Raw genomic sequence first — 113,555 nt, 5'->3', positions numbered from 1 at the left:
CATTTCGTTCAGAAAGTAAGTGGTATGTAGAAAGTCTCGGCCATCCTGCCATGGTAACCACAGGTCATGCCTCCTGCCTGGAAACCATGCTTAAGAGGAAACAAGATATTTTCAAGATCGTTCCTTCAGAGCCATTGTCTGTCCCGCATGTTTTATCAAGGTTATTGAGATAATGAAAATACTTCGTCTCTAAGTCAATTCAAAATATTAAATCCATTATGTTCTGCTTTTAACACTTTGTAGGTACTGCTTTTAATATATTTTGTGTGCCATAAATTTTTTTTTTTAAGATTTTACTTATTTGACAGAGACACAGCGAGAGAGGGAACACAACAAGCAGGCGGAGTGGGAGAGGGAGAAGCAGGCTTCCTGCGGAGCAGGGAGCCCGATGCGGGGCTCGATCCCAGGACCCTGGGACCATGACCTGAGCTGAAGGCAGATGGCTCAACGACTGAGCCACCCAGGCGCCCCGTGTGCCATAATTTTTAAAGCTGACTTGATAAGAAACAAATTGAGGCTCAGAAGTTTGTGACTTAGGTGAAGTTTTCTCCCAGCGTCGGAGCCGAGCCAGGAGGGAAGCGGCCTAGCAGTCCCGTGCTGTCCAGGGCCACGCGGGGCCGAGTTGGCTAGTTTCCCTACTTGGGCTCAGTGACCTGGTCATTCACATTTCTCTGCAGGCACACACGGTATCCCTGGGCCTCAGCTACTCTGCTTCCCGAGTGTTTGGAGCTGAAAGTGGTCTCTACCCTCAATTGTAGAAAGCCTCATCTCCCTTTTCATTTGTGGGGAGTCGTGATTAAAGTTTTGTTGTTTCAGAAGATGAAGGTGAATACTAGCTTGGGGCAGTCAGCCTTAGGATGATTATAATACTTGAAGAGCCAAGGGCTTACGAACTGTAATAGCAGCTACTACTGGGTCATTTTAGACCAGTAGGGTATAGATGTGAAGACTAAAAGTGATCACTGTTATATTTTGTCATAGTCCCAGTGTAGCCTAATTGGAGACCTCTGCAGGGGCCCAGTGGCATGGTTTAGAAAAGGAGAGTGTCTTCAAGATTTGTCTACTTTGTCCCAGTTGGAACAGTAGCCTTTAAGCGTCACCGCTGAACAAGTAAGCAGTGCCATCTAGTGGACGGTGAGAAACTCTCCTGGTTCATGTTGGTCAAAGGGGTCCGTGGGCAGCAGAGGTAAAAAATCCTCAGATGGGCACGAGTAAATGCCTCATATTTAAATACTCCTCTAGTATTTAGTAAATATTCTCATATTCAAGAGTCATTTGTAGATATGTATAGACAGAAAAAAAATCCTCAAATCAGTGTAATCTGAACACAGGCACCAGATATTTAACACAGGCCATCTTTCCTTCTGCCCCTAAAACTATGAAGTAGCTAGTGTAGCCTTCACGGGAGAAGTAAGGGCGATCAGAGGATGGGGAAATGGCTTTCTTGGTAGAGAACAGCATGAACAAAAGTATGGAGTCAGAAATGGGAAAGAGGAACTGTAAGTTGGTCAGAATCCTATCATGGCAAGACACATGAAATTTGGTGGAGGCTCATGCGGATTGTCCTTTCATTTCCTAAAAGGGAGGGGGTCAGGATCAGGTCCTGGTCTTAAGAAGTGGAAAATATTTGGAATATGCTTCTCTGTTGTAGATGTTAAGTTGGAAAAAGAAGGTAGGGTATTCTTGTTATGACAGGGATAAAAATTGAAGGAATCAAGGATACAAATGAGAATATCTTTAAGGTTACCGAACAGTCCAAGATGTGCAAAGGATACAAGACAGGTTAGATGATGAGGGAGTGGGGTAGGACTGAAGTACTAAAGCCTCGTGAGGCGTTTCCAAAGGTAAAGGATACATTCGGGGCGCCTGGGTGGCTCAGTCGTTAAGCGTCTGCCTCCGGCTCAGGTCATGATCCCAGGGTCCTGGGATCGAGCCCCGCATCGGGCTCCCTGCTCAGCAGGAAGCCTGCTTCTCCCTCTCACCCTCCCCCTGCTTGTGTTCCTGCTCTCGCTGTGTCTCTCTGTCAAATAAAATCTTCAAAGGTAAAGGATACTTTCTAAAACAAGGAAAGGGAGGTTGTAGCCTGGAAAAGGGGTTCTTGGTTTGAGGAACCAGACAACTTTTAGGCCTATGCTCCTTTGAAGTCAATTCCCCAAAGAAAAATTTTGCTGCTGAGGGTATTATGAAGTCCCAGAGCCTCTGTTGCCACCAGTAATCTTTTACTGGCTTTGGATCAGATAATTCCCGGTTCTTACGAGTTCTTATGAGGAAATGGCTGTTCAGGGAGGGGCCTATTTGAAACAGATGTTAACCTCTGCCCCCAAACCCTTTAGTTTTAGGGTTAAAACTAAATAAACTATGGAGGCAGCAAGAAATTGAGCGAGATATGGGTCACAGACCCCTTTTCATCTTTAGGTAGTTTTCACTTATTTAAATACCCAACACTTTGGTTTTTGTTTTGTTTTTTTAAGATTTTATTTTGTCAGAGAGAGATGGAACACAAGCAGGGGGAGGGTGAGAGGGAGAAGCAGGCTTCCCTTGGAGCAGGGAGCCCGATGCGGGGCTCGATCCCAGGACCCTGGGATCATGACCTGAGCCGAAGGCAGACACTTAACGACTGAGCCGCCCAGGCGCCCCTAAATACCTAACACTTTGGGTAATGTTAAGTTCTAGAAAGACCTTTGTTTCATACTTTAAAGTTGATTGAGATTTCTGGGGAAGATGGTGAAGTAGGAGCACGCTAAGCACACCTTCTCCGGCAGGTACAGCTAGGTAACACAGCAGTGTAAACAACCCAGAAAATGACCCAAAGTCTAGCAGAACAGACTTCACAGCTAAAGGCAGAGAAGAGGGTAGGAAGGGTGGCAATGTGGTCGAGAGCTAAAGGGACCTGTGGGACTGTCCGTGGGAGGGAGGGAACTGTGGGTGCCGAAGAGGAGAGAGACCCTCACAACAGGCACCGCAGGCATTGGAACCCGCATGGGGAAGACAAATCCCCAAAATGTTTGGCTTTGAAAACCAGAGGGGCATAATTTCGTGAGTTCTTACAATCTGCAGGGCTTAAACCCGTAACTTTGACAATCAGTCAGTGGGCTCAGCTCTGGGAGAGCCAGAAGGGCGAGAGGAAACAGTCCCCACCCTTAGCACTAGGAACAACCCTGCAGAGACACAGCACAGAGGCAGCAATTTGAAAACCTCTGGGGCACATGGGAGGCAGATTTGTTTACTAATCTGAGAGTGCATGATGGAGGGGCAGGGATCATTGAGAGACTCCTCCAGAAACCAAGGAGCTGGTGGGCGCCATCCCCTCCCCCCGCCCCCCTCGCCTCTGGCCCAGACAGCCGTAGGAACCAGCGCTGTGCCAACACTCACTACCTAATTGCTAACAGTACGCCCCGCCCCCATAGGCCCCTTGGGACATGCCCCCTCCGCCCAGGCCTCCACTCCAGGTCCCCTCCCAAAGCACACCTGTGCAGAGCTTGCTAACACCGTTCACCCGGCCCCTGCACTCTCCTGCAGACCTCACCCCTCCAATATGCCCTTGGCCGGAGCCTATTCATAGAGGAGCCACAAGCCTGGCATGGGGCAAGCAGGCCCAGCAGGGGCTAGGACCCCTCCAAAGTGACTCCTGCCCCGGGCAGAGGGTAAGATAACCACACACACTACTCGGACTGGGGGCAAACCACTGATCTGACCGCAGGCCCCGCCCACCGATGAAAGTTTTTCCCGGGACAACACAGGAAAAGCAGCCTGCAGTTTGGTGCTACTGCATCTCTGGCAGATGCCTGGTCTGACTCAACTCAATACTATCAGATAAAATAGACTTTAGGGGCACCTGGGTGGCTCAGTTGGTTAAGCATCTGCCTTCGGCTCCGGTCATGATCCCGGGGTCCTGGGGTCGAACCCCGCATCGGGCTCCCTGCTCAGTGGGGAGCCTCCTTCTCCCTCTTCCTCTGCCCCTTCCCCCCTGCTTGTACTCTCTCTCTCTCTGAAATAAATACAATCTTAAAAAAATATATTTATAAAATAGACTTTAAAACAAAGACTATAGCAATCATAAATGTAACAACCCAACAAGATGATATAACAAGTATAAATATTTATGCACCCAACATGGGGGGCAGCCAAATACACAAAGCAGCTAATAATAAACATAAAGGAAGTAATCGACAGTAATACAATAATAGTAGGGGACTTTAACACCCCACTTACAACAATGAACAGATCATTCAAACAAAATCAAGAAGGAAAGAGTGGCTTTGAATGACACATTGGACCAGATGGATCCAAAAGATATATTCAGAACATCCTAAAACAGCAGAATACATGTTCTTTTCAAGTGCACATGGAACATTCTCCAGAATCAATCATATATTAGACCAAAAAACAAGTCTCAACAAATTCAAAAAGATTGAAGTCATACCATGCATCTTTTCCAACCACAACACTGTGAAACTAGAAATCAACCACCAGAAAAAATCCAGAAAGAACACAAATACATGGAGGTTAAATAACATGCTACTAAGAAATGAATGGGTCAACCAAGAAATCAAAGAGGAAATTAAAAAATACATGGAGACAAGTGAAAATGAAAACACAATGGTTCAAAATCTTTGGGATGCAGCAAAAGTAGTTCTAAGAGAGAAGTATATAGCAATACAAGCCTACCTCAAGAATCAAGAAAAATCTCAAATAAAACAATCTAACCTTACACCTAAAGGAGCTAGAAAAAGAACAAACAAAACCCAAAACCAGAAGAAGGAAGGAAATGAGATTAGAGGAGAAATAAAAGAAATTCAAACAAAACAAAACAAAACAAAACAAAACAAAAACAATAGTACAGATAATAAAATCAGGAACTGGTTGTTTCAAAAGATCAACAAAATTGATAAACCTTTAGCCAGACTCATTAAAAAAAAAAAAAAGACTCAAAATCAGAAATGAAAGAGGAGAAATAACTAACACTATAGAAATGCAAAGGATTATAAAGGACTACTACAAAAAATTATATGCCAACAAATTGGACAACCTAGAAGAAATGGATAAATTCCTGGAAATATATAACCCCCCAAAACTGAATCAGGAAGAAATAAAAAATTTGAACAGACCAATTACCAGCAATGAAATGGAATCAGATGGCTTTACAGGGGCCATCTACCAAACGTTTGATGAAAAGTGAATATCTATTCTTCTCAAAACTGTTCCCAAAAAAACAGAAGAGGAAAGGAAGCTTCTAAATTTATCCTATAAGGCTGGCATTACTCTGATACCAAAACCAGATAAAGACACTACAAAAAAGAACTACGGGCCGATATATTTCATGAACACAGATGCAAAATTCCTCAACAAAATATTAGCAAACCAAACCCAACAATGCATTTAAAAAAAAAGTCATTCACCAGGGCACCTGGGTGGCTGTTGGTTGAGCACTGGCCTCTTGGTTTCAGGTCATGATCTCATGGGTCATGCAATCCAGCCCTGCATAGGGCTCTTGCTCAACAGGAAGTCTATTTGAAGATTCTCCCCCTCTGCCCCTCCCCCCATGCACACACACACTCTCTCTCAAACAAATAAATAAATCTTTAAAAAAAGTCATTCACCATGACCAAGTGGAATTTATTTCTGGGATGTAGGTGGGTTAAATATTCACAAATCAATCAGTGTGACACAGCACATCAACAACAGAAAAGATAATGATCATTTCAATAGATGTAGAAAAAGCATTTGACAAAGTACAATATCCATTCATGATAAAAAAAAAAAAACCAACAAAGTAGGTTTAGAGGGAACATTCCTCAACATAAAAAAGGCCATTTATGAAAAACCCACAGCTAACATCATACTTAATGGTGAAAAATGGAGAGTTTGTCCTCTAAGGTCAGTAAGAAGACAAGCCTGTTCACTCTCACCACTTTTATTCAACCTAGTACTGGAAGTCCTAGCCATAGCAATCAGACAAGAAAAAGGAATAAAAGGCATCTAAAGAAGAAGTAACAGTTTCACTAGTTACAGATGACATAGGTAGAAAATCCTAGAGACTCCTCCAAAAAGCTACTAGAACTAATAAATCAATTCATAAGGTTGCAAGATACAAAGTTGATATACAGAAATTTCTATACACTAATAATGAAGTAGCAGAAAAAGAAGTTAAGAAAATAATCCCATTTATGGTATTACCAAAAGTAATAAAATACCTAGGAACATGCTTAACCGAGAAGATGAAAGACTTGTACTCTGAAAACTATAAAACCCTGATGAAAGAAACTGAAGATGACTCAAACAAAGGGAAAAAATATTCCATGCTCATGGAATGGAAGAACAAATACTGTTAAAATGTCCATACCACCCAAAGCAATCTATGGATTTAATGCAATCCCTATTAAAATACTAACAGCATTTTCCACAGAACTAGAACAATCCTAAAATGTGCAGGGAACCACAAAAGACCCTGAATAGCCAAAGCAACCTAAACAAAGGAACAAAGCTAGAGATATCACAATCCAGATTTCAAGAAATACTACAAAGCTGTAGTAATCAGTATGGTATTGGCACAAAAACAGATGCACAGATTAATGTAACAGAATAGAGGGGCGCCTGGGTGGCTCAGTCATTTAAGTGTCTGCCTTTGGCTCAGGTCATGATCCCAGGGTCCTGGGATCGAGCCCCGCATCGGGCTCCCTCCTCTGCCAGAAGCCTGCTTCTCCCTCTCCCACTCCCCCTGCTTGCGTTCCCTCTCTCGCTGTGTCTCTGTCAAATAAATAAATAAAATCTTAAAAAAAAAAAGTAACAGAATAGAGAACCCAGAAATAAACCCAGGATTATATGGTCAATTAATCTTCGACAAAGGAGGCAAGGATATGCAATGGAAAAAAGATAGTCTTCAAGAAACGGTGTTGGGAAAACTGGACAGCTACATACAAAAAAATGAAACTGGACCCCACTTTCTTACACCATATGCAAAAATAATCTCAAAATGGATTAAGGACCTAAATGTGACACCTGAAACCATAAAAATCTTAGAAGAGAGCACAGGCAGTAATTTCTCTGACATGCCGGACTTGAAAAATTCAAGAAACTGCTAATGGTTGGAAAGACGTGAATGGAATACTTAGAACCAAATGTGAACTCCTAACTCAGCATACTTGAAAGCCGACTATGATAAATCAGTATGTCCTATGTATTTCCACAAAAGTTCCATTAACAAGGGATGAACGCAGTTTCCCATGATTACAATTTCTAGAACTTATACATTTCTTTTAGAACACATAACCATTAGTCACTGGGCTCAATAGCTACTTTCATTTCTCCTCTGGGAGGGAATGTGAGATGATGCACCCAGGCATGGGATAAACAATTCAAGAGATGTGCCAAATTTTTAATTTACTAGAATTTGTTTCTGAAATCCTATGGCTTCATTGGCTCAAAGCTTTGAAGAATCTTTTGTTGTACAGTCAGTTCAGCGGTAAGTATTGTTTTGAAAGTGCAAATCTGTCCCAACATAAATTTATAGGGAACAATTTGAGCATGATGTGCATTTTGTGTTTGCTTAAGGGACAATTTTGTCTGCAAGAAAAACTTAAGTGAATGCAGAAAACTGCACCACCTGAACCTTCATGATGGTATTGAGCCCCATCCATCCATCCACATCTGGTGTTACCACTTTCCCTCTGATTTCATAGAACCCTATTTCGACCACTTCACAGTGTTTTGTCACAAGCAGCAAGCTTTCTGATGCCCATTTCCAAACCAACTTTCTGGTCTGTTTTCTTCAAGGTAAAGTGCCGTATTTATTTTATAGTGTTAATCTATTTCTTAAACATTTAACATATGTAAGACACTATTGTCTCATTTTTTAAAATGTGTCACTGATAAAGTTTTTCAATGTTATGCCCAAATCCCCCCTTTCTCCCCTTTTAACTCCTGTGGTTTTTTTAATTGGACTCAGCATAGTACAGTGATTTTTAGGGACTGACTGTAATGGGATTCAAGGGATTCAATCTCCTTTCCCAAAACAATAGTTATAGGCTGACCTTTAATACTTACATCTGGAAAAAAGTTTGCTAACAAAATATTCCCATTGATCTTGTGCTTTTTCCCCATCCCTGTATCAACAGCTTGACAGGACCTGTGAATCAGTTATCATCCTCACTATATATAAGCAGAGGACTATACTGGCTACCCTTGGAAGTCAGTCCCCATCTTGTTTTGTGCTTCTTCATTTTGATTTGTTCACTGACCCAGCTATCCAAATCTTTCAGCATCTGTCAAATTTGGTGTCAAAGACTAGGGGCCAGGAGAGCATTGTTGGGACTCATTTGTCCTCAGAATGTACCTCCTCTCAAAATGGAATCCGGCTGTGACCCACACATACAACACACCATTCTTAATTTGCCCATCCACTGACCCCAGGGCTGAGGTCTTTTTCAAAGACAAAACACAGAAAAGACAGGGAATCCTCCAGTCTGAACTACAGCTGGTTGGCTTATTTACAGAGAACTGAGTGAAGAGCTTAAGTCAGCTGTGAAAATCTTCCCAGTCAGGAAAGGGAACCCACTTTGTATGCAGCCAGTGTCCTGGAACTCGCTTACATTTCATTTTTGTTTTAAAGTCATTTTGCTTTCATTAAAAGAATCAGGTTGATTACTATGAGAGCCAAAGAACATATACTATGCAGTTCCTATAACTTTCATATAGTTTCAAGGTGTCACTACTGAGATTACTGTGGAACCAGGTACATCATAACTTGAGTCTGAATCTTGGTCACTTGCTATACCCCAATTCATAGTGCATAGTATAGAGGTAGAACGGTAATTGAATCATTTTTTCTTCTTCCGTGGCCAACGTTCCTGATTTGGCCTGGCAGAATCTTTGATAGGATGGCATCTAGAGATAGAACATGCTAAATTTACATCTCTGTATCTATAGCACGTGTACACACACAGAACAAGCAAAGGTATGAGCACATTTTTCTTCTCAAGCTCACTAATCTCACACAGATATCATTAAACTCATATTCCATCTACCAAAGGGAAGTAACAAGAAACTAGACATTTTATGGGTGTTAGAATCCCAGAATGTGTTGGCAGAAGAGAAATGGATTTGGACTCATGTAATTCATTGGTCAGGAAAAGGAATTCAGATTCAGGTCCAAATTACAGTAAAATGGGAGGGACCTAAATATTCAGCACAAGTTTCCCTGTATAAAGTCTCCTTGAAGGTTTTCAGATTATTCTACACATTTATTACTTACTCTATCACTATCAGGAAGAAACAGACATGCTCAGATGGCTTCAAATATAAGAAGCATCTGAGCCAACCAAAAGGGTGGAGGGAACAAGGTAAACAGTCAGAGGAATTGCTCCAACAGGGAGCAAATACAACTCCCAGCCTTCCAAAAAGTCAAACGTCTTTTAATGATGTAAGCATAGTCCATTCTCTCCACCCTGCCTTACCAAGAATTAAGTCACTAGCATGGAATTCAGACCATGGATAGAATACTCTTATCAGATGTGTTTGCTTTGAAAGAAGCCACAGCTATTCTGTAGGGGTCGTAGGATGGTTAAAAAGGTGGCTCAAACAACAGCCAAAGAAGCCAAACCTTTTGGAAGGAAATCAGCATAAGTCTCTGGGTTCTTAGCAGACTTAAGGGACCAGCAGGCAGTCCACTCCAGAATTAATATCTTGGGCTTGAAATTAATTTCACAACAAAATTAAATCACATAGGACTTTTGAAAGTGTTAAGCAAAAAGTACCATTTAAATGCAATTAAACATGTTTTGAAAAACAGTATTAAAAAGTCAAAAACTAGGGGTGCCTGGGTGGCTCAGTCGTTAAGCATCTGCCTTGGCCCAGGTCATGGTCCCAGGGTCCTGGGATCGAGCCCCACATCGGGCTCCCTGCCCGATCATCCATCCCATTAACTCTTGTGCCATGTGGGGCATTAATGTGAAATGTAACTGCTCACATTCCTGGCTGAATGCTGCCTGGAGTGGAAGGTGATATAATAAATAGCTCACATGAAGCTAAAAATGGTAGATATAAACAAAAGGATGAAAACTAAGCAACGTGCAAGGTCACAACTTGGGCTACTTTTTTCTTTTTAACTATGTGCTTTCAGATGAAAATAAAAATATCCTGAAGGTGTCAGTGGAAGACTACGCATTTCCAGGAGCATTCAGCTAGGGTTCTGTGAACCTCAAAGCAACCAACTGGTAACAGTCAGCTATTAAAACCAAGACTTCAAATTAAAGCAAATTACCAAGCAGAGCTCATATTCAACTGAGGCTGGCTGACTTTAGCCTCTTCCCCGCCACTGCTCCACTGCCTTCCTCCCACCCATAATCAGCTACCTCTGCTATGAAAAACACTTACTTGAAGTTGATCACATATGCCCATAATCATGGACAATTCATTTATGGGTTCTTCTTTCAATGAAAATGTGCTCATACACAACAAATGGGAGTTACCCGTATTCCTTTCTTTGGTTGGCCCACAGGACAAGTAAGCTGAAACACTTATTATGGCTCATAAAATCTATACCTGATCTTAGCCAAAAGGTCAAGAAGCGATGATGGCTCATAAAATCTACAGAAAAGCTGGAAACTTTTAAGAGTAAAACAAAGGAGAAATGTTCCAGAAGAGAATACTGTATCATAAGAAAATGCTAGTAGTCATCATGATGATGAATCCCCAGTAGTATGTGTGTCATAAGAGGAAGAACGCTGGAACAAGCCATTTTCTGATAAAGTCCTTTTAATGGAAAATGTAAAACCCCTTTCAACTTTAATGTACAAAGCCATATGTAACACTTGCACTTTTAACAAATAAAAGCAAGCCAATGTTTTAAAAAAATACATCATTAAATGTATATATGTATATATTTACATAGCATATTAAGTTTAATATTTAGCTTTAAAAGTTCACATAAATTTTACCAAAATGAGACAATTTTAAATAAATTACACCTTTTGAAAATGTTTAATTGTACAGTCAATAGCTTCAACAAAATATTGAAGTGTCCGTATTTAGTATCTACTTTATATACTTCATATTTTACAAATTTTACAATTATTTGGCAGTAATTTTCTGATTATGACATGAATGCTGTGCGATTCAGCAATTTCCCAAATGCAGGCAATAGCTGGTGTTTGTGTCCTATTCTCACAGTAACTGTCTCAATGTAGTGAAAAATATCAGTTATTTTATTAAACTGTACAAGGTCACATTTACACTTGATCAACAATATAGCATAGAATTTTGTGGGTTTTTTTTTTCAAAAATAAATACATCATTTTAAATCTGGCATTTTCACAAACATCATATACACTATAATACAAAAACAGCTATAAGAGCTGCTTCTTAAATTTAGCTTGTTTTCATAACTAACATTGAATCACAGGAGCTGTGACGTATGCTATACTGCTGCGGTATCAGTAACAAGTAATTACTGCAAAAGAGAATTTCTTGGCACTGATGGTTTTATGAAGCTTAAGTCAATGTGCATACATATCATCGTTCTAGAGTAAGTAATTCCAGTTCAATGGCCTAAAAACATCAAACTGGACCACACCTAATTTTCTTCCATATCCTCTACTTCATCTTCATGTATCTTCAAAGCTCTCACCATTTCCTTGACTGCATGATATAATATATTTTTAACCTGAAAGAGATGTTGGTATTTCTAATCACTTTAGCTGGAGATAAAGTAACAAATGAAAATTGCTATATTAAAAAATTTTTTTTCTTAATGAAACAAGGCCAAATTCAAGAAAAACAAATGTCATAGTTAAAAAATGTTAAAATGCAAGTTAGGATAAGGGCCACTAAAAATCATACAATTAAATGCATATTGTTAACCTGTGCTTATTAATCAAATGTGACAAACTAGGTAGTGATTAACTAAGCTGTTCTGCAGGTATCCTATTTCTGAATATAAAAACATGCAGAGCAGGAGTTCGTCAGAAAGTTCATCTCTTACCTGGAGTTTATCATCATAATTGATTTCCTCCTTCAAAAGTCTCAGTTCCTGTGTCAAATGAAACGACTGTACAAGATGTTCTGGAGACACAAAGTCTTCAGTTACCTGAATACAGCTGTGAAAATTCTGTACCTATCCCCAAAACAAAAACAGTAAAATATCAACTTTAGGAGGCAGGAATACCAGAGAACTTATTTTCTCCAAAACATCAAATGCATTTCAAAGCAGACACCATACTTTTATGAGAGTTACATCACTGAAAAGCTTTCATGTGGAGGGACTTCATAAATGGATTTTATTTATTTATTTATTTTTAAGACTTTATTTATTTATTTGACAGAGAGAGACAGCGAGAGAGGGAACACAAGCAGGGGAGTGGGAGAGGGAGAAACAGGCTTCCTGCTGAGCAGGGAGCCTGATGCGGGGCTCGATCCTAGGACCCCGGGATCATGACCTGAGCCAAAGGCAGACACTTAATGGCTGAGCCACCCAGGTGCCCCATATAAATGGAATATTTTTAAATGATAAAAAGAACAGAACTTTTCCAGGAATCCTTCAGAGAGGCTGATAATCAGATCCTAAATTATCAATTTAGTCAAGGTGACTTTTTGGTGTTACTTAAAAAAAAAAAAAGCTAACTGTGAAGTATCTGCTTTACTATTCAGTGCAAACAATCTGATGTTTGTTGCTGCTCCTTTGGCTTTCAGCATTTGGGCCATTTCACTGTTAACTTTTTTTTTTTTTTAAGATTTATTTATTTATTTGAGAGAGCGAGGAGAGGAGGGGCAGAGGGACAGAGGGAGGAAGAGAATCTCAAGGAGACTCCCGGCTGAGCATGGAGCCCAACTCGGGGCTTGATCCCTTGACCCTGAGATCATGACTTGAGCCGAAATCAAGAGTTGGATGCTTAAGCAACTAAGCCACCCAGGAGCCCCTCACTGTTAACTTTTACAACAGAAAGTAGATGAAAGCCAAAGAAATGCAATTTAGTTTGTGAGGACCGGGGATGAAAACTGTAGTTCCAGATAGATCTATTGCTCACAACAGTTTTAGAATTACCCTAGGATTTTATTTGTCCCTTTCTTTCAAATTAACCAACTAAAGTATACCTCCAGGCTCCAGTGGCACCAGTACAACTGTTTTCAATAGTTGTCCCTCCTCAACTAAATGGTTTTCACAAGAAGCCAGTCAATAGTCTTATCTATTATTTGTACACCATATACAAATTGACTCAGTACTTCCCTATTTCTTGGAATTGTTTTCTATTAACGCTTAGTATAATGACACAGAAGGACCAAGCTGATCCAATGTGGATTTTATGACAATCCAGGTTGTCTTCTAGTGATATGAAAGGATATCATAAAATTCCTGGGAAAGGAGAAATAACTGAAAACTAAGCATTTATGCTAATTCCAATTTTTAAAAAAAAGATTTTATGTATTTACTTGGGAGAAAGAGAGAGGGAGGGAGAAGCAGAGGGAGAGGGACAAGTAGCCTCCACACTGAGCACAGAGCCAGACACACGACCCTGTGAACAGGACCTGAGCTGAAATCAAGAGTTGGACACCCAAACAACTGAGCCACCCAGGCGCCCCAACATTAATCCTAATTTTAAAAAGATGAAAGTAAGTTTAATTTGGAGGCATGGGAAGATGATAATAAGTGGGGAATAGAACACGGTGAAAAAAATCTAACAACAGAGTGATGGATTCCAAAGGCACTGGAATTCCTCCTCTGGGCATAATGTCTACCTGAACAGCTTCTCAAGTCTGCAGAGTTCTTTAAGTCAAGCACTGTCCCTCTACTGGTAACTTGGTAGCATATATAAACATTCTCTTCCTTTAATCATTAGGTTGTTGGTTCCTCTGCAGGATGAACATAATGATGCCTCACATTTTCAGCACTGCTATACTATACAGTCTCCCTGGATCTTCACTATGTGTCTCTAGAACAGATGCTCTATTTCACAGAGCAGGAAACCATGGATAAGAAGTTCAGTGCCTGTTCCAAGATAAATCAGCCAACAAATGGCAAGCCAACAGGAGCCCAGCTCCTGTAACATCTTGTCTAACAGATGCTTTATGGTCCTATATTAACTCAGTCACACCAGCATAGTCTCCAAATGTCCTGTCTTGTTATGTCTTTCACTATGTGAACATGCCATGGGGATTAAGTCCTTCAAAAGTTCTGGCATGTACCTTTCTTTGAGCATGTCTAGTTCTACTGTTTTATAATTTGTCTCTTCATCGATATTCTAATTTTGTTCATATGTCATTTTCCTGATTACCAGTTTCCTTTAGCTCTTTGAGTACATTTAAGACAGTTGATACAAAGTCTACGTCTAGTAAGTCCAATGTTTGGGCTTCCTCAGGGACAGTTTCTGCTGATTGTTTTCCCCTATGAATAGGCATACTTTATGGTTTCTATGTATGTCTTATAATTTTTTGCTGAAAACTGGACACCTGAACATTATAATGTGGTTACTGGAAATCAGATTCTCTCTCTGCCTCAGGGTTGCTGCTGATTGCTGGACAAGGCTGCAGTCATCCATTTCTTTTATGACTCTTCCACACTATTCTTGCAAAGCCTGTGTTCCTTGTTGGGTGTGCTCACTGAAGTCTCTGTTCTCTCAGTGGTCAGCCAGTGACCTGGAGATTTCCTTAAAAGCCCCAAATCAGCGGCCCTTTTCTTCCCTAAACAGTCCCACAACTGGTGTAAATTCGGATTAGATTCCAGAGTTCTAAAAAAGTTGATACTGTCAGTTTTTGCCAGTTCACGGTTGCTTTAAAATCACTTTTATAGAACTGTGACTTTTATTAGTGCTTAAAAATGTTATTATGTTAATAACCTCAACCTGATAATATTTTGCTCAAAGGCTTATGGCTTATAGGTTAGTCTGAAGAGACAAGGTTCAGTCTTAAAAGCAGAACCCATTTGAACTTCCCATTCCACTAATCCCTTTTTTCAGCTATCTTTGATTCATTTACATTTCACTTCCTTGACAGACTGTTTTATTCATACTTGCCTATGGGATCAATTGTAATCACAAATAGATAATATTAAGAAAATGTAACTCTTTGTGTTCACAGTAGGAAGGTTATCATCTTGACACTGAATGTAATATACATAGTGACTTAATGAGAACTTAAGAGTGAAAGATTTTGTCAAAGTCCTTTTAGCATTATGAATGCAGAAAATTCACAACTCAGCAATATTATAAACTATGAATGACCAAACATAATCAATTAAGATAATCAGTTAAGGACAAATTTATCCTAAAGATTTTGTGGCTTTAAAAAAAAAAAATTGTTGCTGTTCAAAATGAAGGCCACTGGAGCGCCTGGGTGGCTCAGTCAGTTAAGCATCTGCCTTCGGCTCAGGTCATGATCCCAGGGTCCTGGGATCTAGCCCTGTGTTGGGCTCCCTGCTCAGTGGGGAGCCTGCTTCTCCCTCTGCCCCTCTCCGTGCTCTCTCGAATAAATAAAATCTTTAAAATGAATGAATGAGTGAATAAATAAATAAAATGAAGGCCACTGGGAACATCAGGGTACTAGAGCTAAGACAAAGTAAATCCTGGAGGTCAGGGTCCACCTGCTCCATCCAGTGATAAACTGGGGTTTCACAGATTCACTCATGTTTGCCAACAGAACAGTAAGCCTGCAATTGTTCTTAATACATGGAGGGTTGTGGCTATACTTTCCCTCAGTGTGGCTTCTTTAAGTGCTCACTGCTGACAAACCAAAGAATACAATGTATCATATCTGGCCAAAACCATTTTTTGACAGGTGCCTTGGGTTTGCAAGGACTTTCTATTGGCAATGATTTTCGAAGTGTGGTCCTCAGAGAGTAACATAAGCATCACCTGGGGACTTCTTAGAAATGTAAAATTTCAGGTCCCTCCCTCAGACCCACTGAATCAGAGGTAGGGTAGGGTCCAGCAATCTGTTTTATCAAATCTTCTAAGAAATCCTGATGTATGCTAACATACGAGAAGCACTAACTTAAGACTTTGCGTTTATTTTAAGGGCTACCTGTAGTCTATTGGAAGTGAAGTCATCAATGAAAAGTTTTCAGGACCTCTAAGGACTAAGTAAGTTGTAAATAGTAATACATCTCAAATCCAAGTTAATATTGTGAACACAGTTCTTACTTCCTTTTACTTCTCTCTCAAAACCACATTATCATCACTTCTGAGTCACGGACAACACCCTTTCAACAGAATACAAATAACCATGCTGTCATTATCACACCACATAAGGAAAAGAAGACAGAAATTTTTGTGCTTATAGCTGGCAAGTCTATGCCAAAATATGCAGCAGAGTGGTCTTGGAACACTCAGCAAGTTAGTAGCAGAGCTCAGAATAGAATTTGCCAATCTAGGTTATACATGCTATAGTTAAGTATGACATCTTTTATACTCTAGAAATCTATGATGAAATTTGCTCTCTAGAATTTAAGTGATATTTCTATGTATCTCAAAAGAAAGCATGTTTTCCTATGTACTTATGTATATAGTCTTAATTGGAAGTTAGATTCCAACCTAAGTAAACTTTCTGAAGTAGCCAGAGGACACACAGAAGAGGCCAAAATTTACATGTTTGTACAAAGAGTACAATATATATAAATCATGTAAAGTCATAACTTTGTTTTCATTTGTACTTGTACAAAAATATGTGGTGTATGAGAACATATTTTCAGGCTGTCAGGACTTACAAATATTTAAATGCATTATTCTAAACATAGGAGAGAGCAATGAAAAACACAGAAAACTCTGTCCTTGTGAACCCTATATTCCAGTGGGGATTAAAAGACAATAAACAAAGTAAACAAATTATGAATAATGTTAGAAGATGATGATCAAGATGGAGAATAAAGCAGGAGGATGACAGGGAACTGGGGGACATAATTTGCACTTTAAAACTAAGGTGTTAAGGAAGACCTCACTGAGGAAGGTGACATTTGAGCAAACGAATCTTTAAAGAATGTGAAGAAGCAAGTCTTACAGATACCTGAAAAAAGAATTCCAGGCCAAAGGATTAGTAAGCACAATGGCCCTGGGGTGGAAACTTGCATGGTGTATGTGAAGACCATAGAGAGGGCAGGGTGGCCAGAAAGAAGTAAGGAGGAGGGAAGTAGGGAAGAAAGGTAGTGAAGGGAGCTGTGTGTATGTGTACACAGGAGACATGGACAGGGTACCAACACCAATCGTTTAGGGCCTTGTGAAGCTTTAGGCAGTGTTATGTGAACTAAACTTTTTAACAAGATCACTCCGCCTACTATTTTGAAAAAACATGGGTCTCTACCCACAAAAAGCAACAGCAGAGAAACATTTCCATGGCATGGAATCTCTGGTAAACAGTGACTGCCTCTGAAGGAGGGCAACTGGGGACAAAGGTGAGAAAAGACTGAATTTTTACTGTGAACCCTTTTGTACTACTCAGACTCTTAAAAATTGTATCACTGTATTACATTTCAAAATAAAAATTATTTGAAAATAGCCTAGAACAACTAAACTATCCATACCTGCCCCTCAAAAAGAAAAAATAGAATTTTGGTCCATACTTTGCACAATGTATAAAAATTAACTAAAACTGGATTACAGATCTAAATTTAAGACTAACCACAATAAAGCTTCTAAAAGAAAATGTAAGAGAAAATGTTTGCTATATTGGGCTAGGCAGCAATTCTGGATATATAATAAAAGTATGATACATAAAAGAAAAAACTGATCACCTGAACTTCATTAGAATTAAAACACTTCTCTTTGGAAGACACCATTAAAAAAATGTAAGGACAAGTCACAGATCAGGAGAATATATTTGCAAAGCATATATCAGATAAAGGGCTTATTTTTTTTTTAAAGATTTTATTTCTTTGACAGAGAGAGACACAGTGAGAGGGGGAACACAAGCAGGGGGGAGTGGGAGAGGGAGAAACAGGCTTCCAGCAGAGCAGGGAGCCTGATGCGAGGCTCGATCCCAGGACCTTGGGATCATGACCTGAGCCAAAGGCAGACACTTAACAACTGAGCCACCCAGGCACCCCTCAGATAAAGGGCTTATAAAGTAAAGTAGTTAAGAACACTCAAAACTCAGTAAGAAAAAAGAAAATCCCACTGCAAAAATGTATAAAATATTTGAACACACAGATTTACCAAAATAGATATATAGATGATGGCAAATAAGCATATGAAAAGATGCTAGACATACTTAGCTATTAAGAAAAAGTAAATTAAATTAAAACTACAATGTGATACCAGTGCACACTTACTCAAATGTTTAAAAACAAAACTGACAGTAAGGAGAGGAAATGGAACTCACATATACTACTTTGGGGAATAGAAAATGGTACAATCACTTTGGAGAACTACCTGGCAGTTTCTTGTAAAGTTAATCATACATTTATTATATGATCAGGAAATCCCATCACTTGGTATTTATCAAACTGAAAAGAAAACCGATGTTCACAGAAAAACCTGTATGCAAATGTTTTTGGTGGCTTTACTTATTATTTTTCCCGAGCTAGAAAACACCCAAATGTTCTTTGATTGGTGAATGGATTAAAAAAACTGTTATATTTATATAATGAACAACTATCCAGCAATAAAAAGGATCCAACCAGTGGTATACATAACAACGTGGATGAATCTTGAATGTACTGTATGTTGAATAAGAAAAGTCAGATTCAAAGGCTACATATTATATGACATTCTAATAAAGGCAGAACTATAGGAGGAAAACATAAGTAGCTGTAGGAATGTCAGATGGGAAAAGTTGACTAAAAAAGGGCAGGAGGGAATTTTTAGGAGTGATGCAAGTGTATGGTATTTTGTTGTGTTGTTACCTAACTATATATTTGTCGAAATTTATAGAACTGCACACTAAAATTATACCTCAATTTAAAAAACTGCACTGTCCAGTTTAACTTTAAGAAAATAGATACTGGATAAATAAATATATAAGGATTTGAGGGAAGCTGTTTTGTATTATCAAAGAATTCTATTTACAAAATAGTACAAAATGTACTATTCTCTTAAATAGGCTGCTCCATTGAAGGTATTTTACATTTTGATATGGATTAGCTCTTTTCTGATAAGAGACTAGAAGGCAAAAAAATGGCATGTGGGAACTGGAATCATAAATGATACAACATCTCTGAAATGATCAGGTAAGACCATGGGACAATAAAACAATTTAACATAAATAATGCATTAAACTTAATACATTTATTTTTTTCTCCAGTAAGTTACTATAGTGAAACAGGTATATTTATTATGATGTTTGTATTTTACTGTCATAAATACTATTTGATATCTAAGAATAGTAAATCTAACCCTGAGCTTGACATGTTAAAAACTAAGCAACTATTATCACTTAAGGAATATTTGTGCTATTATATGATGGTGTCACAAAGCTGAACAGGCAGCAATTGCATATACAGTTATATAAAATGTGGAAAACATTCCTTGGTTTAAAAAAAAAAAAAGTAGGGCGCCTGGGTGGCTCAGTTGGTTAAGCGACTGCCTTCGGCTCAGGTCATGATCCTGGAGTCCCAGGATCGAGTCCCACATCGGGTTCCCTGCTCAGCAGGAAGTCTGCTTCTCCCTCTGACCCTTTCTCCTCTCATGCTCTCTCTCTATCTCATTCTCTCTCTCAAATAAATAAATAAAATCTTTTAAAAAAAAAAAAGTACACATATCAAATACATCTCAACTACCAGGTGGTAGAAAAGGTGGGGAACCACCTCTGCGGCAAACTAGCTATTGGGGTTTTTGGGTTTCCTCTGCATACTATTACTATGAGGGCTAAGCTGGTCTGTGGTAGCTCCAGTCTATTTACAGGAATCCACTGTATGCTTTTAATCTAATCCTCCGTGCCCACTATTTATTCTATGCCTTTTTTCCAGGTGCCACATAGTCAAGCCACAGAAACAAAGATAATGTGTTTATTTTAGTTTTTAAATTTTGTGGATCAATAGCTATAAAAATTACGTATCATCTTTCTTTGGACGCGCTATTTCTATGTTAGCAAACTATGAAGGCAGGAGTTACACTAAAACCCTGAATTATGGAATGGTCTAGCCAACACTTCATTCTGCTCAATTTAGTGCCTTAGAAAATGTGTGATCTCTTAAGTCTTAATACTTAAGTGTTAAGTCGCACTACTGAGAACTGAATATATATTATCTCTCTTTTTCCTCCTTCAAAAGTCTTAAAAATGAGAGTTTGATCAACTAAACTGGAAACAATACAAAAATGGAAATCTGGCTCCCGTTGAAAAAAATTCTCAAAGCATTTAATTATGTTAGGTCTCTTCAAGCATTGAAGTGAAGTGGTTTCTTAATGAAAGCAAACTGGGTGCAGGTCATTCTCTTATTTATCAGAACAACTTCTTTTTCAAAAATCGGTTCCTTCAGTAGCAGAGGTGTGAAAAATAAGTTTTTCTGTACCTGATGAAGTGCTCCTGCTGGTAAGACAATGGCATCACCAAGGAACTGAATAAGAGTACAGGTTCTGACTCCGTACTCTTCAAGTAGTCTTTGGCGGAGCTTTTTGTTCACATACCAACTTTGGTCACGTATCGGATCATGTTCTGGTAGAACTTCAAGGCCTTGTTCTTTTGAAATCTGCAATATGGATTAAAATTAAAATATACACTTCAATTTTAAGTAAGGGAAATGGTAAATTCTCTTCAGTTAAATTCCAATTTTCTTTACAATAACCAACTTTTTTTCTTAGAATCTTATGGAACAATGCATGTACTTAAGTTAAAGAAAATGATATTCTACAACGATTTGAAAAGCCAAAGGATATTAAAACAATGCTGCACATTGAGATGATGTTAATAAAGTGACTCATACTACCACCTTCTCACCTCTTCCATCCACCATGAAGTTTCCATCCATTTGGTTTCTTCTTTACAATCATTTCAAAAGTATAGCACAGAGATTAGGAAAAGCTTAGTTTAGTAGCTTTTTTGTCAAAAGTCAAACTATCCATATGTATGGACTTAAACATTTCCTAATCTTGCTTTTTTTTTTAAATATAAGGACAAAGATAAATACCTTTATATTGCTAACCCTCTAATCTTTGACAAATCAATTTCAAGGGACTCTTTTACTAACCAGTGAAATAATCATTGCTTTAAAAAGCACAATTTATAATATTTTAAGTTAAAATACTGGTAGGTATTCTGAGATAAGATAGTAGGTACAGAGCTACAGCTCCTTCACTTCATACTGAACAGAGACAAACCTTAAGTCTACTCTGAAAGAAAATGGAGCATAATAAGAAAAGCAGCAATGATGGTCCCTTGCGAGAAATCCCTGTAATTGCAAATTTGACAAATATTTGCGTAAAGGACTGAACTAATCATTCTAAATATGTCAGTTTCATTCAGTGTCAAACAACTAAATTAAAGGTACGATTACTCAAAATTTCAGTCTATTCAAATAAGTAAAACAGAGCAATTGATGTGGTTAAGAGCAGAATTACTGCCTACATCAACAAACACCCAAAACTATTAATCAAATTAAAAAAAGATCCTATCTTCTTTAGATGTTTCTATGACATGTTAGTTTTTATATCCTGTAATTTTCACCACTTTTCACCAAGGATAACATCTGACTCATTAACAGATTAGTTCGTTACTATAAGGAGACATGGGAGCACTAGCAACTGAGAAGAAGCTGCCATTCAAAAACCGGCTTTAAAAGGAGCAAGAGAAAGGAGCTTTTGACTTAACAGTAAGAAGTCCCCTCCTTTTTTGAAGTAAAAATTACCTAATGATCTTATATTCCTGAATGCTAAATGAAGTTACATTAAAAATTACTAAGTCCTTGCTCAAGGTAAAGAGATAAACTATTTGCAACCTAAATTTATACCTTTTGAAGAAATTCCCTTATTTTGTCAATGTCTTTCCCTGCATAAATATGCCACAGAGCACCAGGTATTTCACTTGAGTCCTTCAATCGTTTTCTTAAAATGTCATCCAAATCTTCTTCCTCAAATTTCTTGAGTATTCCTGAAACACAGCAGAATATTTTCAAATTGGTCATTAAAGACCACCAGAAAGCCAAGTAACCTAGAATTGATCTATCAGAGAAGTACAGTGCCTGACTAGATAAGGACTCTTAAAGAGTAAGTAAAACCAATTAAACTGTTACAACAAAACAGAAAACAATGACAATGCGTAACAAGGGACAGAGTAACAGTAACTTTCCCATATCATTTGTTTTCTGCAAACCAGGGAACAAGAGATTAAAAACTCAAGGGTTTCGGGGGCCTGGGTGGCTCAGTCGTTAAGCGTCTGCCTTTGGCTCAGGTCATGATCCCAGGGTCCTGGGATCTAGCCCCGCATCGGGCTCCCTGCTCATCGGGAAGCCTGCTTCTCCCTCTCCCTCTGCCTACAGCTCCCCCTGCTTGTACTCTGTTTCTCCCTCTCTCGCTCTCTCTGTCAATAAATAAATAAAATCTTTAAAAAAAACCCCAAAAAACTCAAGGGTTTCTAAATCAAACTTCACCAACTTTCTTCCTGTCCCAAGGGGGTGGTCATAACAATGATTTGTACTCATACAGCATTTCCTAACTTACAAAAAAATTTCATGATCACTAATAACTACTTAGTAAGGTAGGCAAGAATCATAACCTCTATTTTACCGGGGCTGGGGTGGGGGGGGCGGTGGTGGCAGACAGAGGGAGAAGGAGAGAATCCAAAGCAGGCAAGCGCCAGCTTAGCATGAAGCCCGACTCGGGGCTTGATCACATGACCCTGAGATCATGACCTGAGTGGAAACCAAGAGTTGGATGCTTAAACTGACTGCCACTCAGGCGCCCCAACTACAGTGAACATTTTAAAGAAATGTTCTTTTGAGAGTAAAAGAAATTTATTGCTTGCTACAAAAAACACATCAGACATTTCCTAATTTGTAACAGTAAATTCTTTTTTATGTTTAAAGTTGGTTGCAAGGATTTCTTTATTCAGACATTGTTTACAATGTATGCAAGGCACTGTCCTAGAATGTTGGGGATTAGAGTGAACAAAGACCCAGTCAAGACCTAGCAGAGTAAAAGAGAGTATTAATAAAAGTAGGCAAATAAAAATACCACACAGTGTGGTAAATGCAATCATAGGAACACAAAAGGTATCCAACGACTGGTTCAGGTCTCAAATCTTATGTGTCAACAAAATTATAAATTGGCAACCTCAGAATGATTCCCCAATTTTTTTTCCTTTAAATTTTACTGCTCTTCGGGGTGCCTGGGTGGCTCAGTCAGTTAAGCATCTGTCTTTGGCTCAGGTCATGATCCCAGTGTCCTGGGATCGAGTCCTGTATTGGGCTTCCTTCTTAGAGGGGAGCCTGCTTCTCCCTGCCGCTACCCCCTGCTCGGGCTCTCTCTCTCTCTCAAAATAAATATGAAAAATCTTAAGAAAAAAAAAAAAAAAGGAGGAGGGGGATTACTGGGGTAGGGAAAACTTTTTTAAATGAAGGTCTCTAGGGGGAGATGACAATATGAGCCACACTCTGAAGGGATTTGCCAGGGAGACCAGTGGGTAGGAGAGCCATTATAGGTGGAGGAAAAAGCGTATGCTTTAAGTAAGTCAGTATTTCTGAGGCATTTTAGGGATTTACCCTAAAAAACTCCTTTTTTTAAACATTCCTTTTTTTGGTGATCATCTATAAAGAGTGGCAAAAGCTTCAGATAAAGACAGCCACAGGATTAAAATGATGAATGTTTTTTTTTTCTTTTTTTTTTAAACATTTTTATTTATTTGACAGAGAGAGAGACAGCGAGAGAGGGAACACAAGCAGGGGGAGTGGGAGAGGGAGAAGCAGGCTTCCTACAGAGCAGGGAGCCTGATGCAGGGCTTGATCCCAGGACCCCAGGTTCATAACCTGAGCCGAAGGGAGACACTTAAGCAACTGGGCCACCCAGAGGCCCCTGATGAATGTTTTCTTAAAAGACAAAATACTATACTATAAATGAGGGATGGGAGGTGAGCAGGAACAAAGATGAATAACAAAGTCTCAGCATTTAAGGACATAGAAAGACTGGTAGTAGAGGAGAAAAGCAGGTATAATGCAGGGCACGTGGGTGGCTCAGTCGTTAAGCATCTGCCTTTGGCTCAGGTCATGATCCCAGGGGTCCTGGGATCTAGCCCCACATTGGGCTCCCTGCTCAGCGAGAGGCCTGCTTCTCCCTTTCCCACTCCCCCTGTTTGTGTTCCCTCTCTTGCTGTCTCCCTGTCAAATAAATAAATAAAATCTTAAAAAAAAAAAGAACAAATGCTATAGGGGTTGATGTGAACAAAGTGCAATGAGGCACAAAAGAGATAATTAACTCTGTGGCGTCACAGGCTTTGAAAAGATAAGTAATCCGAACCACAAGTCACACATTTCTGTATTAGAGCTGGGACTACAACCCAAGTGTGCCTGAGTCTCAAATCCTTGGGAGTGGGGGAGGCAAAGAGTTTATCAGTTATAATCAAGTGTCAATTTAGGAAGCTGAGAAACAGTATAAAAATGAGTTTCTAGTTTTGGGGGAATTTAGGTTGTGTTTTATGGAAGCTGTCAAATACACAGGAAAGTAGAGTGAATACTGTAGGTACCCCATGTCCTCAGCACCTAGTCACTAAGCTCAAGATACATTCTTGGCTCCAGATACAGAGCTGGTGAGGTATGTGGTGGTTGGGTCATGCATAGAATTTCACATAAAGTACATGTAAACTAGAAAAGGTAGAGAAAAATTCCCTGAGTCTAGGAAAGCCTGGGATTCTATGAAGTTAGTTACGAACTAGGGGAGCAGTAGTATCACAGAAGCCAAGGGCACTATTTGAAGAAGAGGCAGTCATTTCCAGTGCCGTTTATTTCAGAGGGCAAGCAGTAAGACAACCAGAAAGAAACCACTGAAACCACTTATCCAATTGTGAATGTTTGCAAGGGCTGCAGTAATAGTAATTTCAGTGAGGCAGCAGTTATAAGGCCAACCTGAAATGAGCTGAAATGTGAGTAAGAGTTGACAAAGAGCAAAGAATTTGTTATGAAGGCAGGAGATATAGGATGGTGGCAAGGAAGTCTAGTTTTGAAGGTTTTCTTCTGAGAAAGAAGGAATAGTTTAGAGTGTACTTCCACTCTGAAGAAAATAACCAGCACAGAGGAAAAGTTAAAGACCTATTTACATAGAAGGGGATAAGATGGAACAAGGTTTCGGAAAGAAATCCAGAGGATGGAATCTAAAACCTATACGATGGATAGAAAGGTTACATCTACTTAGGAGAAAAGATCCCTTCTCTCTCTGATAGTAGAGGGGGAAAAAATGAAAAATGTTTGAGGCACAAACCAAATCTTAATCAATCTCAGCACCCCAGGACCCAGTTTCTATTCTCCAATAAAAGTGTTGATAAAGTAAGCTTAGCAGTTTATTTTCACAAACAGAACAATTATACATAGGAAAGGAGCAAATAAAAATACCCATTTTTAAAATTAAAATTTCTAGGGGCGCCTGGGTGGCTCAGTTGTTAAGCGTCTGCCTTCGGCTCAGGTCATGATCCCAGGGTCCTGGGTTCGAGCCCCGCATAGGGCTCCCTGCTCCGCGGAAAGCCTGCTTCTCCCTCTCCCACTCCCCCTGCTTGTGTTCCTTCTCACTCAGTCTCTCTCTCTCTCTGTCAAATAAATAAATAAAGTCTTAAAAATTTAAAATTTCTATTATATTGAAAAAAGACAGGTAAACCAAGCACTCTTAAAGTAATAAAGATTAGAATATTCCTATATCCACTGCAATTGTTTCTGCAATCTTTGCTGTTTACTCAGAGGCTGACATTCTAGATAATAAATCCTAGTGTGTGTGGTTATTCAATTTCATCCCCAAAACCACTATTCAAGTTTCTTTCTTTCTTTACCTGCTTTTGAGAGAATGCCATTTCCTTTTGCTATGCCAACATAGACTAGAATATTTACAACATCAGAAACTTCAACATGGAGATTTGTTGTTCCTATGTCATGATCTTTAGCAGCAGCTACACCTGTGTATAAAATAGAATTTTATGTGACTGAATACATATCCTAGATAGTCCCCCTAAAATTAGCTCTATGAGGAAAATTTGTTAATTGTAATTTGAGCTTTAGTTTCCTTGTTCCAAAGTCTGCTCCCCAAGAAATTTCCATTAAAAAAAATTACTAGAAAATGTAAATATTTTGCAAGGAATTAGCAAGTACTTAACTATATTGGCTATTAATATCTAATATACTGTTTGATAGAAAAAAGATTTCAATGGATTACTAAAAAATGGATTTACTAGAGCCTAAAAATCACTAGACAATTTATCTTTGGACAGCAGTTAACATTTCATATAATTCCAAGTTCACGGAAATGCAAATATATACCTACCATAGGCACTGCACAACCTGGGTCCTAGATCAGGGCGTACAAAAAATCCTGGCAAATGAGAGGCCAAGTTGAATTTTCCTTCTGGATTACAATATTCTGGCAATGGTAGGCTTTTTAAGAGATCTTCGTATCTGACGAATAACAACATTGACTTCTTTTGAATACAGATTAACATTCTTAGGTGCTTTCATATACAAAATTTTCAGGTTGTTCAAAACATAATACAACCTTTCCTTAAGGATTCTGACAAGTAACACTTTCCTTGACTTCATTCAGTTGAAATGAATGCCTAACACCAGGACAAGCACAGAACAGAAGTGACACTGACTAAAACTGCAGTTCTGTTTCTCTAATCATAGCAAATTAAAAACATCAAGAAAGGGAGGTCCTAAACAGGACCCCACGTCCTTTGATACTAGCATTCTTTCCTTTACTTCTCTAACATAAAGACTTAGCCTACTGAGAATACAGAGACTGGGTTTTGTTCTTAATTTCTTTTTAATTGGCAAGGAAAATGCCTGAAGGTTAAATATATAGTTCCTTACCTACTTCTTGGGATAATCTCAGCTCAAACTCAAAAACCCAAGCGTTAAAATAACACGTTTTAAAAATATATACCTTGCTGGCATCATAGTCTTGAAGTCTTCTCCTGAAGGGCAATCTTTCAATTTTAAAACAACTGTTTCTCCACTTTTCGTTTTTTGTCGTTCTATAAAGAATGCAGTTTATTATTAAAAGGTAATTTCTGCCTTTTAATTTTTATTAATGTTTGGAGAAGAAGGAAGAAATGTAAAACGAATGATGATTGTTGTACATGAAGTATTTAATGAACGCTTGCTTATTGAGTTTAATTTCTTATGTACTTATATAGTATTAGGACTTTTATTCCTTATGTATTTAGGTATTTGTAATACTGCAAAAATATTCTTTAAATATCTGTTTACAATTGTTATTGAAACTAGTCTTACATTTTTACTTTTAATTTTCTAAGTGTTTTACATAACATATAATTCTCAAAGGTTTATGGGGTTGCCAAAAATATTCCCTATATGATACAAGGAAACATAGTTTAAATAACTTATGGTCAAAGGAAATTAGGGGTAGAACAAAGGAATAAGACCCAGTCTCTTGTTTCCAAGTATTTGTCTCTTCTTTATTAGCCAAAGTAATATAGAAGTTTCAAAGATTAAAAATCTGTTAAGTCATATTTGCAATTAATAGTTTTGGGGGGATATATTTCAGAAAACAGTAAAACAAAAAACAACATACTTGAAACTTCTTCAAAACCATCCCAGAATTCCTTAACATTGGCATTTGAAATAATGCTGTCTTTGCAGTTCAGGAGATCAGCTTGGTGGTCTCCAAATTCAAGACTAATTGATTCCGCCTTCCACAAGCTAATGTTCATTTTCTTATGCACACCAGAAACCACTGCAGGCTTATAAATAAATAAATAGACAGATCGGTAAGTTAAAAGGTATATGGACACTCCCAAAATTTGATTTTATACACATATACAACAAACAGATAACATGTTAAGTTTTAGGACTAATGACAAATTGTGAAAATAAAAGGGACTACTGAAAATAGTCCCTGACCTGAAAAGATGTACATAATATACTGTCAAAGAGAATAAGAGAGAATGCCATGTAGAATACATTGCCATTTTTTAAAATTAAAATTAACATGTAGTAAATTTTGAAAGAAGTCTTAAAGGGCTAGATTAAAAATTTCCGTTCTAGGTAGTATAAATATGGATTTTTGGCTGCTTTATTTATAGACTAATTTTTGAAGCTAGAACATAACCTAGTTATATATCTATATGTGTGATAGATATAAGATTTTAACAGAATACATATAGTCCTTCAGATTAAAACATAATTTGTATCACTTAAAACACATACACATGTTCTTCCACAAGGATCATGATAAATAAAAATATTAAACAACCAGGCAAAACATTAAATTTCAAGGTTAATGGCCGACTCCCTGAAAGTAAATCTCTCCTTGGAAATCATATGAATTTGAATTCCCTCAAGGCTATCTAACCCAAAAACTAACAACTGAAGATTTAAAGCTTCTAGAACTCCAATGCCGATGTAAAAAAACCTCTACAACAATCTGATATACTATCCCCAAGGTTTTGGGTTTTTAAAATTCCTTTATTATAAAAGAAGCAAATGTCTGGAATATAGAGAACAAAGAAAGTTGTGACTCTCCTGTAAAATACACTATTTATTAAGTCATCTTAAACTTCATTAAGATAATTATATTTCGGGAACCAGAGAACAGAATAACCTCTAGCTAGAGTTCTTATCACAAAAGATATCTCAAAAGAAAACAACAAAAATCACCTTAAATCTGGTTAACTACTTACTTGGGGGACCACTCCATTAAACTTCCCTTAAACAGGCTAATAATATATCCCACTATTAAAAACAGGTTCAGCTATTAATTATTGTTGGCAATTCAGATATTAATTCCCAGCCCCTATTGTGGCTAACCAATAATACTCCTATCCAGCCCTATGCCACGCTTTCTAATGGTAGTCATATTGTTAAAAAATGAGGGGCAAGTTAGCTAGTATATTAGAATGTTCTCAAGCAGAATTCTTAGGCTACCATCATCATCATCTTCTCAAAATACTGGAAACCTTCCTATTTTGATTCCTTGCCTATATTCTTATTTTCCTCTAATTCAACTTCCAATCTGCTTTGCAGTCAGTTATTTTAATATGTCAATCTGATTACTTTGACTCATCAATTAAAACTATCATCTACAGGATAAAATTCAAACTCCTTAGTGTAATATCAAAGGCCCTTCATAATCATAACCCTAACTACCATTTCTCACCATTCTCCCACAGAACTCTTTTACCTATGTTCCAAACAAAACTACTTAACAGTACCCCAAGCACCTGATGCTCTTGTTTATTTCCAACCTCTTGTTCACATCCAGAAAAATTTCACTTAACCTGAGGCATCAATTCAGATTAGCATTTCTGAATTAGTACTCTAGCCTAGTCATTCCCTTTTTTGGTTTTTTATAACACTTTAACAAAGTTCTTGGAATATTTAAAGTACTTATTAAAATATTTACTTGATGGCTCAAGCACATACCAAATCAAGTGGTCTAAATTATGACCCCCCAATGGCATCAGGGCTTCAAGGGGAGCCAGCCAGAAAACAAAGGAAAAAACAACAAAAAGGAAATAAAAAGATAAATATTGTGTATGTGCAATACATGGGTATGAATTTTTTCTGGGGAGAAAGGAACCAAGTTTTCTTCACATTGTAAAAAGGATTAGTGACCTAAAAAGATTAATAAGAACCACTAGCACTAAAGTTTACTCATCTTACTTATTTTTATATCCTTAATGGCCAGCACAAAGACTAGATTTTATTAGGAGCTCAATAACTATCTGTTCAATGAAGAAAGTAAAATAAAATTGCAAACGATGTATTCCAGAAAGAAAAAAACAACATAATACTAAATCATGCAAATTCTTAATTCTGTTCACAATTTCTGCATTAATGTAATAAACTGCCCTCTGAAATGTGTCTCAAACATTCTATGAAAACTCTGGTCAAAGAGAATATCATTTTCATTTGAACAGAATGAAATAATGTCATTTAAGATCTGATGAACTAATGTATAAATAAATGTTCTATCGATGAACATTAAAGGCAAAAACATCTACATAACTTTTAGTCTGAGGCAAATGCTTCTGTAGATATGAATCTATCAACTGGACTAAGATGCAAATGTAAAAAAGGGAAGTACCAAATTTTATAAATAAATTTATTAAAAATAAATAAAAATAACTTTATTAAAAGTCTGTTGACTGATAGCTAAAAAATATAACATCAGTGCTTCCCTTTTAATTCATATAAATCTGACCAAAAAATAAGAATTCAGAAACAGTAATTCTGTTAACCTTTTCGTTTTTGATCTCTTACTTCCAAATGTGTTAAGTACTATCTTTCCGCTTTCTTCCTATCCAACTAGTTTCAGTTTCACTAATTAGCTTAAAATACTCACTTGTCCATGTTTCCAACACTCTTTGAAAAGCTTCCAATTATTAATATTTTTATAATCCTTAAGCCACAGAATATGCTGCTCACAGATCCAAGAATGTGGTATATCACTGTACAATTTATTGTTTTCCTCCATGGGTGATTTTCTGCTCTCTTTAGGCTCTTCTTTCAGCTCTGGTTTTACATTTATCTTAGAGGCTTTAGTTGGTGGAATTTTGTTTTCAACAACTGAAGCAATTATGTCATCAAGAATGTTTGGCATAGTCCTTCCACTTTTACCACTCTATTAAGGAAAAAGTTATATATTAAGAGGAAATGTATAAATCTTTAAACTTTCACTCTGGTTTACTCCTAACATAGCAAACAACCAACACAAACATTTTATGTTCCTTCAAGAATATGTAATCATGTCAGTGGATAGGTATCTATAGTCCCTACGCTGTTCCTAACAGATATGAACCAGAGTTTGGTAGTCTTCTATGTGGGAAACTACCAGGTCCCCAGAAACTGTAAGTGTGGCCCTTTGTATTATTTTAGGACTAGCGCAGAGGAGATAGATGGGTGGAATCTCCCATATACTTTTAAAGATCACTAAAAATTTGTGCCTACCTATATAAATATTGTTTTTTAATTTTCTTCTGGTGCATAATTAAAACAAAAACTGATTACTAAATATTTTTAGTAACAAAACATTAACGATGTGATTTATTTCCCCTACAAGATATGCTGTTTTCAAATTCTGAAAGAGTCTCTTAGGGCTCTTCTGGCATTAAATGCCCCTCCCCCAACCTTTTTCACCTGGGGGAAAAAACCCAAATCTCCAGCTTTTAAGCTATGAGATTTATAATGCAGTTGGGAGCATGCCTAGTAATAAGTGTATTTTATTTCATTTGCATCTATTTCTTGTGTGGTTCACAGCCAAATCTAAATTTAAGGTCCATAAGAGAACCAAAACTCTGGCATCTTACTCACTGGGGTTCCCATTGAATACACTGGGGCAAAGGCAATGCCAGCATCTGTAGAACCCACACGGAGCTTGCCAGCAGTTGTAGTCAGCAAATCTCGTAAAGTTGAGCCCTGTTCATTATTCTGGGACACAGGAGGTGATGTTCTGCTATTTGGAGAATCAGGGTTGTCTTGTTCTCTCTCTTCTTTAATTTGCTTTTCAAGGGCAAATTCTTTGTTTTCTGAAATACAACATTTACAAAATTCAAATAAAATTAAGCATGCTGCTAAAGTACAGAAAAAACTGGGACCCTACATTTGATAGTGAGAGGTAGAATGTGTAGCGCTAGTGATTTATTCACCTGAACACACACCAGAGGATGGGTTAGATCCTTCAAAATGGAGTCAAACAGTTTGAATATGAAAAGGCCTTCCTCAATATCTTACACATGTAGCTGAGTTTGCACCTGTCACAAATGAAAAATGCTACAGCTAAGACAGGGAGAAAGTATAGTTTAAATTACAAATCTACTGCCCTGGTGGCTTTAATGATATGCTCATCCACAAATGATTCTCTAACTAATTTTGATACAATCATAGGGAGGTGAGTTCCTAACAACAGAAAACAAACATTTTTCTGAATCTAAACCATTCATAATGCAAGCAAAAGACAAATGTAAATTGTAATAAGTGAATATTACACATTAATGTACGTCGTTGGTTATATTATGGTCCTCTATTATATACTTAATTATATTCACCTTTTTTTTCCTCTCTGGACTTCTGTTCTGCAAGATCTGCTAACCAGTGCAGTGGTGACTGGGATTCTGGAGGAGTTAACTTGCTGTCTGTGCTTACGTCACTCCCTGGGCTGCTGTTGCCATTACTCTCAGACTTCTGAGGGTTATTTTGCTGCTGAGACTCAGGTATGCACAGAGAAATTTTATTACTGTGATTAAGAACATTCTGTAAAACCTGTAAGGGTAGAACAATTAAACTTTTAAAATACTACTTTTTCAATTATTCAGAGTTAAAAGTAGTAGTTATATTTATACAGTAACATAGAAAACATAAGTTTACAAAACACAAGTCCAAAATTGGATTTCAAATATCAAAGCTGATTAATTTAACCATGCATTTCATTTGAATAATTAGAAAGTTGTACTCACTTGAGACACACCATTCATTGCAGGAAAATTTCCAACTTGTATATTCTGTTTGTTAGTACAATGACAATGGGATTTAATACCATATTTTTCTCTAAGAGTGTGCATCGCATCTAGAAGATCTGTCAAAACTACAAAAAATAATAGTGGTTAATAAAAGGATTGCCCCTAGTTGTTAAGATCATAAAATTTTTCCCGTTTTTCTTGTGCAGGTTTTCTTGTGTCCTTTCACAAATTCTTCCCCTTTTTTTTTCATCTCTTTTATCAGGTTTGATCATTCAGCCAAGTTCATGTTCTCTATTCTTTTCTCTCTTACCTCTACTATTAAAAGTTCAGTATGCTCAAAAAGTAGAGAATATCATAAATCTAATAAGCATTTTCATTACACTCTAGTTTTCCCCCTCTAAAATGTTTCCTCTGGCTTTCTTCATCACTGGGGCTGGGTTTACCTTGCTAGCTTTATTACATAGAAGATTCTAAGAACTGAACAAAAACAGTTCAAGATTAGAAAAACCTTACCTCTCCATTCCATTATACCCCTACATACTCCTAAATAATCTAGAGCAAGCAAGAGTTATTACACTACTAAGTGAATAATTTGCATTTATACTTACCAGAACCGGGTATAATTTGAGTTGGCATTAAATGTTTGTGATCATGAGGCTGTCCCTTCACACACTTCATCCAAGCATACAGTTCTTTATCTGTATGATTACAACATAATTATTTTTATTATGTCATGGTTTTATAATTATAAAATTGGTGGTTTGTATAAAAAGAGCTTAACAGGGGCGCCTGGGTGGCTCAGTCATTGGACAACTGCCTTCGGCTCAGGTCATGATCCCAGGGACCTGGGATCGAGCCCCGCATCGGGCTCTGGAGCCTGCTCCTCCCTCTCCCACTCCCCCTCCTTGTGTTCCCTCTCTCTCTGTGTCTCTGTCAAATAAATACAAAAAATCTTAAAAAAAAAAAAAGCTTAACGATTTTTTTTTTAAGATTTGATGTATTTATTTGACAGAGAGAGAAAGCACAAGCAGGGGGAGCAGCAGGCAGAGGGAGAAGCAGCATTCCCCCCCACCCGCCCCCACTGAGCAGAGAGCCTGAAGCGCGGTTCAATCCTAACACCCTGAGACCATAACCTGAGCCAAAGGCAGACGCTTTATCAACTGAGCCACCCAGGTGTCCCGAGCTTCACAATTATATAAAATGTATAAAAAGGCTTCAAATGTTTGGTTTTTTAAAAATAAGACAGTTCCATCATTCTGAGAACTTTATAAAAACAAGGTACAAAATTGTTATGTTATTTAGCCTTTTCTAAAATTACCATTATTTATTGTCATTAATGTATCTGTTACCTCTATCTTCCTTATTTGATTTTAGCTTCTCTGTCGCTCATCTCCTTTTATCTCTTCACTATTTTCTGTGCCCAACAGGGCTGTCGCCTGATCTTAGTACATCAGAAACTGACACAAATTTGAGGCTACTGCTCTTTTCCTTTTATGCTTTAAAGACATGTAGAGGAACTGCCACGGGATGTCAAAAAGCTGCTATTTTATACAAAATATTTGTTATTAGTGCCTTCAAACAAAGCTCCATACCTGGAGTTGTAAACATATTAAGGCATAGCATGAGGCAAATAATACAGAGGAAAAATATTCAATTATCTTGATCTCAAGGAAATCTTTTTCTATAAATTTGATGACACAGATAGATAGCTACTTATGTTGTAGCTGTTAATAGATGCAATAAATATCAGAAAGCTCATTTTATTTAGCATAAAAAATCTACAACTATTATTTCATGAAAAGCTGCAGACTAAATAAAATTCAAATCCAGTCTAAAGTGTCTAAAACTGGTTTTTTTAAAAAGCTTTCCAACTAGGGGTGCCTGGGTGGCTCAGTCGGTTAAGAGTTGGCCTTCGGCTCAGGTCATGATCCCAGAGTCCTGGGATCCAGTCCTGCATCTGGCTCCCTGCTCAACATGGGAGTCTGCTTCTCCCTCTCCCAATGCCCCTCCCCCTGCTTGTGCTCTCTCATTCTCTCAAATAAATAAAATCTTAAAAAAAAAAAACAAAAACCAACTTTCCCCTCCAGAGCCTACCCAGTAACCTGTAAATGTTTTCTAACTGCTTATATTTTAGACACTTATGCTAATTACCACTATATAAAACAACCTATAAATATGATTTTTACAATATTTAACAGTGAAATAGATATATAGATAACAGAATACAACTTAAGGCATATAGGTTATACTAAAAAAAAGATACAGTGACTGACAGACTATGCTTTTGAAGTTAATAATACTATGAATATCATTAGCAACATAACTATTTAGGTTTATTATACATACCTTATCTTATTCAAAAAGTGCTACATACTTATATATATGTATACAATATAGCAAAATGTAATAAATTAACTTTTTAATTAGGCAAAGGGAAAACAAAAGTAATATGGCGCCAGGAAAAAGGAATATAAAATGCATGTGATGAAGAGTGCAGCTAATCCTATTAACAAAAAAATCCAAATATATTTTTATAATTTTGAAGATAGTAAATGCCTAAAATGCATTCCTTTCCTTAAAAAAATATTTATGTATTTATTTTACGGGGGGGGAGGGGAAGCGTGCATGCACGCATGTACACTGGAGCGACAGAGGGAGAGAAAGTTCCAAGCTCATTCTGCAGACTGCAGAGGCCAAGTGGGGCTAGATCTCACAACCCATGAGATCACAACCTGAGCCGAAACCAAGAGTCGGACACTTAACTGACTGCACCACCCAGGAGCCCCTAGAATGCATTCCTTACTACAGTTTCACATTTTACTCATATTTCCTATCTTTTGCATATCTCAGAAACACACGGCCATGATGTTTGGAAATATGTCCCACTATAGGGGTCTTTTTGGTGAAGTGCTCAGTGTCTAATAAAAACAGTTAGAAAGGCTTTTGTAACCTTACCAGTGGAAAAGATACTGATGGCTAACTCATGGTTTATCTATCTGATATACAATTCTGAAAAAGAGTTACCTGAATATGAAAATGACATGCATCATTTTTAGACATTAAACAGTTTCTATCACTAAACATGATTTTACTTCTAATACTTCCACAATTTGAATCCTCTCATTTCATGATGACTTTATCCCAAACAAATTGCTGAAAGATTCCAGGTTACCAGTATTAGGAAGCTACTTCCAAATTTGCCTTGGATAAACTTTTTCTAAAAACACTTTTAGCATGAGAAAAGGTGAATTTAGTTACTTCCTTTTTACATTTTATATTATCTCCAACTGTACTAACATGCAGAACACCTGTTTTTGTGCCTTTTTTATCTAGAAATTAGAAATAACAGCTTCAGAGACTATTTTCATATGTAATAAAGACTTCATTCTCAAAGAACTAGGGGATAAATGATACTGATGGAAGCATACTCCTGAACATTTTGATTTGAACTTTATGGTCTTAAGGACAGAGAACAAACTGATGGCTGATGGAGGGAGGAGGGTAGGGGATGGGCTAGATGGGTAATGGGTATTAAGGAGGGCCCTTGTTGTGATGATCACTGGGTGTTTTATGTAAGTGATGAACCACTGAATTCTACTCAGGAAACCAATACTGGTTATACAGTTAACTATGTTAACTAGCATTCAAATAAAAATTTGAAGGAAAAAAAAAAGAATTTTATGGACCAATTATTTAGAAAAATCAGTTCACATGAGAAAGTACTCAGTTGTGACTCATGTGCATGACCAAGTAATTAACAGGTTCCAGAATGGACTTCGGGCTCCTAAAACTGGAATCTGAAAGTAGCAAAGCCTATCCTAAATTGGGCTACATTAAAGAACTACCTGCTTGAGGGGTGCCTGGGTGGCTCAGTCAGTTAGGTGTCTGACGCTTGATTTCGTTTCAGGATCATGGGATGGAGCCCCATGTCAGGCTCCACACTCAGCAGGGAGTCCACTTGAGGCTTCTCCCTCTGCCCCGACCCCCATCCCGCTCATTCTTTCTCTCTAAAATAAATAAATCTTAAAAACAACAACAACACAACTACCTGCTTGAAATGAGAGGGTGAATCTTTCTAATGAGGATAAAAGGATGTAGAGGCAGTTTTTATTCTAGAAAATCTGGCCATTAATAAACTTCACAAAACTTCTTTAATGTAATATATTCAAAATAAAGGAAAGTCGGGGAAAAATAAAAAACCCTCACACACATACCATTTTCCGGATGAGTGATCCTAAAGAAAATGAACATTATAAAAATTTCAATTTATATAGAGTTATAAACCAACCTCTAGAACTCTTCCTTTCCTTTGCCTTGTAACAATCTAAGCAGACCACAAATCCACATTTTTGGCAGACCCAATGAATGTTAAACAATGTTGCTTCACATGCATCACACATTTCCCGCACTCCTCTCACTGCTCTTTTCCAGGCAATTTTGGCTGAAATACAGAGAAATAAAAATTTAAAGGCAAACATGCTCTTTTCCACACAATTTTTGCTGAAATACACAAAAACAAAAATTTAAAGGCAAACCAAGAACTTCAAAGGATGTATTAACTAAAGATCAACAGATTTCTTGAATTAGTAATTCTCTTCAGAAGATTTACATCTAATGGAGTTTTTCAACCTTAGCACTTTTAAGATTTTTGACTGAATAATTATCTGTTGTGAGGGACTATTCTGTGCAATGTAGAATTATTTAGGGGCATCCGTGACCTCCACCCATTAGATGCTAATACTCTATCACCTCCCCGCAACCTTGCAGTTATACAACCAAAATTGTCTCCAGTCACTGTTAAACATCCCTTGAGGGACAAAACCACTGATTTAAGAGAAAGGGAGGAAAAGAAGCTAACATAAGCTAACATTTAGAGTACTTAATGTTAGGTGCTTTACATATGTAAACATAATTAACTACTTTCTAAACAAAGCTATGAAATAGTTATTCCATTTTACAGTCATACAGTTAAAAGCAAGGAGTAAAGCTGAGATTCAAATATGAATCCATCTAACTCTAAAGACTGTGATGAACCACAGCAGATTAAAAACTTAAATAATTGGTATGGACTATGTCTTTCTCAGGCAAAGGCTGAAATTTCCCCATTTCACTTCTGAAATATCCCTATGACACTAACTATATGTCATAATGGTAGAAACTGCATAATGTTATTGTGATTTCATGAATTGATAATCCATTCATTACAACCTCAGTTGGAAAATATGTTACCTTAAGTACATATAGGTGCATCTGTATGTAAAAAAGTGTCATCAAAATTAAATATCAAGGAGACCAGATAAAATTTAGGGACTTAATCCCATTAAGTATACTTGAAAGAGAAATTCTTAAAATGAAATGTGTACATTTGTATATTTAACTTCCTTACCATCCTTTTTCACCCAGGACAAAGCTGTTTTTTCCGATGTTACTAACTGACAGAACTTATCACCTATGATATCCAAGATGTATTTTGAAGTTTCTACATCTAGTTCATCATCATCATAATTTTCATGTGTCCATAAGCTCATAGCTTCATCATCATATTGGTCAGGAGAAGAAAAACCATCTATTCTAACCACTCCATTTTTACTAAATGACAATCTGAAATATTAAAACATAAAAGGATTAGATACCTAGACAGAAGTCCAGTTTTATAAAGTTGTAAATTTATAATTAATTTATATTTTCATATTATGAACATATATGTTAAAAAATAAGAAAATAGGTTAGTCCTTCATATACACACATACTTAAATTATTAATTAAATTTAACAAATTTAAATGACTCCCATAGTGTTACACAAATGGCAATGATAAGCAGCACCAATTTTAGGTTATTTCAAGAAATAAGATTTTTTCAATCAAATGAAAACTATAATCCAAGTGTTTGATGAGGACAAGAGTTAAAATGCTGGCCAAATGCTGCCTAGAGTAATGCTGTTATTTTACACATAACCTAAATCAAGAACCTCTTAAGTGGAAAATGCCCTAAATTGAGGTGCCTGGGTGGCTCAGTTGGTTTAGCATCTGACTCTTGATTTCAGCTCACGTCATGATCTCAGGGTCCTGAGATCAAACCCCACGTTGGGTTCTTGCTGGGCGAGGAGCCTGCTTAAGATTCGTTCTCCCTATGCTTCTTCCTCTGTACCCCCTCTCCGTCTAAATAAATAAATACATACATATATAAATGGAAAGAAACTGCCCTAAATCACCTCAAGACTTTCACTGGGAGGATTAAAAAAAAATGCCAAGTACAGATACATTGTTTTCATTAATTAAAATGACTATTTATGACTTAGAGGAACAAGGATGAAATTCTCAAAAGTTTATTAGGAACCCAATTACATGTGCTTAGTTCCTCTCAGCTTCTGACATCCAATTCATGTAACTACTCAATTCAGAAAATTTTAGGGTAAATGGAAGGCAAAATTGCCATTCTTTTCTTTGTTGGCGGTTATTTTTCAGTTATCCTAGTACTTACCCTTTTTACTCTCAATCAGGGGATATCATTACAATTCATTCTCTATTTTTCCAACAGATACCAAGAACATTTCCTTTTACCACCCCCTTTTCTTATACTTTTATTACCTAAACCATTCCTTCTTTTTTTTAAACCAGATTTCTCCCTTTGTTATAGTCAATCATCTTACTTCAGCTTTGTGCTATTATCTCTATCTGAACGTTTCTTTCCTTCAAACCTGCTTCCCCCCCCCCCTTTTTTCTTGAAAAGGGGATGGGGGAGGGGCAGAGAAGGAGAGAGAGAATCTTAAGCAGACTCCACACCCAGCAGAGAGCTGACATGGAGCTCCATCTCACAACTCGAGATCATGATCTGAGCTGAAATCAAGAGTCAGACACTTATGACTGAGCCACCCAGGCACTCCAACCAACAACTTTCCTTTTGATTTCTTTTTCATCTTTTCTGCAATTCCATGTGTACAAGCTTTTACAACTATTCTTTAAGGTTGTCTGTCCTTTGGGGATTATTGGTTAAAAAGCCCCTGAAGTAAAAATAAGAAACAGAACCTGTTCTGTTCCTACCAATACATTTCTTGGGGTCTCTACTGGGCCACCAGCATAGGTGTATTTACCAGAGCAAAGTGTCTCCTAAATCTCTTAGGAAGATGATGGTGATGATTAGGAAAATAAGAAGCTAACATTAATAAAATCATTCATATGTGCTTGGTACTAAACTAAGGACTTTGTGTACTTTATCTCATTTAATCATGAAATCTCTCTACGGTAGGTACTACTATCATTAGTATGCATATGAGACAGGCTTAGCTGTAATAAAGTCATACAGGAACCAAGAGAAAGAGCTAAAACTCAGGAATGAATGATTCTACAACCTGAGACATTAACTATTAGTCTCTACTGGCTGGGTCAGCCAGCTATTCTTTTTGTTGAACTCTTACAAGTCTATATATGATTTTAGTATTGAAGAATTATTTAGTAATGTTAATATTACAGTAGTATGTAGGATAATAACAACTACAAGTTGCTTTTATACTTACTACAAAACTTGTGAAATGTGACATGACATGGTACTGACATCCTTTTTCTCATAAGTCATATTTTTATAGCTACATGTATAACAAAAGTATGGGTAGTCCATTGTAATGCAATGACTTTAGTTTAATGCCTAGATTGTTTACCTAGATTTATAGACTATTGGTGATTTCTAGCTAATATACAGATATAAATGCCACACTGTTTTGGTCAAAGTATATAAACTTTTAAAAAATTCTTAAACAAATTGCTGTTTACTATTATTTTCTAGAAAAAATATTAACATTTCTCATTAAGGATGAGTAAATCTCTCAGAAGAGAAAGGCCATATTAACACAAGTAACTATGAATTATGAATTTAGTCCCATAGTTAGCTATTATTAAATTTACCACAAAAAAAGCTTAATACTGTTTTATAATGTTTCAGAAATAGGGAAGCTCAAAGGACTTATTTCCACCTCTGTAAGGAACCGTCAGAATGGTAGTATAATTTCCAATATCCAATAAACATAGTTTTCCCCAATTATGTATTTTCACTTACCGTCTAAAGTAGTAAAACCTACAAAACACTGGTGAATGAGTTGGTTCTTCTCCTTTTTTACTCCGAATAAGTCTACATTCCCGGCACTTTTGCAAATTAGGCCCTATCTCACAGCAGGAGTCATCCTGTAAAAAGGATTCCCCCGTTTGCTTCAGCTTCTTGACTTTACGCCAATCTTTTAATACTGAACGAGGGATGCCAGCTGTAAAACCAGTAGGAAATTATAAGCAAGATTACAACTTTTAAAAAAGTACATACACTCCTTGAGATAAAATTCAAGACAAGTACACAACTGTCACAATATATTAAGACTGTAAAAAAAAACCAAAGACATTATAGGTCCTCATTAATAACAGAAAGCCCACAGCAGCATTTCTATTTACTCACTTTCTATTAATCAAATGAACTCCTATGTCAGTACACTGGAAACACAGAGCTGAGTAAATCTTCCAGCTGATTGATATATTCATATTTGTAATAATAGCAAACACAGGAATCATTCATTTTCTATGTGAATCTATAGCTAAAAATTTGGAATTTGGTATATGTAGGAGAAAGTTCTTTCAAGATCCACCCGAAGAACTGAATACCAAAAGTTAATACTTTTAGAAACTACAGGTTAATTCAAACATACTGGTATTGTTTTGAAATATTTAATCTGATTCTCCAAGGTAAGTGTGTCTCACTAAGACAAGTTAAGTGGTCATTTTATAATACCAGCATTTGAGAGAAGAGGGGTAAGCTATTTCTCTTAGTATCTTTCCTTCAGGATGATGCCCTCCATTTGGTTCAATTTACTGTATGGAACAGTACTTTTTTAGAAAATAAAAGGGTTTGAAGAAAACAAAAAAGCCAGTATTAACTTGACTTTTTGATGGTAGAAAGAAAAGCATCAGAGAAGTCTGAAGAAAAAAAACCCTCAAATGACTAACATTTGAAGAAAAGAAATTATTTACTTATACTCTACATCATTGCTCCATCATGTTTATTAACTTGAACTTAGTTACTGTAATAACACTGGCTCAAGTAATCACTCATCTACAGAGCAGATTAAAAAATTAAAGCATGTTTATTTAAAAACAACCTATGTTGGGACAAGCAAATATCAAACTCTTAGAAGTATACTTACAATGTATCTGTATGTCAGGTATGAGATTTACATAATTTGCTATTTCTATCATGTTAAAAGATATTTCCTACCCTGTGTTTTCTAATCACTCAGATGTGGTGGAGAAGAGGCAGTACAACTATTCTCCTGAGACTATATACTTTTTGAAGAAACATGTAGCAAACCTCTAAGAGCTCCCACTATCACTTACCTGCTGATAGCGTAAGATGTACAATGACAGCAAGATAACGTATCTTAACATAGGAAGTACTGTGTTTAAGCTCCAGGATGGCCCATTTAAAATCTGCTTCCAGTTATTAAGATCTTTTAGGATTGCTGCCTGGTTCTTTACAATGACATGTTTCCCCCTCTTCTGTTTCTAACTTAGGGCAAGCCATTTGGCTTAATCCACTAAAGAAAGACATATTAAGTGCACACAAACCACTTATGGAATAAAATGTTTCCAGAAGCCTTGTATAAAGGGTTTATTATCTCCTCCATTGCATATAAGACAGATTTCCCCTATAGAAGTATAAAAAATTCAGAACTTTTAGAAGTCAGAATGAACAACAAAAATGGTACACCACCATAAATTTTTACTTGGCATACTTCCTTCTAATCATTTACTTTTTTATTTATTACACTTAGAATAAACTCAATCTAAACTCAATAAATTCTATCTATTTTGACTAAAAAACAACTATTAACCAGTACGCTTTTACATTCCAGGTAGTGGAACAGTTCAAAGAGTATGGATAGCCATACCACTGTGAACCATTTAAACAGTATTATAATAAAGAACCAGACATTTCAAAGCAAATCTCAATTCTGTAACACAAAACAGACACTTAGAGCTGTTTTTAAATTTAAATGAATGTATAAATTACAAAGACTTGGCCCAGGTCATATAGACAGTTTTTGATATTATAATTTTTGCTCCTAAATTAGGCCACACATGACGGTAACTAACTCCTTTTATTAATATTACTATAATAGTATTTGTATAATAAAATATTAATTTATCTTTCAATTCTATATATCTATTGGCAACATCTAAAATCTAAACTTTGAGAATAAGATATTTAGTCAACAAAAAATACCTAGTATTTCTCTTACCATCAGAATATTTTCAACCTTAGTTCTCAATTTATTAGCAAATCCCCAAACAGCTGCTCTAGCCAACAGAAAACTAGGGAGGAAGAAAACAGGAAACAAATACATGCTAACCTTTAATCTCCGATATGCTATCACCTATAAAAATATTTTTTGAGATATAGAAATTAACCGATTATAGTAAAAGCACTGTTTTTGTTTATCACAGGACTTAGAATAGGCAATTACAGTTTATAAAATAAAATTATGTAAGAATTTAGTCACAGAAAAACAGCCAACTTTTAATTATCGTTATGAAAAGACAGCAGATATGAAGACATTCCAAAACAGCAGATAAAATCTATTGTACCTGGCTTTAGAATGTACTAAGAAACACAAGTTTCTTTATAGCATTATTTGTATATAATTAATACATGTATTACAGTGTATGTAATCACATTATATTCTCTAAGTATAGACTTAACTTACTCTTTTTGACTGACTTATGAGCAAGGACAACCCCAACGACCATTAAAAAAATAAAGGTCATATTTAATCCACGAGATAGATAATCCACTCAAAGTTTGGAAGCTAGATTCATAAACTCTCAACTTAGAGAACTTTTCTAGATAGCAGAACAAAGCCTAGACAACTCTGGCCATAATTAACAGATGACAATTAACAGTCACTTATTATTTTGGACTTGGGACTAGATGGGGCTTAGAATACCCTCTCTGAGGTTAACTGTTAGCTACCGGGGGGGGGGGGGGGAAGAGATTTAACTAGGTGTCACAACTTGAAGGGAAAGTACTGATTTCAGTCTTTGTCTTCAAACTCTTACTTGGGAACATGTACATTTGGTCTCAAAATGAAATAGAATATGTACTTCATTAAGAGTTAATTTTATAAATTTAACTTCACATGAGCTTTCTAAGTGTTAAAAGCTGGAAAATTCCTATCTCCATTTTCTGTAAATTTAACTCAAGTATTTGTATACCCAACACCAAAGGAAATGTTATGTGAAACAGAAAAGAAAACAATTAGTGACCACACTAAGCCTCTTAAGAATTCACTGGGGAAGTAGAACCCACAAGAAAGAAAAAAACAACACTGTACACAATCCAATACTCAAATAAATGGCATGTATCCAGTATTCTCTGATGTCAATCTCCCTCTCTTTCTTCTGACTATATTTGCATTTCAGTCTGTCAGCCTCTCTGTCTCTAGTTGAGCTTGTTTTCCTTCCGTCTTTCACTTTCTGACTGTCCTTTTCTATGATTCCATCCTCCTGTTTTTCTCTCCTTCACTTTGCCTCTGGTTTCCACACAGGCATGTGGAAAAACCTCATTCAGTGAAAAGGCCCAAATAAGAGCCTTCAAGCATCCAAATGCTTGTGAAAGTACTTCTTGAACGTCCACATTGTAATATTTCATATATTGTATGTGGATGAATACACAGGTATAAACTATTAAGTGCTTTCTGCATTGTGCAACATACCTAAAAAGAAATAAGCAAACTTAGAAAAACTACTTCTAGAGTAAAAACATAGAAACACTTTATATAGTGAATACTACTGGCAAGTATCACTTATTTTGCCCTGCTGAGGCCACAAATGAAATGTAAATATAATCAGTTTTGAAACTTTTACTTATGAAAATTCTTCTTGAACATAGAAATGAGCATACAAAACCATAATCCCTTGCTTTTATTTAACTTTTACCCATTGTTAAGAACTTCCCAAGTAGCAATATCAGTTAAATAGAAGGTAATCTCAATAAGCCTTCCATTTTGTTACCAGATGAGAGAAGGGTGAGAAATAGGCCACAAACACACTAATTGAAGCAATTTTCTTCTAAAAAAGTGACTTAAAGGAAGTACACGTGAATAGGATTTCTTTTACAACTACATCATGGTAAAGGCAAATACCTAATCATTAGAAATCCTCTTTTGGTGTGATAGCTTTAACTGCATTTTAACAGTTCTTAGAAATGGTCAAAATTTTGAGTAACTACTAAATAACACATTGGCTTTTTGTCAATGTGAATGCTAAGTAAACCATGTATCTACAAGTCTATTAAAAATGGAGAGAGAGGTTTTCTCTCATTTCCTTTTACGGGTACATGGGAAATGCAGAAATGAGGTCAACGAGCACATACAATAGACTAGGGCATGCAAACAAAGTCAAAAGATGCCTGTTAGCTCATTAATCTTTTGAGAAAGACACCATTATTTCAAGTACAGCCCATTTTACGTGAGATAAAAAAAGTAATTAACTTACCACTATTACTGTTGCTCTGCAATTTCAATTTACTTTTTTCTTTGGCACTCCTGCTGAGAACCCCATTGGGTTTTAAATCATCTTCTATTTCACCTTTTCTCTTCTGCAAATCATTCTGCTTCTTTTTGTAAGTTGGCTTAGGTTGCCTCTTAGTCCTTTGCTCTGACTTGCTTTCACTTTCATCTGAGTCTCCACTTTCAGAGCCAGATTCGTAAGTTCTTTTGGCTTTTCTCCTACTGACTTTATCATCTTTTACGTATTTATCAACTATGATCTTACTATCGACACTATTTTGTATATCATTAGATGTAGAGGCTATTAAATTGACAGAACATGGCTTAATAATTTCTGATACAGAATTCCCTGAATTTTCCATTTTATTAGTATTTTTATCTTCCTCTGAGTGTCTAGTAAGCCAGGCCTTTTTCAGCTTAGTATGGTAGTTAGGTTGAGTTGTCTGGGATGCTTGCCCATTTCCTACAGAGTTTGCTTTGTTTATTGTACTACAGACTACAGTGCTATCCAAGAGAGGGGAGGTTGAAGATGTCTGGTTTTTCACAGCATTAGGCTCAGTCTCACTGACATTACTACTTTTATATTGAGCTGCAGCCAATGCTGCCTTGTGCTTTTTTAAATGGATAAAATCAGTTGTGCCTGAGAACCCAGAGCTGGGCTGAGCAGCACTTCCTGTCTGACTACTGGCTGGTGTAACTGGAGCTGTGGTGCTGACCCTGCATTCTTGTATATGAGCCACTGAATGACTGACGCTTTTTGAAGAGGTACATTCTAAGGATTTAGAGGCCAAAATGGTATTTGATAAAGAGTAAATTATTTCTGAACCACCCCAGCTGGAAACACTAGTGGTAGTGGCAGCAGATGTGAATACATCCGTTTTGGTATTACATATTGTATTTGCAGCAGACATGACTGAACTGGGAACACTGCCCTGGGAGACAGCCTGGACATTTTTTTCAGATTTTATGTGAGCACTGTCTGAATTCACACTTGGCAGAATGATTCTTCCAGTCTCTCCAGCTTCTGCTGGTTTGAAGCAATCTGTTTGATTTGCCCCAGTTGAAGATCTTTCACTAACTCGATCTTTGGAAGCTAACTGCATTGCTGGCATGCTCTCAAGTTTTGTACTAGATGGTGGACGTACAATGACAGATGCCATAGCAGCCTGTGACTTTCCACTGCTTTTCTCCACATGCCATTCAGCTTTCTCTTTGCTGAGGTTATTATTAGATTTCCACATTTCCGACAAACTTTGTTCAGAAGAATTCTTAAAATTTGCCTGAGAGTCTTTTGGCTCTGGAATTAGAGTTGGAGGCTTTTGTGATTCTTGAATTTTCCCACCAGCATTTACAGGCATGACCGGGGTTAAAGTTGGAGGGGAAAGACTACTATAGTTGCTTTCCTTTCTTTCCAGGCTGTGGTGGATTGGTGGATGAAATACTGGTGCCCTATGTAAAGCAGGCATGCTCCGGAGTGCATTTGTAGAAGAAACTGTCAAATGGGTAGGACTCCTACAATCATTTCTGAAAGTTGTTACTGAGTGAGAAGCAATTTGATGGGGAAGATGTTCTGGTATCTTACCTGCTAAACCTTCACTTTCTGGTTGGTGTTTAATTAAAGGTGGAGGCTTTGAAAGAGATGATATAAATGAAGTCAGAGTTTGAGGATTAGCTGCTGCTCCAACAGAATTACTCTGTTTTTCAGTGTAAATATTTGAAACCTCTTTGGATGGATATGACCTGGGTGGTTCGTTGACCACACTATTAGACAGTGTAGTGAAATAGTTACTTTGGGGCAAACTCTGAGGCACTGAGTGCTTCATTTTATAAAGATCTGATACTGAGCATTCTACATCTTTGTCTTGTTTGATGATGACATGGCTTTTAGGGCTAGAAGATGACAACGGTACTCTGGAATAATTATCCCTCTCACCCTCAAGTCCCTTGATTTTAGTTGTGAAGGGAGCAACATCAATACTTTCTTGAAGGATTCGACGGTGTTCCTCCTTATATTTGTGTAATCTCTCTCCAGTCTCCTGGGGTTGTCTCTGTAATTGATTCAGTACAGGATCCACAAAATGTCTATGCAATAGACCATCTTTTCCAGTCTGTGACCTATTTAGATCCAGGTCATTCTTTGCTGATGTGGATGCAACAGAACGCAATGGTTCAATAAAAGCTTTCCTCTCCAATTCTCTGTAAAGAAAATACACATAAAGGTTTCTGTAACAACTTTTTCTTGCACGATATGAAGATAGCATCTATGCAATATTATGAAAGTAAAACACAACTTTGCATTTACTTTATTTTTTTATAAATCTTTTAATTTTATTTATTTCAGAGTGAGAGAGCACAAGTGGGGGGGCGGGAATGGCAGAGGCAGAGGGAGAAGCAGACTCCCCACCAAGCAGGGAGCCCGATGTGGGACTTGATCCCAGGACCCTGGGATCATGACCCGAGCCGAAGGCAGCTGCTTAACCGACTGAGCCACCCAGGCGCCCACTTTGCATTTACTTTAATACTCCTGAGTAAATCAGAAGATATATCAAAATGGAAAGAACAGAACTTATTCAAAGCCTACTTTTAAGATGTTTATTAACTTAAAATTACCTGTTTAGAAAGTGAATTAAGAAAAACTATAAAAGACACGGTATTTTTAAGCATTAGTGAACTTACTCTTTATGGTGATCTATTAAACTTTTTGTCAATGGTGGACTGGAATGTGCTGTAATTTTAAGAGACCGATGAGGCTCTGCACTGGAAGGTCTGACAGGAATGTGACTAAGTAATCCAATACCATCTGCTGAGGTCACAGGGGTGGGTTGATGTAACCAAGGACTGGGAGAATTCTATTTAACAAAATATATATATATATATATATATCAGACTTCAGTTACTAGAAAAAGCTAAACACAATATCATAGCAGGACTATAATGCATATTTACAAAGCATGTGACTTTTTCTAAATGCATCTTATGAAAAGTACTCAGACAAATAAATAACTAACATAATTATATGGATTTTTCCATATTATGGAGAAAATCAATCAGCATCAAAATAGTAATTTCCAAAAATTTGTTATTTATTTTACTGACTGTAGATCTTGAAATCACTGCCTTTAACTTATAAATGTACAGAAAACCTAGTTGTTTTTTTTTCTTAAAGATTTTATTTATTCATTTGAAACACAGAGATAGAGAAAGAGAGAGCATGAGCAGGGGGAGAGGGAGAGGGAGAAAAAGGCTCCCCGCTGAGCCAGGAGCCCAATGTGTGACTCAATCCCAGGACCCTGGGATCATGACCCGAGCCGAAGGCAGACACTTAACCATCTGAGCCACCCAGACGCCCCAGAAAGCCTAGTTCATCAGATTTCCAGTCATTCTAATACCAAAAGTATATTGCTAATACAAAAACCAGAATTTGTTATTCTTAAAGTATATGCAACCAAAAACAGAGATATCAAGTTCATTTGCCAATTTTTGTTGTCAAAAATGAACAACTTCTTCCAATGTAACAATTTACTTAGAATAGACAGAAGATTATATTTTCAAAGCCCACTTGTACGCCACATTTAACTATAAGCTATAAAACACTGTTGGACCTTTAAACTTAGGAGGTGTGGAAGTGCAACAAAATTAATTTTTTCTATATCCATATGCTGCCTTTCTCATTCAGAATATTTGGTGACATTGATCTCTATGTTGATATTTAAAACTCTCTAATTACATGCTTAAGGATGGTTTCCATACTATGACACAGTGACATTTTTTCAGAACATACTTTGTGGAGTTATACATTGAGGCAATATTGAGAAAATATAATCCCCTTTGGTTTTAACAAAGAGTAAATTTTACATCTCAAAGTGATAATGCAAAAGCAATATATCACACCAAAAACATGCTGCTGTAAAGCTGCTTAGATTAAAAATATATATTATAAAGCACAAATCTCACATTAGAGAAAAAATATATATATATTTTTTGCACATTTTTATGCACATGCATAAGGATCATTCAAATATTTTTTTTTTAAAGATTTTTATTTATTTGACAGAGACACAGCGAGAGAGGGAACACAAGCAGGGGGAGTGGGAGAGGGAGAAGCAGGCTTCCCGCGGAGCAGAGAGCCCGATGCGGGGCTCAATCCCAGGACCCTGGGATCATGACCTGAGCCGAAGGCAGACGCTTAACAACTGAGCCACCCAGGTGCCCCTCAGATATGTTTAAAAGGCCTCAGTTCTACATGATCCAGAAGTATTAAGTTGCAATCAATTACGGTAATGATAAATTTTTGACCGTAAGATATCATTAAAAAGTATTTCCTATTTTTTTCTTTACTTCTCACAATATTAGGGTTAAGAGATCTTCATTTTTGCTCAAAATGTTAAATATACTCCTTTATAATTTTACATAACAAATGAAAATTTCAAATGCTTGTTTTTAGTTTAATAAGTTTATGACCAGTTAATAAAACATTTTATGCCCTTATATACATGGAGGCTAGAATGACATTTACTGAGAGAAATTCCTACCCAAGCCAGTTCTAAGTTACTTAGATTGGTTTTTCAGGGTTGGGAAATTATGGAAGAAGGCTCAAAACTATTTGCCAGCTCATGTATTCTTCTAGCCTGTCTTTGTCCAGTATCAGTTGCACCTAACATTCATGACACGAGAGTGAAGGGTCAGAGTAAAAATGTGGGCGTATTAGGCACTAGGGTCACCAGACCTGCTTTCAATAATGGCAAGGAGGATATTGTACTAATTAGTGACTCTTCATTGACATCAACTACATAATGTTCCAGTAAGATTCCACCTACCACAAGTTCAACAGCACCATCAAGAATGGACATGGGAAGCTTATGGATCAGGATCAATGTAAGCACAATTCTTCTAGAATTGAAATCCTGCCAGCATTGAATATGGGGACACTAGTGCAGAATAAATTGTGCAGTTTATTGGTGACTGTGTTAAAGAAGGCCAAAGCTCATATAGTAGTGGAGCCTAAAAGAGCTGATACTTATTATGGGGTTAAACCATACAAAATATCATTCAAAACTGTCTATCTTGCACCACTAACCACTTGATGCCCCTTACCACCAAGGGCAACAATCACAACTTGGGAATCAGGGAAGGACTCATTACTATAATCTATTGTCATCGCTGCTACCCAGAATATAACAATTCCTCTGACAAACTTTTGGCATGAGGAACACCACCCTTGCATCTATTACCAAGGCTCTACATAAGCAGTATTATCTCTGAAGTGAGAAGCTCACTAGCATTACCTTCCAAATCGTCACCCCCAACATATTTACCGTACATCTTGCCCAAATGAGAAGGTCAAAAATACACAAGTTCATTGGAGCACTATCCATAATAGTCCAGGGGTGAAAGCAACCCAAAGTCCATTGACAAATGTATAAAGAAAATGTGATACATGCATATAATGAACATCAAAGATATTATGCTACATGAAAGAAGCCACAAAAGGACAAATACTGTATGATTCCTTCAAATGAATTATCTATCACAAAGTAGAAAGGTGGTTGGCCAAGAAATGGGGGAAAAAAGGAAAGGGAATTAGTGTTTAATGGGTATAAAGTTTCAGTTTTGCAAGATGAAAATGTTCTAGAGATCTGTTGCACAACAATGTGAATGAATATACTTAACACTACTAAACTGCACACTTAAAAATGATTAGGATGGTAAATTTAATGTTAATTGCTTTTTACCACAATAAAAATAAATAAATAGTGTTTAAAAAAAGATTCTGGGGGGATACTTGAAGAGCAATCTGGGCTGCACCAACAAGTTAAGTTGTGTCCTAGAGTTTATGACACTGATTCTCACTATCTTTGATTATGGGGGTGGTAATGCCCTCAACAATCATTTCTTTTCTCTTTTTTTTTTAAAAGATTTTATTTATTCATCAGAGAGAGAGAACGACTATGAGCAGGGAGAGGGGAAAAGGGAGAAGAAGGCTCTGCACTGAGCAAAGAGCCTGATGTGGGACTCGATCCCAGGATCCTAGGATCATGACCTGAGCAGAAGGCAGACGCTTAACCAACTGAGCCACCCAGACAGCTTTTTTTTTTTTTTAAGATTTTATTTATTTACTTGAGAAAGAGAGAGGAAGAGTGAGCATGAGTTGGGGACAGAGGCAGAGGGAGAGGGAGAAACAGACTCCCCACTGGGCAGGGAGCCCAAGGTGGGGCCCCATCCCAGGACCATGGGATCATGACCTGAGCCAAAGGCAGATGCTTACCTGACTGAGCCACCCAGGCGCTCCTCAACAATCATTTCTTAGTATGAAAATAAATTTGGCTAGAGAAACCACATTAGCTCATAAAGGAGTAAGAGCTCTCTATACCACCACCTTCTGCAACATTCCTCATATTTGATGTTGGCAGGATCTCAGCCCTAACTTTACTCCCAAATACCAGAAGTCTCCAACCTAGGTACCCTTACAAGAACAAGGGCCTCAGAGAGTCATAGCTTGTAACATACCATCAATATATCTAACTGGTGAATATAACAATCTATCTTAAAAATAATTTGATGATGGGGAGCCTGGGTGGCTCAAAGTGTCCAACTCTATTTCGGCTCAGGTCATGATCTTGGGGTTGTGAGATCAAGCCCTGCATTGGGCTCTGTGCTGCGCATGGAGCCTACTTAAGATTTTCTCTCCCCCTCTTCCCACCCACTTTAAAAAAACAATAAGATCATGATATATATCAGAAGCCTTACAATTTTATATAAATTTTAATCTACAAATTTCACTTCTAGGAATTTAGCTGAGCAAAATAATTACAGATAGGTACCATAATTAGTTATGAAGACATTCTTCATAACAGATATGTCATAAGCAATCTAAGAAGCTTTACTTTAAATTGGCTTTTTAAAACAAATAGGCTTTTCTGAGATTTCAGCTTCTATGGTTCCAAAGTTACAAAGTATCAAAAGTTTCACTGTAATTGGAAAAATAAGTGTTTGAAAAATTCTAATTTTATTATAATAAAATGTGATTAATAAGAATATACTGATATGTGGCAAACCACAGTGTAACTTACCCTCCTTAATGAAGATTCAGCATTAACTGCATTTTCTGGGTGAACCCACTTTGAAGAAGGTAGACCAAGTCCTGAGTATGCATGTGTTCCATTAGGATATTGCCAAATAATTGGATAAAGTCCAAGCTGATTATATGAAGCAGAAGGATGGGCTTGTCCGAGAAGATGAGGTGACTGGTGCTGTAACAACTGTTGCTGTTGCTGGTGTGCTAACGCTAAGTGGCTCAAGCTGCTGGCATGAGCAGTCTCTAGTCGTGGGTGGCCACCAAGTAGGGAGGCAGTAGGCACTCCAGGTAACACGGCAGGAAGTAAATGAGGGTGATGAACAGAATGGTGTGGACCACTAGTCAGAGGGTGTGTGTTAATGGTAGGTAATGGAGTCTGACTGGATGATCCAGCAAGTAAGTGGGGTGCGGGAGTTAAGGCTGGGTGATGGGTACCTGGATTTAAACAGGTTCTATGGGATGAAGAATGAAGAGGAAAGGGATGCTGGTTTAAGAAAGGTGAAATGTGATTAGCTCCTGTTTCTGACCCAACAAGCGCAGGATCTCTGTAAACTGTGAAATGCTCATTTTTATCAATAATAAGCGGGCTCTTTGTAGCTTCCAATGTACTGCCTCGAGTAGGAACTGAATGAAAACTGCATCTTGATAACTCATGCTCGATCTTATTTGCTAGTCTTCTCTCACCAGCAGCTTGGTTGTTCACATAAGTGGCCTTAGACTTTACAGAATCAGGAGAATGGGTAATTTTGGGTTTAATAACTTCAGGTGAGGGATTCGATTTTGTCTTGTGAGCATCTACTGAAGTATTAAGTTTAGATTTTACTGTCTCTGGGGGTGGGCTTCGCTTATGCAGCTTATCTTCCGTGACAGAAACTGCACTTAGAGAAGACATGTAAGAGACATACTGATTTTTCTCTTTTTCCATATTCAGGTGATCTTTTCCTGAGGAAGCACTTCTAACATTTGATTGGGTTAAATCTACTTTAACTACATCACTGACCCAGCTCTGATCAGAATCTTGTTTTGCTGTTTCCAAGTATTTTGCATTTGCAACAGAATGTTTTGAATCACTAACATTAGGATCCATTTTCTGAAGTGTCTGAAGGCCAAAGGTACTTGAGTTTTCCTGAGCCACCTTTTCTGAATTAGTGTCATTCGTAATATCAATAACACATTTTGGTGTGGGTGGTCTGGATACAAACTTCTCCTTTGGTAATAATTCCACTGTATGTGTTTTTTCCATACTGCATTCCTTAAGAAGTAAATCATTATTAGGATTATGATCAGAAAGTGTGGCCTGCTCTGATGAATGAATAATCATTTTTTCTTGAAGCTGAGAGTCAACAGACTTCTGCTCTGCTTCTTCATGTTTTTTATCTTCCTGTATTTGATCCCAGGGAGGCTGGCTCTCTATTATTAGTGTCTCTTCTCCTACCTTCTCGTTATTCTGGGATTTTCCTTCTTCTCCATTAACCTTTGAAGTGTTTTTATTTTTCCACTCATTCTCTGGCTTCTGCTCTGAGGAATTATTTATCATTCTCTTATTTGAATTTTCTGAGTCACTGCTCTCAGAAAAGTCTGAAACATTGTCGGTTCGTAGTCTTTTCATATTTAGTTTCTTTTCATCCTCCTCAGGTTTCCTTCTTTTATTCATCAACTGTTTGTTTTTCCCTTTAGGATTTTCTGTAAAATTTTAAAAAAGGAACAGTTTTACTTTTCATAATTAAAATATCAAATAAGTACATCTTATATGTATTTTTGTTTTATTTATTCTCATTCCCTTAAAAAGAAAAATGAGTCCTACCTCCTCGTGCTATATAATCATACTTTTCCTCCTTCATCTTCTCTTCATCTGGTATACTGCTATCTGAGCCCTTCCTCTTACTTGGACGAATATTTCTTTGTTGCTGTTGCTGGTGTGTATTCTGTTTTGGTACAGCAGCTTGGGAGTTCATTGCTGGTCTGGGACTGTTTGCTTGGGCACGTGTATAATGACCCTAAAAAAATAACCAGTTTAACAATGATTATTTACTACCTGATCCTAAGTAATCCGAGGAAAAATATTTTATAATAATATATCACTAACAACATACATACGTGAACAGCGTTGCTATTTTGACTGGCACGAGACCTTCGCCGTGATGTAATGCCAATATTTTCACCTTTTAACAAAGAGTGAACAACATCATCTAGAAAGGTCATTTGAACCATAGAAGGATCGACATTCTGTGGTTCTAGTACCTAATCCATGACACAAAACAAGAACAAAAATTAAATCCAAACAGTTAGTCAATATAACATTAGGTATAAAAGTAAGGATAAGAATTAATTAGGAGTATAATACCAACTCATAAAATGTATTTTAAAAATAAGTAATTTCCAAAAACCAGCTGTAAAATAAAACTAAGAAAGTAGAGTTTAAGATGAAGAAAATGACAAAAACTAGGTAAATGGACACTACTAATAAGAATTTTAAAAAGACAGGTTAAAGAAGCAACTCCTTCAAAAATGAAAGGCAATTCTAAGTTTCATTGAGAAGTGAAAGTTTGTCACTGTTTTAGGAAAGAAACTAAATACAACTAAACAATATATTCAGTATTTTGGCTAAAATTCTAACCCAAAGCATTTGGATTGTTTCTAACGGGGCATTCCTTCATACACCCTCCACAATCCACTCAATTTGGAAGGTATAATTTTTTTTTTTTTTTTTTTGGTAAATAAACCGCAGCTTTGAAAGACTTAAATAAGACATTCAGACTGTTCTTTAAAACTTCATATGAAATTTGTGTCCTTAATACTCACCATAAAGTTTAAAGGAGCATACCAACTATGAAACTTGATTTGATAAGACCTATGGTGGTGTGCTTTAGTTTTCATTAGTGAAAAGCAATCATTTGGGAAATATTTTTATTACTGGAGACAGAAAAACGAGATTTTAAGAAAGAAAATTTTAGGTGACCTAAGGATTAAAAAAGAGGCTAATCAACTAGAGTTTGATGCTTCTATTTCAGGGACTTATTTAATCATTGTTGAAATTTGTTATCATTAATCTCCCTATGACCTAAAGTGACCTCTAATTAGCATCAGATACATTTAAACTTATTAGGAGTGTATGACTACAAAAAATACCTAGAGATGAAAATTATTTAGTGTCAACCTGTTGAACCATTTTTTGGAAGGCATGGAATATCTGAATTATTAATATCTCTCCAAAAATATTAGTTGGACTATTTACCTGATCATTCATAACGATCATGGTGCGAGTGAAGAGATCATGATGAGTAATTATGCCAGTAAACCACTGGGTGGCAGAGTCTTGTCTATATACTCTCACTCTGTATCCATTTAATGAATAAGGACCTTAAAAAAACACACACACACAAGACATAGGGGTATCTTAAATGGAGACATTTTCATTGAAGGACTACCTTTTAGGAGAAACATGAGCTTTGTGATATATGAGTAATATCCTATTCAAGTATCAGTTTTCAAAAAAATGTATTAGAAGTGATATACACATACTTTAGAGCCAGATCATTGTGAAGTTATCATTGAACACACTCTACTACACATATATTTCCTAACCTAATAGAAATAAAGTACTTTAAGTCAGAAAGAATGTTTCTGGGATCATCAGTTAAGTATAAAATGTAAAGTTAGAGTAGTCTAGAAAGTCATAAGGTTACAAAGCTACTTAAAGGGTTTGGGGTACATAGAGGACTACTACTTGGCTGAAATGGAAAGGTAATTGGGAACTCAATACCTGAGTTTTCTAAGTTGCCGAAACTCTACCATAATAACCATAAATTGTAATTCTTCTGTGAGAGCTAGAAAAAGCTGCCACAGTCTTACAACATATAGAAACTGTTAAGTGAATTATAAAACACGGCACTAAAATGCTTTTTAAATAAAATAGCGTCTTGTACTTTTGGATTAAACTCACTTTTTAAAGGGAAGGATTAAATAATAAAAGATATGTACCTGCATATATTTAAATATGCCTATCAAAAGTCACTCCACAGAAGAGAATAATGGGAGAAAAAGATTTCTTCAATTCAGGTACTAAAAATGATATCAAATATTTAAAAGTTTAACAAGAACTGTGAGGAGTGGGGCGGAAACTGGTACACCTTGATGATAGTATTATATATGAACAATTTACAAAGTGCTTTCAACAGGTGCTAGTGCTTATTTAATCTTCAATTCATATTATTTTCCCTTTTATAAAAATAAGTGAGGTTGATAGGTTAAATAAAATTTTAAGTGAAAGAGCTAGGAATGAATTTATTTTTCTGATTCCTAGGCTGATGCTTTCTTTGACAGTTATAAGGCATTTAACATACCAATTAATGGTTTAATATTTATTTGCCAGTTTCAAAAAAAAAAATCTCTGCCAGTATCAGCCTAAAATAAGTCAATTAACAAATGTATAGGAAATATTCCATTTGACCTATAAATTAAATATATTCAGAGCCATGATAACTAATTATACAAACTCTAGTCTTTTCTAACTATGGAAGAATAAGACTCTAAAAATGTAATACAGCAAAACTCCAAACATGACCAATTTTCAATTTCCACTAGCATAGTTTTCAATTCTTAACTGTCTTATTCCTACCACAAAACACAATTTGGAGTCAGCCTCACATAATAATTCTGTTTAGGATGGCCAGGGACTATACTACCTCAATTTTTCACCTCTAAGAATATGATAAGGAAACAAAATTTGCTAGAAAAAAACATATATATATGTATATATATATTGGCCTGGTATCTTCAAAAAATTGCAAGGGAAGGAGGAAAAAAAGAGATGGGACATATCAACCAATTAAATTGTGGACATTTTTTAGATCCCCTGATTTAAAATAAATGAATAACAATGATAAAAATCAGTCAATCCTGTTAGAAATCATATAAGGCATTTATGAAACAAATGGAAATTTGAATCTGAGTATCCAGTATTTCATATTAAAGAACTATTAATTTTGAGGTCATAATAATGGTAATGGTGACTTTGTTTAAAAATAGAATTTGGTGATGTCTGAAATTTGATGGAAGTAAGCAGTAGTGTGGATGGGGCAGGATCATAGTTATTGGGGCTAGAAGATAGGCACATGGAAGTTCACTGAAATATTCTATTTCTGTGTATTTTTCATATTCTCTATATTAAATTTTAAAGAATGTTTAGCCTAAGAAGAATTTAATTAGATGATCTGCTGCTATAAATACCCATAACAAAAGAGCAAAAGAGCCACAGCTTAGAGATTATTAATGCTGAAATTAAATGACACGAAAGTTGAGGACTGGGATGAACATAGTATTTTACAACAAAATTCCTTTTTAAAAAACATTCAACAAAACATCAATACTTCACATCATACTGGTTCCCAGTTTCAATTCAATTTCACAAAAAGCTTACAGTATATGATTCTACTGGCAGAAAACGAAATCACTAGAAATTATATAAAACCTTACTGGTTTGAAAGTCACATGTTATAGACAAATTTATAACTTACTAAAACAAGGGAAACAAAACTAAAACTAGTATTATGGTCACTGCTGAACTGAAATAGGTCACTTTTATCAGATACTAACAGCATTCTTCAAAGGAAATCAATTGTGCCCTTGGGCAATCCTCTACTGCAAACAATGTTTCCTTCTCCAGGAAGGACACACCTAACTGTATTCTGTAATATGGAAATTTTCCTATTAACAAAACACCTGTGTGTGGTTATAATTTCATGCCAGTCATTTAGCTCAAATTAGTTAATAAACTGGTGAAATTACCAACTTTCTACTGAAATTATGATTTTGCTATTATTTTCCCTGGACTGGGAACTCAAAATACTGAACTGGGTCTTCTATTAACATTGCATGTAACTGAACAACCAAAACCAAACATCAAATACTGCCCAGTTCCAAAAAAAACCTTAATGCATAATTTCAGAATAGTTACCTTGCATAAAAATCTCCTGAACCTTTTGTTCCTTTACCCAGACTTTCACTTCTTCCTGAAGTTGCGGGTTGTCCCTGAGAACTGGGTTTAGGCTGTCTATGTCGTCCTAGAATTACAGATTAAAAGAAAGGTCCATGTTATGCTGTCCTAACATTAATATTACAAACTTTCCCTCCTATATTTTCTAAGGATTGAAGAAAATTCCTTCATCTAAATGTATGCAAAAACACAAATTCATAAGTTATAGTTCATTAGCAATTATATAATAACAGAGCATAAGAAATTAACCCAGGGTAAGAGTTGATCCTTGACAACAATGTCCTAAAGACAAAATCTGAAATTTACTAATGTGTTTTCTAACTTTAAGTCTGGCCTTAGATAAGTCACATTTTTAAGGGTTTCACGATGAGAAGCAATATACAAACCAAATAGCATCAGGTCATCTAAGGTTGGTAGCAAAAGAATTGAGTTGAATATTTTAGTGACAATACATATACACATAGATGAATTCTCTCTCTCCCCTTAATGCCTAAAATGTTTGAGTTTTAAAGTACAGAAGTCATTATCCACTATCTTGATTTAAATGTCATAGAATTCAATTCTATTCAAACTCATCTGACCAGTAACTTCACTGCTAAGTTTTATTTTTTCAAGCCAGTGTCAAAGCATCCAGGCAATTAAAATTACATTATTGATGGTATTATCCTCATAACAGGGTGGATCTAGACACAGAAACAACCGGTTCTCTCTCCTTGGAGATGTGAATCACACAGTCACATGGTTTCCCACAATCTGTTGGTCCCCCGCTGGACTCTTTGACATTCTGTTCTCTCTCAAAGCACCTCTGCTGCTCCTGCATTTGAGATCAGCGGCAGGAGCCCTAGAGTAGAGCTGGGAAGAACAACAAAGCAGCACTGTCAATTGGCGGCCCTTATAAAAGTGGACTGGCAGATCATGGAAACCAGTGAACAGAAGGGAGCTAAGTGAAGGGAATTCTATCTGGTGAATTAAAATAATGTGGCAATTTGGAAATGTCAAAAAGTGGCTGAAGAGTACAAAGAAGGACCCCTAATCATGTAGGTCATACTTCACTCTTCTACTCTAAAGTTTATCTAAATAAAGCTTTTTCTTCTCATCTCATCACTACTGTAAGGGACTACTATGTATTTTTACAATAATAGTGTCGTAAATACTCTGATGCTTCATTTATACCTAGTGAACATCAAAAGGAAGAAACAAAGGACTTCAAAGTTATCAACTATATTCTTTGGAAAATATACAGAAATGTTGTATATTTTGCAGAAGGAAATACTGCAGTGGGAAAGTAACATACAAAAGTAGGTAAAATCTGCCATCTGGGGGAAAATGTCCATGACGTTCTTTTTGGTAAAGAAACTTTCTAGAATCCCTTTTCTCCACACTCCTTTAACAATGAATGCACTGCACACTTAGTTAACCTCTTCATCTTAGGAATAGAAAATACAATGGAAAGTTTGGACTCTAAATGATGCAAACCAGGTGTGTCTACGACAGACAAAACACAGGAAACATTCTATTTCCCAAGGAAAACCATTACCATTTCCAGATAGCTCTGACAGCTATCAAGTTCTTTTAAAATCTTTCTTTAACTTCCACACACAGACCTGAAGTCAAACAATCACTTTCCTAACCTATAGTCCTTCAAACATTTGCATTCCGGTTTTCTGTAGTTGTGAGTCTTCTCTAAACACCCACCTTTATTACAACCACTCTTCTCTTATCCTAGACATTTAACTGGCAAAAAGATGGGCACTTGTATAGAAAACCACACAATCATGTGGATGTCAGTGCTAACTTATATACTAAGTTTACTATGGTCTATTGCTCTCAAGCTTTTATACTCTGGGGTGGAAGGCATTAATAAACTGCTATTAAATCAGCACTGACAATACTTTGGAGACAGGTACCGGTATGCTCTATAAAACCAATCTCTTGTATTGAAATATTACAGTTTAAAAGTATTAGAATTAGGAGTGCCTGGCTGCTCAGTTGGTAGAGCATGTGACGCTTGATCTTGGGGTCATGAGTTCAAGCCCCATGCTGGTGTAGTTTATGTAAAAAAAATAAACCCTATTGGGATAAAAAATTTGTTCAACGTTTATTTATATATTATTTATTTAAAAAGTTAAGATAATGGTCTATATTTCCAAGATCGTTAAACATACAAATACCTCCTCAACAATGACCCGTTTTCTTTCTTTTTTAAAATTTTATTTGTAAGCACTCCCTACACCCAACATGGGGCTTGAACTCACAACCCTGAGATCAGGAGGTGCAGGCTCCTCCAACTGCCTTCAGCTCAGGTCATGATCCCAGGGTCCTGGGATCCAGCCGTGAGTCGGGCTCCCTGCTCAGCATGAAGTCTGTTCCTCTTTCTCTCTCTGCCCCTCCTGCTCTCTCTCAAATAAAATCTTAAAAAACAAAAAACAAAAAATCTGGTAACTTGAATGTATTTACTGAAATGACCCTATAGAAGTTCAAACTTCCACATATCAATTTCCTCATCATAAAGCAGTTACTAATATCTGCCTCTTTCCATCTTAATGAATATGTTTTCCTAGTAAGACTTTTAAAAAATAACTGAAACCAGTTTTCTTAAGACATCAAATTCTGAATTATCTATGGTATTACTAAATCAATTAAAACCGAAAAAATTACCCAAACATACTGTCTGGTTATGATAGTCATATTGTTGCTGAAGTACTTCTTTATGAATAGTGCTCTGTAAGTTTAGGTATTTCCTTAAAATTTTTTTTCATTTATTTATTTATTTGAGAGAGAGAGAGAGAGCATGCTCTCAAACAAGGGGGAAGGTGCATAGGGAGATGGACAGAGAGAATCTCAAGCAGGGTCCACACTGAGCGTGGAGCCCAATGCAGGTCTGAATCCCACAACTGTGAGATCATGACCTGAACAGAAATCAAGAGTTGGATGCTTAACTGACTAAGCCACCCAGATGCTTCTGTATTTCTGTTGTAGTCATCATTCCTGCTTTAAAGGATAAATGATCAAATCTTCTAAGAGTTGCTACCAGGTAGACAAATAAGGTGGGGTTTGTTTTTCTATTTACTGATTTGAACAATTTTGTGAAAGTGCTAAAAATCAGATACAAGGCTATATAAGGCAAACTCAGAGAGAAGAGAAACTAAGGATCTATAATTAATATTAATACAAATATTTACTATGTTTTGGAATACAATTGATTAATAAAGAACTTCAGCTGTGCCTTGAGTTCGTATGAGATTTAAAAAAAAATCAACTACACAATACTTCACTTTTCAGTAGCTAAAAGTTACCTACACACATAATTTTTATATTAACTGAAATAATATGTATTTCTTCAATTTCCCCAAAACAAATCACCCAGATGGTGAAGCAATAGCACCCTCTGTGAATCTCCTCTTCCCCATAAATTCTATCCAATGTATTATTCTGCGAATTATAACTTCCAGCAAATGATTAATGGGAAAAAAATCAGGTAAGCAAGATCTGCTTTACTAGAAGCTTATACAGAAAACATGCAAAAGTTTTAAACAATGCCTTAAGTGAGGTTTTGGACTACCTTTATTGTTCACTTGTATGTTGTTCACCTTTTACAAAGATAGAAGTTAACTCTAATTGAACGCTAGTGGGGCACCTTAAATGTATATAACAACAGCTAACACGTTTACTACAGCAGATACCATGCTAGATGCTTTCATACAAATCAATTTCTTTAACACTTTTCTGAGGCCTAAATTACTATGCCCTTTTTACATGTTATACATAGAGAGGTCCATGGCTATATAGTCAGAATGTGATGGAAAGACCTAGCATTTGAACCTAGTTCTATAATTCTAAAGAGCTCAGGCTCCTTTCACCTACTCTTTCTCCCCTGAATTGGTACAATGAAACGGAATGAATTAGACTGTTTACTATAACTGCCATTCAAAATTTGAAACATTTCTTCACATTATAGGTAAGTAAAGGGCAGTGAAAGAAATAAAAGACTTTATCTTAGTAAGTCAGAATGGGTCAAAAGTGAAGAACTGAACATCAGGAGGAAGTTATATTGCTGTAACCCCCCCACATTAGTTATGTGAGATTCCATAGGTAGCAACCATCTAACACTCATCTGACAGGGGTCACTTAGGATGTTAAACTCATGCAATCTTACAATCAGAAAGCATCAAAGAGGATATAATCTCTTTGGCAATGTGACTTCGTCATGAGCTACAAATTCTCAAACGCTGTATTTCTAGATAAACACTGCCCTAAATTACTATTTGAGATAATAAAAAAAAACATGGATTTTTTTTCATGTGTAAAGAAGAATATGATGGAATCTTATTAAAAAAAGCATTTCTCAAAATATAAAAATTAAGCAGGTTAGAATTTGTATTCTGATAGTAAGACTATTTATTATACTAACCTTATTTTTTAAGTGGTTCTCTACTTCACTCCAGTTCAAAGGAAAAAAATAACAATTACAATAGTATAAAAAAATAAGATTACGGCACTAAGATATTCAGATATGTCTGACTAGGTTTAATGATAGGAATATTATGACAGTGTTCATAATATCTGTAACAAATTTTCTAAGAGTAAGGGAACAATTTGTCTTACCATGACAAAGCACTTCTTACTGGTTCAACAAATATTTTCTTTATGTCACATAAACTCTGGATGTAACTACTGACAGAACAGCCCACAGAGGCTTGAATTAGAGAATAATAAACCAGCTGTTAGTTTCTATCTAGGCGACTGAACTGATTGGCTTAATAGCTGTCAGAGATTTGCTTTAAAATCCTAACTGATATTTAGGATAGTACTTTTTTTTAAAGATTTTATTTATTTATGAGACAGAGAGCATGGGGGGGGAGGAGCAGAGGGAGAAGTAGACTCCTCGCTGAGCAGGGAGCCAGACATGGGGCTCTATCCCAGGACCCTGGGATCATGACCTGAGCAGAAGGCAGATGCTTAACGATTGAGCCACCCAGGTGCCCCCAGGGATAGCACTTTTCATTTTAGAATACAAGAAGTATCTCAAAACCAGCTTTCTCTCCATTTGGACAATTTCTGATACACAATGACCTAATACCTGCTTTTAAACTGATATTGATATGTGGCTTAGTAATGGACTGATTTTTCTCCCTGCAATAAAATCCTTGACCTTTGGGATGACCTCTTAAATCCCGTATTACATAAATTTCCCCATAAAAAAATCACATTTGACTGTATTTTATTAAGAGTTACTCATAAAAGTAACTACCTGTATCTTGAATGTCAAGTTAGGTGATTAAACATGCATTGCCACGCCATTTTCCCACAGTCATAATTTAAATTCATACTTCAGCAAAACTACAAATGATTGCTTGTCCTTAGATCCCTGGGGTTACTAGCTAACAGTTAAAAATGTGAATGTTAAGTCCGTACAGGTCAAGAGTGACATCCACTGCTATCATAGCAGTTCTTGTATAACTTATAAAAGAATCCACTTTGTTAGTAAGGATTTACAGGAACAGGAAACCTACTTAGTCTGAGAGCTACTACAAAGATCTTCACATAACAGTTGTCTAAACCATCTGCCGTTTAATTAAATCTACCAATGAGAGCTTCCATATATTTTCATTATTTAAACCAAGGATTGGCAAAAAAAATTGCTAACTTTTCCTATAAAGGGCCAGAGAGTAAGTAAGTTAGGTTTTGAAGGTCATACTGTCTCTACTCCAAGTACTCAACACTGAATTGTAGTACCAAAAGCTGCCAAGAATACCATAAACAATACATAAATGAACCAGCATGGCTGTGTTCTAATAACTTTATTTACTGGCATTCTATGAAGCCTGAATTTCACAGAATATTCAGGTGTCATGACATATTCTTCTTCTTTCAACTTTTTTCCTGTTTAAAACTGCAAAAGACCTAAATGTTTTACCAGCAAAATAAAAAAAAAAAAAAAGTAAAAGGCCTTATAGAAACAGGAGGCAGGCTTGTGGTGGTAGTCTGCCTAACCATGATTTAAAATAAAAAAATAAATTACTGGTACAAAGCATGATTAGACACTTCTAATCAAGGCAATGCAATTTGATGGCAAACTGACTACAAACTCTATTTCTATAAATGGCTGTATTTTATACACACACACATACACACATATGTTATGAATATATATATTCATGAGCACAGGAAAATAACTCAATGACCAAATCCTTTCATTAATAATTAAAGAAAAAATATACTGAGATAAACTATTTTTTAAGACTTTCACAAATGAGTTTCCCTGATACATTCCTGTACTATGTTTAGCCTTCCAAATATTATAATGTATCTGGTTTTGAAGCAGAAAAATCACCCACTTTGAAAGATAAGGTATATTCTCTTAGGTCAATGAGGATTATACTCATCAAATATAAAGACTGATACCATCCACAAGGAAAAATGAGAATTTCCCTAAAGATAGTGTTCCAACATTAATCCTATTCATTGGGTATTATATAAGACTGATGAATCACAGACCTGTACCCCTGAAACAAATAATACATTATATGTCAACTAAAAAAAACAAGTGTATGTCTTATAGGTAGCATTAAAAAAATAAAAAAAAGATTTGGAAGAAAAAAAATCTGATGCTGTAAATGTGAATTCTGTTTGTGTCCACACCAAGTAAAAGATCTGTGTGGTTTGTATATTCCTGTGAAATAATAAATTGTGGCAAATGTTAAAATACAATTTCTACTAAAATATGAAAGTAGAGAAGAAAAATACTCAGGAGATTTCTGATTTTACTTCCAGGCAAAGAACAGAGATGGATTTTCTTTACATTTTGTTTATGTGCATATTTCCCAAAAAAAGTACTGGAATGAGAATAAAATTTTGTTTTAATTAAAAAAAAAAATCCTATGCTTCATATATCTGATTTATTAAGAATTTTTAAATTTCTCTACATATATATTAAGATATTTAAAAATTTTACATAATTAAAATCAATAGGTAATTAAGTCCTGGGTGTACATGTTTTCATAATTCCTGGTTGGTTTTGGTTAATTCAGAAGCCTAGAATCGATACTATGATTTAAACCAAATAAATAAATAAATAAATAAATAAATAAATAAAAGAATTTCTATCTTTCAAAAACAAAATTATAAAGATTTGAATGGCAGAAAGAGAAAATGCGCTAACATTTCTTATTATCCATACTATTCTTGCCTCATTCATATAATCAAGGAAATAATGTGATACACGCTCATTCTGGCTAAATTATTTATGTTCTGAAACCATGTAAGAAAAATCTAATTTCTAATAATTTCTTAATAGAAATGATATAGTCAATACAATGAAATTGTTTTCAATTCATACTATTAATTGGTAAATAGTTCTGGAAATGGGACTGATGTTCAGAAATTTTAAATGACATTTAGGTGCATTTTTTATTGGCTAAAAAATGATTCTGTTGTGTAAGGGAAAATAGCGAACTCCAACATTTCAATATTTTATAATTTTTAAATATATTTTTTAAGCAATATTCTCAGCATTAGTTTTATATTTACTTAGAAACAAAAATAGAAAAAATAAAGTGATGAATGTTCTTTATCCTACATTGATCCAAACAAACCAATTTCAGTCAACAGCTTAAAGAAAATTAGAACTGCTTTGGTGTGTTAAGTTTTTTTCTCTAAAAATAACTTTTCTGGGGCACCTGGGTGGCTCAGTCCTGGGATACAGCCCCATGTGGGGCTCCCTGCTCAGCGGGGAGCCTGCTTCTCCCTTTCCCTCCACCTGCTCATGCTCTCTTTCTCAAATAAATAAACAAAATCTTTTCAAAAAATTTAAAAATAACTTTTCTGATTAAGTATTTTTATCAGACATTGTGGCCTAAAGATAACTGATGACTTTAAGTCATTTAAGACAATACCCAGCAGGTCAATGGGCAAGTTATTTTGTCTATCCAGAGGCACATGGGTGGCTCTGTCGGCTAAGCATCTGCCTTTGGCTCAGGTCATGATCCCAGGGTCCCGGGATCGAGCCCTACTTCAGGCTCTCTGCTTGATGGGCAGCCTCCTTCTCCCTCTCCACCGCTTGTGCTCCCCTCTGGTGCGCTCTCTCTCTCTCAAATAAATAAAATCTTAAAAAGAAAAGTTTACGCATAAAATGAAAACACCACCATAGTTTTCTTCCACACTTTCATGTTTTCAGTACCATCCATTCTCATAGCATCATCATTTAATCCTAAGAACTTAACAAAATAACAAATTATCTAATATCCAGAAGGTTCGGTTCTACAAACAGTATAGGATCCTAGAACTAAATGTTTTATCCTTTCCATGAAATGAAAAATGTAAATACAACTGAAACACTGAGTTATGTTCACAATGGTAGTTTATAGGATCATAAACATACGAGGGAAGCATTTTTAAAATCTCTGGTTAGAAGTTAAGATTGAAAACGGAGTGTTTTTTGGGGCGCCTGGGTAGCTCAGCTGTTAAGTATCTGCCTTCAGCTCAGGTCATGATCCTGGGGTCCTGGGATTGAGGCCCGCATCGGACTCCCTGCTCCGTGGGGAGCCTGCTTCTCCCTCTCCCACTCCCCCTGCTTGTGTTCCCTCTCTCGCTGTGTCTCTCTGTCAAATAAATAAATAAAATCTTAAAAAAAAAAAAAAAGAAAATGGGAGTGTTTTCTTCATGCGAAAGTAATTTAACTATATCTGTATGGGGAGATTAAGTTAATCTTATTTATATGGTCTCCTAAGGAACACAGATACTCATCAAACAACAACAACAACAAAACAGGGGAGGGGAGGACCCAAACAGGGATGGATGGATACACACACACACACAAGAATTCTTTGTCTCTTTATGTCCTCCAAGGGCTAACTATATGAAACTGAAAAAGAAAACAATTAGGGTTAAAGAGGAAGAAAATGTTACCACATCTTTCCACAAAATTGCCTCCATATACTACTGGGAGAAATTATTAATGGTTTTCAAATAATTTACCTGGGGTTTTTTTTTGTTACATAAAGATAATCCTATGTTATATCTAAAACATAATTGTGAATCAATTTTGGTGACCTGACTCATCACAACACATTATATGATAAAACCTAAAGTTTACAAGATTTATTATCATTACTAAAATTTTAAGCTTTAGATAGCATTTTAAATTATTATAATTTATTAACTACTTGATTCCCTGTATGTAAATAAAACATCAAAATTTTAGAGTCAAGAGTGTTGGAGACTTTATATATCCATAGTAAAATACAAAAACATTATGCAAAACACATTGACGTACCTTAATCAGAAATAAGCTGATTTATACAATTCACTCAATCTTCCTTCTTAATTTGTATGACTTTTTTTAGAGAACAAAACTGACTTCAATGGAAATCAAGCCACACTTCTAAAAAAGCAAGCTTTTGGAGGCACCTGAGTGGCTCAGTCATTAAGCAGCTGCCTTAGGCTCAGGTCATGATCCTAGGGTCCTGGGATCGAGCTCTGCGCAGGGCTCCCTGCTCACTGGGGAGCCTGCTTCTGTCCCTACCCTCGCTGCTCATGCTCTCTCTCTCTTAATAAATAAATGAATGGATAAAATCTTTAAAAAATAAATAAATGAATAAATGAATGGATAAAATCTTTAAAAAAATAAAAATAAAAATGCAAGCTTTAGAAGCAATGACCTGTTGCAAATAGCTTGGGTGGCCTTAAGAAATTCTTGCCAAACACAATAAAGGTATTGACTGGTTGTAGAAATCTGTGAGCAAGCCTGAGGTCAGCAGTGAATCCAGAAGTGGTGACTGTTTTATGAATTACAAGCACATAAAACAAAAAATAGAATCTTTCTTCTACTTTAAGGCTTACTTTCATACTGTTTCTTCTAAAGTTTTTTTTGCTATAGTCTTAACAATCTTCTTGCCGATACATTATAATATATATTAAAATAAATTACCCTTCTAGAATGCCCCCTTTCTAACGCTGTCTTGATTAAAATAGCCTACCAATCTTTCTAAATCGTTTTACATGCATGCCTCATTTTACTGTGCTTTAGAAATTGAAGATTTATGGCAGCTCTGCCTCGACAATCTATACTGATGCCATTTCTCTAACAGCATTTGCTTACTTCATGTCTTTGTATTACATTTTGGTAATTCTTGCAATATTTCTGAATTTTTATTATTATATTTGTTACGGTGATCTGTGATCAGTGATCTCTGATGTTGCTATTTTAACTGTTTTATGGCTCCACAAACCACACCCATATAAGACAGCAAATGCAACTGATAAAGGTGTGTGTTCTGACTTTTTCTAACAAGCAGCCGTTCCCAGTCTCTTTTCCTTCTCCTCTGGCTTCCCTATTCCCTAAAACACAACAGTACTGAAATCAGGCCAATTAACAACCCTACCATGGTTTCTAAGGGTTCAAGCGAAAAGATGTCACTTGTCTCTCACTTCAAATCCAAAGCTAGAAATGATTAAGCTTAGTGAGGAAGGTATGCCAAAAACTGAGACAGGCTGAAGGGTAAGGCCTCTTCTGTCAAACAGCCAAGTTCTGGATGGAAAGGAAAAGTTCTTGAAGGAAATTCAAAGTGCTACTCCAGTGCACACATGAATGATAAGAAAACAAAATGGTCTTATTACTGATATGGAAGAAGTTTAAGTGGTCTGGATAAAAGATCAAACCAGCCACAGCATTCCCTTAAGGCAAAGCCTAATACAAGGGTAGGGCCTTAACTCCCTTCAATTCCATGAAGGCTGAGAGAGGTGAGAAAGCTGAAGAAAAGTCTGAAGCTAGCAGAGGTTGGTAAATAAGCTTTAAGGGAAAAAGCCATCTCCATAACATAAAAATGCAAGGTGAAACAAGTCTGATACAGAAGCTGCAGCAAGTTATCTAGAAGATCTAGCTTAGATAATTAATGACGGTGGCTACAATCAACAACAGATCTTCAATGTAGGTGAAACAGCCTTCTATTGGAGATGCCATCTAGAACTTTCATAGCTAGAGAAGTTGATGCCTGACTTCAAAGGTTCCAAGAACAGGCTGATGCTCTTGTTAAGGGCTAATGCAGCTGGTAACTTTAAATTAAAGCCAATGCTCATTTACCATTCTGATAATCATTGGTTCCTTAGGAATTATGCTAAATCTACTCTGTCTGTGCTCTATAAATGGAACAAAGCCTGGATGAGAGCACATCTGTTTACAACACGGTTTGTTATTTTAAGGCCACTGCTGAAATCTACAGCTCAGAAAAAAGATTCCTTTCAAAATATTACTGCTCACTGATAAAGCACCTGGATACCCAAGAGCTCTGGAGATGTACGTTAATGTTAATTTTCATGCCTGCTAACACAACATCTATTTTGCAACCCATAGATCAAGGAGTCATTTTGAATTTCAAGTCTCATTACTTAAGAAATACATCTTGTGAGGTGCCTGGGTGGCTCAGTCATTAAGCGTCTGCCTTTGGCTCAGGTCATGATCCCAGGGTCCTGGGATCGAGCCCCTCATCAGGCTCCCTGCTCAGCGGGAAGCCTGCTTCTCCCTCTCCCACTCCCCCTGCTTGTGTTCCCTCTCTCGCTGTGTCTCTGTCAAATAGAATCTTTAAAAAAAAAAAAAAGAAGAAATGCATCTTGTAAGGCTATAACTGCCATAGATAGTAATTCCTCTGATGAATCTGGACAAAGTAAATAGAAAACCTTCCGGAAAGGATTCACCATGCTAGATATCATTAAGAATGTTTGTGATTTATGACAAGAGGCCAAAATATCAATATTCACAGGAATTCAAAAGAAGTTGATTCTAACCCTCATGGATGACTTTCAGGGGTTCAAGATTTCAGTGGAGGAATAATTGCAGATGTGGTGGAAATAGCAAGAGAATTAGAAGTGGAGCTTGAAGATGTGACTGAATTGCTGCAATTCATGATAAAACTTGAAAGGATGAGGATATTGCTTCTTATGGATGAACAAGGAAAGTGGTTTCCTGAGATGGAATCTACTCCTAGTGAAGATGCTCTTAAGACTGTTGACAACAAAGATTTATTATATTACACAAACTCAGCTGATAAAGCAGCAGCAGGGTGTACTCCAACAGATAGGACTGACTCCAATTTTGAAAGTTTCATTGTGGGTAAAATAGTATCCAACAGCACTGCATGCTACAGAGAAATTAGTCATGAAACAGAGTCAGTCAATATGGCAAAAGTCACTGTTGTCTTATTTTAAGAAACTGCCACAGCCACCCAACTTTCAACAACTACCACTGGGCTCAGTTGGCAGCCATTAAATTCGAGGAAGGCCTTCCACCAACAAAAAGATTACAACTGGGTGAAAGCGAACATGATGGCTAGCATATTCCTTTTTTTAAGATTTTTTATATTTATATGAGAGAGAGAATGAGAGAGAGGAGGGAGGGTCAGAGGGAGAAACAGACTCCGGGCTGAGCAGGGAGCCTGATGTGGGGCTGGATCCTGGGACTCCAGGATCATGACCTGAGCCGAAGGCAGTCGCCTAACCAACTGAGCCACCCAGGCGTCCCAATGGCTAGCATTTTTTAGCAATAAAGTATTTTTTTTAAAGATTTTATTTATTTATTTGAGAGAGAGAGAATGACAGATAGAAAGCACGAGAGGGAAGAGGGTCAGAGGGAGAAGCAGACTCCCCGCTGAGCAGGAAGCCCGATGTGGGACTCGATCCCAGGACTCCAGGATCATGACCTGAGCCGAAGGCAGTCGCTTAACCAACTGAGCCACCCAGGCGCCCAGCAATAAAGTATTTTTTAATTAAGTTATGTATACTGACATTTTTTTTTTTAAGATTTTATTTATTTGAGAGAGAGAGAGAGAGATAGCAAGAGCAGGAACACAAGCAGGGGGAGTGGGAGAGGGAGAAGCAGGCTTCCCGCGGAGGAGGGAGCCCGATGTGGGACTCGATCCCAGGACCCTGGGATCATGACCTGAGCCGAAGGCAGACGCTTAAAGACTGAGCCACCCAGGTGCCCCATTTTTTAAGACATAATGCTATTATACACTTAGTAGACTACAGTATAGTGTAAACATAACTTTTATATGCACTGGGAAACCATAAAAATCATTTGACTCACTTTATTGCAATATTCAGTTTACTGCAGTGGTCTGGAACTGAACCTGCAGGATCTCCTATGTACGCCTATATTTACCGTATCTCTTGGCTCCTAGTTTTAAATAAGCAATTTTACTGAGTGAATGTTAAAAAAAATAATAATACAACAACTGTATGTGGCTCTCTGCAATGATAACATAATTTACCTTCATCTATAAAACCCTGAATGTAGCTTGATTCCAGAGTTTTAACCAAGAAAAGGGTGGGTGCAAGGGGAGAAGAATCATCCTCAAAAATCTACCTTGAAGCTTTTTGCCACTGTAAGCAACCAATAATTAAAGATCAATCCAAATACTTTAGGAATCTCCCCTTGAAACTTCCATTTGGTACTATCTGCCATTATATGCTTCTTTAATAACTAAAAAGGAAGTTGGTAAAATTAAAGAGCAATATATACTGTGAGAAATTAGAAAACAGTGAAAAGATTCTAAATTTTTAAAGTCAACGTTTTTTAATTTCATGTATAGTTATAAGTTCTATGTTTCTCTAGTCTTAATGATTGCCCAAATTTGTAACAACTGAAATATGATAATGTGAAACAACATTCCAATATTTTCATTATATATACCTTCATCATTAAATGAATTTCAAAGTTCATTTTGTTTACTTAAAAAATATTTCCTCTGTTCAAATATCTGGCAATTCACAATTCTGAGGAATTCAAATATTACTGTAAATGTCATTTAAAGTGAGAAAGGTTCTAACTACAGTGATGTCTACTTCCACTGAACATTTTAAGTAATTTCCTTCATTAGCTAATTTTGACATATTCTGATTTGCAAAAGTGACTTTGGCCTGAAGGCTTTCTCCAAAAATTACCAATACAAAAGAAAAAACAAACCCCAAACTGTACATTTAATAGAATCCCAATTCAGAAAAGGTTGCCATAGTTTTAGTTACCTCATTATAGTTAAAAATGTGTCCAGTTTCAGCCACATGCAGAAGAATGAAACTGGACCATTTCCTTACACCACACACAAAAATAGACTCCAAATGGTTGAAAGACCTAAACGTGAGACAGGAGTCCATCAAAATCCTAAAGGAGAACATAGGTAGCAACCTCTTCGACCTCAGCCGCAGCAACTTCTTCCTAGAAACATCGCCAAAGGCACGGGAAGCCAGGGCAAAAATGAACTATTGGGATTTCATCAAGATAAAAAGCTTTTGCACAGCAAAAGAAACAGTCCACAAAACCAAAAGACAACCGACAGAATGGGAGAAGATATTTGCAAATGATATATCAGATAAAGGGCTAGTATCCAAAATCTATAAAGAACTTATCAAACTCAACACCCAAAGAACAAATAATCCAATCAAGAAATGGGCAGAAGACATGAACAGACATTTTTCCAAAGAAGACATCCAAATGGCCAACAGGCACATGAAAAAGTGCTCAACATCGCTCGGCATCAGGGAAATCCAAATCAAAAGCTCAATGAGATACCACCTCACACCCGTCAGAATGGCTAAAACTAACAAGTCAGGGAACGACAGATGTTGGCGGGGATGTGGAGAAAGGGGAACCCTCCTACACTGTTGGTGGGAATGCAAGCTGGTGCAACCACTCTGGAAAACAGTATGGAGGTTCCTCAAACAGTTGAAATTAGAGCTACCATTCGATCCAGCAATTGCACTACTGGGTATTTACCACAAAGATACAAATGTAGGGACCCGAAGGGGTACGTGCACCCCAATGTTTATAGCAGCAATGTCCACAATAGCCAAACTGTGGAAAGAGCCAAGATATCCATCGACAGATGAATGGATAAAGAAGAGGTGGTATATATACACAATGGAATATTATGCAGCCACCAAAAGGAATGAGATCTTGCCATTTGCAACGACGTGGATGGAACTGGAGGGTGTTATGCTTAGTGAAATAAGTCAATCAGAGAAAGACATGTATCATATGACCTCACTGATATGAGGAATTCTTAATCTCAGGAAACAAACTGAGTGTTACTGGAGTGGTTGGGGGTGGGAGGGATGGGGTGGCTGGGTGATAGACATTGGGGAGGGTATGTGCTACGGGGAGCGCTGTGAATTGTGCAAGACTGTTGATCACAGATCTGTACTTCTGAAACAAATAACGCAACATATTTTAAGAAAAAAGAAAAAGAAGAAGATAACAGGAGAGGAAGAATGAAGGGGAGTACGTCAGAGGGGGAGACGAACCATGAGAGATGATGGACTCTGAAAAACAAACTGAGGGTTCTAGAGGGGAGGAGGGTAGGGGGATGGGTTAGCCTGGTGATGGGTATTGAGGAGGGCACGTTCTGCATGGAGCACTGGGTGTTATGAACAAACAATGAATCATGGAACACTGCATCAAAAACTAATGATGTAATACATGGTGATTAACATAACAGTAAAAAAAATTAAAAAAAAAATGTGTCCAGTTTATCTGTATAAACTAAAATATACTGAACAGCATTACTGTTTTTCCTTTTTAAAAAAATATTTATTAATTTTTTTTCTTTAGTAAACTCTACACCCAGTGTGGGGCTCAAACTCATGACAAGAACTGAATGCTTTACTGACTGAGCCAGCCAGGCACCCCGAGCATTACTGTTTTTCAAACTCTTCACAGCATAATGATAACTTATGTTATTTATCAAATATATCTCTCTGGGTGTAAGAATATAATCATTTTCACTGAAAAAAACACTGCTTATAACATCAGTACTATCAAAATAGACTAAATAAGGGGTGCCTGGGTGGCTTAGTTGGTTGGGCGTCTGCTTTCAGCTCAGGTCGTGATCTCGGGGTCTAGGGATTGAGCCCCACATCAAGCTCCCTGCTCAGTGGCGAGTCTGCTTCTCCCTCTTCCTCTGTGATCTCTCTCACTCTCACTCTCTCTCAAATAAAAATCTTAAAAAAGACTACATAAAATAGAATCAAGCTTTAGACTTCATGAATAATCAAAGGACAAATCTCAAATCACAATAACCATAACAGGGAAACAGAATTCACTTTCATTTCACAAAACTAAAGTACTGTAATATAATTTTCTATCATTATTTGTCTGAATTTATATATATAGATATCTATGTATATCTATAAATATCTATAGATATCTATATCTATATATAATATCTATATATAAATATCTATACTGGAATTAAAATATTTCCCCAAAGAAAACCTAGGTAAATGGATACAGCTTTAAAAATACTGTATATCTTGGGGCGCCTGGGTGGCTCAGTCAGTTGAGCATCTGACTCTTGGTTTCAGGTTGTGATCCCAGGGTCTTGAGACTGAGCCTAGCATCCAGCTCCACGCTCAGCACAGAGTCTGCTTGAGAGTCTCTCTTTTCCTCTCCCTCTGCCCCTCCCTCCGCCTGTGTGCACGTACATTCTCTCTCTCCCTCTCTCTAAAATAATCTTTAAAAAAATAAAAATACCTTATCTTGCTTCAAAAGATCACAAATACAATCACAATAACACTATGTTTCTAAAAAGAAAGAGATTAATACATTTTCTTTTTCTTTTTTTAATTTATTTGAGAGAGAGAGCGAGCGAGCACGGGAGGGGGTAGAATCAGAGGGAGACGCAGACTCCCTGGGTCTGCAAAGAGCCCGACGCGGGACTTGATACCAGGACTCAAGGATCATGAACTGAAGGTAGATGCTTAACAGACTGAGCCACTCAGGCGCCCAATATATTTTCAAGAAGAATTACTTTACTAAATTATTCTAAAGATTATTTGCAGAATTCATCAGTATTTACTATAAATGAACACTGTGATAAACTTAATTCTCAAAATAACCTTATGATGCTCAAGTCATGGTCCTGGGGTCTTGGGATTGAGCCCTGAGTTGGGCTCTGAGCTCAGCAGGAAGTCTGCTTGTCCCTCTGCCCCTCCCCCTGCTTCTGTTCTCTCTCTCTCTCTCTCAAATAAATAAATAAAATCTTTGGGGAGAAAAAAAGAAATCGAGGCAGAGGTGGATTGGATTTGTCCAGGGTTACACAGGTCATAAATGGTGGGGTGGTATATGGATTTGAACAATGGCAGAAGTTTGACTTGGAAGTTCACACTTTCAATGACTACATTATACCACCCTCCTTTTGTATCTTCTTGCCTTTGCATATCCCTATTCTGTCTGGTCTGTAACAACTTTATCATCCATCACTGGATGTCTAACTTGTTAAAATTTTACGTATTTAAGCATTTTGATACAGTAATTCTACTACTAAAAAATTCTGAGGTGCCTGGCTGGCTAAGTTGGTGGAGCATCCAACTCTTGATATTGGGGTTGTGAGTTCTTGCCCCACACTGGGTACAGAGATTACTTAAAAATATTTTTCTTTTATGAAAATGCAAAAAGCAGACAAAGATTTACCACAGCACTTATATAGGGAAAAAGAAAAAAATCAAACATCTAAATGTCAGACATTAAGGAATTTAAAAAAATGGTATTTTCAACGTGGGAATTATATTGCCATTAACATAATTTTTAGTAACAAACAAAAAAGCCAAGTTAAAGTTAAGTTTAAAAACCAAAAAAGAATCTACGTGAGAGATCAACAGCCTTTTTACGTAAAGGGATGGAGAGTAAATATTTTAGGGCTTTGCAGCAACATTCTAAGTACTCAACATTGCCATTTTAGCACAAAATGGAGCCATAGATAACACATGAACATGTGACTATGGAAAAAATTATCATAAAACTTCATTTACGGACATTAGACTCTGCATTTCCTATTAATTTTAACACAGCATGAAATATTATTCCTTTGATTTTTCCCCCCAACAGCTGAAAAAGGAACCATTCTTAAGTTTTTAAGTAGTAAAAAAGGCAATGGGTCAGATTTAGCTTACAGACTATAGTTTGCTGACCCCCCAATCTAAATGGTCCTAAACAGAGCACCTAGGTAGCTAAGTGAGTTAGGCATCCACCTCTTGATTTTGGGTCAAGTCGTGATCTCAGGGTCATGAGATCAAGCCCAGCCTCGGGCTCTCCATAGGCTGGGCATCTGAGCCTCCTTAAGATTCTCTCTCTTCCTCTACCTCTCCCCCACCTCCCTCTCTAAAACAAACCAAAAAAGGCCCTAAATAAAATAATCCCCCAGACACATAAAGGCCTGGGCCTGGAAGGAAATGTGTCAAAAATGGTAGCTGTGTCTTGGTGGTAGAGTTATGATTAAATACTGTCCTTTTCTTTTAATTTTTATTAATAGAGAGCATATGTGAATGACATTAGAAAAAATTCAAAGGACAAGGAAAAAAAGACAAATCTTTCCTGAAAGATTAACTTTGGACAACTATTTGCTATATCCTCAGTGCTCTTTCATAGTCTTGAAAATGCCCCTATCTTAAAATCACCTTGTTTTAAAATATTGTCTTTTTCCTTGAATTTACTAAGCATCTTCAGATGCTTCTCATTTATCATTTTATTTCAATTGCCTAGAATTAACCAGGTAATCAGTAAGTCAATAAAATTTTATTGGCCAAATCAGTTGATTTCATAAAGGTATCATTTGAAAGTATGTTTTTTTTTTTTTAAAGATTTTGTTTATTTATTTGACAGAGAGAGAGACAGCGAGAGAGGGAACACAAGCAGGGGGAGTGGGAGAGGGAGAAGCAGGCTTCCCACTGAGCAGGGAGCCTGATGCAGGGCTCGATTCCAGGACCCTGGGATCATGACCTGCACCGAAGGCAGACGCTTAACGACTGAGCCAACCAGGCGCCCTGAAAGTATTTTCTTAAAAAATAAAAATAAAATTTGATAGTTCCAAGCTGCAAATAATACTATAATTATCATAATATTAAAATAAATGTTCTTTTATATGTAAAAAGTTCTTACACATCACAAGGAGTACCACCCAACTAGACATAAGGGCTAATGACAAAAAAGTATGGCACAAAAAATGTGAGAAAAACTCTGAAAAACAAGTCCATTTCACTATTATTCAGGAACCACAAAATTTAAAGGTATTCTAATATTTTCGTTGATCAATTGTGAGAAGTTAAAAAATTTATGACACCGGGTTGGCAAGGCAAAAATTAAAGGCATACATATATAAACACTAATTGTGGGAGACAAACTTTCCTGAAAGGTGGCTTAACTACACATCCTATTCTGAAACAACAGGTGTTTCTGTAACTCAAATTAGCTTTCAGGGACTTGGAAAAAATAGATGAACGATGTTAGTATAACACAGAAGTAATGCTCATTCACATGCCTTTTTTTTGCACTGCCTAGTATGAGTGGTTGAATGCTAAGTACACAAATAAAGCTGAACATAATACTAGACAATGCTCATCCAATTTGACTTTCTTAGTTTTTAATGTGACCACATGATGACTTAGAAGTTCATATTGATTAGATTGCCCCATACTTGTTTTGCTTTTGATTCCTTAACTCAGCAATCTTAATTCTTCCTTACACATTCTTAATATCAAGCAACCTTCCTCTTTTCCTTAAAGGTAAAGTACTACATTTACCTAACATTATTAGAAATAAACTGTTAGATTATTGCTTATGTTCCTTATTCAAAATCTGCATAAGCTTTGAACAATCTACACCAACACCATTTCCCCCCAAATCTTTGTTACTGTAGTGTGAGATTTTGTAAAACATAAGGTCATTTATACATATGTACACATTTAAAATACATACTCTTCCACACAATTAACTTTAAAGGAATCTAAGAAAATAAATGAATAACAAAATAATACATGCACAAGAAGAGTCTATGTGTTTTAAAACAGAAAAACAGTTTTTTAGTTGGTCAGATACATATACAAATGGAACACAATACAGCTAGTAAAAATGATTCTGTAGACATACACTTACTGACATGGAAAGAAGCTATGACATAGGAAGAGAAAAACATTACAGAATGAGTGATGTGTTTCATTACTATCAAAATCTATTATAAAAATATGTGTGTGGGCGCCTGGGTGGCTCAGTCGTTAGACATCTGCCTTCAGCTCAGGTCATGATCCTGGGATCCTGGGATCAAGCCCCGCATCGGGCTCCCTGCTCCGCAGATAGCCTGCTTCTCCCTCTCCCACTCCCCCTGCTTGTGTGTTCCCTCTCTTGCTGTGTCTCTATCAAATAAATAAATAAAATCTTTATTAAAAAAAAAAAGTAGGACTCTCAACCGACTGAGCCACCCAGGCACTCCTATGCAAACTTTTTTTCAAAAAACTTTATAGTATGTAGCTTATATGTTCCCTCTCTCACTGTGTCTCTCTCTGTCAAATAAATGAGAGACAGTCAAATAAATAAATAAGAGAGACACAGTGAGAGAGGAAACACAAGCAGGGGGAGTGGGAGAGGGAGAAGCAGGCTCTCCGTGGAGCAGGGAGGCCGATGTGGGGCTCGATCCCAGGACCCCGGTATCATGACCTGAGCCGAAGGCAGATGCCTAATGACTGAGCCACCTGGCACTCCTAAAAATAAAAATCTTTAATTCAATATATTTTTGATAAATATTGTCATAAAATTCAAATTTCATGGCACTAGAGGAAATACTTTTTTTTCCCACTAATTCAGAGGTTGTAGTACAAAGAAACATTTTACAATGCATTTGATGGTGAACGTTCAGGGGAAAAAAACTAACAAGAACACAAACACAAATAAATGACTTTTTAAAAAAGGTAATTTAGGGGCGCCTGCGTGGCTCAGTTGTTAAGCATCTGCCTTCAGCTCAGGTCATGATCCCAGGGTCCTGGGATCGAGTCCTGCATCGGGCTCCCTGCTCAGAAGGAAGCCTGCTTCTCCCTCTCCAACTCCCCCTGCTTGTGTTCTCTCTCTCGCTGCGTCTCTCTCTGTCAAATAAATAAATAAAATCTTTTTAAAAATAAATAAATAAATAAATAAATAAAGGTAATTTAGAAAGCACCCATGTAAAATAAAATAGATATTTTATATATTCACTGCAGAAACTTGAGGTGGTATTTCAGATATTGTGATAGAGAATTAAATGGCTATTTTTTTAAAGATTTTTATTTATTTATTTGACAGAGACAGACACAACGAGAGAGGGAACACAAGCAGAGGGAGCAGGAGAGGGAGAAGCAGGCTTCCCGCGGAGCAGGGAGCCTGATGCGGGGCTCAATCCCAGGACCCCAGGATCATGACCTGATCTGAAGGCAGATGCTTAATGCCTCAGCCATCCAGGTGCCCCTAAATGCCTATTTTTTAAGTATTGAGCCAACACAGCAATTTAAGAATATAATGAACACAAAACCAAACTTCCTCAGTTCCCAATTATTCATAAAGATTACTTATTTTACATATCTTGGGCCAGCTGTCCCTTCACTCTTACAAACTCATCTCTATATGGCCACTCCTGAAAAAAGCTCAGTAATAGGCTTTGCAACTTAACTCGAATTTAACCAAAATGAAGACAGTATGATGACAGTCACATCTGTTATCTCTCAAAACACTACACAACTAAAACTTAAAGACTCTGAACTGTTGGCATTATCACTCTTCAATCATCCTAGATGAGTAGTATCCTTACATTCAATATAACTGTATCTTAAATTAATTATGTATGATTTATGGGACACTTATTTTCAGACTTTAAAAAATATCAATTTAAGAGTAAGCATATTTACTTGTAGTATAAACAATAAAAACATTTTTTAACTGAAAGAACTGCCAGAAACATTAATTTCATTTAATTGTAACAACCCTTTTGCTAGTCTGACATTCTCCCCATTTTACAGATGAGAAAAAATATTCAAAGATTAGGTAATTTATCCCTAATCACATGGCCGGAAGGCAAATTCATCAATTTGCCTATTGTCAAAACCCTTCCCACTTAACCTTTTTCCAATCCATGCACTTGTAGAATCAAAATTTTATACTCTCTACTGGGTTTCCAAAAATTTACTTATTATAGTAGTACATGATTGCAAAAAGTAAAAGAAACCCCAATGAACCAAATTATTATTTTAAATACAGAAAATTGTTTGCTAAATTGAGATTAGTTCACAGGAATATGGTATTCTAAGATTTGGAATGGATATCGCAAACAGAATATGATTTATCAGATATAATTAATTTATCAAATCATCCAAAAGCATTTTAGAATGGGATATACTATATTAATATACATGTCCTATTACATCAAAACCTAAGAAAATGATTACATATCTTGCTTTATTTGTTCAATTATATCAATGTTAAATAAAAAACTAACTAAATTATTTTTATTGTATTAATTAAAAGGGGTGCCTGCTTGGTTCAGTTGGTGGAGCATGCGATTCTAAACCTCAAGGTAATGAGTTCAAGCCTCACACTGGATGTAGAGATTACTTAAAAATAAAATTAAACAACAACAGCAACTACCATTTGAATTTCTCTGCTAATCTCCCAGCTGAAACCAATCTTTCAAAGAAGTATTCTCTTGCATAAACTTTATGCAGACCTGCAAGATTTCTGCATTTTCAACTACAGCTTTCTAAGTGTCACTGGTGTAAGGTCCTTTCAGAATTACTACAGAGCAAAAATCAGAACAATAAAACTCTTAAAACTACTTGAAGGAAAATGTGTTTCCTTCTAAAGCCACATGTTAATATTCTTTGTGATACCTTTAATAATAGTTTTGAACTTTTTATGGCAGTTCAAAAGTTTGGAAGGCAATTTTTCTTTCAAGCTATTTATCAGCATGGTTTTTACACAGTTGAGTCATCATGAGTTCAACCTACTGAGTCACCTGCTTACAGCATCTGCCAACCACAATTTACTAACTGCAGCTTCCTCAAACTTACAACTGAACAAACTCAGGAAGGCCTAGGAACTGTTTAATGTTTTCCAAAGTAGCAACTGAAAATATTCTTTCAGAAGAGCCCATGTTTAAAAAAATAAAACAAAACAAAAAAAACCCCAACTTCCTTGTCACTCAACCTTTGGTAGTCTCACTCTACCTTTTGATTCTTCCTTCCTGGGAAGACAGGGAGTTCAACCTAAGGAGGAAATAAAATTGTATGCTTGCATAATATTTTTAAATAAGTATTCTACTAAAAATAATTCCTAGGTACAAACTAATACTAAGCTCGAGTATACATACAATTGTGCCAGTGACTATACTAATTATACAGAGCAAACATTAACTTTAATAAAATATTTAAGAAGTGTAAAATACAAAGGATGTAATTTCAAAATTAATACCACACACACACTATTCGGAGCTGAGTTTCACTATTTTCAATTTCTACTATTTCCAGCTATGGATATGATAAAACTATAAACCTGAAGAACTACTCTACTATACTTCTCTTCTCAGAAATCCAGTGCAAACTGATATAATCAACAAAACTTATTACTTGACAGACTTGGATCTGCCAAGTAGGATTTAGTCTTTTATCATCTGACCCATATTTAAATCTATCTGTTTGCTTCATTAGCATCTAGTAGAGTAAATACAAATATATGAGAAATGCGTTAAATTATTCAGAAAAAAGGAAGAAGTTAAAACTACAACTTCAAAGTATCCTAACACAAGAACATCTTAATTACCTAGTACTGTTAAGGAAGACAATATGGCACAATAGTCTTCAGAATGATTTCCAATTATTGTTTAGCTCATCTAGAAAAACTAATTAGAAAAGGGAAGGGAACATACACTGAACAATGTGTGTTAAACATTCAACAGTTAAACTTCCTACAAAAAAGGAAGTTTTAAAAAGTAACTTACAGAAATAAGAAAATTATCAAAATACTAATTCTGAATGAAAGTATTTCTAGAGTTCATTCACTAAATAACATACTAAATACAATTTAAGCTTTTCATCAATACTCATGGTTATCACCATTATTGATTATTCTGACTCAATCATAATTATTAACTGATATAAAGTGTTGTTGCCTCTATACCAACCCAGCCCATAAAGACAAAATTTGAGTTGTAACTACTTTTTAGTTTCTTTTGTATCCTCCTCTTGTGCTATCAAGTTCCCAATCTACCATCATCCCACATTTGGCTTCTCATATGCTGTGGAAAGGGGAACCAGCTTAGACAGCTTGATGCAATTATGTTTGAAATAGTTTCTTAGTGTGGGACTAAGAGGCTCCCTTATGAGTAAAATATGTTAGGGAATATATTTCATTCAATAAGATTTTGAACACCAGGTGTCTATTTCTGTGCCAAGAGATTGGCAATACATATAAGAGTTTACACCCTCGAGGATCTTAATGGCCTGTTGGAACAGAGATTAACACACAATTCACTGCAATACAAGTTAAAACAGAGTTTTACATAGGGCAGAAAGGTGAGAGAAAGACTGTGGGAAAGACAATCTAGTAAGGTTTATTGGGAAAGGTATCACACAAGAGCTGGGACTTGAGAAAAGCATGGATACCTAGAACTTCAAAAATTTTTGAGTTGGAACTTCAAAGATTCAAGGACACCTGCCATGTTACGGGAGATCAGAAAAGAAGGACTTCTAAAAATAAATTTATTTTTTTTCCTGAGAGAGAGAGCGAGAGCAGGGGAGGGGAGGCAATAGGGGGAAGGAGCAAAGGGAGAGGGAGAGAGAATCTTAAACAGGCTCCACGTTCAACAAGGACCCTGATGGGGGGGGGGTGGGCTCCAATCTCAAAACCCTGAGATCACCACCTGAGCTGAAATCAAGTGTCAGAAGCTTAACAGACTGAATCACCCAGGCACCCAGAAAAGGACTTTCAAAACAGAGGGAAATGAAGGTGCAGAAACAGACAGATGAAACAACATGACATATGTGGAAAAGTGTAAGTACACTGGTATGGACTGAGGACAGGAGATTAGGCAAGTAGGAAGACTTAACCACTGTGGAAAGATGTGTAATAGTCTAGCTGGTGAGAATGAAAGCTTTACAATTAAGATGAGGAGGACAAGATGGACATAGTGACTAAGAAGGTAGAATCAGCAATTTTTGGAGGCCAATATAAAATCACCAATGAGGAACCTAAAACATTCCCAGGTGTCTATTTGACTGACAAAGCAGGGTAGATATGGTCATGCCATTAGCCAGCATACAGAAGGACTGGGAAGAATGACAAGAGCTGAGTGCTGAAACTTAGTACAGCAGGCAGTAGAACACATGGGTTTTATCTCCTCAATGACATCTACTGGGACCACCATTTATTTATATTTATTTATATATATAACATGATATTTTATCATTCCTGATGTTGCTGAGAACTTGTAAGTTTTTAGAACATTACTATGAATAATTAGAATTCACTATATGTGACTACTTTTTAATTTACATATGTACAAACACATTTAATGATGAATAATATGCTTTAAAATAATACATGAGGAGGGATGCCTGGGTGGCTCCATTAGTTAAGCGTCTGCCTTTGGCTCAGGTCATGATCCTAGGGTCCTGGGATCAAGCCCCGCATCGGGCTCCCTGCTCAGTTGGGACCCTGCTTATCCCTCTGCCTGCCGCTCCCCCTGCTTGTGTTCCCTCTCTCTCTGACAAATAAATAAAATCTTTAAAAAAATTTAAAAAAAATTAAATAATACACGAGGAGCAGTGAGAAGAAATGATTTTGGCCATGAACTGGTAATTGTTAAAGCTGGATGACAGGTACATGGGAATTCATTTTACTATTCTATGTATGTTTTAAATTATCTGGGGTAAAAAGTTTTATCACATCATACTTCTGCTCAAAAACCTCCAAAGGCTTCCACTTCAGTTTTAACTGGAACAAAAAACAAAGTCATTATCTACCTTTCTTATTTCATTTCCTACTAATCTCTATATAGTTGTCTTCTTGCTATTCTTTGAATGCTTTCATTTTAGGGTCTTTCTATTTTTCTGTTCCAGCTAACACTTCCTATCAGGTTTTATTTTTCTCCATAGCACTTACAATCTTTTAACACACCAGAATAGTTACTTTGCTTGATATCTCTTCTCACTACAAGGTAAGCTGTATGAAGGCAAGGAATTTTTTGTTTTGTTTTGTTCATGGTTGTACCTTAACTACCAGAAATAGTACCTGGGACATAGCAGGTGCCCAATAAATATTTGTAAAACTGAATCAGGAAACTGAAAAAAGGAACACATCTCTGAGACAAGAGAAAAGGAGGTAAGGAAAGGTGCAAAAACAGGTTTAAGGACAGGAAGTTAAGGGGGTTCCTGCTTCTAACTTCCACTTCCATTGTGCTGCAGGAGAAAGGTCTTCTACTAAAAGAAACGGAGGAAGCTGAGTAGAATAGTGATAATTTAAAATAACTGTTTCAGGAAATGAAAACTCAAGGAGCAGAGAAAAGGATGCCAACTGGTACTAAAGGATCAGCTGAGATCAGAGACAATACAATGACACCCAAATATTTGGGTGTAATTTTCTCCTGCATTTTAGTCTTAAAAGCTTATAAGCATTTGGGGCAAGGCTTTCCAAAAGAATTTCTGTAATAATGGAAATGTTATATATTTGCACTGTCCCACATATGGCAATTTGAGAACTTGAAATGTGGCTAGTCTGACTGATGAACATTTAAATTTACTTTTACTTAAAATAGCCCCATGTGACTAGCAGCTACCAGTAATGGGCAGTGCATTTTTGGGGTATAAAATATGGAGAAGATAAATAATAGGACTATTCCTTCCAGGTTAAGAAATTTAAAAGGCAGATGTGGCAGAAAGACAAAGGCATAAGGGAGTTAAGGTGCTGGTAAGAATGGCTGAAATAATATACCACAGGAGAAGTATCTTGGCTGGAAAAAATGAAGAGAAAATTAGAATACAGGAAATTCACCAAATATGCAACCCACTGGTAAAGTGGTGAAAGTCTGTGAATGAGATCTATTTTGTCTGCTTAGGGTTTTAAAAAGTTACTTCTAATGGGCTTCTTGAAAGTACACATATCATGAACTGAGATTTACCCAACCAGACCTATTTATTTTTGAACTCGTACCACATTTATTCTCTTTATCTCACCCAAATTTTATAGGGCATAATGTTCTTCTATTATCTCACTGACAATGGCAACACTATCATGAGACAGGTAGTACATACCTAATTTTATATATGAAAAATAAACTCAAGTGGTTATATGCCTTGCCCAACATTTCAGAATAAGCAGCAGAGTTAGGCTCTGAGTCCAAACTGGCCTGTTGTGCTACTACCAAAGTCTGATACTTTAATAGATGTAAACTTTTTCCTCCCCTCAAAAAAGAGCCAAAATTCCATAATAAGATACATTTTATATATGTGAACATAGGCAAATGACTATGTATCTTAAAACAGAATTTCAAAAACTTTGGTGACTCATTTAACTGTTGGATGCTGATTTTGATTCTTCTTTACTTTTAAATTTGATTCATTTGTGAACTATTTCTGATTTTAGTTAATATTGGCACTAAATCAGATACTGTAAAGTTCATGGAGTTTTGGGGCAAAAGGCAGTTACCCAAGTTGTGCCATCATCCAAACTGCAATCATAAAAAATTTAGTACAAATAATGTATACTTATGTCTATCTGTGAATAAGAGAAAATGGGAAAGGGATACCCCGGAAGTGATCCAGACCAATAAAAACAAACCAGTCATTCTGCCCACTTCTTTACTGTGCTGGTAGTGAACATCGTTAATTAACTACACTTTTGGCCAAAGCAGAGTCTCTTAATCCTCCACAACACAACAACATGCCAGTCAGACGATACCAACTAATGCGAATTTGCTTGACTAATATAACACATGTGCAATAAACATTAAGAAAAATTCTCAACAATGAGCTTTGTTAAGCATTGGAAGGAATCATTAGTATGTGATGGAGCTTAATTCCTTGAAAACAGAAGTGGATGTGGGAGAAAAAAGATTAAAAACCATCCTTCTGGGAGCACCTAACTGGCTCAGTCAGTAGAGCATATGCCTCTTGATCTTGGGGCTGTGAGTTCAAGCCCCATGTTGGGTGCAGAAATTATTTTAAAAAGAATCTTTTTAAAAAAAGAATTTATTTATTTATTTATTTATTTATTTATTTATTTATTTAAGAGAAAGAGAAGGAGAACACAAGCAAGGGAAGGGGGAGAGGGAGAATCCCAAGCAGACTCTGCTGAGCATGGAGCCTGACATGGGGCTCCATATCATGACCCTGAGATCATGACCTGAACTGAAATCAAGAGTCCACGCTTAACTGACTGAGCCACCCAGGTGCCCCAAAAATAAAACCTTAAAAAAGAAATCCTTCTGGGGCGCCTGGGTGGCTCAGTCCTTAAGCATCTGCCTTTGGCTCAGGTCATGATCCCAGGGTCCTGGGATTGAGCCCCGCCTCCGGCTCCTTGCTCAGCAGGGAGCCTGCTTCTCCCTCTCACACTCCCCTGGCTTGTGTTCTCTCTTGTGCTGTGTCTCCCTCTGTCAAATAAATAAAATCTTAAAAAAAAAAAAAAGAGAAATCTTTTTGAGGTATTGTGTTTTTGAAGTCCACATACTGGATAATGTCTGAAAGGCTGTAAGTCTGAAGTCTATACATACATGAAGAGGCCTTACCTATCTAGATTTTTTATTATCCCTGTTTTACAGAATTGTCTATTTCCAGAAATAGCTATTCCATAAATGCAAAGGGGTGAGGGTTATTAATTGGGAACAATAACATGTTATTGCCATGTAGAGTACCTGACTCTCAAGCAAAGAATATCTAGAAAAACACTGGATTCTTTTAATCCTTTACTATTTTACATCACCTATATACTTGAGATATATATAGGTATCCCTATTTAACTGCAAATCCAATGGAAAAATATTACACATTATGATTAATAATCTTTATCAAAAAACTATGTCTCACAGAATATGAGTGATGTAAGAATGTGATCTGGAATGAAACCGGATTGGTAGGGAACCAGTCATAGCCACCAGAAAACTTCATACTCTCAAGACTCAAGAAGAACCAGAACTATGGTAACATTCAGAAAGGAATGATACTTTCTCACATTTAGTCCATTTTCTAAATTTTCTAGTTGTCTTAATCTATAGCCCAATAGCTCTAAATAAAGAGGGAAGGAAATGTTTTTCTTCCATTAGCATAACAACTGGGAAGAGGTAGTAAAGACACTTAACTGTGCGGAAGCCAGAGATGCCTACCATTTTACAATTCACTACAAAGCAAACAATCAAATAATCAATAACGCCCGTGACTGGTAATTTTGTGTGTTACTTTAGCTAGGCTCTAGTGCCCAGCTGTTTGGTCAAACATCAGTCTAGATGTTGCTGTGAAGGTATTTTTCAGATGTGATTAATATTTCATTCAGCAGACGTTGAGTAAAGCAGACTACCCTCCATAATATATTGTGGGCCCGATCCAATCAGTTGAAGCCTTAAGAAAAAAGAATGATGTTCTCCAAAGAGGAAAGAATTCTACCTCCAGACTGTCTTTAGACTCAAAATCAGCTCTTGCCAGAACTTCCAGATTGCTGGCCTGCCCTGTGGATTTCAGACTTGCCAGTCCCCACAATTACATGAGTCAATTCCTTAAAACTCCTCCCTCCACCTCCTTCTTGGAGCATGCATGTGTGCACACATGCACATACACACACACTCTTACTGGTTTTGTTCTGCTAGAGAATCCTACTACAGTACTCTGTTGAGAAATACTATTAGCTTTCCTTATCTCTTTCCCATCTTCTAAACCCTTGCCTTCTGAGAAAAAAAAACTAAGAAAAAGAAACAGGCAAGTATCTTGTATTTATTGCATCAGTTGAGTCCACAGCACAGAACACTATGAACATACCTCAATTTTAGGAATTTCAGCATGTTACTATAATTATGTCTCTCCCCCTGACCTGAAAAAAGAACCAAGTATTTTTTCTTTCTTTAAATTCCTAGTACTTAGCACAGTGACTGGCACACAGCAATGAATAAATAACTATATCTTACATAGTTCATCCATCACTGATCTTTTTTCCTTGAATCTTAAAAACATACTTTTTCTACAAGGCAAGTCCATGTCTAATAATTTACATGACAATAGTTACAGTCCAAAAAGACTGATCAGGTGCATCAGAAAATTTCAACAGTTAGGCAGAAAAGTATACTTTAAATATGATTTATCTTTAGGGTTAACAATCATTTAGACAAATTATACAGTTGAAGAAAAGTGAAAAAAAAAAGTGGTATGCCAAGTAATCAATAGTGTGGTACTAGCATAAGGACAAACATATAGACTAAGGAAACAGAAAAGACAGCCCAGAAACGAGATTTTAGAATAAATGGTCAACTGATTTTCAACAAGGATGCCCAGACTATTCAGTGGGAAAAGGACAATTCTTTTCAGCAGATGGTGCTGGGAAACTTGGATATCCACATGCAAAAGAATTAAGTTGGACCTTAACCTTATGTCCTATAAAAAATTTAGTTGAAAGTGAGTCAAAGACCTAAAGGTAAGAACTAAAACTACAAAACTCTCAGCGGAAATTCTTTCTGATGTGGGAGTTGGTACACATTTCTTGGATAGAACAGTAAAGCAGAAGCAACAGAACAAAAAATAGGTAAATCAGGCTTCATCAAAATTAAAAACTTAGTACATCAAAAAACACTATTGAGAGAGAAAAGACAACCCAAAGAATGGGATAAAATATCTGGAAAGCATGTATATCTGATAAAGGATTGACAGAACAAACAAAACAACTAAATTCGAAAATGGGCAAAGAACTTCACACCCTAAATTAGGATAGTTATTAAGAAAATAGAAAATAACAAGTGTTCTTACAGATATGGAACCACTGTTGGTGGGAATATAAAATGGTGCAGATGCTGTGGGAAACAGTTTAGCCATTCTTCAAAAAGTAAAACATAAATTTCCAAATGCTTCATCCATTCCATTCTTAGGCATATACCCATAAGAACTGAAAGACGGGACTCAAACAGATATTTGTATACCAATGTTCAAAGCAGCATTAATCACAATAACCAAGAGGTGTAAATGACCTAAATGTCATCAACAGATTAATGAAAAAACAGAATGTGGTATATACATACAATGAATTATATGGCCACAGAAAAGATAAAATTCTGATACATGCTGCAACATTAAGAACATTAAGTAAAACATTAAGAACATTAAGTAGAATAAGTCCATTACAAAAGGACAAATATTTTATGATACCATTTACCTGAGGTAACTAATTTAGGCAAAGAAAGTATAGACCAAGAAAGTAGAACAGAGGTTACCAGAGGCTGGGGAGAGGGGGTTACTGGGAAATGCGGAGTTACTGTTTAAGAAATGGTTTGTCTGGAGTGATGAAAAAGTTCTGAAAATGGCTAGTGGTGATAGTTGTACAACATTGTGAAATCACTTAATGCCACTGAAGTATATATTTAAGTGGTTAAAATGGTAATGTTTGATTCTTTTTAAACAAATATCCATTTTTCTTCTACTCCATGAGGACAATGAGTTTGAGATCAGTCAGGTGGATTACCCAAATGAAAATGGTTAAAAAAGCTCCTTCTCATCATCAGTTCACTTTCACAGGAAAGGTATGGTTAGGTATGCAAGTAGACCACCCAACACAAGTTCTGCTTATCCACTTGATTTCATGCACTTATCCAGCCCTGCTGTCCTACTGACTTAGCTAATTTACATTCATCCTGAGACAATTCAGGCGTCACCTATTCTAAGAATGGGGGCCTCCCTTCTACCTCTCCCACAACCAGGGTGGATTCTGTATACCTCTCTGGTGTCTGCTACGGACTACGTTTTGCCTATATTTACAGTTACATTTTTTTATGTGTGCTTCCCCCATTAGATTATAAACTCTATGAAGGCAAGTTATTTGTATTCCTGAATACAACACTGAAGGCCCTCAAATATATGAACAGCCCCCAATCCTTATTATTTATTGACTAAGGGCTAGTGCTGTTTTGTGTTTAGTCTGAAGCTTAGAAGAGTTGGATTTTAGAGACAATCCTTTTGGCAGGAGTCTGAAAAGGACTCCATGTTAAAACTTTTTTTTTTTAAGTAATCTCTACACCTTTGAATTCATGACCCCAAAGAGTCACATGCTCTACTCACTGAGCCAGCCAGGTGCCCCAAGGACTCCATTACTTTTCACTTTTAACCTTGAATGAATCTAGGATTCAGGAAACCTGTATGCACAACAAAAAAAACTAGGTAGCTGAGAAAATAAGGAGAGTGCAAAATGTCTTAATAATCTGTTTGGATTCTCTGCCTATGGAACAAATTGAATCTGAAAATGATGCACAGATCTGGAGTACAGCTAGATGCCAGTGTTTGAAAAGTCTAGGGAAATTGTACAGGCAATAAAATTAAGAAAAAATTTAATTTTATATTTAGGAAAGATGTCAACTCTAAGAAAAATAACAAAGTACCAAATAAAGAATGATGCTAGCTTGCTTCCACTAGCTGTATGAACCTAGATGCCAAGTCACAACTTCCTTAAACTTCACTTTCTTTGACCATAAAAACTGCTATCATATATTCTCTCCCTTCTTCATATTTCCTCTATCTTCCCCTTTTAGACTTTCATTCTCCTGTACTCTCTATCTTTACATTTACAAATAAACACAAATATAAGATCTGAAAGTTTTGTAAGGGGGGGGCAGGTGGGTGAATCGACAATGACACACAAAAATCACATGGGAACTAGTATTATGAGAAGCAAAACCTATGAGTAAGCAGAAGAAACCTGTCTGCAGAAAGGACACTGAAAAAGAGGGGAAGAAGGAATATGTGACTTGAGTTCCTGACTTTCTAGTTCCTAATTCTATTCCAAATAAGGTTCAGCTGTACTTTCTGCTACAGCTATCCCTGACACTGCCTGTTGTATCTTTATAATATGCCCCCCACCTTTTTATTTAAGCTAGTTTAAGTGGGTTTCTATTTTGCTACCTATGCATTTGTAAGTTAGACTTCTCAGAGACTCGTGTGAATTAAATAAATTAATACATATACCCTGAAAACATGACAGAAAATTAAGATAATACAATCTATTTTACTCATAAGGATAACAAAAGGATTTATTAAAATAATGCACACGGAAATATTTTTGAAATTGTCAAGCTTTACAAATGTAAAACATTAACACACTAAGAAATAAAAATTTTAATTTTGAGATTTTAAAATAATATGGCTATGCTTTAGTAAGAACTTGCAATTGGGTAAGAGGAATAAATAATATCAACCTATTTTGATTGGCAGAAAAATTAGAAAATCTTTCTCAATGGTAACTTGAGATGGCTTTAAATCTTTTAAATCTGATGTCTACAAGCATAATTTCACATACTTTAAATTCATAACAGCAGTCACAAAAAATTACAAAGAGACTGGCAGATTTTTCAGCATATGATCATAGCAGATTTGGGACCAAGAGAGAACTATTGCAGACTGTGACTTATAAATGTTTTTAATCTGAATATTGCAGAACAGCTCATACTTGGGCCAAATTTCAGTCAAAATAACATGTTCCTGGACTCCATGGATACATTTTCAACACACCAAGTTTTGCAACCAATTTTTACAAATGAAGAACTCCCTTTTTAATACCAGGAGATATGCGTTTGGGTAAATCAACATACCTGATTTGCAGAACGTCAATAAGCATATTTTATAACTATTTTTGAAATTACAGTGATACAAAAATCAGGTAGGCGGGACATAAAAAAGAATGTAGCACAAAACTACTAAATATTAAAACATTATGTACCAATTTTAAATTTTAAAAAAGCTTACTTAAATAAGGAAGTACAATGACTGTTTTAACTACTGGTTCCCCTTTTCTTGTAGTGCATCCTACTTTCTAGGCTTCAGCTTGGCTCCACTATTGCAAGCTGTCACTTTTGACTAGAAATGGAGTAAAGCCAAGTACTACACAACAGCAGTTTCCTGTTCTGGCCTCATCTTCTAGACCACCCCCAGGCCAATGCCTGCCCACAGATGCTGATCCTACCACGCCAATAATCCACCAACAGTCAGTTCACAGCTATGGCTATGATCCTGTATTTTTTTACACTCTTGGCAGAGTGTATATTCCACAATCTCACAGTTCTCATTTTCACTGACTTTATGGCAACAAGGCACCTCTAAATTTCAATCAAATACTAATATGAATGCAAAATGAAATGGAAAAAGATGCATACAAAAACTGAGGGACTAATTGAGAATGTGCTCAACTTCTGTTAAGATATAATTCAGAAACAGATATTGAAAAATAGAGCTCTCTCAGTAAGTACTATTAATACAAACAATTCTGTTATTCTAAACCTGTACAATTTTGATTTGCATCTGGCACTGCCTGACTCATTAGGTTTCTCTTTTGAGATAAACCTAGAATTAGGTCAAATGTCTCTTATCTGTGAGACTAAAATAATTAGTCAGGGATTAACTTGTTAGGTTAATATTGGTCAGAAATGGTTGTTTTTCCACCATGAGCAAGTTCACAGAATTATTAGTGTTGAGAAGCAAGTTCAAAGGTCATATAGTCCAACTCTTACTCCATGCTTACAGGACTTCCAAAACATAGTACTATACCTACATGACCTCTCACCAGAGCCAAATAAAGAAAAGCAATTCTGTAACTTGCTGAATAACACTTATGCTTTTTAAGATAAAAATAACTATCAGCAGCAAATGGAACCTTTGACTTTCCCTGTGGAAAAAAAGTAAGAGAATCTTCTGAAGGGTAGTATCACACAAAAGGGTTCTGCATCTTTTCCAAAACCATTTTCTTAAAATAATAATTTAAGAAGTCACCAATTGAATCTTATCTAAATAAACTTCCCTGAAGGGGTCGGTGGGGGAGGAGGGAGCGTTGACCATGGCTTGTATAGACAGCAAAAAATTATCCAGAATCAGCTGTAGAAAGAAATGGCAAGAGTTCCAGAGACAACAAATAAGACAGATTGTTAAAAGTAAGAAGTGCAGATGGTGGAAGACAAATATCCAACGGTTATGTATGTATGATAGGAAGAGAAAGGAGTTTCAAATATCCACCAAAAAGGTTTAAGATACCATTTACAAAAAGAGAAATTCAGAACCTGTCTAAATAGGTATCTTCTACTGAGCTGTGTCTGTAGTTAATAACTCAATACAGCATTTCATTTAATCTTCCTAACTCTGAGGTAGACAACAGCTTTATCTTACACATGAGGAAACTATTTATTTAGAATGCTTGAGACTTTCTCAATGTCACATAGCTAGCAAATAGCATGGATTTGAAACCATGTCTGCATGAATTGACTTCAAAACTCATATTTTTAACCATTATGCTATACTGATTCTCTCTTAGAAGAAAAGACTCTAGTGAATGAAGACCCAATCAATTAGCTGCTTCTCATGTATTATAATAATCAGATGCCACTGTTATGTAGAAATTTTGTTATTTTCTTGCTTCAAATCTTCCAATGATTCATTTGGCGTACAAGATAAAAAATTCACTTAATAACTGTATTTAGCAATCCTTTTCCTCTTTTATCTGACCCCATAATACTTATTTATGTAGTATGGAGTCTACTATTCAAAGTTGAACTCTCTTCTCTAGCTGATATTCTACTATTTCTTTCTTTTTTAATGTTATGTTAATCACCATACATTACATTATTCTACTATTTCTTAATATACCTCTGTTCCTGAGTGATCATGCTGACCCTCCTGCCAAATGTCCCACATTACTCTTTCACTTTCATCTCCATTTAATTGAATCCCATTCAAGTTCTACCTCCTTCATGAGACTTTAACCATTTCAATCTCTACTGATTTCTCCTTTCTTTGTATTCTTAGTCTTTACTATGTATTTTTGGTTCCTTAAATCAAGTCTATTTTTAAATATAAGTTCTTGTTCTGAATTATAAAGTCCTTGGGAAAAAATAAGTACTATGACTTAGTATATTAATTTTTTAAACCAATAAGCACCTAGCCGGATGCTGTGCATAGGGAAACCACAGAATTTAAATAACGTTAAATGAATGAAGTCAGTTGGGATGTTTCCAAGGTCAGGTATTAAAAAATTTTAAGCATAAGTCAAAGGGAAGTAGAGTCTAAGCATAAAATTTCTATTTAAAGACTCCCTTCTGGGGAAGAATCAAGTGAGTCAACAATTAGTGGAACACAAACTAAGAGCTCTAGCCTCTTTTTCTGCTCTGGGCCTGTTCCTCCCTGTCTCAACCACACTGCAAAAGCTCTCATTCTTGGGGGTTGGGGGTATAGGTGTGTTCCACTCTCATATCCTAAAAGGCATGCTTCTAGGGTTTCCTATAAATTCCTATAAAATATCTCTTTTTAAAGATTTTATTTATTATTTTAAGATTTTTTTTTTATTTGCAAGAGAGAGAATGAGAGACAGAGAGCATGAGAGGGAGGAGGGTCAGAGGGAGAAGCAGACTCCCTGCTGAGCAGGGAGCCCAATGTGGGACTCGAACCTGGGACTCCAGGATCATGACCTAAGCCGAAGGCAGTTGCTTAACCAACTGAGCCACCTAGGCGCCCAAAGATTTTATTTATTTGACAGAGAGAGACACAGTGAGAGAGGGAACACAAGCAGGGGGAGTGGGAGAGGGAGAAGCAGGCTTCCCGCTGAGCAAGGAGCCCAATGCGGGGCTCAATCCCAGGACCCTGGGATCATGACCTGAGCTGAAGGCAGACGCTCAACGACTGAGCCACCCAGGCGCCCCAAAACATATCTCTTTATAGAAAGCTGTTATCATTTTTTAAAAATCTAATTTATTTCTTTAAAACAACAACAGTTTGTTGAGCAATATCTGGAAGTCAATTTATTTTTTTTTCTTTGGGTTAATTAAATTAATGGGAAATAGTAATTTGATACCAGGAAGAGAACAAATCTGAGAGGAATTCAGGGAAACATTTACATAACTATACTAATAAATCCTGTACCAAGTGAAAATCCCATTTCTTCTACAGGAATATTAGTCTTAAAATGATAGATCTACACCAAAGTCAAGTGAAAATAAAGAAAAGTTTAAAAAATAAGTTTTTTCTCTACCCATCAAAGCAATACTAACTAACATGAAGTTCTGTTTACTTCCTTCTGTAAACTATTAGTGGTGCCACCATAATACCCAGGGGAACAAATTTGCTCAGAAAATGAATGACTACCAACAAGATTTTTAAACTTTTGTCAGTGGCTCATTTATGTCAAATATTTAATTCAACAAAATATAACATCTGGCTAGTAACAACCAAACCAGTAGTTAATTGTTCACCTTGGATGATTGTGGACTAAATTTCACTTCACACTGCATTATCTCATCCTGGTTGTGAAGCAATTCCAAAGTCCACAGGACAATAACAAAAATTTAGAAGGAAAAAATACAGGTCTCTGCTACACTCACTCCCAAACTACTGGTAATTTATCCTAGGCATTCATTAGAGTTATTTTTAGTACACCAGATGTGTTGGGCAACAACTACCTTACGGATATTCTGAAACCATAGCCAATAAATTTATATCATCGATGATGTGAAACTTATGGGTCAAAATGGACTGAAACAGGGAAAACAACTTTCTCACAGAGGAATACAGAAATGAGATACACAGATCTGATTAAGCCCAGACACATTCATTCACTAAATATTTTTTTTTGAAGATTTTATTTATTTATTTGACAGAGACAGCGCGTGAGAGGGAAAACAAGCAGGGGGAGAGGGAGAAGCAGGCTTCCCGTGGAGCAGGGAGCCCGATGTGGGGCTCAATCCCAGGACCCTGGGATCATGACCCGAGCCAAAGGCAGACGCTTAAGGACTGAGCCACTCAGGAGCCCTCATTCACTAAATGTTTTAAGACTCTTCTCTGTTCAAGTCTTTAAGCAATTTTTAGTCCAGGTACTAAGAAAATAATCAGGTTTGTTCCACCTGTTCCCTTTTCCTTCAACCAGCAATTCACAGCACAGGAGTACTATATCTAATATTTAGTAAAGCAGTTCAATGTCTATATTCTATGATGGTACAAACTGTAGAATTAATGGTCTTATCTCTAAACTTGTATCACTTTATTATGACCCAAAACTTTAAAAAGGATGATTCCTTCAGGTCTAGGATGATTCTACCTTATAGTAGGGAACATATCTCAATACTACAATGAATTTTAATATACAGTAAGATAAACATAAGGCATAAGTTTGAACAAGCACATTCTGCTTCAAGTCTCTAATGGTTTTTTAAACTAGTGCCCTTTGTATTATCCCTCTACTACATTTAAAAACAAAGAGAATTGTGATCCCTAGAAAATACTGGACTAACAAGCCAGACCAACCCAGATTTGTTGATATGAGTCATGTACAATTTTCAGGTAAGAAATAATAATCTCTTCTATATCCTCTATGAAGCAACCAACCTGAAAACTGCAGGTGTGTGCATGGCCAGAAGCCAAAATTCAGAACAAGATGATTTCAAAATCATGCTAAAAGTTCAATGTTCATATTTCATTACCAAACTGTTTTTTGTATTAACTTGATCAAAACTTCAAGTTTTAATGAAAAGTTTTTTAAAAAATTTCTGCAATCATGCTCCAAAGAAAAGAAACAATACCACAAAAATCATAGTAATTAAGAAAACTGCAAACTATAAAAGCCATCTTTCAGAATCAATAATTTGTTGTTTTATTTTCCCTCTTTCTTCCCAGTCAGTTGAAAGACAAAGTAGAATCTGCAAAGTTCCCACCTACTTCCTCTCTTTTCCCTTCCCCCTCTACTTCAAAGAAAGTTAACTACAGCCAGGCATGATCAGGAAATCTAAAAGGAGGAAGCAGAAACTCATTTGTGTGCATAAGGAAGGAAAAAACAGAATTAACAATAACCAAGAGGCTTCAGTGACCTAATTAATATACACTGATTATTTTATCTATAAAATGTTGGTTTGGCTTTTCTCCTCATTCAACTTTCCTTCCAAAATACTGAAAACTGTAACAATGATGATCGCACCCCAATTTCCCAACTACATGCCACCTAAAAAAGTGATCAGATCAAGTTTAATACATGGCATTTGTTATTCAATGCATTGAAATCAGAGGTTAAGTGTAGGATTCAAAGCAGTGACCTAAAAGTGAAATGATCTGTATTAATTCCTGAGTCAATGGTTTCCTAACCATTACCTTAACAATATACTATTTGGATATATTAAAAAATAGGGCTGTACAACTTTATTAAGGAAATTAAAGGGAGTGTACTACTACAGAACTGCTGAGAACCAAGGAGAAAGATGGTAGGTGGGAATTCCTACTAGAAAAACATTTTCTTAGATTCATAGTAAAGCATTTGTCTGAATTTTTAAAACAAAAGTTATGTGTACCCATCACTCTATACACAAAGGCCATTTCTAAAGAAGAAAGCTGCTTTCCCCCATCACACTTAAGAAGTCTACAAAGGATAATTAACATCTAGATTCAGAAGAAATTGCCTCATGAAATTTAAAGAAGTGAGAAAAAACAGGGAGAGCATTTAAAAAATGTGTTCAATTTTCCCTGAACTCCCTTTACATAGGGTTACCCTAAAGTTGAGATATGTCAAGACACTATTTACAAAATCTATGCCAGTAACAGCTGCCATGTTTAAGATGCCAAGGAATTTAATGTACTGTTTGGACAAGTGGTTACAGAAAAGCATTCTGGGATAAAGCCACTCTAATTACATGAACTCTAAAATTGTTTCCTTTATCAAGAATGTAGCTGTATTTCATAAACTCATTTAAATAAATAAATTTGAAAAACTAGACTGAGGCATCTTAGGTCTCTGGAGTACATTTTCATTCAAAATGTTACAATAGGTGTCTATCATTTACATACTAGAGAAAATATCCTTATATTTTTCTAACTTAATATGAAACTAAATATATTAAAATACATATTAAAAAGCTCTGTTGCAAACCATCTAATTACTTTTGAAACTCCTAAGAAATTCTAAAATTAAGGTATGCTGACTCCCTAAATCAAGTGCTGTTAGTGTAATTCCTTCTGATTTTCTAGAACTGAGAGCTCACATTTGTGAAAGACAAATGGTTAAAATGTCAAGACAATCACTTCACCTTTAGAAGATAGAATAGTTTTCAGGCCAGACATCAACCTGCCTTTACTAACTGAGCAATACAAATGGCTTACTAACAAAGACAATCATACAATTTAAAAATCAAATAAGACTTTAGCTCTTGTGCCTTTATTTTTTAAATAAAATGACAAAACTATCAGAATCTAAAAGCTTAAAATGTAAAACAAAACAAAACACCCAATAAAATGTTAGCACATTCTTTCAATCATTATAATTTTAATAAACATGTTGTGAAGTTTTAGGCCACCTGGCAAAAGAGTTTATTTTTAAAAAGTAATTTCTACATAATGATTTCACTTCTCTAAATCAAATCCAAGCTGAAACTTCCAGAGTGCTGCTAATCAGCAACCACAAAATTAAAACATTAAGGGTTGGAAGGTTCCTTTGATTTTACCTAGACTCACCCAGTCTAATTCCCACTAAAACACTGTTAGAAATGAAACAAATTATAATAAGGCCTATAGTAAGCTAAATGGCATTCACAATTAAAAACAAAACAAAATAAAACCCCAGGGAAAAGCTCTAACACCTTCAATATTAAACTGGGACTTGCTATGAATTTTTAGCTATAAATACTGTAAAGAAAGAACAAAAACTAACAGTACAAAAACTAGGCCATTTAATGAAATAAGAAAAATAATGTGAAAGGACAAAAGCACATCTATGTAGACTTCAAAATAACATTTAACTCAGAGAACTATCATATCATTTTGGTAGATCTAGCAGAAGAGGCACATAACTGCTCTAATTCCCTAAGTATTATAAGTCCACACACAACAAATCATTGCTCATTAACTCAAGCTCTTGTTCTTTCCATGGAAACGATGCCTCTATATTTTATTTTCGGAAAACAGTAACTATTCTGAAATTAAATTGGAGTACTGACTTTCAGCTCCATTAAAGTCAAACTATTTCACTCATTCTTTCTTTCAATGCAATTACCATATTATTTTAAACACAGGTAAAAAATGTATGACATTTAACTCAATCTGAAATCCAAATATACAAAGAAAACAAACTTCTGTGCATTTTTACTTCTACCTTAAAAAATTAACCGATAGAACTTCACTAGAAATTTAAAAATTCATTTAGCTTACTATTTTTGATGAGTTTCTTCACAGGATTTAAATCTAAAAGCCTACTAGAAAATATTTTTCCAATTAAATGTATTTGCACTTAAACTGCATCTGGGAACTAAAATTTAGAAAATGAACAATTAACGACAATCTAAAAGAAACTTCCCACTTAAAAAGAAAAATGAAATACTATTATTGTATGCATACAGTAAACACTAATCTCATTTAATTACATTAATTGACCCAATTCTTAACCTTTAGAGCTGGAGACAAAGGTAATTTATACTAATATCTAACCAGTTATTTCCTAATGATGAACAGTATTTATAATGGCAGTTACTTAATTTTGCTCACTTGTGTATTCCCAGTACAAAATGCTGCCTAGTTCATAGAAAGTTCTCAGTACATAAATCTGTTGATTGGATAAATTAACCATTTATCCTATAATCAAAAACTATTGAATGCACTGGGTTCCTTGAACACCTAGATGTTAGCTTGAACTGAATATTTAAAAGAATATCTGAATGTCACTGAAGTTTAAAGATTAGCTAACTTAAAAGCAACCTAAAATTTCTTACCTGGTAGGGCTGAAAGGCACTATCTTCAGTTAAAAAATCCAGTTGTTTATCTACAAGGAATTCTACCGCAGTGATTGAACTGGGTATGCTTTTTTCAACCAGGGGTTTGAAAGTCTGGTAAGAGAAAAAAAAAATTCATAATGGTTATTTTCTGGGTTTTATACTCAAATACGAAAGGTATTATTTGAATACAATGTATAAATGTCATTATCATAGCAATTTTAGAGTACCAATTAATATTTTCATATTATAATCTAAATGATTTTATCCATACAAAATATTTTATATTAAAAAGGAATGAAGTAGATCTATAAGTTGTTTATTTTAAAAAAGAGAATCAAATATACATGGGTATAAAAATTTCTAAGATAATAAAAGAAATTGCTTCTGAAAAAGTCAACTGGGTAGGGGAGCATATTTACCCCAACTCTTTTTTAAAAAATTATTAAGTATTAATCTTTATAAAAACAGATCAGATATAGTTCACAGAACTACTTTTTTGCTAGCTCATTCACATCAAGGATTTTAAATGATCAGGATGCATCTGGTCTTTTAACTCCACCCCGTGCACTACCCACCCCCGTCCCTGCCCCAAGCACAAATAAAAATCCAGCTGCTTCAGTAAGAACAGCATGGGGGAAGGGAACAGGAAAAGAAGGAGGTATGAAGTATTACACAAAACCCACCTCTCAGTACAGATCTCTGCTACTTTAAAAATCAAATGAAGAGACAAACCAAAAATGGGCGCTGGGAGGTGGGGATCCATGGCCATTTGATTATTTTAAAGAAGACTCCCTCATCTTTTACATAAAGGAGTATATACCCATATCTTGGGGTGGGGTGGGAGTGAGAGAGGCAGAAGAGGAAGAGGAAGGAAGGAAACAAAGGTACAATGTATGCAGTTTTTAATTACTGTCACACTTTCGAAGCAGAAGCAGCTTGAATAAAAAGCAAGTGTCACGTCCCTGGTATTTTTCTAAAAACTTAAGAATCAAAGTTTGGAAAATGGAATTAAAAACCAACTTATTTTATAAATTACCTATATAACACGGAGAAATCTTTCTTGCTACAAGCCAACTTGTGTGACCATTTGGATACAAACCAAAGCTTTTGTTTTGGCAGGGACAGTACAAATCCCCAGGAGATTCAAAGCCATTGTGTTTCCCCCTTCTCTTACTATGTCTTAAAGAAATCTAACATCTTGCTAATCACAACTAATAATGTACTCTGGGTAAAAACTTTTCAAGCTCTTTAGTGCAGAGTGGCTCTTAAGGAGTTAATTTCTGTATTTAAGAAATTCCTTTTAAAGCTTTCGATTTATTGAGGAATCTGTAACAGTGTTTTTAAAAAAGCTAAACACATGAGAATAGAGAAGCATTTTAAAACATGCCTTATTTCTATACTCTACCATGAACTTAAAAATAGTATCTTCTTTCCTAAATATAACATGAAAAAATTCTCTTACATCCCCACTTATTTTCGATATTTATGATTAGAAAAATCTAACCACAGGAAGTTCCTCCCTCCCTAGTCCTAAGGCTAACCTTTTAAGTACTACATATGTATCAGGAGTACTCTTATTTGGGTGAGAAATTACATTTTCAAAACAGACATTCCCCCATTACTTAGCTATCTCCTGCAATTATTGCAAACTAGAATTTTCCACTTTGCCAAGACTAAATTCCTAAAATTATTTCATAAAATATTATTATTTTACCTAACAAGTGACTCAAGTTTTCAAGATCATTTATCTAATTTAGACTTTAAAATGTCTACCAGTATGTGATTGACATGATATATGTAATATTCTTCATATTATATATTTGTTTAGTTTTTAGTAAACTAGAAAACACTGGCACCTTTTCAAGACTTGATTTAATCCTTGAACTTTATTCAAATGATCTATTTCTTTTCAAATAGTACCGTGTCAGGTCAACTCGTGAAGGTTAACAAAAAGGTCCACAAAAGCTATTATCTAAGTGGCTAAAGGTACAATTCAATTAAGTAGGATTTGAAAAAGAAGTAAACTCCTGTCTGAGTGCCTCTTTCTTACGCAAATAATACAGGTGGTTTGCATTTCCTATGAGACCTAGTCATTTTATAATATGAAAAACGTTCTTGTGAAGAAATCCTCTCAGAACTCTGCTTTTTAAGGTAGATCAGAGTTCTAAGGGTAAATTTTAACAAGCGAACTAATCATAATTTAAATTACTGAGTTAGTTTAGTTTCTAGGCTAAAATAAGAATTTCTCATTTTAAGATAACTCATTGAAGGCCACCAGGAGAATTTAGCTATCAGAAATGTTAAAGGTTAGTTTATAAAAGGCTATTTCTGATAGAATAATACTTATAACCATGTACAAATGGAGGTCAAGAGTATATCATGCTTCTTAAAATAGCAAATAGGGCCCAATGTGCAAATTTTAATGTGCAATTATATTTAAGCTACAAATATGTTCCCAGCAAGAGCTTATAAATACTTCTACAGTACTTGTTAAAGAAATGTTTCAATATGTATTAAATAAACAACCCTGAAAATGTGTGATTATTACTACTTTATGGAAAATTAAAGACAAAGAACATATGAAACTAAGTACTTAAAACACATATTGATTTTCTAAAGTGGCAAATCAACGATATAACCATTATTCATATTTGTATCCAAGTTGAACACATTTCAAAGAGCTATTATTAACTTAAAAATAAAAACATAAATATTTAAATAAGAGTGAACAGATCCTACAGCTTTTATGATGAATCTGTAGTAAATATTTCATGGGTCTAGGTGTACTGGAATGTAAAGAAAGTAGAACTCATGCATAACTAAGTAATTCAAGACACTAAAGATACATCATTCTATGAGGAACTTCCACAGCCTAAGGGGAAGCAATGAGCTACCATCTGATGAAAGTCACAGAATATGGCCCCAGTCACAAAAAGACTATTATTCCAATGCTGAAAATAGCCTTTGTGAAAATTCAAATAAAAATTACTAATTTAAAATTGATATTCATAATTGAAAAAAAAACTTTTTCAATTTTATTAATGGATTAAGAGTTCCTTCAAGGTCCTTTGTCTGACCGTACTTTAAAAATAGTCTAAAGCCAAAATAAATAGTTGAGAGCCTGAATTTCTAGTAGGGCCTACACCACGCTATAGGAAGAATGCTTAGAACAACTGTATCCTGTTTGGGGCTCCATGCTGCACCACATTCCATTCACATGAGGAAGAGGAGAACAGATGAGCCCTCCACAAAAAAACATTTTTTAAAATAAATCAGCTACAGCTCTCAAACATAACTCAGCTGCTCAAACAAACCATGTTAAAGCTCACATTTAACATTTAACTGAGAATTCATGGAGTTTATGTCTGCAGTCTGAGTTTCTAACAATCTCCAGTTAACATTTAACAATTCCTTTTCCAACTTAAAAAAAAAAATCATGCTCATTAACTACAAAAATCTGATATAAAATTCACTAAAGGAAAATACTGAAGCAGAAAACTAAGCAACATTTTAGAAGTCAAGGTTTAGTCTACGGGGAAAAAAAAAAAAAAAGACTGGAGTGACTTGAAAGAACAAAGTCCAAATTCCCACCCAAGCAGGTCTATTGAAAAACACGATACTGTTAGAAAACAAGTTGGGGGTGGGGACTGGAATACACCACACAAAAAAACCCTCACAAAACAAATACCCCCACTTCCCTTAAAACACTATATTCTAAAAACCCTAATCTGAAACATTTCTGCTGTAATACTTTAAACAATTAAACTCTAGTTTTTAATCTTTTTACAGTGTTAGGAAATTACTACACACACAATCCTTTCTGAACAAATGAAAAGAGTTAAAATTTCTTAAAACTAAGAACACTAAGGCTAGATCAATAAAAGGCAGTGACCTTAATTCCTAAGGCTGAGAAGTAAAACCAAATGTAAATTAAGACAAAAGAAAAAGGAAGCAGAAAAATACAAACCGTACTTTGTTCTTTAGAATTTTAAAGTATCTTAAAATCTCAGAAATCCACGACACAGCTTTAAAGGTCAAGAAGTAGCTGACATTTCCATTTCACTCTTGAGCAGTATTTTTTATCTAGCCTAAATACTTCTTTAGTCTTCAAAAATCACAGGCAAATGGCTCTCAAACCAAGCATTTCTGAGCTCACTTGCAGCGTCGTCATTGTATAGGAAGAAAAGCCAAGACCACAAAACGAAGCAGAGCTGTAACCTAACAAGTCTCCGACGAGCAAATGACGATTTTCTGTCTGCTCTGGCTCAGCCTGGCAGTGATGAGGATTACAACTCGCTCTTTGTCATCAGCACTGTGGTGTTAACGACTAAGAAATCCTGCAGCTGAAGCACTACTGCATCCTCCGATCTGGGTCAGGATAATTTCTCCCGAGGTCGCTTACATAACCAGTGAGATACTCCAAATAGAGAGAACAGCCATCCATCAGCTAGAGAAAGCCTTCCCCACTGTACTCTGTCTGCGTGGAAACACACTGCAGTAGCTTCCAACAGAGCAGACACCCAAATGAGAAAGACTACTTGGCTTAGGGCACACTGAGAGAAGGGAAGAGGCGGTGCTCTGTAAACTGTAACTAATCCCCCGTCACAGGTGCTGATGGAGTCACTTCCAGCACGAGTCACATTACTGGTGATTACTCATTTGGCTGCGGCCATAGAGACTGGCTCATAATTTTAACAACAGACAAAGACAGACTAGTGGTGAGACTGAGACCTCAAGTTTACTGTCTCTTTCAATAAAGCAAATGCAAATACAAAGTTTTTGCTTTCCAGATTACCAAGGTGAGAAAGTGCAGAAAAAATAGATTACGTAAATATCTCTCAAGTTGGCAAAAATGAAGCATAACTTCCAACTATTGAAAATACTTTGTGTGCTTTAAAGTCCTTATTTTAGTTTAATCATTTGTCCTTAAAAATAATACTGACATAAAAAAAACTCAGAAAAAAACACTTAAAAGCATTTTTGGAGTAACAGTCCAAATGAAATGAAATGACATAACCACAACACTTTACTCAAAAGAAAAACTGGTGATATTTATTTTGGCAGATTTAAAAAAATACTCCTGAAACAATTTTATTCTTTAAAAAAAATTTAATCTACACAATTCAGTTATAAAAAAATCATAATTTGAGAGCATAAAATGTATTTTTCTGATGTGTTACCTAACATAGGCTTGTAACTTCTTTCTAATCTCAAGAGCTGTGCTGTCTAATATGGTGGCCACTAGCTACACATGGGTACTGAGCACCTGAAATGAGATTAGTCTAGATTTAAATGTGTGTTGTATGTATAATATATGCACTGAATATGAAAAAACAATGCTAGATATCTGTAAGTGTAAGAAAACATTTACCTATTTTTAAATGATGTGGTCTTTTACAAATATGACTGAATGCAGAATCTCAATTTTAATAAACCTAAAAATTTGTTTAATATCACATACAGAACCAATTCATCAAATCATTTCAGAGAAAAACTTCTAGCCACCAGCCAATGCCCTGTCTCTCTGTACCTATTCCAGATGTATCAGTTTCATTTCACAGAAACATCAGGGTAACCACTGAAAAGATATTTTCAACTTTAGTGTATGATGAACTGTATCTACAAAAATCTCAGTCTTTTTGTTTAAGGATGAAAGAGATGGATAATGATTATTCTAAGAATGTTAGTAAGATATAGCTTTAGAACACTGATGGTACTAAAATGTAACTTTAGAACAAATATTTTTAAAAATAGTAACTCAAGTGAATATTACATCATACACATTTCAGTAATTCATTCATAATCACTTCCGACATGAATGTAAAACATATAAGGAAACAAAAGAATTCACAATGTCATATAATATACAAAAGAAAAAACAACTGGATCAATATGGCAGCTTTATTCTAACCCCCAAACAACAAAGAAAACAAAGAAACATCAAATGCTTGATGCAGGCTATTATATTATGAAACAGCACATTTTCAGTACATTCCACACTACATTTCTATAATTTATTGTACATTAGAGAATGAGTTTAATATTTCACCGGATTCATCTTACAAGCTCACATAAATTCAAGTATGACTATGATATACACTTAAAAACAGCTGTCTTTGTTCCTAAGTACTATCAGTCCCCTACAGAACCAAACAGCAAATAGAACTACACTTAGCTAACAATCCAAATGCCACAATATTTATGTATTCCTAGTGACACAGAATGCAGTAATTTTTTAAAAATCAAAATAATTAATATCAATAAAGAAAAAACACTAATTTTTATTTCATACTATATCATGGTTGAATTAAAATTCTTCTCCATTATTATAAAGAAATACTATATAGGGGCACCTGGGTGGCTCAGTAGGTTAAGTGTCTGCCTTCAGGTCAGGTCATGATCCCAGGCTCCTGGGATCAAGCCCCATGGCTGGCTCCCAGCACAAGGGGGGAGCCTGATTCTCCTTCTCCCTCTGCTACTCCCTTGTGTTCTCTCTCTCTCAATTAAATTAAATTAAATTAAAATAAAAAAGAAATACTTATATGGTCAATTCTTAATGAAAATGAGGAGAGCACAAAGATGGAACTAGTTGAAAGCCATAAATACCTTTTTAATATTTATTTCATAAATTGAGCTTCACAAATACTTTTAAAATATTTCTAAAAAATTTTAAAAATATATGAATGTGAGTCTGGTCTGGTACTCTGGTAAATTCCTAATACAAATAAAAACAGTGAAATAACAATATAGAGAACCCACTTGGTAGTAAGCATAATAAGTTGCTCAGCTTTTACATCAAGCTTGTTCTCTCTTGTTCTTACAACTCCTTAGGGATGGTAGATACCACCTTTCAGACAGCAAAAAGCACCATTTTGAGAGCAGAATTTTAGTCCTTTAGATTGGTTGTTTTTATGGCTTATAATTTAATGGATTAAGGAAGCAAGTTGAATAGTTACTGTTAATTTTTCTTTTCTTTCCCTTTCTCTTTCTTTTTATTGGCGGGGGGGGGTTGGGTTGGGTGAGGGTAGGGGGTAAAAAGTCTTTTCTGGCAGCTAAACCAGGCTAGAGGAAGAGGAAACTACTCCAGTTACTGCCCAGAAATACACATCTCTGACTTCCTTCCTTTTTAGCTGGTTTCTAGGTTACAAGCTGAATAAATCAACAGAGGTGAGAAAGTAAACAGAGGCTAAAAGGAAAGCAACACGGTATGGCTAGCTAAAGAAAATCTGTTTCTTCCAATAATGTAAGAACCTTACATGTGCAATTAAGAGTTAAAATAAATGAGCATTTTGGTTCCATTTATCTTGGGCCATAAAAGAAAGAAATTCATCTTTAAAGATATAGAAACCTAAAGAAACAAGTGATTTCTCCAAGTATATAGATTTTACAAAAAAACCCAAAAGCCTCTAAGTTCAATGGCCTAGGACTGTAAATATTTTTGTAGACATAAAGTTAAGAAAAGAGGATGAACAATAGTAGTTCAGAGGATTTCAACGTGATATGGCCCTATGTGAAGGCTAACTAGATTCAGGAAAATATTTTTTCAATATGCTCTATTATCCTGTAATCTATGAAAATATACAATCAAACATATTAACTACTGTATTGTGGTAATGTCCAAAGGATTAACTTCTTCACAAAAATGAATCTGTGCAGAACCTCCAGGGACTGCAAAGATTGTGTAGCACTGTTTCCTACTTTGAATACACTATGAGTTCTACAAGGATTTCCAGATGACAGGAATCTTTAAAACTTTCTTACCTCCTTCAAGCTTGCAGCACATTCATTCAACCAACAGGTATGAGATGTCTTTTATGTACCAGGCGCTATGCTTGGCCTGGGGATACAATGGTGAGGAAAAACAACCAAATTCCTACCCTAGCATACATTCTACACTTTTAGTAGGAAACAGATACTCCAATTATCATAGAAATAAAAAATTACACCTTGTTAAGAACTCAATTAATAATTGGAGAATTAGTGTTCCTTTCCCTCCTTTCTTCACTATATCTTTGATATCACACTCAGTCATCAGAGGAGGGGAATGCAACAGAATGTGTCCATTCTTTAAACCTTGCAGATTTTAATGATATATAGTTGAGCTAAGAAAAAATCACTACTGAGGATACTAAAACAACATAAAAACACTTTATGCAAATAGACTCTATTTTTCAATAAGCATATGGCTGAATTCAGTTTCCTTTGTTTTATTTTTTCCTTCTAGGCTTTCTTAATACTAATAAGACATATACTCTACTCTAGAGTAGTTCTCAGTTTCTCAGCTCTATGTCTTCTCTTTCAGAATCTCCCGATTAGATAGACTTCTTTCCTCCCAGTATTATGAGGTTCCATTTACTCTTGTCACTAAAAGTTTGCAGGTGCGTGCCATTAAGATAACCAATTTTTCTTTTTTTTTTTTAAGATTTATTTATTAGAGAGAGAGAGAGAGAGAGTGAGCATAAGAGGGGGGAGGGTCAGAGGGAGAAGCAGACTCGCCGCCGAGCAGGGAGCCCGATGTGGGACTCGATCCCGGGACTCCAGGATCCTGACCCGAGCCGAAGGCAGTCGCTCAACCAACTGAGCCACCCAGGCGCCCACCAATTTTTTCTATAAATAAATAACTCCAAACTGTATATTTAAACCTGTATTTTATATCATTATTAGGACATTATCATTCTTATATCCTGCTACCACATAAAGCCAAACAGGACTAGAGAATTAAATGCTTAACCTTTCCTAAGTTATTGACACATATTTCCAAAACCACTATAAGTACTATCACTACTTACTTTATATATAAATACCTCAAAATTCATTAATAAAGTGATCATATTTGATAATTTACTTTGTTTCCCTTGCTCATATTTCTGAATACCTGATATTTTCCTTTAAAACTCTGTCAATAATGAAAATGTAATTTTTTAATAAATTATTCCATAACTTTAATCTGACCTCAATAAAAGTACCAATAAGATTTTGGAACTAGAAAAATCAATTTTTTGGGGGCGCTTGGGTGGCTCGTCAGTTAAGTGTCTGCCTTCGGCTCAGGTCTTGTTCCCAGGGTCCTGGGACCAAGCCCCACATCAGGCTCCTTGCTCAGCAGGAGCCTCCTTCTCCCTCTCCCTTTCTCTCTCCCTCTATGTGCTCTCTCAAATAAATAAATTTTAAAAAAAGAAAAATCAATTTTATGGAAAAGCAAATATAATAAGGAAAGTTCTAAAAAGAAAGAAAAAGAGAAAAAAAAATCAATAATAGGGAACTAGCCTAACAGATACTACATTACATTTCAATGATCCAAATAATACAACAGTGTGAAACTGGAGCATGAATCAACAGTCATCAATGGATAGTTTAGAAAGTCCCTCAATAACATCAGATAAGTATAAGCATTTAGTGTAAAATAAAGGTGGATCTTCATATCATAGGGGGAAAAAAAAGAGAATGAGAAAAAACTGAATAATTCTTTTAAAAAGGGAAATGGAACTTTAGAGAGTAATAATTTAATTTTTACAGATGAAGAAACTGACACTCAAAGAGAATAAGTGACTGAATTTTCTTGTCCAAAACCTTGTTTATAGAAGCCCTGGGACTAGAACCTGGATTTCCTAACTCATAGCTGAATGATTTTTACATTTTAGGATGGCGTGAAAGAACTGTATTGTTTTCATGCTTGCTGGCATGAGGTGGCAAAGAGCAAAGTGTTTTGCCATCTGCTGAATAAAACTTTAAACTTTGAACATAAAATGGAGGAAAATGAAACCAGTCTAGAACAAACTACAAAATCATATACCTGAGGAAAAAAAGGTAAAACATAATAATTTATACATTTTTAATATGCTTTAATAACACTTATGTCACTTTTCAGAAAGAAGAAAGAAGCAGGATTAGGAAAAAAAGCAACTCAACATGAAAGGGTTTTTTAGGCTGTGTTCATTAAAAAGAACACTTGGGAAGATGATAAACCATTAATGGTTAAAAAGAAAAGGAAAGTCAACTATTTTGTTATTGTTATTTCTGTCAAGGAAATTACTTTTAATATGGCAAGTGTAAACTAGAGATTAAAAATAAACTAAACGGTAAAGGATAGTAGAGGATCTTTTTTAAGAAACCAAATTAGGGACACCGGGGTGGCTCAGTCAGTCCTTAAGCGTCTGCCTTCTGCTCAGGTCATGATCCCAGGGTCCTGGGATCGAGCCCTGCATAGGGCTCCCTGCTCAGTGGGGAGTCTGCTTCTCCCTCTCCCACACCCCCTGCTTGTGTTCCGTCTCTCACTGTGTCTCTCTGTCAAATAAATAAATAGATAAATCTTAAAAAAAAAAAAGCCAAATTAGTTTTCCTTATAAATAACATAACTAGAGATAATTTGGAAAACAAAAGAAATGGGTAAAAAGGATCCCCTAGTTTTAACAATTTACTCAGCCAGTTGAGAAGTAACTGGCTCAGTCAGTTTAAGTGTCTGCCTTCTCCCTTTGGCTCAGGTCATGAACTCAAGGTCCTGGGATCCAGCCTCCCATCAGGTTTCCTGCTTGACAGGGAGTCTGCTTCTCCCTCTCTCTCCACCCTCCTCGCCCCCTTGCCTGTGCTCTCTGTCTCAAATAAATAAATAAAATCTTAAAAAAAAAAAAGTAATTTGACTTTCAGCCCCTTTTTTTCCACAAGTATATTTGTTACCAAATTTCAAGAAAAAATTTAAAATGAGCAGATTATAAATTGTATCTTAAAACTCATTTTATTACATTGCCATTATTTTAAACAGCTACCTAATAAAAACCAAGTAAATAAGCACTGAATTTTATTATGCATTTTCTTAGTGCTGGATATATTGACCTTTTTTCACTTTTCTTATTACAAAAAACAGGAACATCGTCTGCTTTTATTAACTAAAAACCCAAGTTTAGATGGGTTCAAATAAATTACATGTTAGCATATTAACTTGATAGATATAAATTCAGAGCCATTACTGATAGTCTTTGAAAAAACAAATCAAGGCATTATCAAGATATTACAGACAGGCATTTATTGATATTTATAAAGGAGGAAAGGGGCAATTCAGAAACAAATTGCATGCTAGTAAACTTGAACTCCAGCAAAACTCCAAGATGGATAATTAGAATCATGAAAAAAAATAATATACAGTGATTACTAAGAGCCAAATATACTCACTGAGAGTAATGTTAATTAAAATAATTTTATTTTAATAAACACAAAGGTTACTTTCATCAAGACAACCTGCAATAGGAAAGTCAATGAAATATGCGCTGGATGACAGTTTTTGATGCATCTGAAGCTAGTTAAAGAAATGCTAAATAACAGTACTGTTTTAACCTATACATTTAACCTGTACCTGTACTGCTTCTAAGTTTCATCTTTTGTCTTACACACTATCACATGAAGGCCATCTTTATTTGCGAATTAATAAATGACAGAACGATTCAAAATGAGAGGCAATAGTCCCTTGAGATCTTGCATTGATCATACTAACTCTAAATATCTTGTTCAATTTGGAGAATCATAATATGAGAAACAATTACAAACTGAGATGTGTCAAAGACATTTAAAAATCATGGATTATTAGGAGCATTTAAAGGAATGGAGAACGGCCTGGAGAAGAGAAGGACAAATAATTATTTACAATTATTTAAAGTGTTAGATAATTTGGAAAGGACCTTATAAGTAAAATTTCAAAGGCCAATTCTAGCTCAGCACAAAGAATTAAAAAACTTCTCATAATTAAACATTACCATATCAAATCCAATTTACTCATGAAGTACTGAGCGTCCAATAACTAGAAGCAATTAAAAATCTGGATGAACATCTGACAAGTCTGTCATTGAAGGATCCCCTTTCTGGCTTTGGCAAGGAGTGATTTTTAAAATATTAGAGATTCTTTCAAATTCTAAGATTCTAATACTGTCTTCTTTAAGCCATTTACTTCATGTTTATAAGCAAAGTTAAGGAAGATTAAATCAAACTTTTCATAAACACTGCTTCTACCTTTGCATTTACGAAAGCATAAAAGGAATCCTGCTGAATGTTCATGTATTATTCAGATAAGGTGGCAGAATTAAAAGTAAAAAGTAACTTCTCCCATATCAGAATAAATTAACCAAGGTTTGTACCATTGGGCAGAAATAAAACTACATAGGAGACTTCTGTCATATGGTATTTCTGTCATCCACAGATCCTTTATCTCTTAGGATAAAAAAGCAAATGTAGTTTTGTGGGAAATAGAAATATTACAGAATTAAATCAACCCAACCATAAATGCAAAACATGTGTTACAAGAATAATCAAAAATCACAGAAGAAATTCAAAGCTAAAAGAAAATATGTCTTACAGTCTTGAATCCTGACAAGCATACCATCCTCAGAAAGTAAGGTATATATACTAATATGTTTGCAAATAACTGATTTCCTGGACTTTTTGTTCTAAAACTAATTTAAGAATGTGTATTTTCCAATTTTTCTTAATCATTTTCACTGTTTGTACTTTTGGAAACCTGAAGAGAATATCTATTTCTTTACTGGTTTTGTTCATTTCCGTCTGGCAAACATCTGTTTCTTATGCAGCACAAGTTAACAAGGCTCTACAATTATTTCCCCATTACCTCCTTGTTTGTCAAAAACTCTGATGATGTCAGCAACAATCTGGAAGCTGAATTTTTCAACTAATAGGGGGATTCACAATTTCCATTAAGTATGATACGGTAATTATTTTACTTATTTAAAAAATTATTGCTTTTTAGGTGGTGATGATCATGTATGCTAAGTACCACTTAGATTTAAAATATGGTTAATATCAAAATTATCCAAGTGTCTTTTATTTTTTTAAAGATTTTATTTATTTATTTGAGAGAGAGAGAACGCAAGCGAGAGCACAAGCTGGGGGGAAGGGGCGAGGGAGAGGGACAAGCAGACTCCCCACTAAGCAGAGAGCCTGATGCAGGGCTTGATGCCAACTCCCTGGGATCATGACCGGAGCAGAAGGCAGCCACTTAACCGACTGAGCCACCCGGGTGCCCCAAAATTACCCAAGTTTCAACCATATTTCTTTAATTATTGTTAATTTATGCCACCATTTTGACAGTCATGATATATCAAAATACTGCGATGCAAATTAAAAAAACTAAAATGAAAGAGAAAACTTTATATAAAGACTTTCATACTGAAGTGTTTTCTTTCAATTATCAACAAATTAATGATTCATTTAAAAAGAACTTTTCTTCTTTTATGACATGTTGTAGTATAATTGAAAGTTATTATTATGTGCTCACTTTGGTAGCACATATTCTAAAATTGCAACAAAAGTTATATTGCAAATGAGTACAGAGAAGATGTAATTTCATGTCAATAACCACTAATATGATTTTGATATACTTCCTTTAAACAAAGTCCCTCCCCTCTAAAGCTCTAAGTTTTCTTATTTCAGGTCAGTTCCTGTTTCACTGAGGACTCTCCCTCTAAAGGATGAGGCTACAAAAAATCCCAAGACTAACTGGGAAGAAAATGTTGAGGCCACCTAATGATGCCCAGAAGCCTTGCGTAAGTTTATGTCTGTAGAGAGAAGAAAGTTTCAAAATTAGACTCTTCATGGATAATCAAGATTCCTTCCAGGATCTTAGTCTCCTTCAAGGTTTCAGACAGCCTGGAAGCAGTCTGCTCAAATAAACTTTGGAACTCCTGTGGATTTAGTAGTGC

General features: G+C 36.0%; 1 protein-coding gene across 4 annotated transcripts; it reads right to left on the bottom strand.

Moving 5' to 3' along the window:
* Window positions 1-10,756: 10,756 nt before the first annotated feature.
* Window positions 10,757-104,393, bottom strand: JMJD1C (jumonji domain containing 1C). Of its 4 annotated transcripts, none has more exons than XM_028123977.2 (26): window positions 103,826-104,393; window positions 99,856-99,969; window positions 58,778-58,981; window positions 58,091-58,196; window positions 55,370-55,494; window positions 54,232-54,375; window positions 53,939-54,131; window positions 52,130-53,817; window positions 47,736-47,908; window positions 45,046-47,255; window positions 40,568-40,769; window positions 37,904-38,118; window positions 36,806-36,958; window positions 33,126-33,215; window positions 32,515-32,642; window positions 32,107-32,320; window positions 31,373-31,587; window positions 30,405-30,683; window positions 27,633-27,801; window positions 26,982-27,072; window positions 26,364-26,494; window positions 25,876-25,998; window positions 21,860-21,999; window positions 20,426-20,602; window positions 11,978-12,109; window positions 10,757-11,659 (listed from the first exon to the last, which is right to left on the bottom strand). In XM_028123977.2, the coding sequence occupies exons 4-26, from the start codon at window positions 58,095-58,097 to the stop codon at window positions 11,570-11,572; spliced, it is 7,089 nt and encodes a 2,362-aa protein (XP_027979778.1). In that variant the 5' UTR covers window positions 58,098-58,196; window positions 58,778-58,981; window positions 99,856-99,969; window positions 103,826-104,393; the 3' UTR covers window positions 10,757-11,569. The 4 variants fall into 4 exon arrangements, with proteins under 4 accessions (XP_027979778.1, XP_087876182.1, XP_087876183.1 ...); XM_088020056.1 differs by having other exon boundaries at window positions 103,831-104,393; XM_088020057.1 differs by having other exon boundaries at window positions 54,228-54,296; window positions 103,831-104,393.
* Window positions 104,394-113,555: the final 9,162 nt, after the last annotated feature.

Source organism: Eumetopias jubatus, unplaced genomic scaffold (assembly GCF_037043125.1).
Source record: "Eumetopias jubatus isolate StellerSeaLion01/CBP00866 unplaced genomic scaffold, mEumJub1_p1.0 scaffold_17, whole genome shotgun sequence".
NCBI lineage: Eukaryota > Metazoa > Chordata > Mammalia > Carnivora > Otariidae > Eumetopias > Eumetopias jubatus.
Note: the sequence above shows the minus strand (reverse complement) of the source record. Positions and strands in the feature narration are given on the sequence as shown.

Excerpts from the sequence above, each read along its gene's own strand:
- JMJD1C (XM_028123977.2), bottom strand. Across the intron at positions 47,256-47,735 it reads TTAATAGATCACCATAAAGA|AGAATTGGAGAGGAAAGCTT; the intron begins GTAAGTTCACTA and ends TTTTCTTTACAG. Across the intron at positions 27,802-30,404 it reads AGTGTTGGAAACATGGACAA|CCTGCAGTGGTTTCTGGTGT; the intron begins GTGAGTATTTTA and ends TTTATTTATAAG.